The 126,595-nt window shown below is 51.7% G+C and overlaps 4 protein-coding genes across 10 annotated transcripts; 2 read left to right on the top strand and 2 right to left on the bottom strand.

Moving 5' to 3' along the window:
• Positions 1-13,525: 13,525 nt before the first annotated feature.
• On the top strand, positions 13,526-30,528 carry RLIM (ring finger protein, LIM domain interacting). Of its 3 annotated transcripts, XM_063170318.1 has the most exons (4): positions 13,526-13,577; positions 22,699-22,887; positions 23,711-23,794; positions 24,624-30,528. In XM_063170318.1, the coding sequence occupies exons 2-4, from the start codon at positions 22,719-22,721 to the stop codon at positions 26,150-26,152; spliced, it is 1,782 nt and encodes a 593-aa protein (XP_063026388.1). In that variant the 5' UTR covers positions 13,526-13,577; positions 22,699-22,718; the 3' UTR covers positions 26,153-30,528. The 3 variants fall into 3 exon arrangements, with proteins under 3 accessions (XP_063026388.1, XP_063026390.1, XP_063026389.1); XM_063170320.1 differs by lacking the exon at positions 23,711-23,794; XM_063170319.1 differs by lacking the exons at positions 13,526-13,577; positions 23,711-23,794 and adding an exon at positions 18,274-18,292.
• Positions 30,529-42,152: 11,624 nt separating this feature from the next.
• On the bottom strand, positions 42,153-83,112 carry SLC16A2 (solute carrier family 16 member 2). Of its 2 annotated transcripts, none has more exons than XM_063170321.1 (6): positions 82,749-83,112; positions 51,936-52,080; positions 47,593-48,055; positions 47,047-47,190; positions 45,817-46,045; positions 42,153-44,602 (listed from the first exon to the last, which is right to left on the bottom strand). In XM_063170321.1, exons 1-6 carry the CDS (start codon positions 83,110-83,112, stop codon positions 44,382-44,384), a joined length of 1,566 nt encoding a protein of 521 aa, XP_063026391.1. In that variant the 3' UTR covers positions 42,153-44,381. The 2 variants fall into 2 exon arrangements, with proteins under 2 accessions (XP_063026391.1, XP_063026392.1); XM_063170322.1 differs by lacking the exon at positions 82,749-83,112 and adding an exon at positions 56,521-56,620.
• A 9,229-nt stretch (positions 83,113-92,341) lies between these two features.
• Positions 92,342-93,562, bottom strand: LOC134425882 (splicing factor 3A subunit 2-like). Its single transcript, XM_063170898.1, has 2 exons — positions 93,435-93,562; positions 92,342-92,915 (listed from the first exon to the last, which is right to left on the bottom strand). Exons 1-2 carry the CDS (start codon positions 93,560-93,562, stop codon positions 92,342-92,344), a joined length of 702 nt encoding a protein of 233 aa, XP_063026968.1.
• LOC134425585 (actin-binding protein WASF3-like) lies at positions 93,017-120,918 on the top strand. 4 transcript variants are annotated; one of them, XR_010029726.1, is made up of 10 exons: positions 93,017-93,081; positions 103,952-104,103; positions 106,719-106,853; positions 106,964-107,117; positions 107,386-107,503; positions 107,650-107,825; positions 108,242-108,496; positions 109,510-109,889; positions 110,784-111,040; positions 111,085-120,918. XR_010029726.1 is itself a non-coding variant. In XM_063170317.1 (9 exons), exons 2-9 carry the CDS (start codon positions 103,971-103,973, stop codon positions 110,939-110,941), a joined length of 1,449 nt encoding a protein of 482 aa, XP_063026387.1. In that variant the 5' UTR covers positions 93,017-93,081; positions 103,952-103,970; the 3' UTR covers positions 110,942-120,918. The 4 variants fall into 4 exon arrangements, 2 of the variants coding, with proteins under 2 accessions (XP_063026387.1, XP_063026386.1); XR_010029725.1 differs by having other exon boundaries at positions 110,784-117,532; positions 117,572-120,918; XM_063170317.1 differs by having other exon boundaries at positions 107,650-107,765; positions 110,784-120,918.
• Positions 120,919-126,595: the final 5,677 nt, after the last annotated feature.

The following is a 126,595-nucleotide window of genomic DNA, read 5'->3' as shown; positions in this document are numbered from 1 at the left end:
TTAGCAAAGCATTTAAGTATGTGCTTAATTTAAGGATTTAATTAAGGATTTTAATTGTAGACTTCAGTATGTGCTTACCTGCTCGGCTGAATGTGGGTGAGATTACTACAAGCTGAAGATTTCGACATAAAGTCAGTGACTAATTCTGTCTGAATGAAGGTGTTACATTATTCTCACACAATGCAGTTAAAATATAAATAGGAAAAAGGCAAGAGGCAGTTAACTCAATTTTTTCAGCTGAAAGCAGCATCCACGACCAAATCTGAGTTGATGAAAATCTAATATTATTAGTTAGAATCTCTAAAGTGGCATTACAGATCAATAGAAAGGAGCACCTTAGAAATGAGTCTGCAGCTCATGAGCTTTAATTATGAGAAAGGAAGGATTCAGCCATCCTCTCCCTCTCATCAGTGACAGCGACCTTGGGATGTAAGTGGCCACCAACTAATGGGCTGTGGCATCATTTCTCCAGTCATTAGGGGATTTAAGTTGATTTGCTCAGAAAAGAGAGTTTCTGCAATTGCATCACCAGCCTGTCTTTTGGACCATTTCCATAACTTTTGAACTCTGTGACAAATTTCATCTAATTGAGGGGAAAAAAAAAAAAAAAAAAAGGATTCCAAAAATATCAAGCTCTGACAAGTTGAATGCAAAACAAGTGTCTGGGTTTTTGTTTCTCCAGTAGCATTTGCTGTCACTGAAGAGCCTTCCCCATCCCAGGACTGGGACAGTGTGCTGGTTTTGGGTGGGATGGAGTTCATTTTCCAGACAGTGATAAAACGGAATGGTTTTTATCTTTTTTGTGTCATACCACAAGGTATCACAACTCCCAACTGGATTTTTCTTTTAAGATTTCTATATTGAGCTGTCTTAAAATGCAGGAGAAGTGATTGTTATCCAGAGAGACCAGCCAGCTGACACACCTACAGGGCACCCATCTGAGAGCATTTCCTGCAAGGAGATAACCCAGGCTGCCAAAATGACAGTGCAGGTGCTTGCTGATCCCTTTAACAAACACAGGTGAGTTTCTGTGGAATTTTACATCTTTTCTGTGGAATTTTACATCTTCTATCTCTTTGTTTTCCACGAGAAGCACAAGAGACATTTCTATTTCTTGCCTATAACTGCACCTCTTTTTTCTTTACCCTCAGATTTCATTTTGAGATCTCAGACTACATGATTATGCAGTTTTAGGCTTCCAACCTTTTAATGGCAGTAACAATAGGGGTGAGTGGTGATAAAGGCAGCTCCAGACAGCAAATCCACTCACTGAGAGAAAAGTACTTAATGCTCTCAGGAGCAAGAGGAGTTTTACAGCTCAGGTGTGTGGCAGACGTGCCTCAGAAGGGTGGCTGGAAGCTGGGATGAGGATATCAAGGAAAACAGGGAACACAGAGCCAAGCTGCCTGTTCAGCCTGGCAGTGACTGTTTGTGTGAGCTAAGTTTGCCTCTCAGTATCAGCACTTCAGCATCAGGATCTCTTTGCACACTGCATATCTTCTCTTCTCAGAGAACAGGGGAAAGAGAAACCTTTGGCATTTAAAGAGTGGGAAAGGGAAAAATGAAAATGTCCTGAGCAAAGAAGCCAAGGCTGTGGTTGTTGGGGCCTCTCTAGCTGGTCACAGTGACCCCGAGAAGAGTTGGAAAGTCTCTTTTCCCAGCCTGGTGCTTGAAGAATGAGTCAGGGCTCTTCATTTCTTGCTCTCAAGGTTGTTTATTGTATCTTATCTATAAAATACCTTCTCCTGCCCTGCTGAGGTCCATCCAGCAGGACAGTTCCAGGCACTCTGCCTGCCCCCAGGGCAGTGTTATCTTTTTATACTAAAAACTACATGTACAATGTTTACAGTTACTTTCCAATACCCATCACCTGTGTTAGACAGTGAGCTTCTACTCTAAACCAATCTGTGAGTGCCACCATCACAGCAGAAGATGGAGGCCAAGAAGAAGAAGGAGAAAGGCTGGACACACACAGTTCCCTCCATCTTGCCTCCTGAACCCCCATACCAAAAACCCCAAAATCTACTTTTCCACCCTGTGATAACTTCACTGTTATTCTGCCTAAACTGTTATGGCTTGCTGGTCTTCATCTAAGATTGGTAATTTGCTCCATGGGTCATAATCAAACCCACAGGTGTTTTGGGCTCTGTGCCAGGGTCTCTGAGCCCCCTGGCAGGGTCCTGGCCATCCTGGGCAGCAGAGGGATGTCCTGGGTTCCCACAATGGTGACCAGGATCCCTTGTGGCTTGCACTGGGCAGTGTGGTGTGAGCACAGACACCTCTGTGTGCAAGGAGGGCTGGGACTGATGTACTCCTGTCTCAGCACAGAGAGAGGCAAAGCTCTGCCAGTTCTGAGCTGTAGAAGGTACATGACCTGCAGATGAGTCAATCTAATTTTATCCTGTAGCGAGCACTGGCACACCTGTATAATGAATAGCACATTATCACATCTTTGCTTGACTATCTCAATATAATATATTAATATAGTCTTCATAGCCTTCGGTTATCGTGTTATTTAATCTTTAATCTAATGTATTTGGAGCAACTGGCTACTGAGATGCAGCCCTCTTTATCCTTCTAAGGATAACAATAGCAGGAATAAATGTTAAACTAAAGGAAGGAATTAAAAAAAAATAGCAGCTCTATTTGTGCTGTGTTGAGATGCATTTCTTGGCAGCCCCAGAGATTCAACAGTCTGGTATTTATCACGACAAAACGCAGAAATGTCTGATGATTACATGAAGGGAAATAAAGAGGCTGAGCCTAAACTGCAGTCTGAGAGATAAGGGCACATTTTTACAGCAGGCAGCTGCTAAAACAGGGCTAATGTGACACCAGCCCTGCTGCAGCAGAGGAGGGGACACAGAGCAGGGACAGGGGCAGAGCTGCAGCCAGGAACAATCAGGGCAGTTTAATACTGAGGGGGAGAATTAGGCAGCCTGCTTAATCACATTATTTACCACCAGGAGGATTATTTTTAAGGAATGCATCCCTCCTTCATCTCCCATCAGATAGCACTGCAAAATGCAGGCTGTGGAGACTCTTTAGGATCTTTCTTGCTGCAATGAAGCCCTGGTGTAGTGTTCAGTGAGGGAAACCTGTCCAGCAGTGCCCAGAGCGATTAAGCATCACCCCAAGTCCTTTGAGGACACAGTCTGGATTTGTGTCCAAGTGCTTGAGGCACCTGCCCTGCCCTGGCTCTGCTCCAAGGTGGGTACCTGGCAGGGCCCCTCTGTGATGCTTCCAGTCTCTGCTGGGGTTATGACACCAAGATGATGGAGACCAAGAGCTGGAAAGTCTCTCTTCTTACTGAATCCCAGAGCTCCATGCAGCTCCTGCTGTGAGTGAGACAGCCACTGCACAGCTCTGGCCAAGGCTGTTTGATGTTAGGGCTGGGATTTGAGAAGGGAAAGGTGCAGATCTCTCAATTATTGCCAAGGGTGTGAAGTCTGCAATCCTACAGGGAACGTGCTGAGGTGTTGGTTAAGGAGAACAGTGGCTGGGTGGCCAAGCTGGGAGCAATCACCAGTTTAATTTTAGGGCTACAGTTAGGAATTAGGTCATGAATGCAGCATAGAAAAGGAAATGTGCCATTGCCTGAACTGCCCTGGACATCACACAGGCCACGTTCTTGGCTGGAGGATGAAGGACAATGCTGGAATTCATTATTCTGTACAGAGGGACAGAAGCTCCTGGGTTTAGCAGCTGAATCCCAGTGGTGGAAGTCCTTCATTTCCCTGGCATGAGCACAGAGCAAAGTAACACATGATCCCTGTGGTTTGGCTTCGTTTCATCCTTTTGCAGCATGGCATATTTGATGCAGGACTCGGGGGAAAGATGAATTGCACTCTAAGCACAATTCAATGAAAACATGGACATGCTGTATGTGATACAGATTTTATGGTCTTTGTAGGGTTAACATCAGGTTGTACTGTGAATGTCTGTGTGGAAAACTCTTCTGATGGATATTTTCCTCATCCTTTCTGCTTCAAATAAACCACCAGTATTTTAGGATCAATCACCTCCTCTTGTGGAGATGAGGGCATTGCTGAGTTCCCCCAGCAGCCTCCAAGGTTGGAGGGCAGATCCTGTCTCTCAGCAGTGCCAAAGGCATCAGAAGCAATTAAAGAAAAATAAGAGTTGATTTGAAGAATGTAATGATCATTCATCTAGCTGCAGAAAAAATAGTGTTTTATCATTGAAATATTAGAAAGAGTAGCATTTATACTCTGATAAGTATTATGGCACTGCAGATTGTGGGGAATTGTGAAGGAATTTTGAATGAGTTAGAGATGGAACCTCTGAGATTTTTCTAGATAATGCAATTTGTTTTTCTTATCTTCTGCATAGGTAGGAAGGGTGAGGTTGGCTCACGTTTTTACTGCATGGCACAAAAGATCACAAGACCTCTAATTACAAGACCCTTAAAGATTTATTAACTAATTAAAACTGCTAACAAGGATATTAATGTTTTTAACCTAATCCCTGAATATTTTGTCTTATGGACTCATGCTGCACTGTAAACTTTCTTAGCCAATCGTGTTATAACACACAAACTTACAGTACTGTACTCTAAAAGTCTAAACATTTTTTTTTATTTAGCTTAGCATGACTCTGCTTTAAACTATAAATCCACATTCTCACTTCTAGTACCTGTTTGGAAGTTTTTTCCAAGGTCTCAGATCAAATCCTATGTTTAATTCTAAGCTTTAGCTTACAAGCCCAAAGTTCTGAGAGTTCCCTTCATTTCAGATTCCAACAGCAAATTGTGTAATTTCAGATTAAGGAAACAATAATGTAGCAAATCAATGCAAGAGGCTAAGGCTGCTCCAAGTGGGCAGGGAGAGACTTTCTGACTCCAGTCTTGGCCCCAGGGAAGAAGCCAGGTATCTCCCTGCTTTTCCATGGCAATTTTGCCTCACAGCATATCATGCCCAGCTCCTTCTGTAACCATTCCTCCAGCTCCTGTTGGATGTTCACCCTTCATGGTTCTCATGTGTCCTGTCCTGTTGGGGCAGATGAGCTCATTGCAGGGTGAACTTAAATGAGGATGGTGGCCGACAGGTGCAGGAGATAGAAAATCAAAGGTGTGTAACAAAACAAGGTGGTTTTGAGGGAGAAGCTGAAAATTGCCATAGCCTGTAATTGTCTCTGCTCATGCTTTTGTGGTTACCCTTGGACAGGCAGTTTTGTCACTCTGCTCAGCTTCTTGCTGCTCTAACAAGGGACAAGGAGCTCCACTGATCTTTGAAAAGCCTTCAGTAAGTGCCATGTTTTTCTTTCATGTTCTGGATGTCCCTGCTACAGCACACACACATCAAACCCTGTCCATGAAGGAGTAATTAAATGGCACTGCTGAAGGGATGTCATAGGATGGGCCTGATTACAGCTCGCCCAGAAATGTCTTCCCAAGTCCCAGCCTCTTTGACGTGATTCTCCCGCCTTCCTCTGAATTTCTTCCAGCATTAATTTCAGCCAGTCCTGGGATTATCTGAAAAAGGGCCTTGGGGGACTTGTTCAAAGGCACTGCCACCACGGACGACTTTGCTTTCTGAACTGAAGCATTTCACTCCTATCTGTCTGGACATATGAGCTGCTCAGCACTGCTTCATTAGGCAAGTTATTTTTAAATTCCCAGAAAGAGCAAAACATTGAGAGAGGAATTAGCATTTGCCGTTGAAACAGCTGCCAAAGAGAAGAGGCAGAAAGCACTGCGGGTCCCCCCTGCTATCCCTGGGATTAACCAGGCACCAGGACCAGTCACTGACACACTCATACTGCACATGAGGCATCAGGAATCATGCCCCAGGATAAGCATTGGTAAGTGACCATCACCACTCTGTTCAGGCTGTAAGTAAGAAAGTGACCATCAACACTGAATGAGAAAAAATCTTGGAAATCTCTCTCTTCCTCCAGCCCCATTCTGTGTTTCCTCTTTTTTCTTTCCTGAAGTTTTCACTTAAAGGATTTTAACTCCAGTCTGGTTTCTCCACACAAATGAATGAAGCAATAAAACCTGCCCAGAGTCTTTGCTTCGCCTAAACAACAAGGCCCAGTGGGCACCCAGCACTTTCCAAATGCCAAGGGACTGCAATAAAGCTGATGCTGCTTGATTGCATTCTCTCTCTGTAATGAGTTTAAGTTTCCCAGTGGCTGATGGTGCTTTTACAGGCCAGACTTAAAGCAAAAGCTTGGCAATGAAATGTCTGAGGCACGTTTTGGCTGCTGTTCACAAATGCTGATTGCCCCATGGTTGGTGCTGCTGAGGGCAGCCAGGATTCCCACTGATAATGTTAATAATGCAAAAAAAAAAAGTGTTGAATATGGGAAGGGGGAATAGATTGGGTAAAAACAGCCTCTTCTCCTCTCTGGGAACCAAGGCAGTGTGCAGGTTGTGCTGCCTGGTTCACCCCTCCCTTTGCCCTGCCTGCAGCCACAGGGTTTCTGTATTTATCCAGAGCAAATCTAGCAGGAGCTGTTCTCATAACCTGCTCCCAATTCCTGCCTAATGAAGGCCGCCAGATTCCTCTGAATTATTGCTTGTTCAAACCAGAGTGTTTCCTTTGGAAAAAAAAAAATTATCTCACTAAATATTTCCAGTGATTCCTCAGTGACAGGCACTCTGCCACAACTGGCAAACTGCATGTGGATTGCTCCAGTGGACAGCTTTCCCCAGTCCTAAAAATGCACAGCAACCTGTACTGATGTCCAGCTACCAAACACCCCTCTGCCAGAGGAATCACAGATAAATCTGTGGAATAAATCTGTGGATTTATCTGCCAGAGAAATCACAGATAAATCTGTGGAATCACAGAATGGTTTGGGTTGGAAGGGACCTTAAAGATCATCCCATTCCACCCCTGTCAGGGCAGGGACACCTTCAACCATCCCAGGTTGTTTCAAGCCCCATCCAACCTGGGTCTGAACGATTCCAGTGATGGAGCAGCCACAGCCTCTTAGGCTGTGCCAGGGCCTCACCACCCTTTAGGGTTAAATCTGCCATGTGCCTTCCCAGAGATGCATTTAAAATGTCCCCTCACCTTTTATATCTTAGTAAACTGTGTTCCTTGGGTGTTTTCTCACCAAGGTGTGTGTTCCAGCCCTCAAGGAAGACTTCCTGGAGCCTACACGCAGGTAATAAAACCCCTCTTGTCTTCCTTGGTGCCTGGCTTTGTGGTTCCTTGGAAGCACTATCTCCTCTTGGCAGAGCATCTCATTAGGAGCTCATCTTCAGCTGATTATTCCTCTTCTGAGTCACTGCTTTCCATGACTTTGTCACCCACCCCTTAGTCCAGCTGCTGCTCTATTCTTAGGCTAACAACTTTACATCTGGTGGCACGAAAAACATGTTGTTTATTTAAGCTCAGCTCATTAAGTGCTCCAGATTAGGTTTGGTATTGGCGACCTGCCCCAACTTCTGTGCAGCTGCAGATCACCAGTAATGATTTAGTTTTTCTCACAGGTCAGCGATCACACGTTGAGTGCTGAGGGGTCAAGACTGGGCAGGAAGGGAGCTCTGCTGTGTTCAGTGCTCTGCTCACAATTACACTTGGAGACCTATCAGTTAGCTTTCAATCCAATTAATGTTTGTCATATTGACACATTGTTCCTCTTTCTCAATCAAAGTACAGTGAAAGACAAGATCTGGTCTCTGGCTGAAGGTTTCTTCTAACAGCTCTATTACTGTAAACTATGACATTAAGGAAAATATCTTAGGTTAACAGGACAAAGCCTACTTTTCATAATGCTACAGTATCTCCTTGAAATGATTTAGCAGCTTATTATTTAAGTTGTTATTTTTTTCTTAGGTATCCTTGATAAGAGAATGTCCAGGACTATCTCCCATTACCCTTAAGGAGCCAAATGGCTGGCACAGCTCTCCTGTGGCCCTTCCCTGGCCCTGTTCCCTGTCAGGGGCCCAGTGCCCTCCCCTGTTTCCCTCCTGTGCCCAGAGCCAGGGCCCCACCCCAGCCACGCTCGGTGGGGCAGAGTCCCCATCAGTGCCCAGTGCTGGGCAAACCTTGGCATCTGTGCTGGCAAAGCAGCTCTGGCCCCACACCCTGCCCCCCTCTGTCACCGGGGTGTCCCCAAACCCCACCCACCCCTCTGACCTTTCCAGCTGTGTCCTGTGAGAGCTCAGCACAGCTGGGAGCACCAAACCCAGGGCTGGGGAGCACTGAGGAGACTCAGCTTGCTGTAAACAGGGGAGAAGGGGAAGAGTTCAGGGGCTTTAATGCTTGGAGCTGTGCACCAGCACAGGGGGGCGACTGTCCATTTGAGGACTGTCCATTTGGGGACTGTCCTTTTGGGACTGTCCATTTGGGACTGTCTCTTTGGCACTGTCCATTTGGGGACTGTCCATTTGGAACTGTCCTTTTGGCACTGTCCAGTTGAGGACTGTCCTTTTGGGACTGTCTCTTTGGGATTTTCTCTTTGGGAACTGTCCATTTGGGACCATCTCTTGGGGACTGTCCATTTGGGGACTGTCCTTTCAGAGAGTGTCCCTTTGGGGACTGTCCATTTGGGACTGTCTCTTTGGGGACTGTCCTTTCAGGGACCGTCCATTTGGGGACCGTTCCTTTGGGGACTGTCCATTTGGGACTGTCTCTTTGGGACTCTAATTTTGGGAACTGTCCATTTGGGGACTGTCCTTCTGGGGACTGTCCTTTTGGGACTGTTCCTTTGGGACTGTCCACTTGGGACTGTGCATTTGGGACTGTCCTTCTGGGGACTGTCCTTTTGGGACTGTCCATTTGGGACTGTCTCTTTGGGACTCTAATTTTGGGAACTGTCCATTTGGGGACTGTCCTTCTGGGGACTGTCCTTTTGGGACTGTTCCTTTGGGACTGTCCACTTGGGACTGTGCATTTGGGACTGTCCATTTGGGGACTGTCCATTTGGGACTGTCCATTTGGGACTGTCCATTTGGGACTGTCTCTTTGGGACTCTAATTTTGGGGACTGTCCCTTTGGGGACTGTCCTTTCAGGGACCATCCATTTGGGGACTGTGCATTTGGCACTGTCCATCTGAGACTGTCCTTTTTGGGACTGTCCATTTGGGGACTGTGCACTTGGGACTGTCCTTTTGGGAACTGTCCATTTGGGACTGTCTCTCTGGGGACTGTCCTTTCAGGGACCGTCCAACTGAGACTGTCCCTTTGGGACTATCATCAGGGACTTTGGGACTGTTCCTTTGGGGACTGTTCCTTCAGGACTATCCCTGATCAGGTTGTGCCAGGACACACATTGCTCAGCTGCACCAGTGTGAATGCAGAGCAAATCGTTTGGGCATGGCTGCTTTTGGGAGAAAGGCTGAGATTAAGACATGACATAAATTGAATTTTTTAAGTTTTGCCATGAGAAAAGACACAAACAGTGTTTTTCTCACACTATTAAAAGATGTTTACATCTTTTAGTATCCTAAGCAATCCTGGAAGCAAATTATTCTACAATTAAATCAAGGTAATGCTAACAAAAAAAAAAGTTAATCTGGTAAGCATGGTAAGGAGTTCATCAAGATGAGGTGACTTTTCCAGTCTAGGATTTTATTCTGTCCTACCTATGGAGCTTTTGATTTCCATTTGACTATTTTAGATGAGCTTTCTTGCCTCAGGGTTTTAATAAAATCAACTTCTGTACTTAAAGCCTGGCAGAGTTGGCTTTTTCAGAATAGAAATAAAGTTCCTTCATCAGGAGACAAGTTTTCTTGAATTAATACCTGCAAAGGTGAGTTTTCCAGAGAAAAAGGACCAAATCATCATTTAACTGCACATGGATATTCTTGGATGGCCTGGGACAATTCTGTCAACCAGAAGGAAAAATAAAGCCTCACTTTTTCCCACTTGACTTTGGTTAGTTCTGGCCTGAACAGGGCTCAGGTGCAGTGACAAAGCACTCTGGTGACACGAGCAAGCACCTCCATGTTCAGTTTGTATAAATTGCCACACTCTGCTTTAACTACTTCATCTTCTGTAGCCTGAATTTTCAGGTGCAACTGGATTAATAGCATCTAACTAGGTGACAGTAAACAGCAGAGAAATCCTTTGGGATTAAGTGAATTCAGCAGAAGTTCACACCTCCTGCTTTTATCACATGTAACTTTCTGCCAGAAGCTACAGAAAGACAAAGTCAATTTAAAAAGTAAACAGCAGCCCAGCTTTAAGCCCAGGTAGCTGGAGAAAATCAGAATTCCTGCATTTACACCATCCAGCTGGCTTCATCTCCCTGCTCAGCTCCTGGCTCTGCCTCCACTTCGAGTATACAAAGATCTGAGTTTGGTGGGTCTGGTATTTTTAATTTTTTTGCTCAGGTTTAGAAGCTCCCAAGAGATTCAGATTTTCTCACCTCACTGCATTTGGATTATTACTTAGCTATACTGAGAACAAGTTATTTTAATATCTTTTTAGAAAAAAAAAATAAGCCAACATTTTTTTCATCTATCACTGCATACCTAATAAGCAGTTTTTAAAACCCTGGGGAATTTAAAGCAAATTTATTTACCCTCATTGAAGGAAACGACATTAAACTTACCATGGAAAAGTGTTGCAATTCTCTTTTGCTATACACACAGTAGCAAATTGAAAACACTTAAGCAGGAATTACACCATGCTTTTGCTGTAGATTTTGGATTTTTCCCTATACTGCAAAGTTCTCTATGCAAATATATTTTCCCCTAGAAGCTTTTTGAAATATGCTGCTACACTGCTCCTAATTTTGTCAAAGCTGTTAAGGAGATGTGTGTGCACAGGTCATTAATTGTTATTAATGTCAAGTGGATCCTGAAATCCATTAAGTGGGTTTGAAAAATCAGAGCTTATTCTGTACCTGATCGACTCTGTGAGGGCATTGGCAAATAAATCCACCAAATCACACTGAGGGAGAGACTTTTCCTCAGCTGTGTGCCCTGGACCTCAGCTCCAAGTTTTTGCTGCTAAGGAAGGTGTGAATCAGCAGGATCCAGCTGCTGTCTCTGCTCCTCATGGATGTTCATCTCCCTGCAAACTGGCAATGTCTGCTCAGGAGTCAGAGCTCACCCACAGATGTGAAGAAGAAGGTTTTATTCCTCTGTTGCTTTGCCATTTGATGATTTTCGAGACTTTTGGTAAGGTTAATCAAGTAAATATATTTTATTGAAGGGGAAAGAGACAAACAAAATGATGCGTCAGATGTCAGGAGGCTGTTCCAGGAGCATAAACCATCATTTTATCCTTCCATCCAAACAGAATGGGCTCCACCTCCCTTTTGCTCAATAATCCCTAACATTTTACTGCTTGGGTTACTGGTGTCTAAACAAAGCCACTTTTATCCTGCTCTGGCCTTGCCTGGTACCCAGAAAAAGGGTGAAGAAAGGCAGAATTCACTTTGATGCATGAGCAGCTTGTGGCAGTGCCCTCACCTCGGATTCCCTTTGAGGTGACACTCAGGGATGTCCTGCTGCTGTGCTGATTGCCAACACTCACACTCATGGCTGCCTTATCAATCATGGGCTCAGGCTTCCCATGATAAACTGGATCAGTTGTGTGCCCATCACCCTGAATTACCCACCTTTGGCAATGGGATGGATTTTTTGCCAGCTTTCAAAGGTGCCTGTGAAATATAAAGGAGTGCCCGCACACTCAGCCACAGGGTCTCTGTTTGGGGGATACAGTTTTTCCAGCCACTGGAATTTGCAGGGGTTGGAGCACTGCCTGCATAAAACATCCATTTGTCATGGGTCAGGAGCAAGGCAACTTTTCCCAGTGACAAATATTTTGGTGCATTAAAACCAAAAAATTGCTTTGTGACATTAAATTTACTCTTAGTTTTGTTTCAGTTCTTTTTGATTTTGTTTTGTGTTCTAATTTTCCTAACATTTAACAGTCAAAGCAGAGCTGTTAGGTCACGGTTTGACCCTGCAGTAAATCTAACTGTAATTTCAGCAATGATGCAAAGGATGTAAACTCTGATGTAAACTCACTCTTCCTAACCCCAATTTACTTTTAAAATCATAAAATGTGAATATTCTGCAAGCAAGTTTTATGCTGTATTAGGGATCACCTCTCCATCACTCCAGCTCTGTGGTTTATCAGTACTCAGTTGCTTCATGTACTGGTTATTTGAAAAAAAAAAAAATACAAAAATATAGTTGGGAACCTACACCTGCTCCAGATGAAAGTGGGATACCTTCCTGCTCTCCATTCTTAAGGATTTTGGCATCTTCCTTTCCTGGTCACAGGCTGTGGCAAGTAAAAGTGATGAGAAATATGCCCTGTACCTGTCCCTTCCATCTTCTCTTGCCTGGACACTGTGGCTGCCTTTGAGTTCTCAAATCTGCTGGGGGAAATTTAAAGTGTGAATATATGAAACCACTTCATTTACATTAGAAGTTGGGCTTGTATTGTTGAGTAGAAACTCAACAGTTTCCATGACCTTTAAATGCAACACCCCCCTCAACTTGACAGTACTATTTTTATAAAGAACCACCAAAAGGAGAAACAAAGGTGCCTCGTGGGCTTCCTAAAATAGTGTAAATGCTCAGGAATATGGTTTTTTTATGTATTGGATATTATGAAGATGACTTCCTTGCAAGACCTTCACAAGAGATGACTTTTCAGGCATTAAAATGGGACCTTTCAAACCTCAGCTGCCTTTGATAATTTCAGCCATGAGGGAGAAAACTGCAGAAGTGCTTGATTGTACATAACATGGGAAGTGTGGCACTCAATTAATTAAGGCTCATATCGGAAAACAGGAATATCTTAGTTTTCATAGGGCTGTACATAGTACACAACACCAGGTGAGAGGGGAAACCCTGCCATAGTTAGAGGAGAAGGAACGTCCATGGTTCAATGTGAAGGAATGCCAAAGCTTGGAGGGAAAGTAATGGCCGTGTATAGAGGGGAAGAATGCCACTGGTTAGAGGGGGAGGAATGCCAATGGTTAGAGGTGGAGGAATGCCAATGGTTAGAGGTGGAAGAATGCCCGTGGTTAGAAGGAAGAGCAGCGTGAATATCCACACAGACAAACGCCAGTACTGCCAGTATTTATTTGGTTTTTTTCGCACTGCTGGCCACCATCGACCTTAAACGGAGTCCCCTCTGCCCAGCGCGCAGACACCTGAGGCGACATGAAACAGCCCCACACTCAGGGGACTGCGGGGACACGGACCCTCCTGCTGCGCCGCACCACGGGCGGGCACCGCTGATCCCCCGTCCCCTCCACATTGCCTGGGGGCTGTGGGCTGAGGAGCAGCCATAGATGGCATCCCCGTCCCGCCCTGCCCCACCCTCAGCCTTTGCCCGCACCAAAATGGCGGCGGCCCCTGAGGGCCGGGGCCGCGCGCGCTGGGCGGGGCTGCGCTCCCAGGCCGCGCCTGCGCGGGGCCGCGCGCGCCTCCACTTCCGGCTGCCGGCGGCCGCTTCCGGCCCCCCGTTCCTTGGTAACAATGGAGCAGAAAATGGCCGCCTGAGCGGGCAGGAGGCGGCGCGGCGGCGGAGCGGCACGGGCGGAGCGCGGACAGCCGGCACCCAGCCCCGAGCGGCGCGGGCAGCGGCGCACCCACAGCCGGAGGGGCCGGCGGCGGGCGGCGGCGGCGGGCGGTGAGCACCGGGGCGGGGGCGGGCTCTCAAAATGGCCCGGGGAAGGGAGAGGCCCAGGCCCGGGGGAGGCGGCGGCGGCCTCCGCCCGGAGCGGGAGGCGGGAGCGGAGCCCCTCAGCCCCCGCTCGGGGCCGGCTCGGCGGGGCGCGGGAGGCTCCATCGGCGGCGCCGTGAGGCAGCGGGGGGCGGTGATGGCGGTCCGGGCGCGGGTGTGCCCGGATGGGCCGCGCTCCGTCACCCCGGGCACTGCCCCGGCCGGGCCGCCCTGATCTCCACCGGGGCCCGAGCTGGGTGTGCGCTGCCCCCGGGGAGCCCAGGCGGGCCCGGCACCGTCCGGCTGGCCGCAGGAATTGGAAGAGGCTCCTTTTGGGAGGGTGGGGGCGGGGGTGGCTGTAGCCCTGTCCTGGGCCCCGTCCGCAGTTCAGGGTCCGCTGCAGGAGCCGCAGCTCCTCACGGCCGTGATTCAGGCCGGGATTTGGGGCAAGAAGCCTTGTCGTGGAACACAGGCCAGAAGAACTCTTCCTCTCCTGCTGTGCAGAGCTCTGGATCAGCCTGTGACCTGTTCAGACCTGTGGTGTTTGCTATTCCTGTGCTCAGTTCTCCCCCGTTCAGCGCGTCATCTTTGCTCTGTCACCTTAGCTTCCTGTGCAAGATTTTCCCTGCCCCTTTTAATGTGTTTGTTGGCATTTAAGGTTTGTGTTTCTCCGTTTCAAAACCCTTGTCAAGTCCAGCTGCACGTATGTGTTTATCTTGAGTGGCCTGCTTTAATTGAGGAGCAATATCAGGGTGTGTATAATAGTGTGTATGTATATATATACATGTATATAACGTAGTGATGATTAAGGTTTGTTTATAAAATGTATTATGTATTGATTTTAGTGTGCACTAGAAGTCTGACAAAAGGTTTCACAGCAAAAAAACTTGAATTTTAAAAATAATAATAGTATATTATTGCTGTTTCTCAGGAAGGTGGAGCCTTGATACAGAGAAGCTCCTAAACAAGAATACAAACTTGATAATACCCAATAGTAGCATCACACATCACTTTTATTTTCCTCTCCACGTTGGCAGTATTGGGTAATTTCAGCTTGGAAATACTTGTCAAATGTTCAGAAGAACTTCTGACACTAATTTGTCCCTGAGTTTTAATTGCAGTGACTTGTCAAATCTTTCTAAAACAAATAAACAGTTGGCTGCTTCTTGGGCAGTTAATTATGTTAATTGAGGGTCAGATATTTAGTTTTGTTGTAGTGGTCACCTAGCACTTAAACTGACTCTGATCCCTCCACAGGTTTACCATTTTGGAATTAAAATAATGATAGCTTGGAATGATGTCTTGGGAAGGGAAAACACACCACACATTATAAAATTAAGGGTTTCTTGTTATGTTAGACCACTAAGGCACAGCAACTGCAGAGTTCCCTTCATCAGCAGCTCTGCCTGGGTAAATGTTTCTCACTGAAATAACCACACACCAGTAGTTTTCATGCTGTAGTGGTTGCCATCTGTATCATATTTATTTTCCATATTACTGGATGAATTCCTGGACAAGAGTGTTGCAAGTGCCTGCTCTCCAGCATGTGTAGCTGAGTTTTTTTAGAGGAATGGCTAACATGATCCTTAGATTGAAATGTTTTCAAAATACCTCTACATCAATACACCTGCCTTGCTTGTTCCTTTATTCCTCTTCCCTGTGGGAATGTATCAAAATAAATCCCTTGATCTTGGCAGAATCATTCCAGGTGCAGTGGAGGTGTTGTGCATTTCTTTAACAATCATAGCATAATATAAAATAATGTTTTGACTCCATTTACTTGAGTCTAAAGATATTTAAGTCCAGCCTAATGTAGCTTAACATATTACTGGAGTGTCCTAAATTGGTTTTTTTTTTTGTAGAAAACTTCAGTTTCCATTTGTTAAAATACTTAAATCCAGACATGATTAGTGGGTGTTCATCCAAGGTTTTGTGGTTTAATCTCTGTCTTGGTGAAAACTTATCAGCTGCTGAGCCTGCAAAAATTATTAGTGAAGGGATAAAACCAAATGTGAACATTTCCTTCTTCAAGACACTTTTATGAGAGTCTTGTGCTTCTCAAAAGCAAAACTTCTAAAGAGTGTAGCAGTGTCATAAGTTAGCCAGGAGCTTTGTGTGCTGAGTGGGGATAGCCAGGAGCATCCCAGGGGCTGGATCTGCCTTTGCACAGGTTCTGGCTGCAGGTAAGATCATAACCAGCAGCCTGTGTCTCCTTCCGACTGCTCAGGTTTGGATGATGGTGGGAGCTTTTGGCTGCTGTGCGGTGTTGGGGCTCAGCTTTGGCTCAGGGAGGTCTGCAGGGTTGGATGGTCTGGTAAAACCACCTGATGGTTATGGAACAGAGGAAAATCCAGCACCTATTTTATCTTAGCTCAGTATTTAAAATCATCTTGTGCTCAGAGCACTCTGGGTTTGATGTGCAAGGTGTCTGCACATAGTCCTGTTAAAATGCTGGGGCTGCCCTGCCTTGGGGTGCCATCAGAAATGGAATTCTCATGGTGCAGATTCCCATTTCAATTCAGATCAATTTGCCTTCGTTTTCTTTCCCTCTTCTGTGTTTGTGGGGCCGCGGGTACCGGCGAGAGCAGGAACGCGCGCGTCGGAATTGCTCTGTGGCTTGTGGCTGCACTGATTCTCTGCTTGTTGCTCTTTCACTGCTAGCAGGGCCTGCATTAGCAGCACTTGTGTGGAGACAGCAGCATTCTGCAGTGAATTTAAAGATGGCTTTTTCTTTTTTAGCTAGAAGTCAGTGAGTGTTGATTGGCTTGGGGTTTTCACTAACCACAGGTTGTGTTTCTTCAGGAATCAAAACTCTGCTTGTCCTTGGATATCAGTCCTGTCTCTCAGGGTCAGCACTGGTTGCTTGTGTGCAGCTTTACTTCTTTTGAGTTCAGAGTGGGCCTTCTGCTGCTGACCCAGCAGGAAGCTCATTTCTGGGCAAAAAGAGCATCATTTCATGAACTGCAGTGCTGGAAACGTGCTGCTCCTCATATACAGCAAGCTTTCTCTTCTGTGCTATCTGAATTTGATGGCAGAGGCAGTGTTATCTTAATTTTATTTTCCACTTGTATGTGAGAAGTGTTGTTTTAGTAAGTGCAGATGATAAAAGGCAAAGCCCAGCATTTTGGCAGTTGTTACTGCATTTTATTTTCAGAGCTCCATCTTGGTTCCACATGCTCTCAGTGTTCTGGAATTGCTAAGCTCTGCCCTGATTTCCTCACTTCTTTCTGACTTATCAGGAGTTGTGAGTGTTTCTCTTCTTTATCTCAGCAGTTGGTTCAGCTGAAGTGTTTTTGCTCTCTGGTCTGTTGGGTTTTTTTTACTCTGTGGAACTTTCTGCCACTGTTGTGCAAAAGTATTCATTTGCTTTGTGTTGTTTGAAATGTATGTTCAGAATGACATCTTGTTTGAGGGCCTTTGCTTTGAAACACACTGGGGTAGTGAAAAAGCTGAATCAATGTTTAACACTCCTTGTTAAAGTAGCATTTAAATTTTACAGCACTTTTCACAGAACACTTCCATAGAATACAAAACTTTTTCCAGCTTTGCAAGAGTGGCGCATGTTTCATGATAACTTTTGAGTTAAAGAGGACATAGGGAGAGGACATTCTTTATTTTAAAACTTAAGGTAGGTTTATTAAAAAGCTAATAAGAACCTAAATCTGCCGTTCCATCACAGTGGAAATAAAAAACCACAATAGTAGGGGGAAAAAATCCCAAAATTCATGATGCCACTTGAAAACTGGAAAAGTTTGTTCCTTTTTACTGTTTCTAAGATGGAGATGAATGTATTGGACCTGTGGTATCAAAGCCTTTGGTGTAATCACAACAGGAAGCTTTGCACCTGCACAAAAAGAGAAAGCCAAACAAACTTGACATAATGAAGCTCCATGTATAATGCAAATAGATAACTTTCATTTCACTGTCTTAGGGTGTCTTTTTCCTTTAATGATGGGATTCACTGACAGTTTTTGCTCCTGCTTTTGAGCTTGCAGACTTGAGTGATGAAATATTTAAGATGAAAATGTAGTTTCTGTTATGTCTTACTTCCAGCTAGTTTTGAGCATGGAGAAATTGGATACTGACTGGCATGGAAACTGTTTTTCAACTTTGAATTCTTCTAGGAAAATGAGGTGGAGTGGGTTGGATGAGTGCTGTGTGTGAAGTGGGTTCAGTTTGTGCTGGAAGGAGCTGGGCTAAGAGCACTGCCTGTTCTAGCTGCTGTTCCTGTGTCATTTGAGACATGGAATTGGAGCGAGCCTGGCTGGGCACGGCAGCGCTGCTGAAGTCACAGTTCGTGGAAAGCTTGGACACACAGCTGTGCTCTGCTTGTCTGCAGCTGAAGTGTCTGTGAGGCATGTTCCTGCAGCCTGGGCAGGGAAACAGCCTCTAAGGACACAAAGCAAACAAGAAAGAGCTTCTGGCTTCCATCCTGAGTCACCCCTTCAGTGCAAGGTTTGCTCAGCTCTGTAGACTGCAAGCGAGGTGCTCTACCGGTTGGAGTGGCTAATTAAGATGAGGGTATGAATCATAAATGAGAAGTTTGCCTTCTGCTGAGGACATCTCTGGAACACCCACACTGCCATCCTCTTTTTTGTTTATCCAGAGGTATTAACTGTGTTGCTGGGACGTGAGGTAACTCAGGAAACATTCCTGCCACACAGGTCACAAGAGTTTCTCAGGTGAGGTTGAAATACCAGTATCACTGACATGGGGGAGTTCTGGAGGAACTTCTTCTTGCACACCTGACTCATGAGCAGCTGGGTTGTTTCTTCAGTTTAATTAAATTCCATGTCTTGTCCTGTAAAAATTTGAGGATTGCCCCATAAATCTAATGAAAATTTGAATTTTAAGGTGTCGCTTTTTCATTTAACCCTGCCAATTAGTGATTTCAGGGTTTGTCAGATTTTCTGAGTTCTGCCTAGTTGGTTTAATGAGACCTGTAATGTTTTATGGGATTTCTTTTAAATGTAAAAAAACCCAGGAATGCAGGCTAAGGTAATGTCTTGGTGTTCAATTCAGGTAGCTAATGTCAGGAGGTATTAGACATTATTGAAGGAGGAAGAACTAGAGATTTATTACTGTGTGTTATGGTCCATTAATGCTTTTTCTGGGAAGAATCCTGTAGCCCACAAGTGCAGTGCAATATGGAGACAGGCTGTGTTGCTGCTGAAGGTAAATGGTGACACACACATGTTATCCCTGCTTGCTGTCCCACTAGATTTGAGGCAGTAGCACATTCCTGACTGGATTTAGTTTACAAACAACCTGGCATGAAAAAAACCAAAATATTTCTTACGCTGTAAGAATGATAACTTTGTATTATTCAGGGAATATCCAGTACTCTTAAATTGTCCCTATCAAACAACCCACAGTATTGCTTCCTCTTGAACTAGAAGAATGTAACAAACAATAGCTTTTGTGGGCTTACTGCAGTCTGGAGCAGCAGTGGGGACACAGGCAGTCATTTGTGCTTGGAAATCTCTGAGGCTGTTGAAGCATAACTGCAGGGAAGATACTTTTCTGATTTGTGGCAGGATGGGAACACAATTAAGAATTCACTGTAGTTACTCTTGTCTGGATATTCAAGCTGCTGAAGAATTTTGGGGGTTTTTTTCAAGGAGAAAATTGTTTATCCTGTCTCTGATTCTCCTGCTCTGTGCAGTCCTTAGGTGGTCACCCCCTCACCTCCCTGTAAGGAGACTTTCATACCTGGCTATCTCAGCTGAAGTTGGCAATAACCAGCAGGTCTGAACTTCCTGCTTGTAGTTGTGACCTTCCCCACCCTGTGTCAACTCAGTGCTGACAAGGAAGGACACTGAAGGAGGAAATTCTGAATCTTTCAGCTTGGATAAGAACAAAGCCTTACACTGGAAGAAAGAAAAGCAGAGTTGAACTGTACTAGCTTATTAGATAGCCAAATGTTGGTTATTTTGTTGTACACCTGTTGGTTTTCCCTCATCAGGCTTCCCTGTGTTACTGGCTTCCTTCAGCCAGTCTTAATTGCCTGCAGGGTGTGAGCTGAGAGCAGCATCCTGAGGGGCAGAATTTCAAGTTGTTTCTGCCTCTGTGTGCAGGGCCATGGTAACTCCCACCCTGGAAATCCTGCTGTCCAGCCACATGGGCTCTGTGGAGCTGTGCTGAGGCAGGAGCAGTCTAAACATTCCAGTAGGTTCAGTGCGGCCATGGAGAGCTCTGCAGCAGCCTGGGAGGTGAGGCTTTTGTTGGACAATGTGCACAATGAGCTGAGGGCACAGGGAGGAGATAGAAAGCAGCAGAAGCCTTGGGATAGAAATCCTGGGTTTCATTTGCTGGTTTCAATATCAGAGCTCTGGTTTGAAGTGTGTCATCCCATTTGCTGTCTGCAGTCTCGTAGGGAGAATGTGTTGTTGCTCGTGTGTTTCTGTGCCATCTGTATTTCCATCAGTGTAAACATCCCAGAGAGATGCACAGCATTTCTGGGATCCTGAAATCTGGATACAGGGGACTGGTGTAACCTGTGAGTAGCTTGCAATAGGAAAATACAGCAATTTGTCACTGGCAGAAAAGTCCTCGTGTAAATTAAATTCTTCATTCATCCCACCTCTGAGCAGTAAACTCTATTCTGCTGTGGCCATTAGCTGATTTTATGGTTTAAGAGGGAAGATAGGAGATGAAGGAGGAGAAAAGAGGAGCAAACCTGGCAATAGTACTGCCTTATCCCAAGCATTTCCTAAAGAATCACCCACTGAACTGTACATCAGCCTGTTGGTGAAGAAGAGATTTTAAATTCCCCCCTCATTTGACTTGTTTTGACTCTCCCTTTTTCCCTGACCGAGAATGGTGCACCTTTATTTTCTGAGATAGAATAGGCAAATATCTTTGCATCACGTAGGCATTAGATAGCCAAGGTGCCTGCAAGCATTTTCACTTAAAAGTAGTAAATAAGTAGTAAACAAATGTTATGTTTTGTACGTGTAGTGCATCTTTCTGTTCTAAGAGCTGTTGAAGAATTGGTCTAATGCTTATAAAGGTGTTAATATTACCATCTTTCTGAAGACATTCCACGTGTTTCCAAGTTTGATGTGTATTCCCAAAGAACTGATGCATTTCAAGGTTTTATTTTGAATGCAAGTCTCTCATTCTGCTTGAGACTTTTATTCAGATATTACCAGAACCGGTGAGAGCTGCCTTTAAAAGTATCTTCTCCAGCGTGTCTTTAAATAATGGTACTTGAAATAATAATTCTGCTGCAGAAAGCTTGTAAAAAAAGTTGACTGAAGCTGTGTTCTCACTAGAAATACGTGCCTGGCATGTGAAGGGCACAGGGATTTCCTAAGCGAGCCGGGTCAGAGCTGAACACACCTGCAGAAAGTATTGCTCAACTGTCCTGTGAACGGGGTCATTTATCGGTGTTTAACAGCACGTCACAGCACACCACGCTCGCATGTCACATGCCAGTCTGCAGTCTTCAGATTGCTTCAGGGATTTAGAAATGCAGAGAAAGCTGATAGGCTCCCATCTGACTCAGGAGTGACTCTGGGAATTGCTGCTGCTTCCTGATTGCTGAAAAAAGGGTGTAACAGCTTTGGTAAAGTGACAGAAATTCAGAGACCCAAACAGCACCGGCAGCCCCGAGTGGCAATAAGTTAATATCACTAACTTAAATTCAAGTTCTGCTGCTTTAGAACTGAAGACAAAGAGGGTCAGAACAGCAGTTTCATAATTTTCAAGTCTGCAATAATGGGATGTCCTATCCTGTGGAATTTTTCTGGTGCTGCACACCGAGGTGATTGGTGCACTTTAATTTTCACCATAGCAGCTGAAATAAAGTGCCCGTGGAGATCCTGCAGTGCTGCTCTTCTGGAGAAGCACTAATGTAAACTGTGGGCAGTGTTGACTTGACAGCTGTGCTGACAAACCAAAAAAAGATGCTTTTTGCACTAGACAGATGTCTAAGTGTTGGAAATTTTCCAGTGAGAAGCAGAAAAGCTTTATTCTTCCAGTATTTCCATGTCACTTGAAGTATGGTTTAAATGAAAGGAATGTTTTCTGATGGGGAATGTTATTGCAGAGCTTTTTAGCATGCAGAGGATTAGCTTCTTAATCACCTCTGAGTAACTAGATTCTACCAGTTGTACAGGAAAATTCCTGGTGCTGTGAGTAGTGAGGCAGAGTGATCAAGGAAAGTGGTTATTTTATCTTCATTTGATGCATTTGCATGGCACAGCCAGTGCCAGAATGTCTCCTGCATTTGCATTGTTCTTTACAATATTTATCAGATACAGCATTAATCGATCATTTTCCTTGAAAGAGAGACATTGTCAAGTATTTCATCCAAATGAAAAACAATATGAGAAGGTTATATTTTAAAATATGCAGCCTGGAAGACAGCTCTTTAAAGCAGTAGTGTAGCTGGTATATGCTGGAGTTTTGTCTTGGAAATTTGCTCATCAACATCAGTAGTTCAGTAAAAGCTGAAACTTGAAAGCAAATTCCTCCCTTGATGTAAAACTATAAAGCTGATTTTACAAACTCTTTTTGTTTTTTGAGGGAATGAGAACCTGTCCCTTTTTTTTTTGTGCACAGGGTTCGACAGCATCTTCTTTATTTGAGTTCTTCATAACCACTTCATTCTGTTAAAATTCACTAGTATGGTGAAGAGGATGTTTCTGTAGCAGGCAGGAAAAGGCAAGGAACACCTAATCCTGTGCTCAGAGTGCACAATCAAGGATGGCTTATGCCTTGTACTACACTTCTGTAAGGCTGCTTGGAGAGGCAGTTGTGATATCAGGAATATTTTATGCAAAAAGCAGATAATCACGGTCACTTACTATGTGAATTCAAAGATGGGCTCTAAGGCTTATGGCAGATGATATTCTGTGTTCATCTTGCTGCTTTGATGAGTATTTGGGCATCAGTTTTGTTTGTACTTCTTGAGGAGGTTCATGCTTTGTTTTTGATCCCTGTGGGGATGAACCTGATCCTAACCAAAGCTTCATTAACAAACTGCTTTAACCTGTACTTCACTCTTGTACTGGACTCACATGCATAAATTCCATGCTGTATTTCACTGCTCTCATGAAGGCTTTGTTCTCTCCTTTTTTAGGTACTCTTCTACTCATCAAGATGGAAAGCTCAGATTCTGGTGATAAAGGAAGTATTGATCAGTCAGAAGCCCAACGTCAGAGCCAGCTGGATCGGTTAGACCGAGAGGAAGCTTTCTATCAGTTTGTGAACAACCTGAGTGAAGAGGACTACAGGCTTATGAGAGATAACAATTTGCTAGGAACACCAGGTAGGTAATGCTTGCCTGTGTCCATCCTGCTAGAGTTGCTTGTAGGAAATTTGTGTCATTTTCTGTTCCCCTGAAGCCCTTTCACCCGTCTGTGTGTGCAGCTGTGTTCCGTGGTAGGAAGTAGCTTCTGGCTAGTTTGTGCACATTCAAATTCAAGTGGTCCCTTGACTTGTGGAGACATAGGATGGTGTGGATTCATCAGATACAAAAGTCTGGTGTTTGCACAACTTGGCAGGAGCACCCAGATTTGAGCCAGTTCTAGTTATGAACCCTTAGATGGACAACAAATCTCCTTTAAGCCTCTGTGTGCAGACTTTGTGCAGGTGAGGTTTGGAGTTTGTAACCAGGGTAAGTAGTCTGGTATGAGATTCTGCATGGACATTTTGATGTCAGCTCTCAATCAACGTGTTTAAACTTCCTCTTCATAGGTTGATACCTAATTCAAATCATGACTCAAGTTATTTAAACCTTCTGTTCCTGCTCGTGGAAGTGTTAACCTCAAATATTTCATGCTGGACACCCTAATGGGTGTAGGATGACAAAAATTGCTGCTCAGCTGTCAAGGTTACAGAACCAGAGAGCACATCTCTCTTGAATAGGATGGAACTGTTGGGTATTTCAGCTTCAGGAAAACTTACTTGGGACAACAGTGCTAAAGTGTCTGAACTTCCCCTTAGCACTGTGCTTGGCAGTGCCATTATGGCAGGAATTAATTAGACAGAACACAAGCAGTGGCTTGTACCTTCTTTAGAAGCTTTTGATAATGCTTGCCATACATATATGATTTGGAAATATTTTTGGAAAATTTTGCTTATTTTCTAAGGTGAAATTACTGAAGAAGAGTTGCTGAGAAGGCTACACCAAGTTAAAGAAGGTCCGCCACAGCAAAACAGTGATGAGAATAGAGGTATATACAGTATTTGTGAAAACTCTTAACTTTAGCACCCCATACGGACCTTAACTTGAGTGCAGGAGTGGAACAAGTTAAGCCTAGGCAGGTGCAAGGTGAGCTTTGATTCAAAACTCAGTGAACCTTATGTCTGATATCTGCTGCAGAGGTCAGTTTGGGACAGATTTCATTCATAACACATCTCTTACTTCTATCAGAATAAAGTTTTGCTTAGGTTTATTTCTTTCTTTTTATTTCATTTTTTTTTAAGATTGCCTTTCTGTCTGCTCCCTTCTGGGATGCTTTTTGGCAATTCCTCTTTTTTAATTCTTCCCTTCCAAAGATGCTGCATTGCTTTTGTTTTCACCCTTCTGTAGTGGTTGGTGGGGGATGCTCAGACCTGACCACGGGTTCATTCTTCAGTGAGACAGATTTGCTATAAAGCTCTGCAGGTGAAGGTTCAGGACAGCCTTAATTCTCCGTTTCATGGTCAATTGATCACTTAATTGTTTGGAAAGGAAAACACAGAGTATTGATGTGTTATGCCACCTGACATGTGACTTTCCATTTACTTATGATAGAAAATACATGTTCTTTTGATGACTTGTTTGCTCTGTGATGGCTGCAGCCTATCTGTGCATATTAGAGCAATGTCCACTCCTGCTCCCTTAGAAGAGCTCTGGTAGTTACAGAATTGTCACACTGCCTGTGAAACCACAGTAGCACTCGGTAGGATTCAGCACTTCTAAATTGTCACTTGTTAAGCTAAGCAGTTATGTTCTTGGAAAAGATGGCTCCAAAATTAGCTCAGTACTCTAATTTTGGTAGTTCCCTGTCTTTTTCACAGGTGCAGAGTCCGCAGAAGATGTTTCAAATGGAGATTCTATAATAGACTGGCTTAATTCAGTCCGACAGACTGGAAATACGACACGGAGCGGGCAGCGAGGAAACCAGTCCTGGAGAGCAGTGAGCCGGACTAACCCAAATAGCGGCGACTTCAGATTCAGTTTGGAAATAAATGTCAACCGTAATAATGGGAACACGAATCCAGAAACTGAGAGTGAGCCATCTGTAGAGCCTTCCAATGGGGAGGATTTGGAAAACAGCCAAAGTGACTCTGAAATTCCAAGGTCTGAATCACCATCTGTAAGGCAGCCTGGATCAGAAAGGAGCAGTGCGGAGGAGCTGACAGCTGAGGCGGCTTCCCCTCCTAGAGGGCAGAGGAGAGCCAGGAGTAGGAGTCCAGAGCAGCGGCGGACGCGGGCTAGGACTGATAGAAGTAGGTCACCTATTAATGCAGTGAGCGAGGCCCCTCGCAGGTCTCATCACAACACATCATCTCAAACACTTGACCACTCCTCAGCGGGCGAGGCTGAGGGCAGCTCTAGAACCAGGCAGCACGTGACGTTAAGGCAGCACACAGTGGGGACTGAGGTGCCAAGTGAAAATGCAGTTCTGTTTGCCCCTCCTGAGACGAGGCCTGCTCCTCAAGCAGCGGGTTCTTCAGAAAGCACCGGCGCCAGCGAGTCCACGGCTCCTGGGCAGAGGCCTCCCACCATAGTGCTGGACCTGCAGGTGAGAAGAGTTCGCCCGGGCGAGTACCGGCAGAGGGACAGCATCGCCAACAGGACCCGCTCGCGCTCCCAGACCCCCAACAACACGGTCACCTACGAGAGCGAGCGCGGCGGCTTCCGGCGCACCTTCTCCCGCTCGGAGCGCGCCGGCGTGAGAACTTACGTCAGCACCATCAGGATCCCCATCCGCAGGATCCTGAACACAGGCCTCAGCGAGACCACGTCGGTCGCCATCCAGACCATGCTGAGGCAGATCATGACGGGCTTCGGGGAGCTCAGCTACTTCATGTACAGCGATAACGATGCGGATTCCAGTGGGTCGACTCCCTTTCACAACGCGGAGACTGCCGAGCCGCAGAGCGGGGGCGCCTCGGGCAATGAGAATGCAGATGTCAGCTCAGGGGAGGTGTACGAGGGTGGGCACGAGGCCAGCTCCACATCTGGTGCCAGGCGGGAAGGCCGCAATATGAGGGGATCGGTCACTTTTGAAGAAAGCGGTTCTCTACCATTCCTTAGCCTTGCACAGTTTTTCTTACTCAACGAAGATGACGACGACCAACCCAGAGGACTCACCAAAGAACAAATTGACAACCTAGCCATGAGGAATTTTGGTGAGAGCGACGCTCTGAAAACCTGCAGCGTGTGCATCACCGAGTACACGGAGGGCAACAAGCTCCGCAAGCTGCCGTGCTCGCACGAGTACCACGTGCACTGCATCGACCGCTGGCTGTCCGAGAACTCCACCTGCCCCATCTGCCGCAGGGCAGTGCTGGCCTCTGGCAACAGGGAGAGCGTGGTCTGAGGCAGAGCTGAGTGATGGCCAGGCAGCCGGTGTGATAGTGATGGGCAAAGAAGTCACTTCCTTTATGGCCACTTTTTGAGTGGTACCTCAATGTATAGTAATGACTCGGAGTGAATCTTCCCTCATTGAAAGCGTTTTCTCTGGATTCAAGATTTGGGAATTGGAAAATTTCTTTAATTAGGTTTTTCGAGTTCTAGTCGGTTTGGGTGTTCAATTTCACTTGTCCAAAGACATCTCCCCACTTCAAAATATTTTTTTCTTTGTGAAGATATTAAGTTCTTTCTCCTTCCCAGCCCAATAAACAGTTTTTCCTCAAGATTGTGCTTCTGAGGAGTTATTTGAGAAGTTATCCCAGCTCAGTGTCCATGAGTCATAGAGGAATTTTTGCAAGAAATCCAACTGTCTGGAAAAATAATATTAATTTAATTGCACATTTGAACATACTTTTAATTTTCCTCCTGGGTTAATATTGGACATGTCTGTGTAAATAACACTAATGTTAGCCCTTTCCCCATCACTATGGCACGCTGTAGGATGAGCTGTTAGCGTAATTGGGATATTTATCTTGTTGTGGAAATATAAGAATTGCCTATGCTTGTTTAAATAAAGGAAAAAAAAATCTGTTTTAAAATTGTAAAGCTTTTTTGTAGAAGCTCAGTACTTTTCCAATGCACTGTTGTACTAACGCATTAAGAATTAAAATTGTACCATGCTTAGAAATCAAGAATGCTTTTCATACAACCCCCACTACACAGAGAGCAAACTGAACACGAGAGAGCTGCTTTTGTGACTGTGTACCTGTCAAGAGCAGTGCATATCTGTACTATTTATGTGAACAGCTACTGTAACATAAAAACAGTTGGATTAGACATTTAATTGCATTTTAAAAACCGGAAATTAAATGTTATAGTTGCAGTGTTTTGGCTCAGTAATGCCACCAAAAAAAAAAAAAAAGATTATAAAAATTAGAAACTGTTCTAATGGCTGGTTATTTCTTGGTATGGTTGCAAATATGGAATAATACAAACCTGTGTGTACTGCCTTGTTCACTGAGGTTTGTGCCCAATTTTTCTATCAGCTTTTCCTCTCAATCTTTGAGGCAGTGTTGTAACTTCATCAAACAAGTATGGACAGGTTGGTTTTTAGTTCTTCACAAGCTTCAGCTGTACTGGTAACCTCTGGATGTGTTGAGTGGTCTGGTGTTGGTAGCCTGTGCTGCAGGTGCCTCAGGGAATAACTGGAAAGCACATCATATTGGGTTACATTTGAAAATGAGTGCACTTAAATGTGTAGGAGATTCTTGACACTAACAGTAAAAACAAGCTCTTTATATTCCTATTGGACAGAATGAAAATGAATTTACTTTTAAAATTATGTATGTGACATGTTGCAGTTGAGAATTGGAGAATGTACCTCAACTCTCATCAGTGTGTGTGTGGGGAAACATCCTTCACCCTCACTGACCCCTTCTTTGTTTTATTCTCCAAGGTTTTGGGTTTTTCCTGGCTTACATGTGCAGTAGGAAAGGGGTTTTTATTAATTTCCACTCCAGGGCAGTAGTTCTGAAGGGATATGAGCTGCTCTTGCTGGCTGGATGGGAAATGTTTGTTCCTCAGATGACAAAACCAAAGCTGGCCTATCTCTTTTTTCCTAACTAAAACACATTTTTGGTGTTTTATAGTGGTGGGTGCATAAACTATAATTGCTGCTCTAAGCCATTTTAACATCTCATCACCTAGTTCAGGATTCCACAGCACCCCAAAATTCTGGTTTTTTTTTTCTCCATGTACATTTTGTGCTGTTTCAGTGGGAAGCCCTGAGTGGCTGTTGAGCTCTCTCCTCCTGGTGGGACACACCATCATGGCAGAGGGGCACCAGGGTTCCTTGGGAACAGAACAATCAGTCAGCTCACGGGCTTGGCTTTTTCCTTGGATGCACAGCACTGTAAAATTGGAGTTGGCTGTTGATTCTGGGTGCTGGTTTCTCTGTGCCAAATTTTCACAGCAAAATAACACTTCTGAATTTCACAGAGCAAATACTCGCTCTCAGTTGCAGTTTCCAGACTTACAGAGCATAGAATTAGAAGGGGAAAAAAAACCCTCTCTACATGAGTACCATGTTAGATGTTGGAAGCCAGAGATGTTCATCTCAGAGCAGAGGTGGTGGCCACCAGGAAGGGAGCCCATTTTCCCAAACCCACACAAAGCATGGCTGTGGTACCTGTCACCCCACCTTCTCCATGAATTTCCACCCTGGTAAAACTGCCCCGAAACAACAGTTTTGTTACAGCTTATGGCATGTCTTAACATTTTGTCTTTCTGTAACAAGAGCAACTAATACAATATTGGAGGTTTCCCAAACGGTACCAAGAACAAATAATTTAATCTCAGTTTAAGGTATGTTGATGGTTCTCCATGGTTTGTCTGCCTTTCACAGCACTGAGTGTGCTAAAGGGGCTGGGGGCTCATTGTCTGCAGCAAAAACTTCTTTCTGTAGCTCCGTTAATTAGGGTAATTAAATTTCTATTTATCTAAATTTAGATTGGAGTTAGGAAAAGCCAATATTAACATTTCGGTTGCTTACAAAATGTGAAACACTTTCATAATTAGACTAATTTACATTTCATGAATTATTTTGATAGCGAGCATGTGTATTTAGCTCTTCCCTTAGTATTTTTTTATATTTCTGGAGGGACTCAGCATCTTCACTGGAGGGGTGTGAAGGGTTAAAAGGGCGAGTTTTGGCACGTATTAGGGCTGATTTGTAGGATTGGTGGCTTTGGAGAGCCAGAGCCGTGTGCGCTGTGGGCTGGCTCACAGTGCCACCGTGTGGGACCTGCCTTCAGCACCAGCGGCATTCCTTGCAGGATCCGCAGCTTTTACCTTGGTTCTGAAGGGTTCTCCTTGTCATTTCGGCATGGGGTGTTTTCCCAAATGGCCACACTCCTCCTGGGAATCCCTGGTGCGTGAGCTTCGTTCCTTTCTGACAGGACAGACCCCTACCCACAGCAATGACAGCGGTCACCCGGCCAAAGCCTTGTGGCAAACACAGTTTTAATAATTACATTCGTTACGAGTTGCTGTTAGTTCATATTTTAACTCACGTTGTGAGCAAACACACACTTGTGGGTGCTCACCTTAATTTTTTTGGGACGGGGGGAGCTTTATCTGTGAAAAGTCTGAATTCCTGGTGCTGATTGGGTTTCCCTTTCACGTGCATATTTTTCCTTCGGACAAGTCGGGTTTTTTGCAGAGAACTTGGGGGCAGTTGAGTTGTTTTAAAAACTGTTTGATTGTGTAGGTACTTCGTGCATAGAAATCAGGGAATTTGAAGGGCCTTTTGTAGGAAGCAGCTGCAGGACACGACACCCACCCTAATTGTCCATTGTGTCGCCTTGCAGACGAAGGGTTTCCCACCAGAGCTGGCACAATGGCCCATAATGAGTGTCATCCCGGTTTCCTGTCACTTGTCTGGGTTATGCAAATGTGGGACTCCAAGGGCCCCTTTCCCGATGGATCCACGGTGGATAAAGAGTTGTCCCCACAACCCAGTGGTCTCACCACAACGAGGGGATGGATGATGCAGGGTGAGGAGAGGTGCACGTAGGGCTGAGGGGGTTCTGAATCTCCACACCACAGCAGGAGCCTCCGTCCCTCATTGTCACCCCTCATTTGGGATCGCTCTGTCCTGCTCTGGGAAGGGCTCTGGGGAGCCCAGGAGCTGCCTGGCTATGGAAATGTCTGCCTGCTCCTCTGCCTGCTCCCAGGAGGAGGAGCTTTGCATGAACCCTGGCTTGGAGCCACACGGAGGGAATTTATAACAACTTCAGAAATATTTCCAGCCCTTATGTACAGTAGGCTTTTTGTTTATCCTCGATTAGGGGGGCAAGCAGGAGGCTGAAGAGACACAATTAATGGTAACATACCCAAAGTACAAATGAGTGGTGGTGTGTTAAAAAAAAGAGGTTTGCATCTGTTATACCAGGGCTTCCCAACCTCTCAGATAGACTGTATCTCTTTTGTCTTATGAGGAAACATAACATTGAATTTATTTGATTTATATCTGGTTTTATTCCCTTTAGCTAGAATATTTGAGCCCCTTTCTGAATTTCATTCTGCTGGGAAGGCTGTTGGTTGGGAAGCCCTGAATTCCACTGTGAATGTAACACTTTTCTTTATTATTTTTTACTTTTTTTTTTCTTTTAACAGTGCTTTACATTTGTTTATACTAGACTTGTTTAATACAAACTGGTACTCAGAGGTTGTTGGACACAGTTTGACCAGGTTTGCCAGCTAACACTTAGGAGGAGTTTGTTCCCTATGTAAGGTGTTATAATGCAAATTTAAATAGACTCAATAAAATGCATGAAGTGTTCATTTTGTGCTGGATCATCACTGCTTGGGTTTATTCTTACGGTGGGAATGCACTGGAGCACGCAGCAGTGGATGTGGCAGGAATTTGTTTCCTCCATACATCTTTCCCCTTGAGGTAGGAAGGAGCTGGAATGGTACAGAATTAACTCCTCGGAAGAATTTATTGCATTAGGACATAAAACCAAAGAAATAAATACCTCTGTGTCCCAGACTTTGTCAATCTGGCAGTGGATAATGCAGGATACAAAAGCAGCATCTCTCCAGGTTGTCTCCCAAGGAGAAGCTGGGCCCCGTGCAGGGCTGGCAGGGCTGAGTCTCTGCAAATGCAGCCAGGATTCAGGGAGAGTCTCACATCTGGCTTAAAGCTCTGTCCTAAAATTAGCAGCTGAGGTATGTGCAAACACTTAGTAGAGTGGGAAGGAAGTTTTTTAGGGTGTGGGAAGCTGTATTTATTATCTGTGCTTCCCCCACCTCAATCCCATTCCTCGGGTAGGAAATGGGAGCTGCTCACTGAGAGCAGTGCAATGGCATTGGTGCAGAAGGGGACAGGAAGGTGCTGTGTCCCTGAAAAAGGGATTGGCACCCACAGTTTTGGGTGCCAGGGCAGGGGCTCAGTGCCACAGCTGGGCTGATGCTCCTCAGCACTGCCAGCAATGCTCTTCTCCAGCAAGGAGAAGGTGTGGGCTGCTCCAGGGATGCAGGGAGTTGGGATTCTGCTCCAGCTTCACTCTCCAGAGGGACAGCTCTTGGATAAAGGGGATTTTTCTCATTCCCACATGCTTCTTGCTCTTAGAGAATTCAGTTCAGTCTGAAACTGGGTGTTTAACACAGGTGTAGCTTTGATTTTGGTGACTATTCATGAGTGACTCCCACACTGTGTGTGTCAGGAGCTCTTTGCCTGGTAGCTGTCTCCAGCCCCTCATCTCCCTGTAGGATCTCCTTCAGTTTGGGTAACCCTGGATTTGTTCCTCAAAAACTCTCAATCAACCCCAGAACTGCTTGAAGAGCCCAAGCCAGCCTTGGCGCTCGTGTGTGGCTGACTTCATCCCTCTGTTTATTTTCTTTAATATATTTGAGGTCTTTGTCCTGACCTGTAAAACTTTATATAACCTTGTTCCTCCCTCTTGGTGCTTAAACTCTGTAACCTTTTACGTTGTCTTACTCCTCCCTTCAGGATATATTTCCATGGCACATCCAGACCTCTCAGGGGAATGTTTGGCTGCTTTGCTGGTCCTGCTGCTGGCTGGGAGGAGAAAGGTTGTGTTTGGTGACCTTGTGCATCCCAGAGCAGGAATAGCCATCCTTTTGGGACTTCTCCTTTTTCTGTGGCATGGAATGTTTGAAAAGAGAAGGGGGGAGAGTAGCACAGGCTAGCTGCTCCTCCTTGCCCTTCCCAGCTATTTCAAATGTGATTGAACCTGTTCTGGGACTTTTACCACAATAAATCTAAACTCAGCTGTGTTGTGGCTCCCTAAACTCTTACAATAAATCTATATAGAGAAAATTAACCCTAGTTTTCAGTCTTAGGCTGGCTGGGCATTGTCTGTGACACTAATGAGATGCTGCTGCCACATGCTCCAGCTGTGCCCCTGAGTAAATCCCCTGCTCAGCCGAGCATGTGAAAACGCAGGCGTCGGGTCCCCTCAACAGTGATTGCTTCATCCCACGTTTGTGAAGGGTTCCTTGAGCTCTGCCTCCCTGCACCAGCAGGTTCTGGGATTCCAGAGAAAAGGGCTGCAAGGAGGTGTCCTTGTGCTGGTGCTGGGGATGCTGGGCTGCAGCACATTCCCTGTGACCCTGCACAGCAGGAGAGGAGCCAGCCAGGCTCCTGGTGTCCAGCGGGGATGGCTTCACGCTGCTTTCATTTCTCAGCATGCATTTAATTTCTCAGGATGCATTTTCAGAATGGGATCTCTCCAGGCTGAAAGTTTGAGGCCAGTGGATTTCAGCTTTTCTTCTTGTTTCCTGTAGAAAATGCCATGGAGGGCAAAGTGCCTGGTTTGGTTTCTTGGCTTTAATACCTTCTTTACTCTTTCCTTTCACAGCCTTGAAACAGCTCTGGCACCTCTCCAGACCCAAACCCCAGGGTGGGTTTGCCCTGCGTCTTCAGAGCCAGACTTTGGCTGGCCTGTGGGTTTGGGGGTTTATAGGGGTAAAAACTCAAAATAACTTCATTTCAGGAGCCCATAATGTTCCTCTCCAGAGCAGGGATTTGTGGAATGGAGATGGGACCAGTATGTGCCTGCCCTGAGAATCATTCACTGCTCACCATGCACGTGAAGGGCTGGAAAAGATGCAGTGGAAGAAACATGTTAATCTCTCTGGATACTGCTAAACTAAACTGAATAAATTCTAAATAAACTTGGAAATGACTCAGCCTTTGCTGCTGACACCTTTGGGATGGTTGTGTGTTAATTTGTAAAGATGCACCTAAATAAATTGAAATATTTATGGGATGGAAGAGAGGGGAAAATGCCCTGAGAGCCACTTGCTGCCAGTGCTGGTTGCCCATCTTCCCTAAAAGTGTGACATGGCCAGGAGGGAAAGCTGAGGGTGGAAAAGACGGAAAGGGATGAAGGACAGAGGATGGGAAGGGAATTAAACTCAAGGAAAACTAAAGGGTGAACAAAAAAGCCTTTTGAACTGTGCTGGTCTGAGTGGGATTAAACATCAACACAGGGGAAGAAGAGAATGGGTGGGAGCCAAGGCATGGAGAGATGCTGGTGGCTGTGGGGATGCAGAGCAGGCCCAGGAGCACATTCTGGGCACAGCCGGGGTCTGTGGGGCTGAGCAGGAGGGCAGCAGGAGCTGCTGGGGCTGTGTGGGGTCAGCCAGGTGAGCACTGAACAGGTTATGAAAATCTGTTAATAAATATAAATAAAATAGAAAATTATATAATGTAAACATATAAATAAAATAGAAAACATTTCATGGCATTATTTTTAATTATTATAATTTATATTTATCATTGCTTTATAAATATTAATATATTTATATACAAAATATTAAAATATATATTATATAAGTAAAATATAAAATATTTTAATTATTATTTTATAATTATTTAACTATTTTAAATAATTATTTTCTAATTATTTACCATTATTAACTATATTCATTATTAATTTATTATTATTAATGTATTATATATACAAAATATATAAATATACATATATATAATATATACACGTATATGTATATGTTCTTTAAATATTTATACATTATATTTAAAATATAAACAATAGATAATATAGAAAATAAATATAATGTGAACAATATAAACAAAAATATATTAAATATAAACCATATATAGAATATAAAATATTTTACTTATATTATGTAATAATTGTTTATAACTATTATTTATATTTATTATTACTTTATTATAATAAATATAATTAACTTTATTATAATAAATATAAATATATTTTATAGATAAAGATATAGATATAGATGGATGGATGGATGGATGGATGGATGGATGGATGGATGGATGGATGGATGGATGGATGGATAAAAATATATAAGTAAACTATAAAATATAAACACTAAGTCACAATGCTGGGTGGGACAGGAGTGTGCCAGAACAGCAGCTGGAGCCTGCCAGGACAGCAGGGGGGACACAGGGCTGGGAGGGGATTTCTGCACCACCCTACCCAAAATCCCAGACCCTTCTCATGGGTGGGGGCACAATATTTCAATAATATTGAAAATATTATTTTCAAATATACATCTTATTTTAAAATATTAAATATTATTTTAAAATATTAAATCTCATTTTAAAATAAGATTTTTAAGAATAGTAGTTATAAGTAAAAACTTTGGGTTAAAAACTAATTAAACTATTTAGTAATTGAATACTTTTGAAGGTTTTTTTTAGGATAGATTTTTTTTTAATATAGTAAACTTTTTTTTAAAAGATTTGAAAGTGGATATAGATATAGATATAGATATAGATATAGATATAGATATAGATATAGATATATAGATATAGATATAGATATAGATATAGATATAGATATAGATATAGATATAGATATAGATATATAGATATAGTTATAGATATATAGATATAGATATAGATATAGATATAGATATAGATATAGATATAGATATATAGATATAGATATAGTTATAGATATATAGATATAGATATAGATATAGATATAGATATAGATATAGATATAGATATAGATATAGATATAGATATAGATATAGATATAGATATATATGAGTTTGGATTTGGACGCTGAAAGTGTGAAGGTAGAGGAAGTGTAGCTGAATGAGAGACTGATTATTTAGTATGAAATTTAAAGAAAGAAGTTCATGTTCTATTCAATTTTTTTCTTGGAGTATTTTTGTAATTATAATTGAAGAAAGTTATAAGATTAGTAGTTTGGATAAAAGAAATGCATAAGTAGTTAGGAAATTAAAAGTAGGATTTTGAAGAGATACGTGTTTTGTATGAAGAGATGGTAAAACATATGAGAGTTGGTTGCAATGCTCTGTGATTTGAAAGGGGCCTGGGGGTGCTGGTCAGCAGTGACTGACCATGAGCCAGCAGAGTGCCCTGGTGACCCAGAGAGACGAGGGCTCCTGGCCTGGGTCAGGACTGGTGTGGGCAGCAGGAGCAGGGAGGTCACTGCGCCCCTGTCCCTGGCACTGTGAGGGCACACCCTGAGTGCTGTGCCCAGCTCTGGCCCCTCAGCTTGGGAAGGACCTTGGGACACTGAGCACATCCAGAGAGAGGGGCTGGGAACACAAACCCTGAGAGGAGCCCCTGAGGGAGCTGGGGGTGCTCAGCCTGCAGAGAAGGAGACTCAGGGGTGCCCCCGTGGCTCTGCACAGCTCCTGAAAGGTGCCTGTGCTCAGCTGGGGCTGGGCTCTGTCTGCAGGAACTGACACAACCAGAGCACACAGCCTCGAGCTGTGCCAAGGGAAATACAGGCTGGATAGCAGGAAAAGGTTTTGTACAGAAAGGTGATAAATTTCTGGAATGTCCTGCCCGGGGAGGTGGTGCAGTCCCCATCCCTGGGTGTGTTTAACAAGGCCTGAATGTGGCACTGGGTGCCAGGGGTTGGGTGAGGTGTTTGGGCTGGGCTGGACTCGATGGTCTTGAAGGTCTCTTCCAACCCAGTGATTCTGTGAATTCTGTGAATTCTTTAATGCTAATATTGATTGCTGATGCTCTGGAGCCAGTACCGAGTCCGGCCCATCCCATCCCATCCCATCCCATCCCCATCCCCATCCCATCCCATCCCATCCCATCCCATCCCATCCCATCCCATCCCATCCCATCCCATCCCATCCCATCCCATCCCATCCCAGCCCAGCCCAGCCCAGCCTGTGGCTGAGCAGCCTCGGGAAGGGAAATCTCCCAAATTTCTGCTCCTTTGAATAACAACAGCCAAGCAACAGCTCTAGGAAAGATTTGCATTTCAACGCGGGGATGATTTAAAAAGATCTGCCACTCCTCAGTGCATCCTTCGAGTCCTTCAAAGGCTCTTGCAAATGGGGGTTTTGCCTTTTTCTTTTCCTTTTTTTTTTTTATTTTTTTTTCCCTGAAGGATTATAATATTTAAGTCCTGCAAAAAGAAAAAAGATGGAAAAGAAGACAATGAAAAAAGCAAACCCAGAGCCTGCAGGGAGAGGAGCAGTGGCCAGGCACAGAGTGCCCAGCTTGTGTACACAATGCACATCCATAAATAGATATATTTGTGCCTGAACCTATGTGCAAACTTAAAAAAATCAATAGATAGATAGATGCTGTTTGCACATACTGGTCTAAATCATATTTAATTTAAAACTAATAAATTACTACAAAACATTGACATGTGGCTCATATTTGATGTAGAAAACATACTTGTCATTATGTATATTTAATATGTAAAACACACATGTGTTCTGTAGTACAAATAGCAGCTATTACATCTAATTAACTTGGTTTAATCCATGATATTTCTATGTTAATGTACAAATAGATATCTAAATACTGAACCACTGAGTCATAGTAATGAAAACACCCTTGTATTTTGTTGTGGTCTGATTTGGCTTTTTCTCATTCACAGCCCTTTTGTGGAAAAACTCGGGGTTTTGTCCGATGCAAAATGCTTTCCCCCCCATTTTTTCAGTAAATTAGGGCAGATCCAGCAGCCTGGCAGGGCAGGAGGAGGTGGCTGGTGCTGCCTGCCCTGAGAGGGGATTTCCAGGGCCCCGTGCACAAACACACCTTTGGAGACGCACATATATATATAAATATATATACACACATGTGTATGTTTATATATTTATTTCTATGGAGTTTGTGGGGATGGGCTGTGATGAGCTGCTGTTTCTGGGGGTGCTGGAGCAGCAGGACAGGGTGTCCCCTCCATCAATCACCTCCTTGAGTGTCCCCATGGATGCACTGCCCACTTTTACCCCAGCACCCTCCCAGTTCCAGTTCCCCCCCAGCTTTCCAGCCATCCCAAGAAGATAATTTTGATATCAAGCCAAAATTGCCACTTTTCCCGGTGCCTGTAAGGGAAGGGCTGTGCTCCCCTCTCTCAGGAATGGGATGCAGCATTCCCTCTCCTTGCTCTGTCCCTGCATGCACAGCACAGAGTCCTCGGAGGAGCTCGCTGCTGAACTCTCGTTCCCTTTTCATTCCCTTTGAATCTCTGTTTACCATCTCTAATCTCCTGATGGGGTTTTTTTTAAGCACTATTTGCAGTAAATATCCCCAACTTGAAAAAGAGTTGAGGTGCACATTAAAAAAAAAAAAAGCCTGAGTTATATAAAATTAATGCACGTGTCAGCTTTCATCTAATGGCAATTAAAGCACCTCATATAAACAACTCATTAATAGAAAAGCCTGGATGAAAGCTGTGTTTTCAGTGTCTCACAGCCTCTGTAACCTCACTCAGGAATTATCACCCCTGATCTTTCCCAACCTTCCCATATCTTCTCTTATTGACAAAAGTTATTAATTCTCTTGTGACCAGGAGGAACCTGGAAGGCCTCATCGTGGCCCTCACCCACTGCCAAGTGGAAGAAATAAAATTAATGGCATTAAACCCAGCCCTGGTGGTGTGGCTGTGTGAGAGCCCCAGGGAGTGGAGAGGCTGCAGCCCCCGGAGATGCTGGGGGGTAAAATCCAGACCCAAATCTGCCCCCAGGAGAATGGGAAACATCCAGGAGGCTCCAGGCTCATCCTGGGCACCCTCTGGGCACACAGAGGTTCTCAGGATGGAATTTAAAATCATTTTTTATTTCTAAATGCCCCAATGGACAAGGACCATCCACTTCCATAAGTCACCCTTGACCAGCTCATGGGAACATCTCCCCCTCTGGGTTCCAGCACCTCAGCTCAGCCTTTCCTCAAGGAGCATCAAACACTTAAAAATAATTCCCAGGATAAACCCTTGCCTCTCCAGCCCCTCTGGAAAGTTGTCAGCATCTGCAACCCTGACCAGCCATGAGGAGAGACCTGGCAGAACACAGGAACAAATCCCTTTTCTTTTTAAACTGGTTTATTCTACACAAATCTTTTAAACAACATTCATAAAACATTAATTACAAACATGTGCTAATATGGGGTAGGTTTCTTTCTTTTTATTTTTTTTTTATTCCAACAATCAGAATTTCACATTTTGAAAGGATAGGCATACTTTTAAGAGACACATTCACTTTACTTCCAGATACAAAATTTTGAGGGATTATATAAATCACTTACAAAGAGCAGATGTCAAAAAAAAAAACCAAAAAGAAAAGAACAAAGTAATAATTTTAAACGTCAGGATCTGATTTCAGCATTGAATTGGGCAGCTGCTTTTGGACCACTGGCTCTGCTGCTCTGCCCAGGGTGCCCAGCAGGCCTGGGCACCTCCCAGCACCAATTTCAGAGCCACACACAGCTCCTGCTGCTCCAGGGCCTGGAGCACAGCAGAATAAAACAGGATTGCAAAGCTACCAACGGTGCTGCAGCCTTTTATTGAGTCTTTCTAATGTGTACAGACACAGAGAGGGTGCTTCCCACCCCAGAAACCCATGGGCAGACTGTTTTCCATCAACAACGGAGCAAATGCCAGCTGTGACAGGGCCTGGCTTTGGAATCTGCTGAGCAGGGTGATGGCAGCAAGCTTGGAGGTCCTGCTTCAAAAACAATTACCCAAAAGGGCCAAAATTCAAGCCTCCACCCCTGTGCTCTCATGTGGAGCCAGCTCCAAAATCCACCCATCCGAAAGCAAATATTTGGCTTCATGCTGCTGGATCCCAGGGCAGGGGAGGGGGAGCAGGGTAATTTCCTAATTGCCCTCAGTCTCCCCAGAACAACCCTGCCGCTGGCTCTAACGGGTTTAGGTGGCTGAAACAGGATCTGCTGGGAAAGTTCAGGCCTGGGGAGGCTGAGTTCTTTCCCAAAGAATTGGGTTGGACATGCTTGGCAGCCAGATCCAGCCGGGCTCAGGCAGCTTGGCCAGGGCCCACCTGAGGGGCAGCACCACCTCAGTGCAGAAACTGCTCCAGTAAACAACTCATCTCACACACCACAATAAAAACCTACAGAAAGGACAGAAAAAGAGCTGAATTCCTTGGTGGAACAGCGCCCAAGTCTTGTCTCTAAAGCTACAGGAGGGGCTGCACTTGCGGGGTGGGCTGGGGTGGATGCAGGGAGAGCCTTGGGGAGTAAGGTACATTAAAAGGAGAAACTTTGGAGCTACAAAGCCTTCTCCAGAGCCACATTTTGCAGGAAACAGGAGGGATTTTGTGTCCTTGCTCTTGGCTGGGAAGGTGGATCCCAGCCCTGCACCTGTAGGGTTTCATCACCGAGGGGAAGAGGGGACGTGGGGACACTCGCAGGGTCTGGCCCTGAGGGGAGCACTGAGGGCACGGCAAAATATTTGCAAAAATAAAAGTACAAAGCCCTGCTGAGAGGGGCTGTGCCAGTGGTGCCACCAAAGGCCAGTGATAACCTGCCTGCCACCAGGGCTTAAATCCACAGAGAGGCTGTGCCAGCAGATAAAGGACCTGGAGCAATGGCACGGGCTCACCCCTAGAGACCAAAGCCCTTTCAGAGCTCCATCCACCTCTGTGTCTACTTTCCTGCCAAGGGCTCTCAAAAAGAAAGGAAACAGCTTTATTTTGGTTTGTTACTTGTCCATGGAGCCCCTCTCTGTGCCAGTTCCTTGCCTGGCATTACTCAGATTTAAGGAGCACTTGTCAGCCACATCATTGTCCCCAAAGGTTACAAGGGTGCTTGTAAGCACCCAAAAGAGCTCAAATCCATGTTTGGTGGCACAAAGGTGGAGGGAGGGAGCTGCTCTGCTTGCCTTGGCTTTCAAAGTCATTCCAATTTTCTGCTTCCAGCTGGAAAAGGAGAAGCAGACTCTGCCAGCTTGAAAATAATTGAAGCTAAAATTGAAGCTAAATAATCAAAGTGACCCCAAACAAAACTGTGGGGTGCAGGAGCACACAAAAGCCAGGAATGGTTTGCAGTGAAGAATGAGAGACAGCAAAAGTCTCAGCTGGATCTGTCCCCCTGCATTCAGGGGATTTGATCCGAGTTCCCCTTTACCCAGGTGAGGATTACGTGGCCACTTTTAGATGCAAGTGTCAGCCAGGGTTCAACCCAGAGCAGGTGAGATCCTCAGCACCAAATCTGGCTGCCCAGAGCAAACTGCTCCTGGCACCCACGTACCAAAGAGAGCCTCTGCTGCCGTGCAGAGCACTCCCAGGGCACTGCCAGGGCAGGGAGGGCAGCAACGCCCTTGCCCAGCTGCTGGCCACCCCCCTGCTGGCACCACCATGGTGGGAGGCAGAGCCAAAACCTCCTGAAACTGGGGGTCTCCAAACCCCATGGTACCACAGCAGACCTGCCAAAGCCCTCTGCTTGGCTGGTAATTAGGATGTGGCCTTCCCATAGCTCCCACAGCACAGAAATGTTAGGAAACCTCAACCCCAGCTGGAGAGAGGCCAGAATTTGATAAATTTAAGCTCTGTGACTTCAAAACTTGTGTTTGCCTGGCTGCAGGACCTCAGGGCAGGGCAAGCTGCAGTGAAGCAGCTCCTGCATATTGTTCCAAAACTGAAAAAAGCACTAAGCCATGAATCATGGCACTTCCCAGACAGCTCCCAAAGCCCTCCTACCCTTCCCATCACAAACACAACCACCCTGGGAGCCCTTCCAGCCCAGCTGTCCCCTTCCATCCCCCAGCCAGAGCCAGAGGAGTTAAACCCGATGCCTCACTCTGCGGTAGAACAATAATAAAAGAAAAAAGGGAAAGAAAAAAAAAAAAAAAAGAAGAAGAAGGAAAGACAAGTTGGTTTTGAACACCCTTAAGGTAAAGATTTAAGAGGCAGCCCCAGCCCAGCCCCGAGCAGGCGCTGCTGGGACATGTCCTGTGCTCCCTGCACACTTACATAAGGCTCTGCACCCTGCAAACAGCCCAGCCAGGGCTGCAGAGGAGCCCTGCCCTCCCTTCTCCCCTTTCCCACCCAAGGGGCTCAGTCCACTCCCCTTCCCAGCTCCCAAAGCTGGCTGAGCCCGAGTGCTGGGCTCCCCCTTCCCTTCCCTTCCCTTGCCAGAGCAGGGAGAGGGGCAGGAATCACAGCCTGGCACTCCAGGGAAGGGAGAAGGTTGGGGTTTTAGTCAGAAAACTGAGTACAAGGCAGCCCCAAAGGGATGGGGATGTGCTGGGCTAGGACAGGATAACCCTGCTGGACCAGGGGGAGCTTTGGGATGAAGATTTCAGCAGGTGGAGACCCATTGGCATCACAACCAGAACCACCAGAGGCTGAGCAGATGTTTTGAGAGCAGGGCAGCCCCTCCCTGCTCACAATCCCACCTCTCACATGCAGAAATTCCTGCAAAGTGCCTGGTGTTCAAAAGGGCCAAATGGAACCCTCAGCAGCAGCAGCAATCTGACAAACAAGCCCCAAATACTCCCTGCATGTTGACACTGCTCCAACCTTTGCCCTTCCCATTCCCATCTGTGTTTGCTGATGAGGAGACCTTTCATGGCTGTTGTCCAAACCTGCAGAATTTGTCCTTGTGTCCACCAAGGGCAGGATTGTGACCAGACAAGGACACAGAGTGCGGTTTTGGGAGGCTGGTAGCAGACAGGGGTCTGGGATAGGATGAGGGGTGGCTTCCTCTGACCCAGAGGGGTGGCCAAGAAAGCCCCTCATCACTCCAGATCTCCTAGAGGGTCAATAATAAAAGCCATGGGGAAAGATCAAATGTAGGGAGGGCAGATGTGGGTACCAGCACCCCTCCAGGTCTGACAGAGCTGCTCTGATGCCACTGCAGGGCTTAGCACCCCGTGCACTGAGTGCAGGCTCCTCCCGGGGCCTTTGCAGGCATATGGGGATGTTAAGGCAAGTGGAATTCTGTAGAAATTTGGGATTTAAACCATAAGTCACCTTAGGAGCCAGGGAGGCTTTGCCACACGAAGTCTAGGTGCAGCCTCTCCCTCAGCCCAGATGGGATTTGGAGACAGCTCTGCTCATGCTCTGCTTGCTCTGAAGAAGCTTCTTCTGGAATTTAAACCTCTCATAATCTCTCCTTTGGGGGGCATTAAGGTCCAAAGTATGATTTAATGAGCTTCATCAAATTCCAATGCGAATTAATGCCCCAAAACTCACAGGAGTTACAATGAGGAGCTTTTTATTTCCTTCAGCTGTCAGAGGGCTTTGAAACTGCCCCACTTCCAAGGCTCCCACCCAAAAAGCCCCACATTAATGCCCTGCCCTAGGCTAAGTCTGGCAGATCCCAGCTGGAGCCAGGGTTAGGTGGTTCAAGCCTTGCCTCCTTCTGCAGCTTCATCTGCCTCCCATGGCTCCCAAAACTCAGTAATGGCTCAGCAGAGCCACAGCAGAGGATGCAACACAGGCCATGAAGGGTGAGAACAGTCATGGAAAAGTGTATCCAAAAAAGAGACAAGTAGACATCTCATTTTATATCATAAACAGACACATCACAACACACCAGGTAATTTTCCAGCTCGTACGGGGACAGAAGGGCCACGAGACCACAAGACCTTACAAAGCATCAGCCAACAGGGATTAAAAACAGGGCCAGAGGGACATGCAGGGTCCTGAGCCTATTATGTACAAAAATCCCACTGCTGCCTGTGGGAGGGGCCTCCACTGAGCCCGAATTTCCACAGCAAAGACTTGTCCTGGTGCTACAAACCCCCACGCTCGCCCGGAGACCAAGGGATGATTCCCATGACACACATCCCTCTTCAGACATCTGAGATTTTACTGTCAGGTGAACAAAATGAAAATCTGATGAAGGATGGGTTTGCAGTCAGGATGAATGTGAGTTTTGTTTCTTGCTCCCTCCCAGGAAAAGGTACCCCAGTCCCAGCTGGCTCCTTGTTCACACAGGGACCCACCAGGGCAGGAGAACTTCCCTTCTCACTCATTAGCCAAGTTCATTAGCAATCCTGGAGATGATCATAGAATCATGGAATGGTTTGGGTCAGAATGGACCTTCAAGCTCATCTCATTCCAGCCCCTTGCCATAGGCAGGGACACCTTCCACTATCCCAGGTTTCTCCCAGCCCTGCCCAACCCGGCCTGGAACACTTCCAGGCATGGGGCAGTCACAGCTTCTCTGGGCAATTTGAATTTCTACCATTTTCTGTGGGCAGTGATGGATTCCTGCCCGAGCTGGGGATGAGCTCTGCTGCCACTCAGTGTGGTGGACACCCGCTGGCTGTGTGATTTCCTTGCACTCTCTCCCTCTCCCCCCAGATCAGCACTGACCCTGCACCAGCTCAGTGACAACACACGGGCTACAAGTTAAACGCTACTGGGGCTGTCAAACCCTTTGGGAAACTGGGATTCCCCACCAATACTGACTCGTGCTTATTGCTGCATATACACAACTGGCCCCCAAAAACAGCACAGGCACCCCATGCCCTGAGCCCAGCAGGGAATCCACCTCCCAGCACGGAGCTGCTCCATGACACGGGGGCTCTGTCCCAACCCTGTGTGCCCCAAAGCCACCAAAGTGCCCTTTTTGGTGGTGATCCCATGGATTTGGCCCCACAGAGCCGGGCACTGAGGGCTGTGCAAGGAGCTGCCCCTCTCTTTTGCAGCTCGAAAGCCCAATCATTAATTGTTGGGTGGGAAAATGGAGGTGGAAAGTGGCCAAGGGACCTGCTGGTCTCATCCACGCGTTTTTAAGGCATATTTTGCAGGAAGGGTGTGCTCCCGTGTGACTCCGAGGGCTGGAGCCAGCTGAGCTCCCTGTCATCCCAGCTGCAGCTCCCTGGGGGTGTGGGAGAGCAGCGGGAAAGGAGGAAAGAGGAAGATGAAAGCGGGACTCGCTGACATTTATTTGGTTTTTGTGCATCAGACTAAAGCAGCGCTTCCTCCTTCAGATCTCTGGCTCCAAAACAGCCCCAGGTGCTGGACGGGATGGGGGCTGTCTCACTTGGATGTGACACCCGAGTGACACTGGAGGAGGAGGAGGATGGACAGCTGCAAGGTTCAACAAGTTCCATCCGTGGCCTGCTTGGAAAAGGCATTTATTAGCTGTAAACCTCTGTCGTGATGAATAGAAAACCGGGAGAGGAGCGGGAGCTCGATCAAGTTTGAATCCTGGTGAGAGTTCTCCTTACAAAAATGGTTAGGGGAAAAGAAAAAAGGTGGCTTTGAAATCAAAATTGTCCCCAAAAAAAAAAAAAAAAAAAAAAAAAGAAGAACATTTCTGCTAGTTAAAAGCCTTTAACTAGAAGAAATGTTTGTGTTTTCTCCTTTACAAACATAGTGCATCTGCGATCACTGGGAATTTCAGTCCGTCTGGGAAAGGGCCTGTGCTGGGGCTATGGAGAGGCTGCTGGTGTCCTGGACAGCCAGGAGTGGTGTCACATGTGTGCCTCGGAGGCTGGGCAGCCTGGCAGCAGCTCCCCGTTCACCACGGCCTCCGACACCAGCATCTTGTCTTTGCCAGAATCCAGGCGCTGCTTCTTCAGCATCCTCTGGTGGACCAGCGGCACCACGGAGAGCACCAGGCCGCCGATGATGGGCGGCACCCCCGCAAAGTAAAAGGCCGCGTCGTAATTCCCAAAGTAATCGTTGAGGTATCCTGAAAGAGAAGAGAGGTGACGTTAGAGCCTAATGAGCTCATTAGTCTAACGACCTGCTTGTTCCCTCCTTCGAGTGCAGCTTGCGTCACTCACCAGATCTGGGGAGATTTGGGTTTTTAAAATAATCTTTTTTTTCCGTTTGCATTTCTTGGAGTTTTTACGCCCTGGATTAAGGGATGTGTGCAGCCAACACTGTGTACCAAGGGAGTGGAGAAGGAAAGCCTCAGCCGTCCTTCCTGTTTCTCCAGAACAGGACACAACCGTCCACATCCCAGACAATCCCAAATGCAAGCCGAGACGTGTTAAACCCAACACCTCTTCCCAGAGGCTTGCCAGCCAGGAGGCAATGGGAAAGTGGGCAGGGGCTGTTCTTCTGCTGATTGTCTCCGTTTGGAAGCCCTGCCCTGATGGATGTTTTATCTCCATCTGTGAAATAATCACAGCCAGTTACAAACAATAGCCAAGCCTTTAAAACCCAACCAGCTTCTACATTTGTCTGGCAAGTTCCAACACAGCCAGGCATCCTTGGAGAATAACACATGGCCATTGATCAGAGCTGGAAAATCCCTCCTGTGTGGATGCCTCCCTGGGGATTAGGCTGATGCAAAGGGCCCCTTCACTCAGCAAGCCCCACTCAGGGAGTCCTCCCAGTGAAGGTCTGTGAGCCCCATCTTCCATCCCGAGGGCGTCAGAGTGAACTTTGCTGCCGGAAGGAAAGCAGAGAGATCGGAGGTGCTTATCCAGATTTGGCTTAGTGCTGCTGATGCAGAGGTCCTGTTGCCCAGGGGCAGCTCTGGCAAAGCCCTGGCTGTTAAGGACGTTGGGGTTATTGCTGTGCTGGAACACTGACCCAGGCCTTGTGGAGGCTCAGGTGTCTCCATCTCTAACTTCAATTCCATCTAAAAGGACTCCTAGAAAATTATTATCTGCCAGTTTTTAGCTCAGCTGCGAGCAGAAATCACTTAATGTGACCTTGGCTCACTGTTCCCATAATGACCATCTTTAATCAGCCTTGAGAGAAGCCCTGAGATGCCACAGGATGTAGCATGGAGCGATGCCACCCCCATTCCTCAACCTCCACATGATCTGATAAACCAGAAAATTCAAACCAGTGCCTCTGTCCTCACACCAAAACACTACCATGGGTGAAGGCTGTCACCACCACGTCCCTCCCACCCGCTGGGTCCTGGTGCAGCCCCGCGGTGTCACCCACCTGCAATGGGCGTGCCTGCAGTCATGGGCACGGCCATCAGCCCCATGAGGTACCCTATGGCCTGGGACGCCTGCATGGGCCCCACCAGCTCGAAGGCAATGGGGGCCATGATGGTGGTGAAGAAGCCATCACAGAGGCCAAGGAAGAGGCAGATGACAATGACGCCCTCGAAGCCTCGGCACTGGGGGATCATCATGCACAGGAGGCCCAACAGCATGAAGGACGCAACCTGGGGGAACAGAAGTGGGCATGAGAGAGGGGATGGGCAGCAGGAAGAGTCATGGAGATGGCACTGAACAGGTCAATGTCACTGCTCCCTCCCCTGAGCCCAGCAACGCCATCCAGCCGCTGCTCCTGTCTCAGAGAGGCCCTTAAGAATAACCTTTTAAGAAGGGTTAAGAAGGATTAACTGCTGGATTAGCTGCTAGATTTCAGCAGTTTGTTCTTCAAAAACCACAAGGAGGTTAAAGGGTGTCAGTAGTTTGGGAAGAGTGGCTACCATGGAGTTTGATTGCTGAACAGACACCGATCCCTGGGGTCAAGTGTGACTCTTACACATTTCTGTAGTCAATTTTCTTCCCTCACAGCAGACAATGGTTGTGATTAAAGGCTTTGTGATTGACAGTTATTAAGCAGAGCATGGACTCCAATGTAGAGATACCATCCCTGTGCCACTGTGGCTGGCCAGCACCTCCATGGAGGGCTGGACACACCTTACCTGCAGGCAAATCAAACTGTACCTGCAGGTAAATCACACTGCACCTGCAGGTAAATCACATTGTATCTGCATGTAAATCACACTGTACCTGCAGGTAAATCACACCATACATGCAGGTAAATTACACCATACCTGCAGGTAAATCACACTGCACCTGCAGGTAAATCACACCATAACCATACCTTCAGATAAATCACACTGTACCTGTAGGTAAATTATACCATATCTGCAGGTAAATCACACTGCACCTGCAGGTAAATCACACTGTACCTGCAGGTAAATCACACTGCACCTGCAGGTAAATCACACTGTACCTGCAGGTAAATCACACCATACCTGCAAGTAAATCACCCTGTACCTGTAGGTAGATTACACCGTACCTGCAGGTAAATCACACTGTACCTGCAAGTAAATCACACTGTACCTGTAGGTAAATCACACCATACCTGCAGGTAAATCACACTGCACCTGCAGGTAAATCACACTGTACCTGCAGGTAAATCATATTATACCTGCAGGTAAATCTTCTTCAGCCCGGGAATGCAGTCGCCAATGCGGCCCGAAACCAAGCGCCCCAGCCCCGACATGGCCCCGAGGCAAACCAGGAGGATCCAGTCCTTTTTGGTTTCCTGAAATCGTTTCTCCACGTATTTGACCTAGGATGGAGGGAAGGACACAAGGACATGAAGCTGCGGTACATTGATCCCTCTCATTTCCCCAAATGGATGGGATTTCCTGCAGAGGGCTCATGGATTTGGGCTGGTTGTGTGACTCTCATGTCCACACTGACCTGCACACTCCACCCACCCCAAACCCCGCAGGCCTTTCCTCTCCTGCTCCTGTGCTGGTCCTTAGGAGAGCTGGGAAGTGACCCTGGCCTACCCTGGCACAGAGAGGGCACACAAAACCATATCCATCACTCTTTCTGTTTACAGCATGTGCACCAGTTTGGCTTTGAGGCTTTTGGTGCCTCTGCCCCTACTGCCCACCTACCCACCTCCTCCTCACTCTAGGGAACGGCACCTCCCTCCCCTTCCAGCCCCAGCCAGGGCTCTCACCAGGTTCATGTAAGGTACGAGGTATCCCAGGACAGCAGTAGCGATCCCAAAGGCCCAAATCCTATAGGTCTTTCTCCGGAAAACCCTCAGGTTGAAATACTTGCGGGTCTGGGCCCAGCACTGCTGCCTCATGCTCCGGCTGCCCAGCTTGTCATGCCCGTCATGCTGAGAGTCACAAGAAGGCGTCAGGATGGGCCGGTAGGTCATGGACAAGAAGATCTGGATGAGCATTAAGGCACTGAGTACTTGGAAAGTGTGTGCCAGCCCGATGGCACCCCCAACCATCTTGAGGAAGAAGGGGAGCGGCACGGAGATGAGGCAGCTGCCCCCGGCCACGATGCCGTTGGCCAGGCCCAGGCGGCGCTTGAAGTAGTGGCCGAGGATGACCAGCGAGGGCTGGAAGGCGAAGGAGCTGCCACAGCCAAAGAGGATCCCATATGTGAAATAACGGACCTCCAGGGACCTGGAAGAGCACACACGGGAGTGGAGATGTGAGGCAGAGATTAGGGAGCCTCCTCCTCCTCCCCCACGGTGCTGCACAGGCCCGGGTGTCACACGCCGCAGGTACTGCACAGACAGTCTGGCCTCAAGGAGCTTATCCCCCACCAAAACCAGGATAATCCTCACCTAACAGCTGGCACATGAAATCTGCAGCAAAATGAAGTGGGGCTGGGAAGTGCTTTCTGCCACCAGGAGAAGGCAGCAGCCAACCTGGCCTCCTTGGGAAGCTGACCTTACTTCAATGGTTATTCAATTACAGCAAACAAGATTTTCTAAGGTAGGGATGGTGGGATATTTTTAGCTAGGATTCCTTTTAATTTTTCCACTGAAAGGACTAACTGAAAACATTCTCCACCCAGTGTTTGGAAGCAGAAGGCACCAAGCCTACTGGTTATTAGGCACTCAGGAAGGAAATGTGGTGTTTCTGCCCAGGCTCCAGGCTGGTTAATTAAGTTCTTCTTCTTTAAGCTCCTCTGGGAGCTTTAATTAGACATTTAATAGATCTCATTTGTACCTTACATTGGTGGCTGCACTAAAGAGGGAGTGAAGTGGCTGCTCTACAGAGCAGATGGAGAGTGCTGAAAGCTCTTGGAAGGAGCTGCCTCCCAATTTCCAGCCCAATTTTCCCAACAGAGGCAGCTGACAAAGGATCCTGGATTTAGGCAGTACAAAAAACCTGTTGTGTTTCTCTCCAGATTAAGGATTTTTTTTTCTTCATTCCCATGCAATCCATCCAGCTGCAAAGATCTGCCATGGGATATTGCCTGGGGGGAAAGTGTGAGGAAAACCTTTGGGCAGCTCAGGGTGTTGTACAAGTAGGGTCTGTGCTCCAACCCTCAGAGCAAGACTGAGTACTGCTCCCAAAGCAAGTGAGGAGACAGCAGCCCACATCTCCCAGAGCAGCTGGGAGTTGGGAAAACCTTTACAAGCACATCATGCCTTCCATTACACGCTCTCCCCTCCAGCCTGCCAAGCAGAAAGCAGAACATGGTTGGCGTGCCTGACGGTGCCGAGACAAATGACTGTCATGAAAGGCAATTTCCATCCACTCCAGAGCAAAACCACATCAGAAGCCTCCTCTGCGGGAGCCAGGCAAGCAGCTGGGCCTGGTGGGCCATGCCCAACCTCCCATGCACCAGCCCTGGCCTGGTCACGGCAGCGCTGGCGCCGCAGCTCAGCTGACGTGTTGGGTGAGTGGAGACAAATGCCACAGCTCCCATCTGCTCCCACTGATGCTCAGAGAGCCCTGCAAGAGCAGGGGCTCCTTTCAACCATGCTTCTTGAAGAGCCAGGATTTCCCAGCCTGCTTACTGGGAATCAGCCAGCAGCTGTCCTGTGGGAAGGGCGGCATTGTCCCCTCGGATTGTGAGGTTGACAATGGATAATTGTTTCTCCTGGGACAAGGAGGTCTCCCTCCATCAGCTTCCTTTTGCTTCCAGATCTCAGTGGGGACAACCCTGGTTCATCTTTGCTAGCAGAAGTTCAGGTGGCTCCTCTGTGCAGGAGCAACTGGGCAGAAATTGTGGAGGGGAAGGGGAAGCAGATGGAAAGTGATCCAACCCTCCCTACAGAACACTTCGTGCAGAGGAGGAGGGCTGGGAGGGCACTGGGGACATGTGAAGACAGCCCTGCTGAGCTGGCCATCATCTCCCATTCCTCATGCTAAACCAACCCCCTTAAACTGGAGGGAAGCTAAAGCCTTAACTGGGATTTCTCTTTTTTTGAAAGCACACAAGGTCTCTGTGGCTTGAGCTGGTTCTGAGTGCAGGAGACACCTCAGAGCAAGGCAGCAGAGAGGAAAAACCTCACATTGACCCCATCCAGCCTTCCCCAGAGTTTTGCTTTTCAGCATATTTGGTTTCTTTAGTGGTTTCCTTACAAAATTCCCAATATTTTGAGACAAGAGTGGTTTCCTTACAAAATTCCCAATATTTTGAGACAAGAGGCACTGAGCCGGGTGCTGGGGTCTTGCCACACAGTCTTGGTGGCTCAGGGTGTTTTTGGAGCAGCTCAGTGCAGTGCTGGGAAGTATTGCTTCTCCATTTGGACAAAATAAACCCATTTTAGAGAAACTAGGAGATGAAGGGGGGGCTGAGCTTTGATCCAGCTCTGCCTGAGCCCACCAAAGCCAGGCTGCGTCCCTCTGCACCAGTGCTTGTATCACAGGGGAAGGATCTCCAGCTGCGGTGGAGTGACTTGGCAGGAGGGACCAAGAAAAAGCTTCTCCATTGTTCAGGGAGAGCTGGAGCCACAAGCCCTGAGTTTCAGGAGCAGCCTTCACCACCCGGGTGGAGCAGTGCCAAATCCCACAGGCTCCCTGCTCTGCCCCGGCCCCGCGCTCTGCTCTGCCCTCGCTGCTCCCCTCGCTCTGCTCCAGCTGCAAAGGGGCTCCTTTCTCCCTTAAAGGCAGCCAGAGGAATGTGCTCCGAGAGTGAGAGGCAGGAAACGGGGATTTCAGTCCTGGAGCTCTCCTGGAAAAGATTTTCCTCTCTGCCTGTACTGTTTGATTTTAGTTTTTTAGGTTTTTTTGAAGCCCAACACAACAAGCCCCTGGCAGCGGTGCCGTCCCATGAGCCTTTCTTTGCACAAACATTTTACAATAGAGTCCAAACGTTTTACAAAAAAGTCCAAGCTTTGCTGAATGGAAGGAAAGCAGGACTGCATGGGAAGCTCCTGTGATCTGCATGCCAGGGCACAGCTTCCCCCAGGACCCACTGCACCTTTTGCCATCATCTCTGGAAACACAAAGGGTGGCACTGAGGAGGAAGCTGCAGACGCCGCTGTCCAAGATGGTTTTAGAAACCCAAAAATCCTATCTGCAATTGGCCACAGTCCTGGGGGGTTTGCCTGGGGATCAGAATTGATCCCTATTCCCAGCATGATGGGGGGATCCCACAGATGAGGACTTGGGGATCCAGGGAAACAGTGCTGGGACAAGCACAAGGGTCTCACTGAGCAGGAGAAACACAGCATGGGCAAGTAGCCCTCTGGAAAACTGGTGTGTATTTGCTTTAAAAACCCACTCTTTGAAGCATTTTAATTAAAACAATATTGATTTTAACTGAAATCCAACCCAAAGCAATGTTTTTATTCAGAAAAAGTGGGGCAAATGCTGCTTTGGAGGTGTCTCCATGGAGCCTCTGAGACTGTGTTTACTAAGTGTCACATAAATTACCCCAGAGGTGACCTCGTTTTGCTCCCACAACGATGCCAACCCCCATTTCTGGGCTGGAAAGACACACAGGGTACACCTGCCATTGGCCAGTGCCTGCCAGCAGAATTCATGGCTTGGGATCAGGCATGGAAAACAAGAAGCAGCAGTGGCTTGTGCTGCCACAGGCACACGAGCCAGGGCAGGAACACCACAAACTGCTCCAAACTCTGTCTGCCTTCCCCTCCCTGTCTGCCCTGCACAGAAACTCCCTCCTAGGCATAATCCACCAAATATTATTTTAAGCATTAATTTACTTTCAGCACCAAATGTGAAAATGGTTGCAAAGGTTGAACGGTTTTCTCTGTGAGTGCCTCTCTGGAGCTGCCCGTGAGAGGCACACCAACCTCTGCTGCTGTTTTAAAGATCAAATGAGGGACCTGAGTGCTGAAATCCCCAAAAATACAGTCCCTTGCTTGGGTAAAATTTATTCTGTTTTTACCTAAGGACACAAGGTTCAGTTTGGAGGAGAACAGGTGTGGGTTGTAGGGATGCCAGGACATCTCTGATGCAGATGGGCCCTACCTGCTTTGCCCCCAGAGGCAGCAGCAATGTGTTGGCAGGGGGATTGCAGGGAACAGGGAGGAAGAGGAGCTCTCCAAGGAGCTGGGTGTGCCCCCCACAGCCTTACTTGGTGAAGGAGCTGGAGAGGAGCCCGATGAAGGCGATGGTGGCGCCCATGGCCGCCGTGGTCCTGCAGCCGATGCGGTCGGTGAAGATGCTGACGATGGGAGAGCAGAAAAAAATCATCCCCATGGCCAGGGAGCCGACCCATGCTGGGGAGAGAGAGCAGAAAGGTGATGGTCAGGGTGGGACGCCCAACAAGGGCAGGGGGAATCAACCAGGGACCAAGCACAGCTTTGGAGGTGTCTTGGCAGCCCCATCACACAGTTAATTAGTGCTGTTAATTAACAGTGCAACTCATAAATGACACAGAGACCTGGTGGCACCACAGATGGGGCACGATGATGGAGTATGGACAGGTTTTCCTTGCATTCCTCTCTGCTGGGTTCTGTGTCTCAGGGAAGGCACCAAGTTTCAATGCTCTTTCCAAACAACCTTGGCTGCACATGGGAAGATGCCCCACTGACAGCACTTCCATCAGGAATCTCCACAGCCAAAAGCCCTCTGAGCTCCTCCAAGCCCTTTTGCTCTTCAGCTTTGGCTGGGGAGAGGTTCCTGCCCTGAGCTACAGCCCTGCATTCCCAGGAGCACACCACCCACCCCTCCCTCACTCCCCAGAGTCAGCACCCCTCACCTTCCCCTCTCCCCATGATCAGTGAAGATTCCTCATTGCAGCTGAGCTGATGGAGACACATGTTTATCCCAGGTTAAATTCCACCCCTGACCTTGCCAGGCAATGCCCATGTGGGACCATCATGCCCTGTCTCCTTCCAGCCTACTCTGGAGAAAACCACTGTCTGTCTGTCTTTTTTTCCCAGAAATGTTAATTATTCACAGATTTATTTCTTTGTTTCAGCCCATCACAAAATTGTTAAGGTTAGAAAAGCCTTTTAAGATCCTCAAGTCCAACCATTCCCCCAGCACTGCCAAGCCCAGCACTAACCCATGTTCCCAAGTGCCACATCCACAAGGTTTTTAATTCCCTTAGGGGCAATGATTCCATCTCTGCCCTGAGCAGTCTGTGCCAGTGCCTGACCAGCCATTTAGTGAAGAAATTTTTCCTAATATCAAACCTCAACCTCTCCTGAGGTTATTGAGGCCATTTCCTCTTGTCTACCGTCTTCTCCCTGCCCTCCACCTTCTCCTTTTAATGGTTTATATTTTGGGGAGGAAATGCTGGATTTCAAGAAAAGCAATGTGGTAAGGAAAAGAATTTCAGTTCTAACAGCTCTGAGGAGAAGCAAGAGGTCCCCAGGGTGGTGTGTGGGGCAGAGGGGGATGGACAGAGGGACAAGGGGCTCCCAGCCCTACCTGGCACCAAAGTCGGGGGCCCTCCTGGAGCATCTCCAAGCTCCAGGTGCTGGCTCAGGTTTGCCAAGAACAGCCCCAGGACATGTGGTCCTTTTGCCTTTTTTTATCCCTTTTTTAGGCTTGTGTTGGGCTTTTTTTTGCACCCAAGCCAAGGGCTCTGCAAACCTTTTCATCACATCCCTGCATAAAAACACTCTCATGATCCTTCCAGAGCCGTGGGATCTTCAAAAAATAGCCAGGTCCCTATTAAAAGCAAATCCCAGCTATAGAACAGCCTCTCCAACCTCTGCCTTTCACAAAAGGACCACACAAAGAAACCCTCCCCAGGCTGGGGAAGAGCTGACCCTTCCAAATTAATTATAAGTTCACAAGTACCCAATTTACTTCAAAATCTTCCTTAATAAATGCAGAGTGGCGCAATAAAATGAAAAGCAAGGGCTGTGCAGGAACCTCGTGGGGCTGGCTGAGCTCTCATCCCAACTGCAGGCAAAAAGAAGGGAGAGGGGAAGGGAGAGGGGAAGGGAGAGGACCCCCCTGTGCAGCTGATTTTCTTGGTTACAAACACAAGGCACAGTGTAACCAAAGTCCCTCTAATAGGATTAGGTGGCACCGATCCAAAGAGCCGTCCAAAGCAGCTCCGAGAGGGGGTGAGGGGTGGGAGGCACGCCAGGATGGGAAAGGCTCGTTAAATTGGATAATATACTTCCAGAAATGTTCCTTCTACTGCAGCCAAGGCAGTAAAACGTTAGATGGCCCCGTCATGTTTGAAGTTTGTTATTTTTGGAAATTACTTTAAGAAACGCGGAAATAAAAGCATAAAGCGGAGTATTAAATTTAAAGGGCCAGATTCGGATCTTAATAACCTGGGGATTTACATGCAAATAGGCAGGATCAATCTCTGGCCCCAAAAATGCACACTCACCTGCAGAGATCAAAGCAAACCCAGGGCAGGAGGCTCAGCAAACAGGCGCTTAAAAAGCTCCTCCAGCTCTGGGTTTGTAAAAAGGAGATATTTCTCAATTAAAATTGGTAAACACACCAAAAAAAAAAAAAAAGAAAAGAAAAAGAAAAAAAAAAAAGAGTACCGTGGCAAATTGCTCTACCTTAGAGAAAGGGCTTACCACAAGCAATGAATAAAAATAGGCTTGGGGAAGAACATCCAGTTAAAATTAGTAAGAACAATAGCTTCACTTCCAGAGCGGGGTTTTGTCTTCCCAGCGCTTCCCAGCGCAGCCCCGGGAAGCCGGGAGGGCTGGGCCGGCTCCAGCACTGGGAGGAAACCTCGGCAAAACCCGGGGGCAGCACAAAACTGCCTCGGTGCCGCATTCACACCAAAACAGAGCGGGGGCACAATGAAAAACTTTTGGACAATGAAAACTATGCAGAACATTAACCTTCCTAGAAGAGAGATAGAGATGAAATGGAGGAGGAAATGGGCAAGTGTGATGAAAGTTCGTGCAAGTGAAAGATGTCGGAAGGGTGGAGAAGAGTCTTAAGTGGGAAGAGATGATGGAGTGGCCTTAGCTGGACTTTTCTTGTGTAGCCATGGACAGAACCATGTTTCCTGTGACACAGGGACTGCATCCAGGGGGAGGCAATGGCTCAGAGCCAAGAGGGTTCAGTGTTGAGACCCCTCGGCCCCAGGCGGTGAAATCTGGGGGGACAGGTGTCCCGAAGGTGAGACTATGCTCTTTGTGGAACAGGACAAAGAATCCTTAAAAGGAAAACCCTAGAAGCAGCTCTGGTCCATGTGCAGTGGTGAGAGCACTGGACATGGAAGGAAAAGGTCACGATGGCAGATGCTGTCCGGGCAGTGCCACGAGTGACATGGAAACACACGAGGTTTTGATGGTGTTTCCTGGGGAAGCCTATGGCACAAGAAGGACTCCTCTCCTCTTGATGAACTGAGAATTGATTATCTAAAGGGTGGTGATGGACCACCCTTTCAGACCACCTAAAACAGATTTCCCCCTGTTTTATCCCCAGTGATCTCCTTTCACCTGGGGTGGGGCGAGGATGGAGGGAGGTGATGGCAGAAAAGCACGGATTGGGAAAGAAATGGAGCTCAGGTGAAGCCCAGCCCCAAACCCACCCCTTTGGGCACAGTCCTTGGATCAACTCCAGGGAAAGAAGGGTTTATGTTGGGCAGTCTGTGGTGTTGAAGTTTCTCCTGGGCTTTGCTGGATGTGAAGGGCAGAGGCAGCCGTTCCTCCAGTGGAAACAGGCAGGGCTCAGCACCTTCCCTCCTACAGCTTCTCCAACGCTGCAGAAGTTACCTCTTGGTATAAAGCCACAGTGGAAAAAAGTGGGGGAATTTCTGCTCCTGATTTCCAGAGGGTTTGCATGGGGTGGTTAATTCCCAGCCTGGCCACACCTCCCACCCTCTGTGGCTGATAAGCTGGGCGAGATATGGAAACACACAGACAAGCCCCCACATGAGGCACAGAGGCTTATCAAGCACATCCTAAAAGAAGCTATGGAGAGAATCCAGCTGAGGATGGGGCTGGAAGGAGCTCAGGAGCTGCCAGAACTTTGACAGGGATCGGGTTAAGACTTGATTGTGTTTTAGGGTGCTGTGAGTCCAACCAGCCCCAGCTGAAGGGGCTGGGTTTGGAGCTGAATGCCAAAGGGGGACCTGGCTGGTGACAGGGGTGTCCTGACAGAAACAACTTGACAGGTGACATGCAAGAGATGTCTTGACAGAAACACAAAATGCTTCAGAAACCATATTTCTAGATTAAAAAAAAAAAAAACAAAAAACAAAAAAACAAACCAAAAAGGCATGAAAACACTCTGCTTTTGGTGAGGGGAAGTACACATGACTTCTGATTTGGGGGTTGCTGATAGAAGAGGTGACTCGACATGTGTTGTCCCTCTCTGACAGCCACCTCTCTGCTGACCCTGTTTGGCACTGAGAGTTACATCAAACCCAGACCTGCCCATCCCACCCTGCTCCCACCACAGCCCCTCCTGAAGGGATTGAAGGAGCTGAGGAGCCAGGACCCTCCCAGGGCACACACCCTGCTCCGGGGGGCTGGGGCACAGCACCAGCCCCAGCTGCCACCCCAGCCCAAGCCACCTACAGAGCTAATGGAACCTTCCTGGTGGTCCTAGGGGTGCTCTGGGCCAGGGAAAGAGCTCAGTGTGGGGCTGGTGCTGCTTTGCTGGAGAAGAGTTGTTGACCATTCTGTGGAATGTTCTCCATTGACCAAGGAGAACATTCCACCAGTCACACAAAGGAGAAAGCTCCAGCTAAAGCTCCACAAATTCTTCCTTCCCACCTTGACATAACAAAGGCAGCCAAGCTGGTGGCCCATGGCTGATCCAAAGCAATGTGGCCTTCCACATGGACAGGGAATGCAGTGGTTGAAGTTCTGCAAGGGGAACAGTGATTCAATGGTCTAAGAGATCACAGAGTCATAAAATCAGAGGGGTTGGGGTTGGAAGGGACCTTAAAGATCATCGAGTTCTACCCCCTGCCATGGGTAGAAGGACACCCTCCACGATCCCAGCGTGCTCCAAGTCCCATCTAAGCTGGCCTTGGACACTTCCAGCTGTTGCTATAGCATGGCCAGGATGATCCATCCCTCCCAACACCACCCACCCTGGCTTCAGGACAGAGGGAAAAGTGGTGAGGTGACCCATTTGCCCACCAACCCATTTGCCAACCATCCCAAGAGCACCAAGCTGTGCCCATACTGCAGGAGGGACCAGGAATGCTTTGGTCACCTTTTCCTCCTCCTACCAGTGGGTGACAAAGCTCCTGGGGACCCTGAGGCAGAGGAGGGGGTTGGGGGGCTCAGGTCCCCCTGCAGTGGGGCTGGTGATGCTGAGGGGTCCCTGAGGGCTGTCAGCACCATGTCTGTGTGTTCATGACCCCCAGGGTCAGTCCAGCTGGTCCCACTTGGATACCAGACCAACTTTCATTCCAGCAGGACCATCTGACAGGATGACAAACTTCCCCCGTTGCTGACGTTTTCCTAAGCAGAAAAAAGTTTCTGAGAGCTGAGCAAGGTAGGAGCAGGAAGGTGAGAAAGGAAGAAAATCTCACCACTCTGAGATGCAGATCCAAACCCCGCTGGTATTTAGCTTATTGTTTCCAAAAAAACATCATTAAAAAATCAGACCACGGCACTTGAAGCCAAACCTATTTGTTCCTTTAAAAGCAAACCTCCAGGGAGAGGGGAGGAAGGGACGTCGCTCTCAGCTGTGCTTCCCCGCTGACCCACATAGCCGGGCTGGAGGGATCAAGGGCCAGGAGGTGAGCTCAGATCCGCCACTGGAGGAAGTGTCTTCCCTCGCTTCCCGCGGCTTCTCCCGCTCGCGCCGCGCAGCTGGGACAGGGCCCGGGGACAAGATGCACACAGGGTCACCGTCCCCAGGCACCTGGCCTTTCTCAGGGGAGAGATGAGGCAGCCAAAGGTAATTCGCCTCCTGCACCTCTCCTACAAGAGATAAATCACTTTTTGACTCGTTGCAGGCTGCTGTGACAAACCTCGTCGCGCATCTTCACAGCCCAGCCCTACCTGGCTCGATTTTGGGAGCCCAGGCAACCTGCTGGCCCTTCCAGACATGGGCTATGGGGGAGCAGGCAGCTTTGCCCCCCTCAGCAGGGCTCCCACGGCACATCTGGAGTGAAAACCAAGCAGCTGTTTCATCTCGTGCCCTTGGAGAGCCATTTGCGTCATTCCCTTGTGTCTCAAAGTGAAGCCTGAACCGCTCCAAGCGGCTCAGCCCCATGTGCTCAGCACCCCCCGCGGGCTGAGCTGGTCCCAGGGATGAATGGTCAAGGCTTAAATAAAGGCAGATGCAGAAATCAGAGCTGAGGAAGCCACCACAATGCATGGTAGGGTGGGAAACTGAGCTGGAGAGCAGCAAAACAGAGCTGAGGAGTTTGAAACCGAAGCTGGGGAACCCCAAATTGAAGCTGGGGAACACCAAATTGAAGCTGAGGAGCAGAAACTGAACCTGGAGAGCACCAAACTGAAGTTGAGGAGCACCAAAATGGCCCAGAATGAAGTTGTGGAGCCCCAAACGGAAGATGAGGAACCCCAAACCTAACAAAACCTGAGGAGCACCAAACTCAACCTGGAGACCACCAAACTGAGATCCACAAACCAAAGTTGTGAAGCCCCAAACCAAAGCTGGAGAACATCAAACTGAACCTGGGAAGCACCAAACTGAGACTGAGGAGCACCAAACTGAGACTGAGGAGCACCAAACTGAGATTGAGGAGCAGCAAACCAACACCAGGACATACCAAAGTCATGCTGAGGAGCCTCAAAATGATGCTGAGAAGCCCCAAACAAAAGCTGTGGAGCCCCAAACTGAGGACCCCCAAACTGATGCTGAAGAACCCCAAACCAAGGCTGTGGAACACCAAATTGAAGATGAGGAGCCCCAAACCAAAGCTGGGGAATCCCAAACAAGACCTGAGGAACACCAAACTCAACCTGGAGACCACCAAACTGAGATCCACAAACCAAAGTTGTGAAGCCCCAAACCAAGGCTGGAGAACATCAAACTGAACCTGTAGAGCACCAAACTGAGACTGAGGAGCAGCAAACCAGCACCAGGTCACACCAAAGTGATGATGAGGAGCCTCAAAATGATGCTGAGAAGCACCAAACAAAAGCTGTGGAGCCCCAAACTGAGGACCCCCAAACTGATGATGAAGAACCCCAAACAAGGGCTGGGGAACACCAAACTGATGCTGAAGAACCCCAAACCAAGGCTGGGGAACACCAAATTGAAGATGAGGAACCTCAAACCAAAGCTGAGGAATCCCAAACAAAACCTGAGGAACACCAAACTGAACCTGGGGAGCACCAAACTGAGATCCACAAACCAAAGTTGTGAAGCCCCAAACCAAAGCTGGGGAACATCAAACTGAACCTGGGGAGCACCAAACTGAGACTGAGGAGCACCAAACTGAGATTGAGGAGCAGCAAACCAACACCAGGACATACCAAAGTCATGCTGAGGAGCCTCAAAATGATGCTGAGAAGCCCCAAACAAAAGCTGTGGAGCCCCAAACTGAGGAGCCCTAAACTGATGCTGAAGAACCCCAAACCAAGGCTGTGGAACACCAAATTGAAGATGAGGAGCCCCAAACCAAAGCTGGGGAATCCCAAACAAGACCTGAGGAACACCAAACTCAACCTGGAGACCACCAAACTGAGATCCACAAACCAAAGTTGTGAAGCCCCAAACCAAGGCTGGAGAACATCAAACTGAACCTGTAGAGCACCAAACTGAGACTGAGGAGCAGCAAACCAGCACCAGGTCACACCAAAGTGATGATGAGGAGCCTCAAAATGATGCTGAGAAGCACCAAACAAAAGCTGTGGAGCCCCAAACTGAGGACCCCCAAACTGATGATGAAGAACCCCAAACAAGGGCTGGGGAACACCAAACTGATGCTGAAGAACCCCAAACCAAGGCTGGGGAACACCAAACTGAAGATGAGGAACCTCAAACCAAAGCTGAGGAATCCCAAACAAAACCTGAGGAACACCAAACTGAACCTGGGGAGCACCAAACTGAGATCCACAAACCAAAGTTGTGAAGCCCCAAACCAAAGCTGGGGAACATCAAACTGAACCTGGGGAGCACCAAACTGAGACTGAGGAGCACCAAACTGAGATTGAGGAGCAGCAAACCAACACCAGGACATACCAAAGTCATGCTGAGGAGCCTCAAAATGATACTGAGAAGTCCCAAATCGAAGCCTGAAGTCCCAAACCAAGTCTGAGAAGCACCAAACCAAAGCTGTGGAGGCCCAAACTGAGGACCCCCAAACTGATGCTGAAGAACCCCAAACCAAGGCTGGGGAACACCAAACTGATGCTGAAGAGCCCCAAACCAAGGCTGAGGAGCATGAAACTGATGCTGAAGAGCCCCAAATCAAAGCTGGGGAACACCAAACTGATGCTGAAGAACCCCAAACCAAGGCTGGGGAACACCAAACTGATGCTGAAGAGCCCCAAACCAAGGCTGAGGAGCATGAAACTGATGCTGAAGAGCCCCAAATCAAAGCTGGGGAACACCAAACTGATGCTGAAGAACCCCAAACCAAGGCTGAGGAGCACCAAACTGAAGCCAGACTTCTCTGGATGGGAGCTGGTGGTGGCAGGGCATTGTGGTGGCAGCCACTGTGCATCACGTGCAGCTCAAAGCCAGCTAAACTCATTAATTGTATAGCAAGCCCTGCTTGGTACCATACCCTAAAGCTTCAGAACAAAGTCCTCCTTTATCAGGTTTGGCTGACTTCTCTCCCCCACCCCCCCTCTTTTGAAAACAATTCCACAACAGCCTGAAAATTGGAATAAATGGAATTATTCAGAGGAATTATTCAAGGCCCAGGTCTGGCTAAAGACCCTTTCAGTGCCCTGCTCATGGTGGTACTAGGAGAGGGTAAGGAAATATGTGAATGTTGTAGAAGTGGAAGCTCCTGTCATTGTGCCATGATTCCCATGGCCATGGATAAGGCAACAGCTTCCCAGAGATCAGACCAGCCAAGTGCCAGTCCAGTCTTTGCCACAGGGGAGTTTTAAAACACCAGTTTTGAACTGGCCCAGGAGCAGAGAGCACTGGGGCAGAGCAGGCTGGGAATGTACTTTGCTTTACAAACCCCACCACAGCTCTCCTGGTTGTGTCTCTCTGCCTCCCCTCTCCCTCAAGGACACAGGGGACTTCTAAGAGACGATGTCCAGGCCACCTCCTGTAACCACTAAGTGACAGATCTCAGCTTATGTGAGAGAAAAGCCCCAAAATGAGCTGCCCTGTGGCCACACTAAGTAGAGATGGAGACAAATCTGTGGTTTCCCTTGGCAAGCAGCAGGCACGGAGTGTTTGCCTGGGGTTCCTGCACTCAACATCCCAGAGAAACTCAGTCCCAGCCACATTTTGCATCCATTTCATTCCAAACCCATAAAACTCGGCCCTGGCTAGAGCAAAATGGCGTTAGAGCTGGTTTCTGGGCTGCATCACATCCTCCCCATCCACAGCCTCAGCCTCAGAGGCTCCAGAGCTGGTCCAGAAATGCAAATCCTTGTGAAATCTGTCCAAAAGCAACAAGGCAGCATGTGCTCTGCAGCTGAAACCCACCATGTGCCCAGGCGGGAGTTTTCTTCCCAGCACTCCACTCCACAGGCCAGGAAGGTTTTTCTTCTCTGCGTCGCCTCTGGCTTGCAATTTTTGAGGGATGATTCACCTACCACACACTGAGGCTACCCAACAAACAGGAGCTGCAGCTCCTCAACGTGGGCCACGTCCCATCCAGACGTCTTTCCATGACCTACACACCCAAGGAGGCCGAGGATCTTGTTACTCCAAGCTCTCCTGGTGTTTGTGACTCCAAGGGATGTTGGGTTGGACTCTGTTTGCCCATGTCCCATCTCCCTGTGAGAGCCCAGGGCTGTCCTGGCATTCAGCTGCTGTTGGGCAGAACCAGTGCCCTCCCTCAGCTCCTGCCCAAATGAACTGGCAGAGGATCTTTAGCACTGGGGGGGAAAAAACAAATCCTGGTGATGAGCATCTCCCCCCCTTGACTGCACTGTCACACGCCTCGCCAGCCCTGGCTGCGTTTTCATCCAGCAATTTTACGAAGAACAGAAAAGTTCCATTCTAATTGGTGAAAATTCCCTCCTCCCACCCGTGGAGCACCAATCTGTAATTAGCCTTTCATGTAAAACGATGTTTATTCCTGACGGAGTTTGTCTTGGCACAAACACGCCCTCTGAAATGTGCACACATTTGAAGACTCAAACCCTGCATTTAATTCTCTATCTGCTTGTTAATGCTCATTGTTCCCAAGCCCCTTTTCAAAACACACCCACAGGGAGAAGAAAGTATTTTTTTATGTATATACATAAAAACCTCCTTCCAGCATCAGGACACCAGTGGCGAGCACGGCACTGGCCCAGGGTCCGGCTGCCCCTGGGTCCTGGTGCCCTCCCAAACACACAGTGCCAAGAGCAGACCTCCTGATTTTATCCATCTTCCTCTTTCTTTAACACAGATTTTCCTCCTCAGCTGTGATGCCCCTCAATGTTCTCCCTGCAGCACAACTGAAGGATGGGAGCCCTGAAGTGGGAGGGTGGGAAAAGCATCGTGGAGAGCCCATCAAAAGCACCCAGATCCGTTTTGGAGAACCTGCCCTCACCAGTGGAAGCCAGAACCCAATCTCATTATTCCTGGCTCAATATGGAGTGATTTGGGAGTTACACTCTCCCAAATCTCTTAACACAGCAGCCCCCAGGATGTCCCAGCTGGAGCTGGGTGACCAAAGCAGATCAGATCCTTCCCCTCTGTCCAGCTCTGGGTGCAGATGGCAGTGAGAGCCCAACAGAGGATCCTGAGTGGCTGCCACTGCCTGCTCCAGGTTCTGCCATTTCCAACAGGGCAATAAACACAATAACCACCTTATCAAATAAAAGGGACAGCAAAGGTTTGGGATCAGGGACAGAGACAATATCAGGGTTGTGATTAGGTTTTGGGTTGGGGTCTGCATAAGGTTAGGGTCTGGATTGGGGTTAGAGTTTAGTTTTGTGTCAAGGGACATTGCTCTCCCCATCCTGATGCATCCTGGTGGGTTGGGGTTTCCTCCAGGCTCCTCACCCTGAGTTTTTGGGGAAAGAGTTCCCACTGCTGAAGCCAGGCAGGTTCCCAGGTGATGGCAATGATTAACTCTGGTGGGACACTGTGGGTCAGCTCTGGCCCCAGACAGTGGCTGCTGCACGTCCAAAGCTCTCTCTTTTCTCTTTGGAAAAGCCATGACCTGGCCAAACTTCACTGGGCTTTGACTATGATTAACCTCCTGCAGTCAGCAGTGCAAGGTCACAAAGCCTGGGAAGAGCTCAGCACTCACACCCCACCACGGCCATCCCCTGTCTCCAGCAGTGAGGTGTGACCCCTTCTGCTTCTCCGGCCCCAAAATGTGTCATCTCCTCTGAGCTCCCCTGCGACCACCTTATGTTACTGGCAGGTTTGTGCTGGTAACCAGTTCCTGTAGCCACACACAACTGGGAGGACTGAGCAGCTGAGGGACCAGGGTGGAGCCTCATCCCAGTGCTTCATCTGCTCACAAACAGGGCAGGAGGGATGGAAGGGGAAAGGAGGAGGAAAGGGGGAAGGCATCTGCCAGGACACGAGCACTAGCACCAGGACTGGGCCAGCAGTGCTGGGTGTGTCTCAGCCAAGGCAGCCAAAGTTTCCCAGGCTGTGATCCAGGTGAGTGCTGCCACTTTTGGGGACACACCTGAAAGTCCTGCAGGGCTGGAGTGTGACTCTGGGAGCAGTCCCTGCCCTGTCAGCTGCCCCATGTGATTGGCTGCCATGGCTTTTCCAGCCAGAGCATCTCAGCCAGCCCTGTGATCCACCAGGACATGGAGCCATGGCTCCCACTGGAGCAGCCTGGCCAGCCCTGTGATCCCCTGGGATGTGGAGCTGTGGCTCCCACTGGAGCAGCCTGGCCAGCCCTGTGATCCCCTGGGATGTGGAGCTGTGGCTCCCACTGGAGCAGCCTGGCCAGCCCTGTGATCCCCTGGGATGTGGAGCTGTGACTCTCACTGGAGCAGCCTGGCCAGCCCTGTGATCCCCTGGGATGTGGAGCGGTGGCTCCCAGCCAGCCCAGCTCGGAGCAGATGGTGAAGCAGCTCTGGCTCACAATCCAGGATGAGGGGCAAAGCCAGCAGAGCTCTTCACACCAAGGTCAGGGGTTCATGTCCCAGCCGGCCACAGAATCCATGCACTGATCCACCACTGCATCTCCATCTCCATGACATCACACCTGACACACAGGATCCCCAAAATCCCCAGTGCTGCTTCACCTGGGGCATCCCAAGCCCTTGATGCCTTGGGGAGAAGATGGGATGGCTCCTGGCCACCAGTGGGAGGCAGGTTGGGCTCCACTCCCAAACAAATCTGGTGGCCCAAGGCTGCTCCATCCTTGTGAAATCACTGGGCACTTTCTGCCTCCCCTGTCCCGCTCCCACCAACCCCTCCTGGGCTGTGTTTGGGAACCTCCTCCCTCTGCGGTGAGACAGGGGTGAGCAAGGAGACTTTTTTCCAAGCTGGAAGAGACAGAAAAGTTTCCCTCTTTGCCAAATTTCTCCCAAGCCATCTTCTGTTTCCCATTAACAGCGAGGAGAAGAAGAAGAAACCCTACGGCCCAGCTCCACGCTCCTCCCACCACAACTCCCATGGGCACTTGTCAACATCCCAGTGACAAAAGGAGAATTAAAGCCATGAAACCTGGCTGGCCGTGCCCCAGGGACGGCTGCAAAACAACCCCCCTGCTCTGCTCTTACATCTCCCCCATGGAAACTTTTCAACTCCAGGCCCTGGCAGGAGCCAGGCTGATCCCAGCTGAATTCCTTCCACTTACTAGCAAATAAATAGCAGTTAAATGAAAGGAAAGAGAAAAACACCCTTTTTTTTCAAAGGAGAAAACAAAGAAGTCAGGGAAAATAAATGGAGGCGAAATGTTGTGCTGGTCACAGGCTCGCGAAGATCTTTTTCCTTCCCAGCTGGGTACTTGACAGCCTTCCCTTTCAGCTAATTAAGGGATACTCAGAAAGAAAAATACTTCCAGCCCTTTGCCAGCCCTGAGCATTAAGGGCAGAGTCCCAGCAGGCTGGACACCAAACCCAGGAGAGCTGGCCACAGCTCCTTACCCGCCCAGGCACTGGTTTTAGACAAATAATTGCCACTGCAGGACATCTGTGGCCTTCTCCCAGACCTGGCAGATTTCTGCACAGCCTTTCCTCCAATCCTTCTGCTGGTGGACATGTCCAGTCTTGGAACCATAGAATTATGGAGTTGTTTAGGTTGGAAAAGCCCTCTGAAACCATTGAGTCCTACTGCTAACCCAGCACTGCCCAGCCCACCACTGAACCATGTCCCCAAGTGCCTCATCAACAGGTATTTTCTCACTTTACACAGAGTTTAATACATATATATATATATATATATATATCTGTACCTTCCCTTTGCACCCTGCCCCTCACTGGACAGAGAACATGGTTAATTACCACGTTAATGACCATGGTTAATCACCTTGGGTTTGCAGCTTTTGAGGGAGCTGAAGGCAGGGATGCACCTTCTGTGCCCTACCAGGAACAGCCCCAGCCCAGGTTTCAGCACTGCACATTCTCCCTCCTCTCCTCCACGTCTCCCAGTCAGCCCAGTCCTTTCCCATTGGGTGGTGGATGGGGATGGGGATGACATGAAATTGTGTCAGGGCAGGTTTAGGTTGGACATCAGGAAAGGTTCTTCCCCCAGAGGGTGCTGGCACTGCCCAAGGAATGGAATGCCCAAGGCTGCCAGAGCTCCAGGAGGGTTTGGACACCATTCCAGGGCACCAGGGATGCCCAGGGTGGGATTGTTGGGGTGTCTGTGCAGGACAGGAGTGGGACTGGATCATCCTTGAGGATCCCTTCTAGCTTGGGATATTCCATGATTCTATTGCCTACGAGGTGGGCATGGGCATGGTGTGGGAAGAGCCAAACCTCCCAAACACCATCAGCCAAGGCTGGGGCATCCCCAGGATCAGCAAGGCTGGAAGAAATCATCCCTGTGTTTTTCCCTGCTGGTTTTGCCCTGCAGCATCATCTCCAGAGCCACCCCCAGAGCCCTCCAAGCTCCAGAGCAAAAAAATTCTGTGGCAACCTCAGCCTCAGCCCCACTGGAGCAAAAACCCTGAAATGGAGAGGGCTGGGATTCCTCCCCTGTGGCACCTGGGCAGAGCCACCCACCCCAATATTACCAAAATATTCCAGTTATGTTACTTGTTTGCTTCCACCCAACACAGCCCAAATTTCCCCAAAAACAAAGCCTGCCCAATACCCAACTGTAAAAGGGGCTAACAGCAAGCCTGTTAGCTAAAGGAACAAGAAGAAGAAAAAGCTAATAAGGAGCTCTCTCCAAAGCTGTAACTAAAGAGACCGAAAGAAACGAAAAAATGAAGAAAGATAAGAAAACTTTGCAGCTAGACAAAGTATTTTTAGAAAGTTAGTTGAAGTCACTGTAACTTTTCACTAATAGTGTTATGTTGACTTTTTGTAACCAATAGTTAGAGTAAAAAAAAGCAAAACCAAATAAAAAGTGTATAAAAAGTGTATAAAAAGTCAGCCACGTTCAATAATAAAAAGTTGCCACCTGAAACTGCTTGTAAGCTCTGCTTTGTGTTGTAACCACCTCAGCAGCAACACCCAGCAATGCAGGGGGCTGGAAATATGAAAGGGAAAATCGAGGCGGCTGCTCCAGGTGCTCTCTGAGGGGAGGCCCCTCCCCAGGCTGGGCCAGGTGGATTTTTGAGTTGTTTTGCCCCCAGGGTTCACTCACAGAGGAGGCAACACCTCCCTCCATGGCCTCTCCCGTGGCACAGGGGACACCAGGTGATGCTGGCCACACTGGAGAGCCTCCTCCACTGAGAGAATAGCTTTAACAACCGAAATAAATGAAGAAAAGCTGTTTTTAAGCAGGCTGAGCAGAGCCCTGGGGCAGGCACAGAGTCTGTGGGACAAAACAGCTCCGTGCTGGAACATCTGGGCCCTTCCCCTGATGGCCATCAGGAAATCATTTCTTGCCAGAATGCTGCCCCAGCACCTTTGGATCGTGCTCCTGGAGCCTAGGGAGCAGGAAAAAGATCACAACACATCACTGAACCAGACACCCAGAGGGCAAGAGAAGGGGAAAATATCCATGTGATTTTCATCTCTTGGAGCTTCCTTACATTAAAGACAACATTTGAAAACAACTGGATATCTCAGAAAAATAGATCAAGCTGTCATTAAGCAAATCTGACCACTAAAGGAAAGTGAAAACCAGGTGTATTTTATCTAATTACTATTTTTACTTTTTAGCTCAGCAAGAAGCAGGTCCCACCCCTTTGCCAACGGGCTGTCACTTTTGGCTGACCTGCTCTCATTTGAAAGTTTTTCAGACGCTGGGTGGCTTTGGGGCAGGGCCAGCCCTGCCCTTGGGGCGGCAGGCAGGAGGGGCAGGGGCGCAGCCAAGGCAAGGGGGGCACAGCAGGATGAGCCCCTGCTTCCCATCCCCAGCCCAGGAACCCACCCCGAGCCCTGCAGCTCCCTGGGACAGGGGCCTGTGATCCACAGACATAAATATCCCTCTGTGGATCCACGCACACACTCACATCTGCATATAAATTAAAAACCAGGCCCCCGAGGCTGGAGCCCACACGACAGCCACAGGCTGGGCTCCCTTGGAGCCACACAATGTTTAACAGAGAGAGGGGAACTGGGGACAGCCCCAAGCACTCCAGGTGCCCCGGTGGCAAAGGGCTCTGGAGGCAGGTGAAACATTAATGTGCTTTCCTGAGGAAAAGCCTTCGCTTTTTGCTGCATCAAGGGCTTTGAAATGGGAATAAACAACAGGGCAGGTTAATGAAGGCTTCTGTCAGTTACTGGGGGAGGTTTGGTCCTGCCAGTCAGGGTTAAAAGCCTTGAATCCCATCTCTGTGGGCAGGGATCTTCCTCTTCCTCTCCATGGAAATATGGATTTTTGGGGTGGGGGTGGGAATCAAAACCTACAAATTACCCCTGTCCCTACAAACCTCCTCCTGTCCTACAGGTGCCAAGGGTGGGATTGCTGGAGGGAGCACACCCCACAGCCCCCAGTCCTGTTCTCAGCTGCCTGAGCTCCCCCTGCACCCAACTGTGCTCAGGGAACAGCAGGACTGAGAGGGTTCAGCAGTGTGGAGCTGAGCCTGCCAGGATTTTGGGGTATGGAGGGGTGTGAGGGGCCATTCCAGCCTGGAATGCAAAGCCCCAAGCGTGGGTGGGTCCAAGCCGTGTACAGGGATCCGTGGGGATGTGCTGGAGGACACCAGCCCAGGGTGACAGCACCAGGGACAGGGATGCTGCTCCTGAGGCACCATCAGGTTCCTCAGCCTCTGTAGTGGCCCTGGCACACAGAAATCCCTGCCCAGGGGAGCTGGCACACACCTGTGGGGTGGCATTATGGACAGGGCTGCTGGGCGCCAACAATGAGGGGAACAGCAGTGACACCATGGCAGATCCTCACAACAGGGCTGAGCAGAGGCAGCCACACATCCGCACTGCCCCTGTGCCCCAAAATCCCAAATCCCAGCTGCTCCAGCTGAAGCTGTGGCAGAATGTCAAGAATTTTCCACTGGCCAAGGACTGGAACAGCAACCATGGGCAACGTAGAGCTGAAAGTGTCCCCTGAAACCCCCCTGGTGCAGCAGTGATGCACCTGGAGAGCAGCAGGCTCGTGGTGCAGGGCCCTGGGTGCCTCCACCCTGGTTCTGGAGTGTCCCTGAAGCTTCAGCGTGCCCAGGAGCCAGGAGAGACCCAGAGCAGGGAGGGAAGGGGGTGATGGAGCTGAGCCCTGTCAGCCCCAGGCCTGTCGGGATCACAGGAGCCCGCAGGGCCAGGGAGAGGCTGGTTTGTGTCTCTGCTGATGAGACTGATACCAGCTGCTCCTCGTGGAACCAGTCTGACCATCAGGCCCAGCCAAAACTGATTCATTCATAAGAAAATGGCAAAGGAGATCGACTCCTCACCCTGACTAACGGGGAACCCAGCCAGGAACCTGCTGCTTTCACAGCAGCCCCATATCCTGCTTCTCCATCACCCTGCCCATCTCCAGCACTCAGGAGGGTGATAAAGCAGAGTTATCTGCTCAGAAAGTGTCAGCACGTGGCAGGGGCTGCAGCCAGCCTGGCATTTTGCAATAGCTGAGTCCTGACTGGGAAGCAGAGGAAACATGAAAGCCCTCAGAGACATCGCTCTCCACGCTGCTCTGCCTTGCATCATCTCCCCAGCAGCTTTTAGGGTTGTTTTTTATCTCTGTCCTCCTTCTTCATCCGGCAATAAAAATCTAAACAACCGCCTCTGTGGAGTAGGAAAACTCAGCCTGCTGTAAAAATTGTTTTTTGTGGGGTTTTGTTCTGCGTCATTTTTGTTTATGAGGTCAGTGGAACACAAACTGTGCTGGGGGGGGGAGGCTGCAGATGGTGGGGCTGGGAACCCTGGGCTTGGGAGGATGCTGTCCCAAGGGAAGCACAGGAGCTCTGCAAGCCAGGCTGGGGCTAATCTTATCTGCAGATGGGGATTAGGATGGGGCAGCAGGAGTTAACAGCCAGGCACAGGGGTCACAGCAGGACCTGAAGTGCCTCCTCTCGGGGCTCTTTGGTTCATGCTTTGCTTGATGAACTGAAGCAGGGCAGAGTTTAACAGCTTTAAAAAAACCTGCCATGATTTCTTATCTTTGGGCAACACATTGGATTTTATATGAATCTACCTTAATAAAGGTCCTCTCCTAAAATGCAGATCCCAAGGGAGTTTCAGCTGTCCCAGTTAAAAGCCTCTGACACCATCCCTTGCCCCCAGATCACCTGAGTTTTTACCACCTGACCCTACAGACATCAGGACAAGGCAAAACTTCAGTTCTTGGTGAGAAACCCACCCTGGGTCATGAAAAACCCCAATTTCAAGGCAGAAAAGCACCAGCCAGGCCAGTTTGGGTGGGGAAATGCCCCAAATCCTGCCCTGGGAGTGCTCAGCCTGCTCGATGGCTCTACAGGGAGGGTGGAAAATGGGACCACGTGAGTCAGAGACAAGCAGAGCTCTGGGTATGGCAGCCAACGTCTCTCACCTCTCCCACACCACCCCAGCAGGCTGGGGAAGAGTTGCCAAATATAAAATTTTCATTTTCCCATCTGGGTTCCAGGGCGGTGATGGAGCATTTTGCATGTGACACTGACAGTGGAAAAGCCTGGTGCAAAGGGATTTATTAGGATTCACTAGGATTCATTCCCAGCTGTCCCTCCCAAGGGCATCCAGACCCCCAGAATCAGCCCCATGCCCTGAGTGTGCACCCCACACCTGCTGAGCAGGACAGGAAAAACCTGCAAGGGGTGGAAATCTCATTGCCAAGGTGCAAGGGAAAAGCTGTCCTCAAAGCTGCTGACAACATCCCTGTCAGTCCTCACCCCTTCCCCTCCCAGGCTGGGTTCTCACCCACTCTGGAGAAGCTGCCCTGCCATCAGGACAGTCAGCACAGCTTTTATTATAATGCTGAATTTTCCCCTGGCTTGGGGAATGGTGGGGAACAGGCAAGAGGAGCCTCACAAACAGCTCAAACAAGACCTCAGCAGTACTGAGGCTCCAATGAGTTTATATTGAAAAAACAAATATAAAACCCAACACCACCGATATTCCCTCCTTGGCAACGGCCTGTCCTGATACCACTCCTATTATTACACTCTGCAATTAAGTGATAAAGCTGTAATTGCCTTATCTGATGCTGCTGGGCACAGCAGCAGAGCAGGAGCTGGCCTTGAATTCATCACCCTGGGTCTTTTAAAGCCACCCTGTCTGAAAGGATTCTCCTGGACAGATGGACAGACAGGACATCCAGCAGCATCAGCCCCTGTGCCTGTGCCCTGCCCCACTGGCATCCTCAGCCCTGGCCAGGATGGGAGCACAGCTCTGAGCCTCTCTGGCTGTGGGGAGGCAGAAGCAGAGGGTGGAGGGACCAAACCACATCCCCAGGGACTCCCCCAGCCTTTCCCATCCCTGCTGTAGCATCCTGGGGAGCAGCAGGAGGCCGGGAGCTGGGAGAGCCTGACAGGGACAGGGCACTGTGAGACCATCCCTCAGTGTGGGGCCCAGCTGCACCTCTGGGACTGGGACATTTCGAGTGAGTGACCCCAGGTTCCCAGCCTTGGCATGAGGGGCAAAGCCACACCCAGCTGCTCTCAGGCTGTAAAAAGCCCAAGCTGCCGTTTCCATTCACATGTTCATCACCTCTACAGGAGCTCGGATGGGCTCATTTTGTTTTATTTAACAGGAAGAGTAGGCCTAGGCTGAGGTCTGCTAAGGAAAATGGAAAGGGGCAGTGGGGTTCAGACTGAGAACATGAGGAGTAAGGCTGGTATTGGGGTTGTGATGAATAAGATTGGAGAGGATGTTGATGGTCGAATAACGTTGAGGCTCTTTGATAAATAGTTTCACACCATCTGCTAGGGGTTGCAGGAGCCCCGACATCACCAGCCCTGATCTCAGCTGTTTTAAAGTCTGTCCTCCCCTAAAACCTGCTCCTTGCCATTCTCCCAAGCTCTTCACTTCTTGCCCTCAACACCACCCCTGACCCTGGGAGCTGCCACCAGAACCTCGGGAAAGAAAACTCCAGAATCCTCCCTGTGAGCACTTCCCACACGCGCCCCATCCCCTGGCCAGCGAGGGGCAAAGCTCCGTGCCCTCAGCCCAGCCCAGGGCAGGGACCAGGGGCACCGTGCCCGTGCCCCCCTGGCAGGGTGGGCAGGCAGCAACCACAAGAAAGGCCGAGGCGATCTGCATCGTTAGCATTCCTTCCCTTTTAATAACCCAAGGTGTTACCAGCAACACTGTTACTGATTTTTATCTCCCCAGCGCCTTTTAAGAGCTCCAATTTGTTTTTCTTGGAGATCTTATTTTGTTTTATTAAAGCTGACACCGAAGAGGGAAAAGGAGACGTTCTGGGCCCAGAATGAAAATATCCCGTTTAGAAACCCTGGATTATTTTCTTGGAAACGTTTCTCCGTTGACTTTAATTAAGCTCTCCCCGGGCTGGCGAGCTTGGCGTGCTTGGCTCTCAGGCAGGTTTAATCCCAGACAAGCTCCCCACACCCCCAGCTGTCCCCACTCCCACAAATCTTAAGAAACAAGCTGGGTTTTGCTCAAACACACGGATTAATAGCTGGCCCACCATCAAGAACATCCTGACGTTGCCTTTTCGTCACCGGTCACAGCACAAGCACACGGCTGCAGCCGCTCTGCTCTTGCCAGCACACCCAAAAAGCAGCTTTGCTCCCTGATTTTTTTTGTTCTCTTTTATTTTATTATGCTTTTATTGCCATTGCAAGGCTGAGGGGATGTATTTATTGTACCTGACCATGCCCCAGAGCTATCAGGGCAGGCAGGGCAGCCACAGCCTGGCTCTGGTGACCACTGCTGAGCCTTGCGCTGGGTGCTGCTGTAAAATCAATAATTACCACCACCCCCCCCCCCCACCTTCCTTGGTAGAAGGAAGCTCTTTAGGATGATTGCAAACACTCCAAAAGTTGGGAAATCCCAGGAGGGAGCTTGTCTGGGCATCATCTGGTGCATACCCATTATGTAATTACCGTCAATCTTTAATCACAGATGATGCTTTTCCATCAGACTCGAATCAGACGGAGCACGGGAGGCACAATCCTCGCTGAAGGAGCTGCCATCAGATGTGATTCCCACCTCACTGGGCTCCAGGTTTATTCCCTCCTCACTGAGCTCCCCCTGCTTTGCACAGGTTTTGCCCAAAAACCCCCTCTGGCTCCCTGGCACACACCCACATCCCCCCAAGGGGGAAGGATTTTACCTCCCTTTTACACACAGGATCTCCAGGCAGACAAATTGAGGCCAAGATCTTGAATCAACAGCTTTGTTTTGGTGCCTGGTGTGAGACGACCAAGCAAAGGGCCTTGGGGATGGCACTGGGCAGGGTGGCCGGGGGTCCCCAGCTCGGGTGGTGCCCAGGAGGGCGTGCTGGGTGGGTGCTCAGAGCAGGTTCTGGCTGCAGGCTCTGTGGTAGGCTTGTTTCTCCTCCTTGAGCAGGGCCCCGGTGTTTGCCCGCGGCAAAGCCCAACAAGTCAGCCCATGCAGGGAGAGCCCGGGCCCTGCAGAGCTGGGGCTGCCAGCCCCGAGAGGCAGCTGCTCTGCAGGGAAGGCTGGAACTGCTTGGGCTGAAGGCCCTGCAAGGATCCACGTGCCACCCCAGCGCCACGAGCAGGGACACCTTCACTGGACCAGCTCCCTCAAAGCCCTGCCAACCCAGCCTCAGCAAAGCAAGCAAAACCCATCAGGAGCTGCCAAATCAGAGCCAAAAAACCCCAAGAAGAGCTCCAAAGTCTCTTTTCCCAGCCCAGCGCTTGAAGGAGTCAGGGCTCTTCATTTCTCACTCTCAAGGTTGTTTATTGTATCTTATCTGTAAAAAATTTTCTCCTGCCCTGCCGAGGTCAGCTCAGCAAGACAGTCCAAGGCACTCTGCCTGTCCCAGGGCAGTGTTATGTATTTATACTAAAAATTGCATGTACAATATTTACAATTACTTCCCAATACCTATCACCTATGTTAGACAGTGAGCTTCTGCTCTAGACCAATCCAAAAGTGCCACCATCACAGCAGAAGATGGAGGCCAAGAAGAAGAAGGAGAAAGGCTGGACACACCCAGATCCCTCCACCTTGCCCCCTGAACCCCCATACCAAAAACCCCCAAATCTACTTTTCCACCCCGTGATAACTTCACTGTTATCCTACCTAAACTGTTGTGGCTTGCTGACCTTCATCTAAGGTGGGCAATTTGCTCCACAGGTCATAATCAAACGCACACAGGTGTTCTGGGCTCTGTGCCAGGGTCTCTGAGCCCCCTGGCAGGGGTCCTGGCCATCCTGGACAGCAGAGGGATGTTCTGGGTTCTGACAACCGGGCAGCTCTTCCCGAGGTTTTTCCCTGTGTTTCACCCCGCTCCAGCTCTCGAAGGATGTGCTGGGGACACGGGGCAAGCTCGAGCACCAGGTAATTTCTCAGGGATCTACACCTAAAAGGGTCAGGGCGGGGGAAAACGCAGTAAACGTGTGGGTGGAATGCAAGGCAGTGCCACCCTGCCCCAGGCTGTACCCAGGGATGTCAGAACTCAGCACATCCCTCTGGGTGTCCAGAGGGGCTCAGAGACCCTGGCACACAGCCCAGAACACCTGGGGGTTTGATTATGACTCGTGGAGCAAATTGGCAGCTTTGTATGAAGATCTGAAAGCCACAGAAGTTTAAGTAGTGTGATAATAAAATTATCACTAGGTGAAAAAGTAGATTTTGGGGTTTTTAGAATAGGGGTTTTGGGGACAAGATGGAGGGACTGGGGTGTGTCCAGCCTTTCTCCTTCTTCTTCTCTACCTCCATCTTCTGCTGTGATCTTGGCACTTTAGGATTGGTTCAGAGTAGAAGCTCACTAACATAGGTGATAGGTATTGGAAAGTAACTGTAAACATTGTATACACCGTTTGTAGTATAAAGAGGTAACACCACCCCGGGGGCAGGCAGAGTGTCACTGTCTGTCCTGCTGAGCTGACCTCAGCAGGGCAGGGGAAAAATTTTTATAGATAAGATACAATCAACAACTCTGAGAGCGAAAACTGAAGAACTCAGACTCATTCTTCGAACACACGAGCTGAAACAGACAGGGAGCAGGGGCTGCTGGAGCTCCCTGTGCTTAGGGAGGCTGGAATGGAGAATGGACCACAGCCCCTGAGTGACCAGATCCGGAGGCCAAGGCAGGGCTGATGTCACCTTTATTCCTGAATCCCCAGCTCTTTTGCTGGGGGATTTCTCTGTGCTGGTTTCACATCCTCAGGACAGGTGAGCACAGGTGGAAAAGGCCGGTTTTTACTCCAGCATTGTAATGAAGGCTTGGTAAGAAAGAACAAGGCTGGTTTTTTTGACAAAATAAAGCATTTCAACGCTAACAGTGCGGCCTGAAGAAGAGACTTCTGCCGTGTCTCGGGGCTGCAATGAGCTGCAGGGAGAGGGAGCCGGGGCAGCGGCCGCAGGGCGGGGAGGGCAGGGTGTGCAGGCACGGCAGGGTGTGCGGGCAGGGTGTGCGGGGCAGGGTGTGCGGGGCAGGGTGTGCAGGGCAGGGCAGGGTGTGCAGGGCAGGGTGTGCGGGCAGGGTGTGCAGGCACGGCAGGGTGTGCGGGCAGGGTGTGCGGGCAGGGCAGGGTGTGCAGGGCAGGGTGTGCAGGGCAGGGTGTGCAGGGCAGGGTGTGCAGGGCAGGGCAGGGTGTGCAGGGCAGGGTGTGCGGGCAGGGTGTGCAGGGCAGGGTGTGCGGGCAGGGTGTGCGGGCAGGGTGTGCAGGGCAGGGTGTGCGGGCAGGGTGTGCAGGGCAGGGTGTGCGGGCAGGGTGTGCGGGCAGGGCACGGCAGGGTGTGCGGGGCAGGGCAGGGTGTGCAGGGCAGGGTGTGCAGGGCAGGGTGTGCGGGCAGGGTGTGCAGGGCAGGCTGTGCGGACAGGGTGTGCAGGGCACGGCAGGGTGTGCAGGGCAGGGTGTGCAGGGCACGGCAGGGTGTGCGGGCAGGGTGTGCAGGGCAGGGTGTGCAGGGCACGGCAGGGTGTGCGGGCAGGGTGTGCAGGGCACGGCAGGGTGTGCAGGGCAGGGTGTGCGGGCACGGCAGGGCAGGGTGTGCAGGGCAGGGTGTGCGGGCACGGCAGGGCAGGGTGTGCAGGGCAGAGTGTGCAGGGCAGGGTGTGCGGGCAGGGTGTGCAGGGCAGGGTGTGCGGGCAGGGTGTGCAGGGCAGGGTGTGCAGGGCAGGCTGTGCGGGCAGGGCAGGGTGTGCGGGGCAGGGTGTGCAGGGCAGGGCAGGGTGTGCGGGGCAGGGCAGGGTGTGCGGGGCACGGCAGGGTGTGCGGGCAGGGTGTGCGGGCAGGGTGTGCGGGCAGGGCACGGCAGGGTGTGCAGGGCAGGGTGTGCAGGGCAGGGTGTGCAGGGCAGGGTGTGCGGGCAGGGCACGGCAGGGTGTGCAGGGCAGGGTGTGCAGGGCAGGGTGTGCAGGGCAGGGTGTGCAGGGCAGGGTGCGCAGGGCAGGCTGTGCGGGCAGCGCCGCGGCCCCGAGCTGGCAGGACCTGTTGTGCGAGGTGCCGGGAGAGGCTGGGATGGCTCGGCCTGCGAGCGTGTTGCAGCAATTCCCAGCGCACGTCATGTGGGTTTTGCAACCGCCCCAACTGTCTCGGGCTGGATGCGCCCCGAGGCAGAAGCGAGCGCTCCGGGCACGGCACCGCCCGGCGGGACAGACGGACACGGCCCCCGGGCACGGCCGGCCTGGCACACGCCTCCCCACCAGCCCTTTGTCCGCAGGGCTGCACGCCAAAGGGCAGCATCTCCTTCCCTGGCAATAGGGGATAATCTATCCTTCGAGGAAGAGGAAGGGAAAACCCAACAAATCCCTGCACAGCACATTGGCACACGTGCTGCACTGGTGTCCAGTCCTCCTGCTGCCCATTGCCATGGTGATGCCATGGGATGCACAGGCTCGAGGTTGTGGAGATCCGGGGAAAAGTGATTCCTCAGGGAAAGCACTGGCTGCAAGGTGTGGGTGTGTGGCCTCTGTCTCAGCTGGGAAATTCTGGCACCTCCTCCATGCTCTGACCCGCTCATAAGAAGCCCCTGAAGGGTGATCATTCCAAAAAAGTGAGTGGGAGAGAACGAGGTGTTTGGGGACGTGCCAGAAAATTCCCTATGGCACCCAGCCAGCAGCCAGCAGTGGGCAGAACACCAGTAGGGTTGGACTCAGTGGTCTTAGAGGCCTTTTTGAAAGTATTCCCTGATTGTAGAGCCTCATTTGATTCCAGAGAGGGGGCACAGCTTTGGAAGTGCCCGTGGCATCAACTCAAACACTGCTGATGTCCCCAACAGCCACGTGTCGCCTCATCTGGCCATGGCATGTGCCACAGTGGCTGAGGTCCTCAGGAGTGAGTGGGATAAAGCAGCAAGAGGCTGCTCTGGGCTCGTATCCAGGTGGTGCCAAATCCTGCCAGGCACAGCAGCAGTGCCACTGTCCCACTGGGGTCACCTCCCTGTCAGCACGGAGGAGCAGGGCTGGATTGCTGCCCCCCAGGGAATTTCCCCCGTGCACACCATGGGGAACAAAAATCAGCCCTGGGAGGTGAAACCCAGGTGATTCCTCCTTCCCCAAACCCAGGTGATTCCTCCTTCCCCAAACCCAGATGTTTCCTCCTTCCCCAAACCCAGGTAATTCCTCGTTGTCCAAACCCAGGTAATTCCTCCTTCCCCAAACCCAGGTGATTCCTCCTTCCCCAAACTGCCCTACAGGGAATTCAGCTCCACATCCACTGATCCTGGCGGTCCCCATCACACCACCAGATCTTTTGGAAGACTGATACTGGTGGGATGGGGTGATTGACAGTGCTGCCTTATCCCTGGGACAGATGTGTCTGGAGACTCTGGATAAGCAGGGAGAGAGCCAGAGGGGCTGTCACCAGGGCAGGTGACAATGCCCACCTGAGCCATGCCCAGCCAGCCCCTGGGCACTGCCAGAGAGGTCAGCAGCACCTCCCAGCTCTGGGGTTTGGTTACGTCTGGTTTAAGATGGATGAGAACCACCCTGGCTGATGGGCAGCTTCCAGCTGCTGAGGGGTTATAAGGAAATTAAAGGGTAACTTGTCAAACTTGTGGGTTTCTCCCCAAAACAGGAAATTAAGTGGTTCCTTTGCCTTGCTCTGCATCACACCCCATTGTCACTTGGTGCCACCATCCATCCCAGCCCTGTGAATTGCCCTGCGAACCCCTTCACCCTCCAATCCCTCCTCCTCCTCCTCATCCTCCTCCTGCTCCCAGCCCTGCCTCAGTGATGGGTTTGCAACTCAGCACCTTCAAAATTTAACCTATGGTCCAAACCCCACAAAGTGGAGGTGGTTTTGCTCATTTAGTTGCAACTAAAAGGACCAAAAAACTCCAAGCCAACTGCACAGCTCCATGTCCCACTTCTCCATGGGCCACAGCCAGGTCACAGCAGCTGCCACCACCCGAGGACAATGGCCACCAGGAAACACAGCCTCACATCTTCTTGGCTGGCTGGTGGAGGACACTTAAAAGTAAATTAAAAACCACTAAAATGGCAAATGTGCTGACTGAGAGGGCCCCTGCAGTCTTGAAAAACAAGAACCTCCCTTAGAAACAGCACTCCGGCCTCCTAATAACCTTAATCGCTCCCGACAGCCCCAAGAACCAGGTTTAACAACATGACTGGGCTTTGTTTGCTTTTCAGGCTGCTTTATCTCACACAGCACCTTGCAATCAGCTCAGGCAAAACCCCAGTTCCTCCGAAACTCCCCCCTGCTTCCCTGCAGTCACAAACTCCAGCTCCCAAAACAGAGGCTGGGGCACAGCCTGGTGCCGGCATCCCACCATGAGAAACCCCCAGCAAATCTGTGCTGCCCTTTGTACTCCCCACCTTGCAGGGCAAGGTAATAAAAACGTCTTTTTTATCTCTTTTTGCTGGATTTACATCCCCATCTGGGCTACATAAATATTGCTCATGTCAGTGCATCCCTCCGTGGGGTGAGAGGAGGGTTGGGAGCCCGGATGGACACGGGAAAGGCCCCAGGAATGCTGAGCTCCACAGCACCCTTGGCCAACAAAGCTGAGAAATGGGGCCAGAACAGCACCCTGGTAATTGGTAACAGCTCCAAATCCTGCAGGTTTGGGTAAGAAGGTGACAACCACAGTGTCACCTTCAGGAGATGGGAGCCTCCAAAAGGCCAAATGGACAATGACCGCATCATCCCGATTTAGATGGGATCATTTCCAAGGATTACCTCTTGCAATCAAAGCAATGTGGCCAACAGCTTGAGGGAGGAGATTCTGCCCCTTCTCTAAAGGGGTTTCAAGGGAGCTGGACAGAGACAGGACACAGGAATGGCTCCCACTGCCAGAGGGCAGGGATGGATGGGATATTGGGCATGAGGAATTGTTCCCTGGCAGGGTGGGCAGGCCCTGGCACAGGTGCCCAGAGCAGCTGGGGCTGCCCCTGGATCCCTGGCAGTGCCCAAGGCCAGGCTGGACACTGGGGCTTGGAGCAGCCTGGGACAGTGGAAGGTGTCCCTGCCCATGGAAAGAGGTTGGAATGTTGTGATTTTTAAGGTCCCTTCCAACCCAAAGCACTCTGCAATTTACAAAATTGGGATTTCTGTTCCCAGCTCCTAAAGCTCCAGCCACGCTCACCCACCCACAGAATCTTCTTCAGCCCAGAGAGGAGCGCAGGGCTTCTCCTCCCCCTCTTTCATACGACTGTTAGCACTGCAATGCTTTATTTTCAAAAAAACACCTCCCCTTGTTCTTTCTTACCAAACCTTCATGGAGTAAAACCGGCCTTTTCCACCTGTGCTCACCTGTCCTAAGGATGTGAAACCAGCACAGAGAAATCCCCCAGCAAAAGAGCTGGGGATTCAGGAATAAAGGTGACATAGCCCTGCCTTGGCCTCAGGATCTGGTCACTCAGGGGCTGTGGTCCATTCTCCATTCCAGCCTCCCTAAGCACAGGGAGCTCCAGCAGCCCCTGCTCCCTGTCTGGAACTGGGATAAAGGGGGGAAGCTGTTCCCCAAGTTCTTGCACACAGAACAGAGGATGCTGATGGACACAGAGATTCACTCAGAGCAGCTGCAGCCAAACCCAACCAGCTCCTCAGGCCATCTCTCCAAAAGCTTTCAGTTCCATTTCCAGGCCCCAAAACATTAAATATTAAGCGAAGAGAGTTAATCTATACCTGGGATATTGACACAAAGCAGAGGAGGGAGAAGAAAAAGATAAATATACCTTTAAAAAAAAAAAAAACAAACAAACTAAAATCTGTGTGCCTCTGCAGGCTGATCCACTGAGGCTTTCCAGACCTCGGGTATGGCACAAGGATGTGCTTGGAGGAACAAGAAGCACCAAGGATGTGCTTGGAGGAGTAAGAAGCACCAAGGATGTGCTTGGAGGAACAAGAAGCACCAAGAAATGTCACCCTCCTGGCTCTGCCCAGATAGCTGGAGCTCCCTCTAGGACCCTCAGGTGGCTCCTTGGCTGGGGCAAGCCCTGCTCAGGGACAAGGTCACTTTGTGGTCCCCTTTCCAAGGCTGTGGCACATCCCAGCAGAGGCAGAGCAGATACTGAGAAGGTTCACACCCAGCCAATGCTCACCAGGACTGCGCTGCCACTCTGGAGCTGAGGAAGATGAGGGTGCTGGGCTGTCTCATCTGGCCCTTGTTTCAGTGTCAGCCCCCGCTGTGGGACCAGCACTGGGACAGGCACAGATCCGTGGATCCCAAAGCACCAGAACGAGCCCTGCACAACCGGAGGCAAACGTCACCGCTCGCTCGTCTCCCACAAACACCCTCAAGCATCACTCAACACCTCTCCAGCAAAGCTGCATTTTTTTTTTCCCCTGGCCGAGTGCTCACATGTATATTATTTATTTTATTCCGGTCCCAGCATTCCTCCGCTCCCCCCTCAAGAAAACAAAGGCAGAGCACAGAGCTCTGGCTTCGCCGAGGCCCCTCTGGCGTCCCGCGGGCAGGGGCACGCGGTGGGCGCAGCACCGCCCGCCCCAGCCCGCCGTGCTTGTTGACATAGGCAGCACAGTATATTTCTTTAAAGACAGCAGCCTATGCATTCGATGCATTGCTGCCACGGGGTTTGTTTTCAAAGCCTGACCCCAGACCTGAACTCCACGGATCCTGCGCTTCTCAAGATCAAACGCGAGAAAACGTGACCAATGCAAACAAGAAATAAACCTTGATAATTATAGCCGGGGCGGCTATTGTTTAGTGCCGACTAGCACCCGTTCAGCATAAACAGAACCCTATTTTTAAAGGGATGCCTGACCAGCTGACAGCATTTCTCCCCATTTTGCCTCTAAACCCCCTGTTTGATAGAAACCCACCTCCCTGAGAGCTGGAGGAGGTTTGAGAGCGCAGACAAAAGGCTGAGCCGTGCCCACAGCCATACTGGATGTGCTGCTGGAGCGGAGAGCGGATCCGCGTCCTCCCAACCTGCTCCCTGTTGGATGGGGATGAGGGGCGCCCTGGGGTCCGGCTGCTGCCTGCAGCTGGCGGGCCCAGAGCGACGCTGCAGGACAAACAGACAGCACCGGTCTTTTCAGGAAGGCCACATCACTTAGCGCTTGGAAAGGAGCTACGATATTTTCCTGATTATGTTTGCACGCAAACGAGCGCCGCGGGGAAATTATGCAATGCAGAGCGGGGAGGGCTGGGAGCGAGGGAGGAAGGGCTGGAGGGGGCTCCGGGCTGCACCCCGCTGCCCTCAGCCCCAGCCCCAGCAGCTGCAGCCCCGGAGGTGCCGCACATGGATCCACCACGGCACCACCACGACCTCAGTCATTAATGGCCTCTTCATTAAGCGCCCAGACCAAATGCAGATATTCCTCAGCCAGGCAATTTAATTACCCAGCCCGGGTTCACCTCGCACACCCACACGCCTTTCTGTTCCGAGGCCTCTGTGCGGTCATAGCCTTAAATAAATAGATGGCAGGAGCAAGAGGCAGATGCTGACTCCTACAACCTATGTCTTGGGCACAGAGCCTTTAAACCACCAGAACTTGCAGTATTTAATTTCTTTTGTTACCGCTTCTACCTCTAGAGCCCTGCCTTAGGCTTTCTAGATACAATCACAGGCAGCAGGAAACACAGAGCTACACTATGAGCTTCCTGGGCATCACATGCACACACACACAACACACACACACACTCCCAGCCCATCAATCACCCTAATTACAGCTGGCCACACGTCCGCAGCTCGCTGTGGCGCTCCGTTAGTGCCCGTAATTACACGGTCCCATCGTTTCCCTGGTAAGAGTACCAGGGAGTTAATTTGGGACTCTACACGTGGTGGATCCCGTAATGAATTTCATCCTGGCGCGCTCCCCGCCGCGCTCGCCGGCGGTGCGCCAGCCCAGGGAGGGAGCGCGGGCAGCGCTGGTCCCCAAACGGGCTCTGAGGTGCTCACACAGCCCTGGCACCCAGCACGCTCCTGGCTCCTGTCCCACCCAGGGCCAGGGCAGCATCACAGGCAGGTCCCCTCAGCATCCAGTGCCCGTCTCCACCTGGCCGATAAGCAAGGAGGGCCACACGTGTCCATCACAAGGATGGATGTGATCATCCAAGGGGACAGCAGGACCTGGACAAGGCTGGGCCTCCCTACACGGGTGTCCAGCTGGGACCACCACGCCGGCAGCCTGGTGTCCCTCTGCCAAGCCTACTTCAACAGCAGGGTCTTGGCAGCAAGGAACATCCCTTTTTTCCATATTAACCCTACCCAATCTGCACCGTGGCCGGGCCTGTCGGTCCTACCAAAACACCCAGCTGGGCGCAGCCCATGGATCCTGCTTTTCAGGGATGTGCAGCGCTGGAGCCCCCGCGCTGCCCTCGGAGTGACCGCGCAGGTGGCGCTGCCAGCCCTGCCCGGTGCCGGCCGTGACACTGAATGGACACGGCTCGGGGGAGCGCGGCAGCCGGGCAGATGCTCTCCCGGAGCCACCCCGGCCAACAAGGCGGCTTGAAAAACCCATAAAAATGGAACAATAATAAAGAAAACTAGAGGGGGTGGCTCACACCCAGCAGCTGATTCACCAGCGCAGCTCTGCTTTACCCCAAGACACACCGGCAGGACAAGCTAAGGGCGTGTTTTCAGCCGAATTACTTTTAATTGAGTACATCGGAGCTCAGAAACACATGATGCTGTCGGAGATAAATATAGCCACGGCTACGAGGATAGAGGGGGCAGGGAGCAATCGAGGTTCCACACAGCCGAGAAGGAGCTTCCAGCTCCGGCCGCGCCGCCGCACCTTTCCCCGCTCGGCTGGGGCGTCCCCGCTCCGCTCGGGCACCCCCGCACGCACTGCCCGGCCGGGAAGGGGCCGCGGAGCCCATACCTGTTTTAAACTCTAGCGCCGGATCCTTCTCCCCTTCGCCCAGGTCGCTCTGCAGCATCATGTAGAGGATCCCGAAGGAGTTGTGGATGCCGAAGATGGAGCCGTTGCACCAGGCGGCGGCGAAGACCACCACCCAGCCGAAGCCGCCCTCGGGGGGCTGGAAGGGCGCGGCGGCCCCGCTCTGTCCCCGCTCGGCCGCGGCCCCGGCCCCAGCTCCGGCCCCATCCCCGGCCCCAGCCCCGGCCCCGGCCCCGGGCTCGCTCTCGCCCGCCGCCGCCGCCGGCACCTTCTCGTCGCGTTGCGCCATCGCGGCCGCGCTCCGGCCGCCGCCCGCCGCCCGACTGCCCCGCAGCCGGTCCCACATGCCCGCCGCCCCCCCCGGCCGGCCCCCCCGCCCGCCCCCTCCTGCCGCAGCCTCACTCCCCGCCTCCCCTCCGCCGCCTCCATCCTCCTCCTCCTCCTCCATCGCGCCGCTCGGCCCCCGCGTCCCTACCTGCGGCGGGGGCCGCCCGCCCGCCCGCGCCCCCCTCCCGTCCCCCCGCGGCGCTCAAAGGCGGCCCCGGGCCCGGCCGCGGCCCCGCATCGCCCGCCGAGCGCCGCCCGCCCCCGCCAGCGCCGCATCCTGCGGCGGGCCCGGCCCGGGGCGGGCCCCCGCCAGCGCCGCCCCCGCGGGGCCCGAGGAGGCTGGGGGGCGCCGGGCAGCGGTGCGGAGCGGTGGGGGAGCGGTGGGGGAGCCGCCGGCGCCCCCCGGCCCCGCACGGTGCCCCCATGCGGGACATCCCGGGGCTCGCCCGGCCCGGCGGGGATGCTGCCGCTCCCTCTGGCCCGCAGCGGAGCCCCCGGAGCCGCCCGAGCAGGTGGCAAACACCGGCCAGGGGACGCCTTTCCCTCCACGCCGGGCGGCTCTGGGGGGTTTTGGCGTGCCCGACCCCGAAAAGTTCGGGGAGCGTTTGTGTGACACCGAGCCGGGTTCTTGCCGGGGAGCCGCCGAGATCCCCCGGCTGCGGGGCTGTCCCCAGGGCCCCGGGTCACCCCACGCCGCCTTCTCCAGGAGGAAGAGCCGCAGCCACCCAACCCCGGTGATTTCGGGAGCTGTTCCCTCGCCTCTGCCTTGTTTTGCACCAAGCTCTGCCTTTCCCCTTCTTTCAATAAATAATTACAAACCCACCAATATATTAAAGCCTGTCTTTTCACACGCTGAAGGTATTTACACTTTCATATATGCCAAGTCTGAGTTATTATTCTTTCTTTCCCCTAATGGCTGTGTCAGTGTCAGATTCCTATCAGAGTAAAATAATACATCCCAGCCTCGCGCTGCTCTTTCTTTACCTCCAGGGATATTAATTACAGGGCAGGGTGCGGAGCCGGCAGGGAGGCGGCGGCAGGGCCGCACCATCTCCTGCCTCTCCCGAAGCCGGAGAGCAGCGCCCGGCCAGGGGCTGAGGCTTGGGAAGGGTTTTGTGTACGTGAGCGGCTCGCCGGGCTCGGAGAACCCCTCTGGGACACGGCTACAGCCAGAAAAAACCTGCGCTCGGCCTTCCCGCCTGCTCCCGCCGGCAAATCACTGCCAGCTCCATCGCCATCCGCTTCCTCCCGGGCAGAGGATGAGGAGCAGCGGCGCTGAGCAGCGATGGCGAGAGCCGGGCGGGAGGGATGCGCGCTCTCCTCCTTTCCCTCGCCTTCCCTCCGATGGAGGAGCCCAAATCCCCGCGGCCGGTGGGCTGCCCGAGCCCAGGGCAGCCCCGCTGCTGGAGGAACTGCATTCTGATTTCCCTTCCTCTCCCGTGGAGTCTCCTCCCCGGATCCCCATCTCCGCAGCGCGGCCGGGGGAGGCTTGGCAGGTTTGGAAGCATCTTTCACTGCCCTCTGCCGACGCAACGAGCAGCTAAATTTTAATTTCCACATCGCCAGAAAGCCTGCTCAGGTTCCTGGCCTGCTGGTTTTATTTTGTTAAGCCCCTGTAAGCCGAGAAATTAGGGGGCCCGGGTGCTGGACAGGGAAGCTGCTCCCCAAAATGTTAATTCTCCACAGCAGCAAAGCAAGGCTGGATTAAAAACAGCAGTGAGAGAGGTGGGAGAGCCCTTTGCCATAGAAAACACAATGTTATGGAGATTTCTTCCCTCTGGAGCTGCAGAAGGCTCTCAGAGGCGGAAACAGGAGGTTAATACTCCTTGGACCTCGAGCCAGACACAAAACCCAGGGAGCAGCATCTCCACTGGATGGTGCCTGGACAGAGAATTTTTTGGCCCAGGCATCACTGGGCTGGACTGGAGCAGTGAGACTGAGGAGTAAAATCACAGAAGGGGCTGAAAAAGTGGGGTTAAAAGTCTGGGCTGGGTGAGGTGATGGAGGTTTCATCAAGGAGGGAGATGCAGCCTGGGAAGCTCTGGGAAATCCAAGCAGGAGCAGCTCTGCCTGTGTAAGAACACAGAGCATCCCACCCAGAGGCTCTGCAGCTTCATAACCACAAGATGAAAGAAACACTGAGGGAAACCAGATAAAGCTGCTCTTCCCTGGTTGAACTCCATGCTAAAACACCCTTCTGAGTGTGCCACGTGGTTTCCGTCAAAGCCCTGAGCTGCCAGCTTGGTGAGGGATGCAGGGGATGGCAGCAGCACCTCCAGGCTCTCCAGATGCACATCTGGCATCCCTGGAGAGCTGGCAGGGAGCTCCTCATGGCACAGCTGATGAGCAGCGTGTGCCTGGCTCCAGCCCTGGTGCCAGAGCCCTGCCAGAGGGATTGGCTCCTGCTCTGCTCAGTGTGTGCCTGCTTGTGCAGGAGGGGAGGAGGAATGGAAATATCTGTGCAAACAGCTTGGGAAGTGCTGTGAGGGGATGTGGCCTTTTGTGGAGAACACAAATCCCCAGTGGCTTTGCAACCTGGCTTGGTTTTAGTGACATGGGGATGATGCCTGAAGTTTCAGCTTTCATATTTCCCAGATTCTGTACTGCATTAGTTCATAACCCTGAACTCCATATAAAGTGTCAGCAAATTCTTCTCACAGCTCAGTCAGACAAAACAATCCCTTTCCAGCCCCAAAACCAAGGACACCACTGCAGCTTCAGGCCCAGAAAGTGCAAACAACAGAGAATTGAGGAGAGCAAACTGGGAGGATGGGACTGCATCACCTGGAGCTAGAATTGGACAATGAACCCCAATATGGAAATGGACCAAAACTGATAAAAGTGTGAGAACTCATGGCCCTCATCCAGCTTGGGTGTAGCCATAGTCAGGCTCTTGCATTGCCCAAGGTGAATCCTGTGAAGGCCTTTTAATAAATCCCTACTCTATTCCTTTAACTCTGCTCTAGGCAGCCTCTCAAAGCATCAGGAACATGTAGGGCTGTCCTGAGGACAAAACCTCACTGGCAGCATCTGCTGCAGGGCCAAAAGCTCGGGGCAAACATCTCTAGTGGCGAGCAGCTCTCTGCAGAGACATTCACATGCTGGGCACAGCCCCTTCCTGTCATTAGCAGTGCTCCTTTCTTTACACTGGGGCTGTAGCTAAGACAGCTGCTGCATCTGGCCTGGCAGAGACTGTGCCAGAGGAAAAAGGAGCTCAGGGCAGCCCTAGGGACGTGTCAGAACTCCCTCCCTGGCAGGGATACTGGAATGCAGAGTCTGGAGCCTAAGGTTTGTCCCAGGGAGAAGGCAGGGACCAGCACACTGTAACATCCTTCCTCTGCCCGACCTTCCCAAAGTTTGGGATCAACAGTATCACAGGTGGCATTTTCCACCTTTTTGGTGAGATTGAAGTAGATTCTACTTAGTCTGGCTGAAAAATGAGGCAACTTGGAAGTGCTGGTGTGAGCAGTGGGTTTTCAGGGAACCGCGTGCCACCAAACCCCACATGTGGCTTCATTTTGTCAGTGGAAATCACAGCACTGTGTCCACTCCAGTGGCTCCAGGCTGGGTGGGGAACATGGTGCTGCCCAGACATTGCTGCCCTACCTGATTTTTCATGCAGCTGAGCAAAACCACTGTTTCTGACCCAAACAGAGGACCAGGGTGGGTCTATGTTGTACTAAAGGGCTTCTGGAGCCACTCAGCTGCCTGATCACCTTCAACCATCCAGCTGCAGAGGTGTGGAGGCCATTTTCTGAGTGTGCCGCACCAATTTTCCATATTTCCTTTGAAATAGGAGCTCCAAGGGAGTTTGTGCCACCAAACCCCACACTTGGCTTCATTTTGTCAGTGGAAATCACAGCACCATGTCCACTCCAGTGGCTCCAGGCTGGGTGGGGAACGTGGTGCTGCCCAGACATTGCTGCCCTACCTGATTTTTCATGCAGCTGAACAAAACCACTGTTTCTGACCCAAACAGAGGACCAGGGTGGGTCTATGTTGTATTAAAGGCTTCTGGTGCCACTCAGCTGCCTGCAGCTGAGCAAAACCACTGTTTCCGACCCAAACAGAGGACCAGGGTGGGTCTATGTTGTACTAAAGGGCTTCTGGAGCCACTCAGCTCCCTACTCACCAGCTGCAGAGGTGTGGAGGGCATTTTCTGAGCGTGCCTCACCGGTTTTCCGTATTCCCTTTGAAACAGGAGCTCCGAGGGCACGTTCCTGTGGGGAAGTGGAAGTTCCTGCCCAGCCCCACCAGCCCCAACCACTGCCCCACGTAACCCCACGGGACCTGGGCACGAGGTGCCAGAGCTGCTCCGCTGATGGCAACAGCTCCAGCCGGCACACAAAGGCGGCAAGGATCCAGCTGTAAATTAATATTTTATAGAACACCAAGAAAAATCAGAGAGGCTAATTACAGCGATAATCATCTGGGCCCGGAGGCATTTCCATGGAAGTCAGGAATTACCCAGGATTACCTCAGCCCTCGCGGGAGGCAGCAGCGTGTGCCTCGGCACCCAGCACCTCCTCCTGGGCCGGCTGGGGGGCCACGACCCCAGACAAAGAGCTTTGGCAGCTGTGAAAAACGCCAATCGCTTGTTTTTTTAAAAATTTAAAAGTTTAATGGTAATAAAATGGTTATAAAAATAGTCATGCAGTTAGAGTAATAATAATTTGGACAATTTGAATTAAGACAATATGAGACAATAGAGACAAAGAGTTATGGATGGTCCGGGTTCCTCTTTCTGGGCAGCACAAGCTCGATAAAGGACCCACGTTAACAAAGGATTAACCCTTAAAAGCAATAACCTGTTGCATATTCATACACCTCATACATGATGCATAAATTCCATTCAAACACAGGATTCTGTCTGGTCATCATCAGCTTCTTCCTCTGAATCCTGACAGCGCCTTTGAGGCGGGAAGAAGCTCATTTCTTCTGATAAGAGGGCAATAAATTCTCTTTCTCTGAAAGATTCAGGTGTCCTGTGGCTGCTATCTCACTGTGAGTCCTTTCTTTAAAAAAGTATCTTACACAGCATAGTTTCTATTTTAACATTTTTTATAACCCAAAACTATATTTAACGCACTACTTAAGAGAAGTAATACAGCATCACTTTCTAACACAACACATATAATATTCATTTTAATATTTGTGAGAAGCCAATCATAAAATACATGCATTTTTCACAGCAGCCTCCTGGCATCCCACTCCAGTTGCACAGCCTTGGCTTGCTGAGCTGGCTGGGATGGGGATGGAGGGTGCTGGGCTTTGGGGCTGGGAGCTCCCCTGGCCCTGCTGTGCCTGTCACTGATGTGGGAGCCATCATTGACCCCAAGCTGCTCAAAACTCTGAGGAGTTCAGGGAATCACTGGCAAAAAAGTTGTGGATGTGCCCCCAGGGTAAGTTTTTCCTATGGTTCATTAATTTACTGTTATTAACTGACATTTGCATCATTTATCCAGTAATTCGCTTGGGAAAGGGTGAATCCCCCATCGGGTCTTCACTTTAGAGGGTGATCTGATCATGGCACAAAGGTGGCTCATGGCAAGCCTGGAACATCTCTGGGAGCTGCATGGCCAGGAGCTCTGCAGGCTCCTGTGCCACACAAAGGGACAAAGCCAGCCCAGACACCTCCAGGGGAGCGGCTCAGGGAGCAGGGAAGCTTTGGTGCAGCTGGAGCAGAGGACACTGCTGGTCTGACACACAGGAAAAACTCAGGTGAAACCCCACGTGTGCTGTGCACGGAGCTGGGAAGAGCCTGGGAAGAGGCTGGCCCTGGGCTGGGGGTGCTGGAGGTGCTCAGCTCTGTGTGTGCTGCTGTCTGCACCCTCCCCTCACCCTCCCAAGCTAATGGGGCACCCTGGGCACGCTGCCTGTGCGCCCCAAGCTGGGGTGTGTGTGCCTGAGAGCACCACGAGTGCAGGAGCTGCTCTGGGGGCTCCAGGGGCTGAGGCCGGGGCAGCTGTGACCCCCTTTGGGTTTGCTCCTGGCACCTTGGGGGTTTGTGACGGGCTGAGCTCTCCTGGCAGCACCGAGAGCTCCGGAGCTGCTCCGAGAGAGGGCTGGGGACCCCCGAGGGCTGCGGCAGGAGGGGAGGGGGCAGCTCTGTCCTGGGCATGGCAGAGGGGCTGCTCACCCCCCCGGGGCAGGGCAGAAGGGCTGCTCACCCCTCCCGTCCAAAATGAGCCCCCAAATCCCTGCCTGGTGCTGTCGCAGGCTGTGCTGTCCTGGCAGCATCATCATCATCCTCACCCTGACCACCTGCACTTCTGGCTCTGTTTGGCTCACAGAAAAATTTTACTTCATATCTTGAGACGAGAACACCTGTGGTGGCACCAGCACGGGGACAGGACAGCTCGGCCAAGGCAAGGATGAATCTGAAGTGTCCAGCCTGAGTGTCGCTGCTCAGGAAGGTCCCTGGGGACACCGGCAGGAGTGAGGGTGCAGCAGCCGGGCTGGCATGGGATGCAGAGCTGCTCGGGCAGCGCTGGGGCACGGCAGGGCTACTTGGGCTCCTCGGGGATCCTCTGGGCACGGCAGGGCTGCTCGGGCAGCGCTGGGCACGGCAGGGCTACTCGGGCTCCTCGGGGATCCTCTGGGCACGGCAGGGCTGCTCGGGCTCCTCGGGGATCCTCTGGGCACGGCAGGGCTGCTCGGGCTCCTCGGGGATCCTCTGGGCACGGCAGGGCTGCTCGGGCAGCGCTGGGCACGGCAGGGCTGCCCTTACACCGCTGCCCGCAGAAGAGCCCCGCTCCGGGCTGGCACACAGCCTTGTGCCCCAGGTCCAGCCTAGCGAGGGCAGCTGTCTCTTTCGGGGTGCCCTGGCCCCTCATCCATGCCGGTTTTCTGCTCCTGACCAGCATCCTGATGCGCTGGGGATGAGCAGCTCTCCCCGCTGCCTCCTCCGGCGCCTTCCTGACAAGCTCGGCTTAATCCCGCCCTGGAGCGCTGCGTGAAGAAATCAAAGCGTGAGTCATCTCCCTCCAAACCTCAGACCGTGTCTCAGATTATCCCTCCTCGTGCTGCTGAAGTTCTTTCTTCCCCCACAGCCTCGGTGCGAGGGAAGGCAGCGCGTTTCCCGCACGGCGTTTCCCGCACGGCGTTTCCCGCACGGCTCCAGTCCTGTCTGTCCCTGCGGGCTCGCTCTGCCCTCTAGGAGCGGCTGCGCTCACAGCAGGCATTGTGGAATCACGGAATTGTTCAGGGTGGAAAAGCTTTCATCGAGTCCAACAGCACTGCCAAACCCGACATTAACCCGTGCCCCCAAGTGCCGCCTCTACACATCCTTTAAATCCCCCCAGGGATGGCGACTCCACCACTGCCCTGGGCAGCTGTGCCAGGGCTGGGCAGCCTTTTCCATCAAGAAATTTTCCTTAATATCCAATCTGAACCTCTCCTGGCCCAGCCTGAGGCCATCCCCTCTCCTCCTGTCCCTGTTCCCTGGGTTAAGATCCCAAATCCCCCCCAGCTGTCCCCTCCTGTCAGGAGCTGTGCAGAGCCACAAGGTCCCCCCTGAGCCTCCTTTGCTCCAGGCTGAGCCCCTTCCCAGCTCCCTCAGCCTCTCCTGGTGTGCTCCAGCCCCTTCCCAGCTCCATTCCCTTCTCTGGACCTGCTCCAGCCCCTCAACATCTCTCTTGAAGGGCCCAGAACTGCCCCCAGGATCTGAGGTTCGAGTTTGTGGGTGCCTGGCTGGACAGGTGCATGGGGGGATGGACAGGGATTTGAGGAGGGGCTGTGGGGTCACTGGGTGCTGCCCTGGCTCTGTTGGCATCCTTAGCACAGACATGCAGCTGCCCTGGGCAGGGCTGAGTGGTTTTCCTGCAGTCTCAGCCCCTGAAGCAGTAATTCACCTCTCTCCTTTGCCAGCCTGCTAAATCCCTGCTGGTCACTGGGGCTGGGGTGTGGGCACAGCCTGGGATGGGTTTGGAGTGGCCTGAGAAGGGCACAGCCCCAAGGTGGGGTCAGTGGAAGGTGTCCCTGCCCTGGCAGGGGTGTTGGGATCGGATGGTCTGTAAGGTCACTTCCAACCCAAACCATTCTGGGATTCCAGGACTCCCAGGCTGGGATTTTGTTGGACCCCCGAGCAGATGAGGCTCCTGCAAATGTTTGCACTCAACATGGTCCAGTGCTGGCACTGGGGCACAGAACCATGGCATGGTTTAGGCTGGAGGGCAGCTTTAAAGGTCTTCTAGTCCAACCCCCTGTCCTGGCAGGGACAGCTCACACCATCCCAGGCTGCTCCAAGCCCCAGTGTCCATCCTGACCTTGGGCACTGCCAGGGATCCAGGGGCAGCCACAGCTGCTCTGGGCACCCTGTGCCAGGGCTTGCCCACCCTTACTGTAAAAAACTTCCTCATATGTGGTTTAAATTGACCCTCTCCTATTTTAAAACCATCACTTACTGTCCTATAACAACAGGTCCTGCTAAAACTGTCACCATCTTTCTTGGGTCCCTTTAGGACTGAAAGAGTCCCTGAAAGGGACTCTTGGGTGTCCCTGGGTCCTTCTCTTCTCCAGGTGAACACCCCCAGCTCCCCCAGCCTGCCCCAGAGCAGAGGGCTCCAGCCCTCGGGGTGTCTCTGTGACATGACCAAGGAGAGGACCCCAAATCCCCGGGCACAGCAGCTGGTGACAGTGACAAGCTGGGGAGGATGATGCTTTCTTTGTGGCTTCACCAACACCCCCGAGCAGCACCTTGGCCTGGATCTGACCCTTGGGGAGACACCGGGATCCACAGGGCACAGGGGAAGGGTGGAGAAGATGGTGGCAACGCCGCACCTGGAGCAGACGCTGCCCTCACCGCTGCCTCTCACCGGAGCATCGCTCCCCTCCCGGCCAGCGGAAGCGTTTGCAGGGGACGCTCCAGAGCCGCGGCTCACGGCGAGGGCTGGGCAGCCGCGGGGAGTGAGGGGTTTGTGTGAACCCCGAGGCGAGGTTGGAAGGGCGGCTCCGGGGTGGCTTGGGGATGACTCCGGGTTGGGTCGGGGGTGCCGGGTGGGCTCGGGATTGTCGGGTTGGGTCGGGGGTGCCGGGTGGGCTCCGGGGTGCCGAGGTGGCTCCGGGGTGGCTCGGGGTGGCCGGGAATGGCCCGGGTTGGCTCAGGGTACCGGGGTGGCTCGGGGATACCGGGGTGGCTCGGGGTTGGATCGGGGGTGTCTCGGGGTGCCTGGGATGGCTCGGGGTGCTGGGATGTGTCGGTGTGTCGAGGCTGGCTCGGGCTGCCGGGGTGGCCCGAGGATGCCGGGTTAGCCCGGGGTGGCTCGGGGCTGGCTCAGGCTGTCTCGGGGTGCTGGGGTTGGCTCGGGGGGGCCGGGGATGGCTCGGGGGTGCCGGGGTTGGCTCGGGGGTGTCTCGGGGTGCCGGGATGGGTCGAGGTGCCGGGGATGGCTCGGGGGTGTCTCGAGGTGCCGGGGATGGCTCGGGGGTGTCTCGAGGTGCCGGGATGGCTCGGGGGTGTCTCGGGGTGCCGGGATGGCTCGGTGGTGTGCCCGGCTGTCTCGGGGCTGTCTCGGGGTGCCGGGATGGCTCGGGGGTGCCGGGTTGGGTCGGGGGTGCCGGGTTGGGTCGGGGTGCCAGGGTGTCTCGGGGTGCCGGGATGGCTCGGTCGGTGGTGTGCCCGGCTGTCTCGGGGCTGTCTCGGGGTGCCGGGATGGCTCGGTCGGTGGTGTGCCCGGCTGTCTCGGGGCTGTCTCGGGGTGCCGGGATGGCTCGGTCGGTGCTGTGCCCGGCTGGCTCGGGGCTGTCTCGGGGTGCCGGGCCGGGCAGGGGCGGAGCGGGGCGGGGGCGGGGGCGGGCTCGGGCACATGCGCCGTGCGCGCACTGCGGAGCGGCGCGGGCAGCGCGGGCAGAGCCGGCGGAGCGGGGCGCGGGGCGCGGGCAGCGGCGGCGGCGGCCGCAGCCCCGCACGGCCCCGCACGGCCCCGCACGGCCCCGCACGGCCCCGCACGGCCCCGCCAGACACGGCCCGGCCCCCAGCAGAGCGGAGGTGAGCGCGGGGGCTGCGGGGATGGCGCGGCGCAGGGAGAGCGGGGGGTCCCTGTGCCCGCAGGTGTGAGCGCCGGGGGGGCGCATCCCCTCGCGGGGCACGGGGGGCTTTGCGCCCTTTTGATGGGGGTCTCCCGCACCTTTTCATCCTTTTGGGGGGGCGTCGTTGCGCGCAGGGGATCTCCCACCGCTCTGCATCCTGGCGCGGGGGGTGGGTGATGCTCTGCTGCTTTACATCTTTCCGGTGGTGGGGGGGTTCTTGCGGGGGTGGGGTTCTCCATCCCTTTACATCCGTGCGGGGGGATCTTCCACATCCCTTTACATCCTTTCGGGGGGGATCCTCCATCTCTTCACATCCTTTCGGGGGGGTCCTTCCATCCTTTCACATCCTTGCGGGAGGCTTGGGGCCGCTCTGCATCCCCGATTTGCTGCATCCCCCCCAGCTTTGCATCCGTGCCCGGGGGCGGGGGGCTGTCCTCCATCCCTTCGCATCCTTGCTTTGGGAAGGGGCTGTCCAAGCTGCCTCTCATCCCCGCGTGGGGGTCTCTCCACTTTGCAGCTGTTCATGGCCTGGGGGTGGGATCCTCCACGTTTTCACCTTTGCCTGGAGGGGAGGAGGGGGCTCAGGCGGCTCCGCACGTTCCCATGGCGGGGGGAGGATCCCGGCAGCGCTTGGCACATCGCGCCGCGGGGCTCGGGGCCTCTCTGCACCCTCTCAGGCTGGGGAGGGGGGGGTGTGTGCTGTCACTTCGCATCCCTGCATGGAGAGGGAGGGGACCCGGCTGCTCTGCACCTCGCACGGGGGCGGGGTGGGGGCGGGGGGGCTTCACCTGCCATCCCGGGGAGGGAGGATCCTTCATCTTCACATCGCTGTGCGGGATCCGCTGGGCCCACGGCTGCCTGTGCTCCCACCGCCAGCGCAGGGCAGGGCTCATCACCCCCGGCTGGGGAACTGGGGGGCTCCGGGGGGCTCTGCAGGCCGATGTGAGGCTGGGGGTACAGCGGGGACAGCGCTGAGCAGGGCACAGCCCGTTGTCATCTGTCATGCATGGCCCACCCTCCATCCCCATCCTGGTGCCCTCCCCGGCATTTGGAGCCCCGCTGGGTTCAGAGCCCCCCTGGTGACCCCCCCAGGCCGGGGCAGCCCCTGGGCAGAGCTGAGGTGGGCTCAGAGCCCCTCAGAGCTGCCGAGCCTGGGCCTCCACGCTCCGTGATTCAGCTACTTGCAGGCAGCATGGGTTTTCTCGCTTCAAACTCGAGTTCTCGCTGCCTCGTGGTGGTGTCAGCGCCATGGATGCATTACCTGCGGCTTGGGATGCTTTTTGAGGGAGCTGCTGGCTGCTCCGTGTGGCCGGACACGCTGCCGGAGGAGGGGAAGGGATGGGAGAGCAGCGCCGGGATGTGCGGGCAGCTCGGGAATGGCAGGATTCATAATTCATCTGCCAAACTTCAGCGTGCCAAGGCACACCCCTCGCGCTGCAGCTCGTTGCCTGGGGTTTAAAGAGATTGCTGGTGTCATTTTCTTTTTAAAAATGGTGTTTTGATGGAATTTGAGTGTGTCGGTAGCTGCCAGGGTGACAGGTCGCAGAGCTCGGTGAGGAGGGCAGGGCCACGGCAGCACAGCCTGCTCTGGCAGGCACAGGGTTAATGTGCACCTGCAGCTCATTGCCTGGGTGTTAAAGAGATTGCTGGGGTAATTTTATTTTTTAAAATGGTGTTTTGGTGGTATTTGAGTGTGTCGGTGACTCTCAGGGTGACAGGTCGCATAGCTCAGTGAGGAGGGCAGGGCCACGGCAGCATCAGAGTACAGGCTGCTCTGGCAGGCAGAGGGTTAATGTGCACCTGCAGCTCATTGCCTGGGTGTTAAAGAGATTGCTGGGGTAATTTTATTTTTTAAAATGGTGTTTTGGTGGTATTTGAGTATGTCAGTAGCTCTCAGGGTGACAGCTCGATGAGGAGGGCAGGGCCGTGGCAGCATGGGTCCAGCACAGGCTACTCTGGCAGGCAGAGGGTTAATGTGCACCTGCAGCTCATTGCCTGGGTTTTAAAGAGATTGCTGGTGTCATTTTCTTTTTTAAAATGGTGTTTTGGTGGTATTTGAGTGTGTTGGTGGCATCCAGGGTGACAGCTCAGTGAGGAGGGCAGGGCCGTGGCAGCATGGGTCCAGCACAGGCTGCTCTGGCAGGCACAGGGTTAATGTGCACCGGGCTGTGCTGTCGCAAACGCGGAGCAGGAGAAGGGCTCTTACCCAGAGCGCTGCGATGCACTCAGACCCCAAATGTCCGCTCCTCTCCCCGGGAGCCGGAGCCCACGGAGCAAACTGGAGCTGAAGCATATTTTGCTTTGAGCTGTCATCTCCCTTGGCCCAGTTCTGAACCAAAGATGCTCATCCTCCATTTTATGGCGGATGACAAATCAGCCGCCGATGCCAAGATCTTGACAAGTTACGAACAACAGCCCTCGAGCCAGAAGTGTTAAGAAATAAAAAAAGAAAAGCAAGAACGCTTTTCCTTTTTTTTTTTTCCCCCCCTTTTTTTTTGCAGAGCTGCTCATCCAAAAAGCCACCCTGTGAGCTGCGCCCCGCGGCATTTCGCACGTCTCTGAGCAGCGAGGCTGCAGCCAGCTCCAGGCTGGCATCTGCCCCCTGTTCCCCACAGCCACCCGCAGGTTTGTAGGGCCCAGCCCTGGTGGGGAAGCCCAGATGGGGAGCGGCAGGCAGAGCCCAGCCCCGCAGGGAGCGGCCTGGGGCTGCCTGGGAGCGCTCTGCTCCAAGGCTGGGGATGCCAGCCCTGCCCGCGGCTGTTCCCAAAGGCAGCAGAGGGTTTGCAGAGAGCGCCTCGCTGCTGGCCGAGGGTTTCCCCGCTTTATCAAAGCTCCCTCTATGCTGTGGAGAAAAAGGCTGGTTTGTTCAGCAGCCTCCTGCCCGCACAGCCCGGCGGCGAGCGAGGGAGATCCTTCTGGTAATGAGCTGGGCACAAAAGGGGAAAAAAAAAGCTGTCATTGAAGATTTTCCTTTGGTGATGGAGTCATTAAAAACAACACATGATTCCTGGGCCAGCAGGGATCTCTTGCAGCCAAAGCAGAGCTGAGGTCGGTGCTGTTCCCACAGCCCAGCCCCTGACCCCTCCTGTGCCCATCAAGGCAGCGCCGCCGCTCCCGGGCATTCCCCTCACGGAACCGGGCATGAGCAGCCAGGGATGATGGAGGAGGGTCCTGCACAGTTTCATCCACAGCTTTCCCCCTCCTTTTCCCCTTCAGCGTTAGGGTATTGGGATGGATGGGGTTTTTTTGCATGGACACAGATACTCTGATCTGTATCCACAGCAGAGCCAAGGGTGAATGGGAAGGACCTGGAGAAGTGGCCTCAGCTCCATGAGCAGTGCCAGGGGGCACTGAGGGCTCCCCATTTCTGAGAAATCAAACAACAGAACCCAAACTCCCTGTTAACTGAACCCCAAGGAAAGCTACTGCCTGAAAATCCGCTTGCCAGAGATGGGGTTGCTCAGCCTGGAGAAGAGAAGGCTCTGGAGAGACTTCAGAGCCCCTTCCATGAGCTAAAGGGGGCTTTTCAAAAGGAGGGAAAGACTTTTTAGAGGAGGAAATAGTGATAGGTCAATGGGGAATGGCTTTGAACCAAAAGAGGAGATATTTAGATTAAAAGTTAGGAAGAAATTCTTTGCTGTGAGGGTGCTGAGGCCCTGGCACAGGGTGCCCAGAGCAGCTGTGGCTGCCCCTGGATCCCTGGCAGTGCCCAAGGCCAGGCTGGACACTGGGGCTGGGACCAACCTGGGACAGTGGAAGGTGTCCCTGCCCATGGCAGGGGGTGGAATGAGATCATCCTAAATGTCCCTTCCAACCCAAACCCTCCTGTGATTCTGTCATTTACAGCATTTGCTCTCACCTACCCTAAACGAAACATCATTTAGCTGAAACCCCTCTGGGAGCCTGTTTGCTTTAAACCAGACTCACAGCAGGACAAGGTTCCTGCACTGACCCTGGGGTAACAGCAGCTGCTTTTATGGCAGCCTCCTGATTTTATGGCCTCCTCCTGAGCAGGGCTGGTGCTGCAGAGCCCTGGGGAGTGCTGGGGCTTAGGGACAGCTCCATCAAGTGCTGCTCCTGGGGCTGAAACATTTTATGGTAGAAGGAGGGGGGAAAATCCCCCAAACCAAACCACCAACGGTGGCATTTACTAATCAAGCTCCCGAGGAATATTTTTAGCTATGATTTAAGGTTGGGTTGCACTTTGCTGTGAAGTGGAGCCTCCCTGGAGCTGCCGTGGGGGAGCTGCACAGGAGGAGCCGGGGGGAGGTGGGGACAGCACTGCCAGGTGGGACAGGGGTGGGACAGGGGTGGGACAGGGCTGTGGGACACGGGTCAGGGCTGTGGGACACGGGTCATGGCTCAGCAGTGATGGTGCTGTGCCCCAGGGCAGCCAGACCCAGCTCTCTCCCCCCTTTGGCACCAGGGCCTGGCTCTTCCCCAGCTCCACCCAAATCTGTTCTGGCCAGCAGCAAAAACCCCTCTGTGCCACCCAGGGCTGAGACCTCTCCACTCATTTCACAGCGAGCCCCAGCCCTGGTTTCCAGCCCCCCTGTGCTGATATCCTGGGGATGGGTGACAAAACCTCCATCCCACACCCTGGGGTTTCCAGTCTCCAGGGCATTTTCCCACCTGATGCTTTGCTGACCCTGCAGTGGGGCTGGGATGTTATCCAGATATTTTCCTTCACCTCAGCAGCACCAGCATCTGGCAGCTTAGATCCATCAGGGCAGAAAAGCAGCTCTCATGTTGTAAGAGGGTGCAAAAAAAGGGATTTTGCATCCAGCCATTGCTCCTTACATTCTTTGCAACAGCTTTCCACGTATTTACCTGTGCCCTCATCCTCTCCCTGTCCCCAAAGCCACTCTGTCCCAGAGTGGGGTTTCTGTGGCCCCAGACCATTTGTAAAGGCTCCTGTGGGATGCAGGGCTCTCAGGGAAGGGGCAGGCAGTGGCATTACTTCCCCATGCCCACCAGCCCCCAGTGCCACCCTGAGGATTTGCTCTCACTGAAGTCCTGCCCTCTGCTTTATTTGGAGCAAGGGGAGCGCTCAGGATCCAGCTGGTTTTAATACATTTAATGAACAGCTCTGGAGCAGTGGTCACCTTCCCAGGGAGCAGTGACATTTGTCATGCTGGTGCTGCTCTCAGGCATTTGGGCTGCCAGCAAATGAAGAAGTGGTGGCAGATGCATTTTGTAAATTAGAGCAGCGAGTCCTTGTGGTGCAGCTCCATTTTGTGGGAGGCAAATCAGCAGATCTGGCCCAGCTCTCGCAGGCAGGCTTTTCCCTGCACCACAAAGAGCCACCTGCACAGCTTTTCCTGGCTGGATTTCTCCTGAGACAACAAAACTGCAGCCCCTGAAGGCTCTGAGAAGCCCTGTAGGTTCTGCTCTCCCCACTGGTAGGACAGCAGGAGTTTGGGGCCACCTGAACCAGAGGTTGTCCCCAGCCATGAGGTGCTGCTGTGGCCTCTCTGCCCTCTGCAGGGTTGTGCTGTTGCTCTCTGAACCATCCCACGCTGGTTTCCAGCACGCTGTGGCAGAGCTCCACAAATCAACACCTCGAGAAGCTGCTGCTTTCACACCTTCCACCTATTTCTGGCTGCTCAGAGGCATCACACACCCCCAGATCCTTCCCAGCCCTCTTCTCTATCAGATCCATCCTGCCAAACTGCACAGGATGAGCTCCTTCAGGCACCTGCAAGCCCCACTGAGTGTCAGCTCTGCCTCTTGTCCTTTCCCTGACTTCACATTCGGGGGTTTTGTTGCTCCTTTCACTATTTCAGGACTGCTTTGTGCCCCCTCATTCCCCCAGCCCTTCCTCACCTTTCCATTCCAAGGGTTCTGCACCAAAACAGGGTCCTGAGCAGCCACCAGGAGCTGTGGCACTTCTTGTTTGTTTAATATTCACTTCTTTTGTTCAAGGTTAATAGGTTTTCAACTTATCTCCTGGCTTTTTCTCTACTCTGGCTCCTGGCATCCAACCAAAGATTTACTGCCTTGCAAAAGTCTCCAGTTCTGGCAGTGCTGCTCCTCAGGGCTCAGAGGGACCCTGGGAAGCCCAAATTGGGAAAGAGCTTTGATTGCAAGGGCTGAGCAAACAGACTGCCCCAAACTTGGCCTAGAACTGAGCTCAGGGCAGGGCTGACCCCAACTCCCAGTCCTGAGGTGTTTGCTTTATCACACACTTACCCACATCCTCCTCAAATCCAAGCCTGGGGTTTTTCCTGGCTGAAGAGGGAAGGTTTCCCTCATTCCTGCTGCTCCATGCACCCCTGATCCCATCAGGAATATTGGAGCTGGTGATTGCAGCTTGGAATCCTTCCCTGCAGGGCTGCCCACCTCTGCCACGGCTCCTCTCCCACTCCAGGGCTCTCCTGCAGGAAAACAACCCCCAGAACTGTTCCCTGCTCCACCACAGCTCAGAGAAGGAAAGTGGGAGCCAGGACACCTCTCCCTTCTCTCTCATGCCACCCCAAGCAGGGCTGCAGGTGCTGGGCACTGACCAAGCCAGAACTCTGCCCCAGGGATTCAGCAGCACCTGAGAGATCTGTGCTCACCAGCCTGGCCCTCCCTGCAGGGCCACCAGAGCACACCTGCTCCTCCAGGCCCCTTTGGGCTGTAAATCACAGCCCAGGGGACAGAGTGGCTCTGGGGACAGGGAGGGGGTGAGGGCACAGAATGTAAGGGGCAATGGCTGATGGAAAATTCATTTTTTTTTGGACCCTCTTACAAAATGAGAGCTGCTTTTCTGCCCTGATGGATCTAAGCTGCCAGATGCTGGTGCTGCTGAGGTGAGGGATAACATCTGGAAGGAGCCAGCTGCAGGGTCACCCCTGGGCCAGCAGCTGTAAGGCATCCCCAGCCTGGTCTGCAGGGACAGGGGCAGCTTTTATTGCCCAGAACTGCTCTGGCACAGCCCTTATAGCCCAGAGCTGTTCTGGGACAGCTTTTATTGCCCAGAGCTGTTGTGGGGCAGCCCTCACTGCCCAGAGCTGTTCTGGGACAGCCCTCACTGCCCAGAGCTGTTCTGGGACAGCCCTCACTGCCCAGAGCTGTTCTGGGACAGCCTTTAGAGCCCAGAGCTGTTGTGGGACAGCCCTTATAGCCCAGAGCTGTTCTGGGACAGCCCTTATTGCCCAGAACTGTTCTGGGACAGCTTTTATTGCCCAGAGCTGTTCTGGGACAGCCCTTATTGCCCAGAGCTGTTCTGACACAGCAGGGGCTGCCCCTCAGTGCTGCCAGCAGCTCTATATTTGGGGTGCTGCTGGCAGTTTGTTCCTTTTGGGGAAATCAGCATCTTAGGGCACAGTGAACAGCTCATTTCTGTCCCATGTCCTCCCCTGCCTGGTCAGCTCAGCTGATTCCCTGCCAAGCTGCACCACTGGGTTTGGGGGGCAGGTGGGGAGCTCTGGGTGTCTCCCCTCACCTGTGCATTTCCCAGCACAAGGTTTAGGGCTGTTGGCTCTCTCCAGTCACAGGGAACAGCTGAGTGATGGGAGAATCCCCACAGTGTGCCTGAAACCTGAACCAGCTCCTGGCTGGTCCCATTTCTCCTGCCTTCACCCTGCTGAGCTTGTGGCTCCCATTTTCCTCCTCCTGCATCCTGACCCCACTTCCCACCGTGGGCTCCTGCCTTCCTTCCACTCAGGACACAGCAAAATCCCATGGGATTTATCCATGCACATGATCCTGGAGCCTGCACCCAGACCATCCCTGCCCTTGGGAGCCTCTTCCTGAAGGTCTGAGGAGAAGGTTTTGCCACTCAGAATCACTCTCTTGAAGTCCTGGGAATGACCTGTGATAGCAGGAGGAGCAGGAGCAGGGCAGGGTACAGCTCAGCATCCCCTGCTGAGGCTCTGGCCCCATTCAGTGCTCAGGATTTGTGTGCAGCCTCTGGGTGGGTGAGCAGGATGTGCCACAGAGGACAGAAATGAGCTTGGCCTCTCTGGAATCACGTGCAGCCCATCCCCACCAGAGATCTGGACTCAGGACAGGCCTAGAGATGGCGGGTTTTAGGTGAGCAGTTGGGATTTCAAGGCAGAGCTCAGAGGTTTGGTGCTGTTGGTGCAGCAGGGTGAGAGAACTCTCATCAGGGGAGGGCTGTGCAAAGGTTCTGAACCCTGTGCTCCATTAATTGGGGGGGTTGGAAAAGAGCTCTTCCTGTGATTTGGTAAAAATTTCCTTTACAGGCTCCCCTTGCATAAAAATGTGCCAAACTCCTCCTTGGTTCCTTCTGTTGCAAGCTCTGAGTCTCGTTTGGCCTCTTTGGGGTGAGATTAAAGGGATTTTCCTCCTCCAGGGATGCCCTCCCATGGCACAGCGTCAAATACTTCCATCACACCCCTCACCCACTTTCTGCCTCTCCTCCAATCTGTCCCTGCTGGGAAGTTCCAAACCACAAAATCACAAAATCCCTTTTTTCCCTTCATTCTGCTCCAGGGTCGCCGTGGGGGCTGCGGGCTCAGGTGGCCCCAGTTCCCCCCGGGGATTTGTGCCCTGTGCAGGGACAGAGAGCCCCGGGTGCCAGGGCTGTGTCCAGTGCCCGTGTCGGTGGCTGTGGCCCAGGGGATGCTGAGAATGGCTCTTTGTTCCCTGTCCCTAATTGCAGCTCGTTAAGGGCTCTGCCCTGTGCCCTGCAGTGCTGCAGCCCTGGGGCGTGCCAGGGCTCAGCTTTCGGGGGCACACATCAAACCAGCTCGGGGTGAAGCTCTTTGCTCAGCCTGGGGGGCTCGGGGGGCCCAGGAAGGGGAAGGGGTTGTACATCCCTGCAAATGCTGGCCCACAGAACAAACAGCCGGCAGAAATTTGATTTTTTGGGAGGTGGGGACATCACCACGGCCATGGGGAGCACTGGAGGGCTCGGGGTTCGCTCTGAGCCCCGGGGGATCCCCCCGGCTCCTTCCCCTGCACCCCTCAGGACAGGCTGAGGGCTCCTCCATGGGGGGAGCTGGGATTTGCATTTGAAAGCAGCGGAGGAGCTGCTGCCGCTGCTGGGAGCGCTGGCCGGGCGCTGTCAATGGGAAACTGTTCAGTCTGAGCTGCCGGGGCCAAAAAATGTGAACTCTGCACATGGCTGGCTCCGCTCGGGGCAGCGGCGCTGGCTCCGCTCACGGCCACGGCGGGAGCTGCCTCTGCCCGCTGCCAGCGTTCTGGGGAACGTGGGGCGGGTGGGGATGTGGGACAGGGGGGTTCTGATCGCTGCGAATGCTCTTGGTGCCCTCTGGTCCTCATCAGCACAGCCACCAGCTTGTCTCTGCTTTGGGAGCTGGGCTGAGCCTCGATGCACTCATGGCACCCAAGATCCCCTTGTGTGAGCTGGGGGGTGACTGCCTGTCCCTGTCCCAGGGTCCCTGTCCCCATCCCAGGGTCCCTGTCCCCATCCCAATCCCAGGGTCTGTGTCCCTTTCCCAATCCCAGGATCTCTGTCACCATCCCAATCCCAGGGTCTGTGTCCCAATCCCAGGGCCTGTGTGCCAGTCCCAGTCCCCACCCCCATGGATAATAAATGCTCCTTTTTTGCCTCTTTTCCCAGCCTGTTTCCCACCATTCACCCTTTACATCAGCGGCGTACCCTGTCCCCAGCACCCCACAGCCCATGGTGCCCCTCCTTCATCCTTTCCTGCAGCTCCCATGGGTGCCCTCAGTGGCGTGGGTGAGGCCTTTGGTCTCCCTACATCTCCTTAAACCCTGTGGAAAATGAACCATCCCCAGTTTAGGGGGGACAGTGGAGCAGGGGACAACCCAGAAACGCTGTGAGGACACCCAAAGATGCTGTGGGGGTGCACACAGGAGCTATGGGGATGCCCAGAAATGCTGTGGGGACACCCAGAAATGCTGTGGGAGTGCACAGGATCCATGGGGACACCCAGGGATGCTGTGGGGCACCCAAATATGCTGTGGGGGTGCACAAGGAGCTATGAGGGCACCTGGAAATGCTGTGGGGTTGTACACAGGAGCTATGGAGACCCCCATAAATGCTGTGGGGACACCCAGAAATGCTGTGGAAGTGCACAAGGAGCTATGGGGACACCTGGAAATGCTGTGGGGACACACAAAGATGCTGTGGGGGTGCACAGAGGAGCTATGGAGACACCCAGGGATGCTGTGGGGCACCCAGATATCTGTGGGGATGCACATAGGAGCTGTGGGGGCACTCAGTGATGCTGCGGGGCCAGGCAGGGAGCTGGGATGAGCTGGCCACAGCAGCTTGTCTCAGTGTAGTGTGAGCACAAATAAAACCCTGGAGAGGCTGCAGTGAGCTGGAAATAATGGCATTACAAGCGCTGCCTGGCTTCTCTTTGGGCTGTGTGAGGCTGCTCGGGGCCAGCTGAAGGGCTGAGCACAGGGGCTTGAGCAGCTCTGGGAGGTGACAGGGAGAGGACACGGTGGCACAAAGGTAAGGACAAAGTCCTCACCTCCATGCTGGCACCTGTGTGCTCACAGTGTGCATTAGCCCTGCTTGGGAAAGTCCTGCTGGGCCTGCCTGTCCCAGCGTGGGCAGGAGGAACCTCCTGGATCAGCAGTGTGGGGGAACAGCCAAATGATAAAAACTGTGTGATTTAATTTTGATTTTGATTTTTGATTTTAATCCAAATGATTAATCAGAAAAGACCTTCAATTTGTCCAGTCTCAGGGTTTCTAATTAAAACAAGGGGATTTTCTTTCAGTTTCACCTGTGTGTTATTTGAAAAATGCCTGAAAATCGATGGGTCGGATTCTGCAACAGAGCTGTGTAAAAAATTCAAAACACACAAAGCTTTGTTCAAGCTCATCTGTGGTGTTCCCTCTGCTCCCCCCTCTGTCCCTCCCTTCCCCTGCTGTCCCAGGAGAGGCTGAGGGCTCGCCATGCCGCTGGTGAAGAGGAACATCGAGCCCCGGCACCTGTGCCGGGGGGCCCTGCCCGACGGCGTGACCAGCGAGCTGGAGTGTGTCACCAACAGCACCCTGGCTGCCATCATCAAACAGCTGGGCAGCCTCAGTAAGTCACACACAGCCACCTGGGCAGGGGGGCACCGGGGTGGGACAGCGGTGGCACTGGGATGGCACTGGGATGGCACCGGGGTGGCAATGGGATAGCACTGGGATGGGACAGGGATGAGAATGGGATGGCATTGGGATAACACTGGGATAGACTGGGGTGTCACTGGGATGGGAATGGGGTGGCACTGGGATGGCACTGGGATAGCATTGGGATGGCACTAGGATGGCACCGGGATGGCAATGGGATGGCACTTGGATGGCAGTGGGATAACACTGGGATGGCACTGGGATAGCACTGCAATGGGACGGGGATGGGACTGGAATGGCACTGGATGCCAATAGGATGCCAATGGGATTGCACTGGATGGCACCGGGATAATGCTGGGATAGCACTGGGATGGCACTGGGATGGCACTGGGATAGCACTGGGATGGCACTGAAATGGCACTGAGATGGCACTGGGATGGCTATGGGATGGCTATGGGATGGCACTGGGATGGCACAGGGATGGCACTGGGATAGCAATGGGATGGCACTGGGATGGCACAGGGATGGCACTGGGATAGCACTGGGATAGCACTGGGATGGCACTGGGATTGCACTGGGATAGCACTGGGATGGCACAGGGATGGCACTGGGATAGCAATGGGATGGCACTGGAATAGCACTGGGATAGCACTGGGATGGCACTGAAATGGCACTGAGATGGCACTGGGATGGCTATGGGATGGCACTGGGATAGCAATGGGATTGCACTGGGATAGCAATGGGATGGCACTGGGATGGCACAGGGATGGCACTGGGATAGCACTGGGATGGCACTGGGATGGCACTGGGATTGCACTGGGATAGCACTGGGATGGCACAGGGATGGCACTGGGATAGCAATGGGATGGCACTGGAATAGCACTGGGATAGCACTGGGATAGCACTGGGATGGCACTGGGATGGCACTGGGATGGCACTGGGATGCCACAGTCGCTCCCACCAGTTCCAAACACAGAGAAACAAGGGTTGTGTGAGAGCTGTGTGGGCTACAGCCGCTCTTAACTCAGTGGGAATTATCCAGCTTGTTGGAAATAGGAGGATGCTCCTACTTTTTAATTTTTAATTTTTATTTATTTTATATATTTATTAATATAATTTTATAGAATTAATTATTTATAGGATAAATAATTGTTGCTAATATTAATTATTTTAAAATTATTTTATATTATCAAATATTTATTATATTTTATATATTTTATATATGTTTGGTTTTGTTTATTATTATTATATATATACATATATAAAATAATAATATTATATATAATTTATAAGTATTTAAAAGTTTGGGTTTTGGTTGGGGTTTTTGTTTGTTTGTTTGTTTGTTTTTTGGGTTTTTTGGCCAAGCTTGAAATGGGGACTTGGTGCCATTTTGAGACCCATTTTCCTCCCCCAGCTGTGCAGTGGGGGATGGAAAGCCTTCAGGAGCCCCTTGCTTCTCCACTTGGCCAGAAATAGGAAGGCCAGGTGAAGATTTACAATACCCCAAGCTATTCTTTTTAAAGTTGGAGCTTTTTGAGGAAGAGAGTCTCTATCACAGGTCTAAACCCTCAGCTGTCTCCTGCCCTGGGACTGATCTCAGCAGGAAAGGGGCACATGAGAGCACTGCTCACACCAGGGTGAAGCTTTAACAGGGGCAACCTATTTCATGCTGAATATCCACTTAAAATAGAGAGAGAAGCTATTCAGGGCCCCCCCTCTTTCACACACCTCCAGAAGCAGATTCTGCTCTAAAATACTCCCAGAAAAATAACCCCAGGGTGTAGGGAGCTGCTGGGAGTGCAGTGGCTCACACAAGCAGCACCCATGGCTGCTCAGGCCTCCAGTCCAGGGAAAAAGGGAATCAAACATGACCAAGCTGGGGAGTGCTCAGAGGAGCTTCTGAAAGTGCCCTGATCTAGGGAACTGTCTGAGAGCTGGGATTGGAGGAAACCCTGAGGATCTGTGGGATGGGATGGGATGGGATGGGATGGGATGGGATGGGATGGGATGGGATGGGATGGGATGGGATGGGATGGGATGGGATGGGATGGGATGGGATGGGATGGGATGGGTGCTGTAGCCTACAGGTATCAGCAATGCTCTGCCAGACACTTCACTCCAGCTCCATGATAGGAATAACCATAATAAAAAGCTAAATAACCCTAAATAAATAAGCTGCACTGAGAGATGCAGGAAAAGAACTGATAAAGTGAAATAAATTGCAGATCCTCCCTGCTGTGGCACTGTCCCCACTGCCCTGCTCTTGGCTTTCTACCTGGGATGAATTTCCCCAGGTTGTGTTGTGGGTTTTTGGTGATTTTTTTGCTTGATCTGTCCTGATGGGTCCAAGGGCTGTCTGGGGCACTGTGAATGTTCTGTGCCCCGGTGGGTGCTGCTCTCTCTGGAAAGGGGTGATCATTTGGGCTCCCCTGCCTCCCTGCAGCACTTTGGGAGAGGCTGAGGCTCAGCTCCCAGAGATCCAGGCTGGGCAGAGCACCCACAGAGCCAGGGGGGAGGTGGGAGCTCCAGGGGAAGGGCTGAGCTGGGCGAGCCACCAGTGGTGACAGGCGCATTGTCCCCTGCCAGGCAGGCACGCAGAGGACATCTTTGGAGAGCTGTTCAATGAAGCCAACAGCTTCTACATGAGGATGAACTCACTGCAGGAGAGGGTGGACCTGCTGGTCATCAAGGTGACGCAGCTGGACTCCACCGTGGAGGAAGGTGAGGGGCTGGGGCTGGCTTGGGGTGATGTCCAGACGCGCTCTCGGGACCAGAGCCCCACTATGGCTGAGGCCACCCCTGCATCCCTTGTCCTTCCTGTGCCCCCCCAGTTTCACTGCAGGACATCAACATGAGGAAAGCCTTCAAGAGCTCCACGGTGCAGAACCAGCAGGTGGTGTCCCGCAACTCCATCCCCAACCCGGTGATGGAGATGTACCAGCGCTGCGACAAACCCCCGCCTCTCAACATCCTCACACCCTACAGGTACAGGGCACAGCCCTCCCTGGGGCTCCAAGGGGGTCCTTCCCATGAGAAGGGTCAAGTGTGCCCCCATTTGTGTGCTGTGCTGCCCCCTCATTGTGTGGGGTGCTTGGGATGTGTGTCCATGGTCTGCAGGTGGTGGCTGCTGTGTTGGATGTGTCTGTGGTGGGGCAGCAGCTCATGGTTATGGTCATCCCAAAGCCCTTGGGATGGGGAACAGGGGGTCTTCTCCTGTGGCTGGTAACCCTCCCTCTGCCCTTTGAACCTCCAGGGATGACAAGAAGGATGGCCTCAAATTCTACACCGACCCCTCCTACTTCTTCAACTTATGGAAGGAGAAGATGCTGCAGGCGACAGAGGACAAGAGGAAGGAGAAGCGCAGGCAGAAGGTGGGTGGGGGCAGCAGGGGGACAAGGGGGCAGGAGCTGGGGGTGCTCAGGACCCGGGGACAGCCACTCCTGGTGCATCCTTCATCAGAAAGATGGGTGCATCTGGGCCAGGCTGGAGGTGGAGCCGTGGCTTTGTGTCCCCCCAGGAGCAGCGGCTGGTGGAGGACTCCACCCGGGAGGTGAAGAAAGTGAGGAAAGCCCGCAACCGGCGCCTGGAGTGGAACATGATGGCGTATGATAAAGAGTTCCGGCCGGATAACAGGTTCTCACCATCCCCCTATCACATGGCATCATCGGAAGGATCACTGTCCCCAGATAATAGGCAGGTTCTACCTCCTACACCTTCAGCTCACGGCTCTCCTTTGCTTTGCTCTTCCTCTCCGTCGTTGTGCGGGATGTGGTGCCCACAGCAGGGTTGGGGTGCTCAGCTGTTAGCCTGTGGATAGCTGGATAGCCTGTGGTAGCTTCATGGATAGCTGGTGTCCCCAGGGTGTCATCCTGGAGCTCAGGAGGAGCCTTGGCACTGGGATAAAACCGGAGCACTTTCTGTTTCGCAGCTAAGGAAAGAGAGTGGTTCAGCTCTGTTGTGTCCTCCTCCCCTGTGCTCTCACTCTGCTGTCTGGTACATCGATATTTTCATGGCCTGTTCTTGTTTCGTTGTCTGAACCCCAAACAACTCCCAAACCCACCCCCTGAGCCCCCTCAGGAGTACAACAGCCGCCTTCTCCCGTGCTGCAGGTCCTACGCGTCGGACGCTGCCGACCACTCGTACCCGGCCAGCCCCAACCACCCAGCCCAGCTGCTGGCCCCCGCTGCCCACCTGGCCCCGGCGGAGCACAAGGAGGGGCTGGCGGCCCCCACGCCCCCCGAGCACGGGTTCAGGCCCGCGGGCAGCCGGCAGAACAGCCTGACCCGCCTGCAGCAGCCCCACGCGCCGCCGCCCCCCGAGGCCGTGCTCAACGGGCCCAGAGCCCACCTAGTCAAGGATTACGGGTAAAGCTACAGCCTGCTGGCTAATGGAGGGGTGTGCAAGGGAAGGGGGCTTGGTGGGGGTCTGGCCTCCCATTTCTGGGCTGATGGAGCAGGAGAGACCTGCCCCACAGCTTTCATGGTCCAAAACTGCTGGTGAGAGGCCAAATCAGTCAGGAGTGCTTTTGGGGTAATGTCATTCCAGATAATGGGGCAGGGTGGATGGAGGGTTTTCCCCTGGGGTGTTGCCTGCTTTCCACCACTGCATTAGCCATAGCCTATCCCACCAGCAGAGCTCCACCACCCTTCTGACTCTGGGACAGAGCTTTCATTGGGGTTTGGAGCAAACCAAGCCAGAGTGGAGGCAGCTGGGTGCTGGGATGGGTGATGGATGCTGGATGGGTAATAGGAAATCCTTCAGCAATGCTCTGGCAGCCTGGAGGGCCAGGTGTGCCCTACAGGGCATCAGGCCCAGCATCACCAGCCAGGCAAGGCAGGAGATTTCCTGCTCTGATCTACACTGGGGCAGCCTCACCTTGAATACTGGGGGCGGTTTTGGACACCATAATATAGAAAAGACACGGAGATATTAGAGAGTGTTCAAAGGAGGCCATGAAGATGGCAAAGGGCTTTGAGGAGAAGCTGTGTGAGGAGTGGTTAAAGGCATTTAGAGTGTTCAGCTGGAGGAGACTGAGGGGAGACATTATTGCAGTGCACAAATTCCTGAGGGGAAGCAGAGGGGCAGATGCTGATCTCTTGTTTGTGGTGACCAGTGACAGAACCCGAGGCAATGGCCTGAAGCTGTGTCAGACAAGGTTTAGGTTGGCTATCAAGAAAAGATTCTTCCCTCAGAGGGCCGTGGGGCACTGAGCTGACTCCCAGGGGATGGTGCCAGCACCAAACCTGGGACTCCAGGAGCCTTTGGACGGATTTCCCGGGGATGCCCAGGGTGGGGCTGTTTGGGATGTTCAGGAGTTGGGCTGGATGATCCCTTTGCTCTGTGATTCCCGTGGCTCTGACGCTGTGCCCTGTTGCAGGCCGCAGCCGGTGCCCATGGCCGAGTACTTCGTGCCGCCGGCCCCGCCGCCGCCGCCGCCCGTCATCCCATCGGCCCAGACCGCCTTCGACAGCCCCATCTCGGCTCCCCCCGCGCTGGGCCCCGGCTCGGCCGCAGCCCCCAACTACGCCCCATCGCCGCCCCCCGCGCCCCCCGGGCCCTACTCGGCCTCCCCGCCTCAGAGCGGGCCCATGGCCCCCCCGGTGGCGCCGCCGCCGCCGCCGCCCGGGCCCCCGGCCGTGTCCGCCTCGCCCGCGCACTCCGCATCGCCACCGGCCCCCGCCGAGCCCCGCAAGCCGCAGGTGCCGCTGATGCCCATGAGCGACGCCCGGAGCGACCTGCTGGCTGCCATCCGCAGGGGTGAGTGTGGGACACCGCCCTGGCCGGGACACGGGGCTGGGTGACACAGCTGGGGGGTACTGGTGGCGCCGGGGGCAAGAGGAGCTCTTGGTGGGCAGGTGATGGGTGAGGATGGTGGGACCTCGCCAGGGGAATAAAGGCAGTGTATCTCCATGGCTGGAGGGGGAATGAAGCCCCACAGCTTGCTGGCAGCTCCCAGGCATGGAGCTGCCTTTGTTCCCCCGGCAAAGTCCCACCATCCTCACCCATTCCCCTTCATTTGGACACCCTGGCTTCCTTTGGACACCCTGGCTTCCTTTGGACACCCTGGCTTCCTCAGGCTGTAGTGGATGGTGTGCTCCAAGGTCTCTCGCATTTCCCTTGGCTGCAAATCTTCGGGTCAAATGGTAAATTTATCCTTTCAGAAGGTTCAATATCTTCAGGCTGAGTGGAAGCAGAGGAGGAGCTTTATTCTATGATACAGCTTAGTATCGTAGAATAATTAGTAATCATAGATATTCATAAAATTCTAGCATGGTTTGGGTTGGAAGGGACCTTAAAGCTCATCCAATTCAACCACCTGCCATGGGCAGGGACACCTCCCACTGTCCCAGGCTGCTCCAAACCCCAATGTCCAGCCTGGCCTTGGACATTTCAGAGATCCAAAGCGGCCACAGCTGCTCTGGCAAGCTGTGCCAGGGCCTGCCCACCTTCACAGGGAAGAATTTCTTTCTGACATCCAGTCTGGGCCTACTCTTCCAGTTTACAACCATTCCCTCTTGTCCTACCCATCCTATCCTGTCCTCCCAAAGAACTTTATAACCACCGCTCTTATCTCAGCCAACACTTTAAAACTGGTGGGGATGCTGCACACTGGGTGCACTCCCCCCTGAAGTCTTCCCCCTTTTCCTGTAGGAATCCAACTCCGGAAGGTGCAGGAGCAGTGGGAACAAGAGGCCAAGAAAGAGCCTGTGGGCAATGACGTGGCCACCATCCTGTCGCGCCGCATCGCCGTGGAGTACAGCGAGTCCGACGACGACTCGGAGCTGGACGAGAACGAGTGGTCGGACTGAGGGCCCCGGCTGGGCGGGCTCGGGCTCCTGCTCCCCTCCAGGTGTGTATGGGCACCTTCCCCAGGGGGCTCCTGCTCCCCTCCAGGTGTGTATGGGCACCTTCCCCAGGGGGCTCCTGCTCCCCTCCAGGTGTGTATGGGCACCTTCCCCAGCGTCGCTGCCCCGGTCAGGAGCTTTGCTTTTACACTATGTCCAAAACCCTTCGGGCAGCAGCAGCAGCAGCAGCAGCACTGGTAGGATACACCTTGGAGGCAGTGAGAGCAGAAATTAGCAGCACCTTCACAGTTAATGACTTCCAAAATTCTCTGAAGGCAGGTTAATAGATTTACACCTGGAGCAAGAGCAGAGACTGGCCCTGGGTGTGCTTTGTGAGAGGAGGGAGCCCCAGAGGCAGCAGTGCTTTTCCAGCTAAATGTTAATTGTGATAACGAGAAGCTCCTGGAGAAGAAGCCTTGTTTGCACAGCTGGTGCCACCACGGGAGCTCAGGGGTGGCAGTGTGGGTTTGGGGACACTGCTGCTGGGGGTTTTGGGGTCAGGCAGCTCCAAAGGCTGGGTGTGAGCAGGAGCCTCCTTCCCTACAGAGCAATGCACCACGTTTAGTAGCAGTTACACCCTTGTGTTGTTGCTCCCTGGAAAATCATGGAATGCTTTGGGTTGGAAGGCACCTTTAGAGCCCATCTAGTCCAACCAGAACTGGGACACCCTCCACCAGACCAGCTTGCATGAGCAGCCCAAGGTGTTGGTGACCTCAGCCTGTATCCACCCTCAGAGCTGGTTTTCTAGGAGCAAAGGGAGAAGGCAAGGCTGGAGTGGCTGGCAGGGAGAGCCAGCCTTGTCTGGGCCTGTCCTGCCTCTCCAGCAAAGGAGCAGAGGTGTCCAGGGAGCTCCCCCAAGCCCAGCTCTCCTTGGCCTTAGCATGGCACCATTTCAGTGTGATTTGGGAAAAAGTTAATCAGACAATCTGCTGCTTTCAGGTAAACTCTCAACTTGCACTTTGCAGCCCCACAAACTGTGCCTGTACAATTGGGATCAGCTCAGAGCCAGGCACTGATTCCCCCTGGCTGATCCTGCTCCTTCCCCTGTCCCAAGTTTGGACACTGATGGAGGAGCTGGGTGACCAGCCCCTGTTTCAGCACTGAAAATACCTGTTTTCCTATCAAAACTGAGCCTGATCCATAGAAGACTTTTCACAGAGCTACAAAGAGAGGAGGAGGCACAGAGGAAGGCAGAGCAAAGGGCTGGGAAATACTGGAAATATCCCAGGCAGGTCTGAAAACCTGCAGAGAGCTGGGAGAGGTTCCCCACCTGTGGAAAACAGGCCAGCACCAGCTGTGGATTGGCCACTGTGGTGTCCCCAGACCCTCTCTTGTGTTCAGCTCTACCACAAGTCCCTGAGCAGGGAAAGCTGAGCTCTGTGCCCAGTTCCTGCCTCTCTCAGCAGCCCTGCAGGTGATGGCTGCTTCAGCAGGATTTTGCCTATGTAGAAGCAGCCAGACCTGCAGAAGAGGTGGGAGGATATGGCTGAGATCCAAATGCTGATGGCTAAATTCACAAAATCCTAGAGTGATTTGGAGTAAAAGGGACCTTAAAGACATCATCTCATTCCAACCTCCTGCCAAGGGCACCTTCCACTAGAGCAGGTTGCTGATACCCTGGGAAGTGCTGGTGTTGAGCAAGGTCCCAAACATCTGCCCATTTGCCCCCAGTGCAAACCCCTCAGGGCCAGGTGTGGTGAAATGCCACCAGGAGCTTTCCCTTCTCTTGTCCCTTGGATGTGACACCTTCCACACCTCCACACCCAGGCTGGGAGCTGCTGAGTGGGCTTGAGCAGGGCTGCAGAAGGGATTTGGGATGTGGGAGAGGGCAAGGCAAGAAGCAGCAGGACACAGGGAATAACTCATCTGCAGAACCCAAGGAGCAGGAGTGACCAGAGGGCCAGGGAGACACCTTGCCCCGCAGGTGGCCAGGAAATTCCTGGTGCACACTGAGAGCTCTTGGTTCTGGTGTTGACCCTCTGAGATGCAGGGAAATGGCTGCAGGAGGTTTTTACAGAGCCCCTGCAATGCCCAGGAGCTGCTTTCCTTGGGAAGGCAGCTGGGCTTTGGCTGGAGCAGGTTTGAAGGAGGCAGTGTAAAAATTCAGGAGTGCAAAAATTCAGGGCAACATTTAAGGTGGAGTTTCTGGTGGAGCATTATTAACATAGATACAATCACAAAACAGTGTGTAAGCAAAGGGAAATTTGGTTTATTTAGGCAATTTAGGAAGAGCAATAACCCTTTGTGAGAGAGAGAAAACAGCAGGGGCTGGTGGAGCTGCTCTTGTGTGTTCCAGAGGTGGAGGGGCTGCAGAGCCACCGTGGGGACCCAGCAGAGCTGAGGAGCCCCCCTGGGCCTGGGAGGGGGCTCAGGGACACAGGGGACTCCCCCTGGGCTCTGTGGCTGTCCCAGACTGCAAAGCTGAGCCAGTCCTGCTCTGTGGTATTTTCAGGGTCTCCAGGACGAAGGAGGAATTGAGAATTTGACTCCATGTTCTTACAAGGCTAATTTATTATTTTATGTACTTATATTACATGAAAGAATGCTATACTAAAACTATAGTAAAGAATAGAGAAAGGACACAGACAGAAGGTTTAACAAGATACTGCTGAAAAACTCTGTGACTTCTTCCAGAGTCCCAACACAGCTGGACAGTGATTGGTCATGAAGTAAAAACCATTCACCTGTTGGATAAACAATCTCCAAGGCAGCAAAACACAGGAGAAGCAATCAGATAATTATTGTTTTCATTCCTCTCTGAGGCTTCTCAGCTTCCCAGGAGAGAAACCCTGGTGAAGGGATTTTTCAGAAAATGTGACAGTGGCACTGGTGGGAGCTGGAGAGCAGCCCAGGGCCCCTGAGAGATCCAGTCCCTCCTTTCCATGCCCCAGCTGCTCTGTGTGTGTCACATGGGGCTGTGGCAATTGGGGCAGGACCCTGTGGGTGTGTGGCACTCAGGGCTGTCCCGTGGCCCTGTCACCCTGTGCTGGGGCTGGACTGGTGCTGTGGCATGGCAAAGGGCTTGACAATCACAGGAAGGTTGGGAGGGACCCTAAAGGGCATTTTTAGGTCACTCAGGCCACAGCTGCAGAGCAGATGCACAGCTGGCAGCCCCAGGGTGGGCAGGAAAGGCTCAGCCCCATTTCCTCACATCTTTCTGTCTTACACCACGTCCCCACTGGTGTAAAACACCCATCCCAGCAGCCCCAGGGGGGCAGGGAAGGCTCAGCCCCATTCCCTCACATCTTTATGTTCTTACACCACATCCCCACTGGTGTAAAACACCCATCCCAGCAGCCCCAGGGTGGGCAGGAGAGGCTCAGCCCCATTTCCTCACATCTTTCTGTCTTACACCACGTCCCCACTGGTGTAAAACACCCATCCCAGCAGCCCCAGGGTGGGCAGGAGAGGCTCAGCCCCATTCCCTCACATCTTTATGTTCTTACACCACATCCCCACTGGTGTAAAACACCCATCCCAGCAGCCCCAGGGTGGGCAGGAGAGGCTCAGCCCCATTTCCTCACATCTTTCTGTCTTACACCACATCCCCACTGGTGTAAAACACCCATCCCAGCAGCCCCAGCCCATCCTGCTCTGCTGCAGGAAATGCCCTGAGAGCACAAACGCAGCTCATATTCTCAGCTCCATGGCCTCCCAGCTGCTTGGGAACATCCCCACCCTCCTCTCCAGGGAGCAGAACTGCCATGGACACCCTCCAGCTGTCCTGGTAGCAGGGGTGGGGTCCCCCATCCTCACCCCAGAGAGGGGGAGCTGGTGGAGAAGTGACCTCAGGGGGGTTTGGACACCCATTCCTGGCCTGGCCATGGCTCACCCAGCTCTTCCCAACCCTCCCAGCAGCACCAGGGATCATCAGCTGGGAAAGGACCTCCAGGCTGGAGCACGAATGCCACAGCCCCATGAGCCAGCCCATCCCCAGTGGGACTCAGCTCCACCACCTTCATTTGGGGCAGAATCACCTGCTTTTTGCTCAGGTGACCTCTGCAGTCCAACAGAAGTGACACCAATTGCTTGGCTGCTCTGGGCTGTGCTGCTGGGACTGTGCCATGCTAATTAACACTGTCTGTCTGTCCCACATGCTGCACACTCAGTGGTTTGTACATATGTGCCTATTTCTGTGCACGCTCCCCAAAGTAGGCCATGCTGAGTTACACAACCTGAAATGCTCAAATCCTCATGTGGGCTGATATAAAAGTGAATATTTAAGTATTTTATCTAGCTTGGCAGACATTAAAAAATACAATCCAGGTCACAGATGATTGAATTTCTCCTGTCTCAAGAGTGCCAGAATTGGGCTGAGGAGGTTCTCCTGTACATTAAGGTATCGTGTTCCCTGCTGAAATATAGCAGTGGCATTTCATTGCCAAAGGAGAATCACAGAGTGCCAAACATTTAATGAGTCCAACTGATCTCCTGAGAGCTCCTCTTTCCATTTTATCTGCTTCCCCCTACTTGCCAATTTATGGGCATAGATTAAAAATAATAAATATGGCTGTCAACGGCAGGGGGAAATGAAATAAAATAAAATAAATAAAATAATAAATATGGCTGTCAACAGCAGGGGGAAATATCCTGTGTCCATACAAATGGGCTGGGCTGGAGTCAGTAGAACAGTAAATGAGTAAATTTGGGTTCTGCTTGGAGATGTCAATGGGAGCTGTAATCCTTGAGGTCCATCAGGAGCCTCTTGGACATCCCAGGTGCATCTGGAAAGGGACTTTACAGGGAGCACTGTGCCTGTGGTACAGCTGTGAAGCTACAGCAGGAGTGAAGGCTGGTTCTGCTCAGGGTTGCTGGAAGTCCTGCAGTGTTCACTCCTGGAATTGTCCCCCTGATCTGGAGTGACCATGGAGCTGGCTGGTGCTGCTGGTGGCTCTCAAAGGATCAGTGTCCTGCAGGAAGAATGGATTGGGCAGTTTCCAGTTTCTAATTTCCCACCCAGGGAAGAGACCCAGAGAGGAGCAATCACCCATCCCACGAGGGCTCCTGCCTTTGCAGCTGTTTCATCCTGGGGAGGTTTCACTCCAGTGACAAACTTAGGGCTGAACTTGGCTTCTTCAGAGAGCTCTTTGCACAGAAGAGTCCTCAAATTTCCTCCCAGCCACTTTTCCACCTCTCTCTCCCTTCCCAGACACCCAGCAGCCTGCACAGAAGCCTTGCAGACTCCCCTGAGCCTGAATTAACACCTCAGCTTTAACAAATGGGAGTTTTGCTGGAGGGAGGCAGGTGGCAGCCCTGGAGGTGGCATTTTGGAGGGGACATTGCAGAGGTCCCCAGCTGGCAGGAGCTCTGTGCCACTTCCTTGTGGATGGAGCAGGGATGGCCATGGGAAGCACAGGCTGTTCCTTTCACCAATATTCCTGTTTTTCCTGTAGCAGTAGTTCTTTAGGGGGTAAGGTTTTTCTCAGCTGGAATGTCACTTTACAGATTTAAAAAATTAAAAAAAAATAAAATAAAAAATAAGGGCAAGGAGTCTGTCCTGAGGAGTTTACAGTCTACAGCAAAGACCATGTAACCTGCACTGCACTTTAGAAGCCTCAAATGCTCACTCACCCATGAATTTCCCCTCCAGCAGCCCCTCGAGGGCAGTTGTCCCTTCCTTGGTGGCCCCTGAGCAGCACCAGCCACTCCCTGCTGGTGACAGAGCCCCGGGGCTCTCCTGCCCCCAATTCCCCACTCAGAAGTGCCTGAGCAAAGCCCAGGAGAGCCAAGCCATGCTGGGTTTGTCCCTGTCCCCACACAGCTGTGCTCCCTGGATGGCCTCAGGGCTGTCACCAACCATGGCCCAGCCTCTGGGAAACCTCCTCCAGACACAACCTAAAGCCAGACTGTGAATGGTTCCATCTTTTTGAGAATCAAAGGGAGGGGGTTTTGTGTGTGAATCTGATTTTTTTTGGACAAACCCCAGGGATTTTAGGCTCACTCTCTCAAGCTCCACCTTCTCCAGGTGAAAAATGTGCCTGTATTTGCCTGGTGGAGGGAATAAATAAAAACCAAACCAAACCCCAGAGTTAAGAGCTTCAGGGAGGAGGTGTCTGCCCCAAAGCCTTCAGAGCTGTGCCCACAGGCAGGGTGGGACAGCAGGGTGTCCTCAGGGCAGGACACCACCCTGGTGCTGTCACCAGCCTGGGGGTGTCACCAGAGCCTGCAGCAAGGGCTGGGCTCCTGCTGAGGGGAACCCCAGGCAGGAGCTGCATGGAGGATGTCCCTGAGGGCAGAATTGATGTGACAGGAGCCAAAGTGGTGTCAGAATCACTGACAGGAGCCTGAGGCCACCACAGCACCACTGATGCTTCACCTCCCTGGGCATCTCCAGCAGGGATTGTCCCTGGGTGCCTCCAGCCTCTTCTTCCCCCCAGGAACAGGATTAAAGCTCTTGCTGGTTGTTGGGAGCCCCAGAGGTTGTGAAAGGAGCCTTTCCCTGCACACTGGCACTGCCAGGGGGGTTCAGCTCAGGTAATTCCAGCTCTTGGTTCTGTGTAAGGTTAAGAGAAAGAGGAGAAAATAAGACAGAAAGGAACCAGCCCAGCATTTTAGGTTGGTTATTTTAGGTTGGTTATGTTCACATCATTTTAGGTTGGTTATGCTCACATCAGCCTGCACAGGGGAAACCTCAGCCAGGCCAAAGCCACAAAGGGCAGTGAGGGGGTAAATCTGTGCTGCAGGTCAGTGTGGGACTGAGCTGTGGCACAAAGGAGCTGAGCCAGGTCTCAGGGAAAACCTTTCTGGAGGTGAGGATGGAGAAACTCAGGTCCCAGAGGCTCTGCCATGGCTTTGGGAAGCCAGAGAGAAGCTCTGACCTTGTGTGCAGCCAGGGAAGGGTGGAGGTGCCCACAGGGCCTTTCTGGCACCTTTGTGATTCTCCCTCATCCCTGGGTGGGTTACAGCCCCAGAGCATTCCCCAGGGCAGGGCAGCTCCTTTTGATTTTGGTGTTGAGCCTCAAATTGAATAAAGGTAAAATGTGCTGCAGAATAAGCACCTGAGAGGGAAGGGTGTGAGCTCCCAGCTGTTTCTGCTGGATTTCAGTGGTTAAAAGGCAGAAACTCCTCTGCACCATTCATGATCCACAGACTGTACTGAATAAACCATTAAGATGGACAATTTAACATTTGCCCTTTGATTTGGGGTAGCTCAGTTAAGAAATCTAAAAATAAAATGTAAAAAAAAAAAATCTAAAAATAAACAAATAAACAAACAAAACCTAACCCACCCACAAAACAAAAAAGCAAACAAACAACTCACATGTGATTTCCAGAAGGATAAACTGTTCCCTTTCCTTCCCTCAGACCTAGAAGGAAGGTCAGGCACAGCAGCACTTCCCAGTCAGTCAGCAGCAGAGTGAAGCAGGTGCTACCAGAACCACTTCCAGAAATCCCAGGAAAGTGGTGTTTAAGGAAAAGCAATAACCACATCACCCCAGTGCAGCAAGGAGAGCCTTTCCTGCCACTGCAGGAGGTGCTTTTGTCCCTCCCCAGCTCAAGTGTTTCAAATCCCATTGATTTTCACCTCTCACTGGTGCTGTGCAACCCTGGTGCCTCAGCTGGGATTGCTGACTCCATGGAAAAACCAAAAATCTTGTGTTAAAAAGGGAGAGGGCTTGGAGGCAGGGACAGACACTCCTGTGAGGCCCATGGAGAGCTGCTGCTGATTTCCTCCTGGCAGCTGCAGCACCTCAGGCAGAGCCCTGCCAGGGCCCCAAAAATCAGTCATGAGCATCAACACCCCCCTCTCTGCCCCCCCTCCAAATTTAATTTTACTCTGAGATGTTTCAGCTCTGTCTGTAGCTCTGGCCAGTTTTCCACAGATGGGGCTGCTCTTTCTGTTGTTTGTTGTCTTGGATGGCAGATCAGGTAAAGAAAGCAAATCACAGACTCCCAGAACTGTTTGGATTTCCAGTTTGGTTGTCCCATGGGCAGGGACACCTTCCATGAGACCAAGTCCCACCCAACCTGCTCAAATCCCCACAAATTTCAAAAACCTTTTCCTTCAAAATGCATTTTCAGGGCCTTTTGGGGCTGATGGATCCTCATCTTAACAGACATCCTGAATTTTGGGGCTGCCTGACTTGTTGGGGTGACCTGAGGCAGGGTGTGAGTTTGGGGTGATGCTGAGCTGGGCTGGCACCTTCCTCCCCTGTGCCCTCAGCTGTGCCCTGCCACACACAGGGCTGGGCCCCAGAGCTGCTGCTGGGGACACCACGGGGCCAGGGCAGCTCCTCAGGACACAAGTGCCTTTCCTGGGCTCCCTCTGCAGCCTCCTGGGCTGGGAGTGGGCAGAGCTCAGCTGGGCTGGGACCCTGGAGCTGCCCAGGGACCCTCTGGGATCCCCCTCCCACAGGAGTGTCCTGGGGAGCAGCGGTCACTCCAGCCTTGGGAACCTCTGAGCAGCCTGGAGCCATGGGGACAGTGCCCAGGGGAAGGCATGGGGACAGTGCCCAGGGTGTGGGGAGGGGACAGACCCTGTCACCGCCCTGCTGTGGGGAGGGGACAATCCCTGTCACCACCGTGGTGTGGAGAGGGGACAATCCCTGTCACCGCCCTGCTGTGGGGAGGGGACAATCCCTGTCACCACCGTGGTGTGGAGAGGGGACAATCCCTGTCACCACCGTGCTGTGGGGAGGGGACAAACCTTGTCCCAACCGTGCTGTGGGGAGGGGATAATCCCTGTCACCACCGTGCTGTGGGGAGGGGACAAACCTTGTCCCAACCGTGCTGTGGGGAGGGGATAATCCCTGTCACCACCGTGCTGTGGGGAGGGGACAGACCCTGTCACTGCCGTGCTGTGGAGAGGGGACAATCCCTGTCACCACCGTGCTGTGGGGAGGGGACAAACCCTGTCCCAACCGTGCTGTGGGGAGGGGATAATCCCTGTCACCACCATGCTGTGGGACATGCACGTGCTGTGGGTCGCTGCTGTCATGGGGCAAGCATCCAGGAGAGCCTTCCTCCTCCTCCTCCTCCTCCTCCTCCTCCTCCTCCTGCTGCTGTCCAGCCTGGGGCTGCTGGGCCAATGGCAGCTGCTGCAGCAGGACAGGAGCCATCTCCTCCCAGCTTCCATCCTCTCTGGGGCCAGCAGGAGCCCTGACGCCCCTGGGGGAGGCCAGGTGCTGTTGGAGAGTTGTTTTGGAGGGAATTGAAGGCAGATCAAAGCATCTCAGACCCCCAAACCCCTCTGCACCACCCAAACTCTGAGACCTCTTGGAGCCCTGGGCACCCATCCTCCCACAACAGAGCATCCAGAGCTCCAGATGGGCATTCCAAAAGCAGTTTTCTCTCCTTTTGGCACCAGCTGGTCACACACAGAGCCCAGAGCCAGGGCTGCTCTCTGTGGAGGTTGTCCCCAGCTCTGCAGGGGTGGCACAGAGGGGACAGGGACACCTCAGCATCCCAACACTCCTGCAAAAGGCTCATTTTTAATCACAGCAGAAAAAATTACTCCATCTCCTTAGATTTGCCACCTGGCAGAAGGAGCTGGTGCAGGACAGGCACCTTCCCAAGGGAGGGTGACCCATTCCAGGCCAGGAGAGGCTCCCATTGCTCAGAGCTGAGTTGAGGGAGGAGATGTTCTCTGTCTCTGGGGTCTGTAACCGTGTGCCCTTAGTCAGTAGGTGAGTAGATGTTGCTGCCCGTGTCTATCTCCCCTGCCCAGTTGCTACATGTGAACAAGTGTATTTCTCCCCAGTGTTGTGGGTTCTGCCTGTGGTGACACAAGGATGGGAAGGGAGGGGTGACCTCGAGCTTCCTCCTGGACAGGGTAGAGAGGAAACCTGGACGGGTCCGAGGCACCACTTGTAACTACATTTGTTCAAGAAATGTCATCTTAATCCCAAACTGTTGACACTTTATGCATGTGCTAATTAAATTTAAAAGAAAAAATGACAAAAAAGAAAAAAAATTAATAAAGATTTTAAGAGGTTACAGTAGATCTGGGTTTGGCTTTTTGTTGGCTCGTGCTTTGCTGTGAGTTAATCAGCCCTGTGATGTTCCCTCCTCTGTTAGAGGCTGGGGCATGGAGGGAGCAGCAGAGAGCTGTGATCTCTCTAAAACCCCTTCATTTGGAGAATCAAGCCCTCAAAGATCAATTAATTCCCCAGGGTATTTAATCCCTGACTGCCTGGGTAATCAGAGGGCAGGGGAAGCTCTGTCTGTGCCTGGAGGAGCAGCAGGAGCTGTTCCCTCCCAACCCCTCTGTGTCTCCAGCAGCTCTTGAGCTCATCCAGCTCCTCCTGATCCCAGGGGAAACACAGACCCCGGGTGAGGGAAAGCAGAGATCTGTTCTGGACTCTGAAATAAAAACACAGACACACAGAGCATGGCACATACCTGGGCCAGCAGCCCAGATCTTCAAAGGTTTTAATTTTACCCCACGCCCCCTCCCCAGATTTTTGGATATCCTCTTGACAAATCACTTGAACAGTTTTATTTACAGTAATAAAAATAAATTACTCTTACAGATGAATGTATAATATTATACACAATAGAGATACAGTGCAATAACAGCATTGATTTGTTTTCACTCATAAAGTGCATCGAAGGGGCTTGATTGAACCATAACTGGATGACAACTGTACATTTCCCTTTGAGATCCACTTTCCCAGTCAAGTTTAAAGGCTCATGACAGCACTGACAGCAAACAAGGTGCTGTCCTGATTGCTGAGGGGTGGCCTCATTCCTGGGAAATCAGGGAGGCAGGGAATGGGGGATGGATGGATGGATTCCCACCCTGCCTGTGCTGCTGGCAGTGCCCAGCCAGCCTGGCCTGGGCCTCAGCGCCCAGAGGGAGCACAGGGCAAAAATACTCATCAAAAACACCAGAATCCCACCCCTGCCTCGGGGCTGGAGGGCTCCTTGCCCGGGAAGGACTCTCTTTATCACCGTGTGCTCTGTCCCTCCAGCCCCTCCTTGTGCTGCAGAGCCCAGAGCTGCAGCCAGACCCTGCCCAGCTGGAATAAAAGCTTTTCCTGGGACCAGCCAGCTGTTTTCCAGCTGCCAGAGCCTGCAGTAAGGCCATAAACCTGTGCTTGTGGTTCCAGTGGCCAGGGGCAGGATGTGCTGTCAGTGCCCTGCCTGCTGCAGCCCCTGAGCAGGGCAGGATCCCCCTGGAGCCCACAGTTCCTGAAGGCAATGAGCTGGAGACAGCTCACTACACCCCTCCAAGGCAGGGAGTGAATAAAGGGCATCACAGCACCCCTCTGAGCTGGGGGTTGTGCTGAAAAGCCCCTTTTCTGTCTGTGCTGCAGAGTTTCCAGTGGGAATGGGGAGCTCTGGTCCCAGGGACACTGGGGGTGCTCAGGGGGGTTTTGCAGTGGGCAGCTGCACTGACAACACAGGAGATACAGGTGGAGCTGCCTCACCTCACCAGAGGCAAGGCTGAGAGGAGTTACAGGGAATACCATGTGCACCCAACAATTATTCCTGACAATTAGAAGTGAACTGTTAATTCTTCATTAGCAATGACGTGGGTCTCGATGCTGGTCAGGACACACCAATACAAGTGAGTACCAATGGCCTTGTAAAAGGTCTCCCCACCCCAAATTTGATGCTTTTACAAGAAAGAGATACTTCATCACCTCATGAGAACAGTAATGGTTTCTCGGGGGGTCATTTCAGGTTCCATGAAAACTCTGATGTGAGCAGGCTGGGGCTGCCACATCGGGACTGAGACCCTTGGAACCTTTACTGCTGGTTACTGGCATGAGGCTGCCTTAAGAGAGACATTTTCACTGCTCAAAGTCCCAAACTGACCAAAAGGGAAAAGGAAAAAAGGAAACAAACCCCAAAATAAAACTAAGCAGCTTTGTTGGTAGTCTGTACATTTTAATAGGGGTTTTCTGTACTTTTTTTTTTTATTATTTGTTTTTAATTTCTCATGCTGGGGCAGGCACAAGGGCTTGTTGTAAATGCACAAGCTCCCCCCAACCCTGGCACACCTCCATGAACCTCAGGGCAGCTGTGGTTACATCCCAGCCCACAGGTGGCCCTGGCCTTGTCACAGTGTATTTGAGGAATGTTTGCTCCTTCCTTCTCCTCACCCTTTCCTCATCCCCCCAACCAGCCAAGCACCAGCACCAAAAGCTTTGCATCTCTACATTCTGCTGGCCACCAGCTCCTGGTGGAAAAGCCAAAGGCACCCAGAAACCTGTAAATAAATCAGCAAATAACCATGGATTCATTTCCCTGGCTGTGCTGATCCCTGCCATGGGCTCAGGGCTGGTTGGATGCCACCTGGAATTACTCAGGACCAGTTCTCTGCCCATTTCTGCTGCTGTAGATCCAAACCAGCTCCTGGGGAGTCCAGGAGAGACAAGAGCTCAGCCTGGCTCTGGCCTCTCATCCTTTATCATTTGCAAAGCTCAGAGTTTGAAGATGCAGAGGCAAATCCTGGCCAGGGTGAGCACAGGGAACAAACACCCCCAAGCAAACACCCCCAAACAAACACCCCCAACCAAACACCCCCAACCAAACACCTCCAACCAAACACCTCCAACCAAACACCCCCAAGCAAACACCCCCAACCAAACACCCCAACCAAACACCCCCAACCAAACACCCCCAACCAAACATCCCCAACCAAACACCCCCAACCAAACACCCCCAAACAAATACCCCCAAACAAACACCTCCAAACCAAACACCTCCAAGCAAACACCCCCAACCAAATATCCCCAACCAAACACCCCCAACCAAACACCCCCAACCAAACACCCCCAACCAAACACCCCCAACCAAACACCCCCAAGCAAACACCCCCAACCAAACACCTCCAACCAAACACCTCCAACCAAACACCCCCAACCAAACACCCCCAAGCAAACACCCCCAAACAAACACCCCCAACCAAACACCCCCAACCAAACACCCCCAACCAAACACCCCCAACCAAACACCCCCAACCAAACACCCCCAACCAAACACCTCCAAACCAAACACCCCCAACCAAACACCCCCAACCCATCACCCCAACCAAACACCTCCAAACCAAACACCCCCAACCCATCACCCCAACCAAACACCCCCAACCAAACACCCCCAACCAAACACCTCCAACCAAACACCCCCAACCAAACACCCCAACCAAACACCCCCAACCAAACACCTCCAACCAAACACCCCCAACCCATCACCCCAACCAAACACCCCCAACCAAACACCTCCAAGAAAACACCCCCAACCAAACACCCCCAACCAAACACCTCCAACCAAACACCCCCAACCAAACACCTCCAACCAAACACCTCCAACCAAACACCTCCAAACCATCACCCCCAAGCAAACACCTCCAACAAAACACCCCCAACCAAACACCCCCAACCAAACACCCCCAACCAAACATCCCCAGCCCTCTCCAGGCAGCTCCAGCTCCCACCTGGAGGGGCCGGGGGGGCTCCGTGGACATCAAGGGACACCTGCAAACTTCCACCAAACCAGAGACCCTGTGCTTGGCAGGGCTGCCACTGTCTCAGCTGAGCAGCACAATCATTCAATCAGAGGCTTTCAGAGCCCTCAGTTTAACAGAGATGCAGAATCCCAGGTGGAGGAGGCCTCCCAGTACATCCAACACCAGGAAAATGGAGCACTGGGTGTGCTCCAGGTGCTCTGTGTCCTTCTGGTGTGCCCAGGAGGGGGACAGGGGCTGCTGGACTCTTCTCACCAAGGTTTGGATCCTAAATGAATCCACAGAGGATCCATCATGGAAACCCCATTTTGCTTTTGGTGATTCCCTGCCCATTGGTGCCTCAACCACATGGGATTCCTTTACATGCATGGGAGCTGCTCCCTCTTTATGGCAGCAGAACCCCGTCCTAAAGCCCTGAATTCCATCCTAAACACCTCCCCAAGCACCAGGACATCCCACCCTGCACACAGCAACACTGCCCCAGCAAGTCATTTCAGGTTTTAAATCAACTTTGCTGCTGCTCAGCATGAGGAGGCTCCAAAATCCATCATCCCCCTGATGTCCAACATTGCCAAACTCCAAACTTTCCCAGTAAAAGGTTTTCTCTGTGGGAAACAGAACCAAAACAGAACCAAAGCACTGCAGTAAAATGGTCAGAGGTTTCCACAAGGCAACACATGGCAGAGGAACCTAAACCTCTTTATCCTCTTCCTCACTTCCCCCCATTTCCTCTGACAAAACGGGAGAGGAAAAACAGCAAAAAACCACCTGGAAATTGCACTACTTTTATTTAGGGCAATGACTGAAAAAATGCCAATTTATCAAAATGGGGGTTTTAAGAGGAGATTTCTTAAGACTTTTCCTGCAATCTAACAAGAGTTTTTAACAACTCCCATGGGCAGCTTTAGCATCTCAAAGAGAGAGGTGCTAGACCATCACACAAAAAGAAATGAGATTTATATTTTACAGTAATTCTGAGCATGGAATGGGCTTGTACCACATCCTGGTGCTGCTGTGAGCTGGGTCAGGGCACTCAGGGAACTCAGAGTTTGCCTTTGCCAAAGGGGCTGGAAATGAGTTTGGGTGAGCACCCAATGTCCTGCCCTTAACCCTTAACCCTTAACCTCACCTGGCAGGGGCTGTGTCCCAGCTTTAGCTCCTCTCATCCCAAATCTTTCTCCTCTTGCTGTGGAGGGCCACAGGGAGAAATTTTTCATTGATTCTCATTTGACTTTGGCAAAAATCATCAGTGCATCTCTCAAACTGAGACACATTTTACACAAGCAACTAAACTCTAAAAGGAACATTGTTAAAATCAAGCTCTTCAGCAACAGGGAATTTATTGGAAAGCCAAGAAAATGCAACTTTTTTTGTGTCAAGGTTTCTCTGGAGCTGATTAGTTAAACTACCTTTCATCTAAAGATACAAAATGAGCCGCCCAGAGAAACAAATCCTGGCTTCTAGCTAGGGTGGTTGTAGAAAAACATTTCAAATGTTCACAATGTTTCAAAAAGGGTTTAAGCTATTGAGTTTGCACACTGAGGAACTGCAGGGACCTGGCTGCACTTTAGAAACCAGAAGAAACAGAATGAGTAAAGTGTTTATATAAATATTAGTCTCACATATATATTTACTTCAAAACTTACATTGATTCCACATTGTGCCAACTGCCCATTCTCCAAGGAATTCATCAGAGAAAGGAAATGGAAAAAAACCCCCAAACCCACAAAACATAAAAACTCCCAAGACTGGCCACCTCTCACAGGCAGACAATAACTCCAAGCCCCAGGCACACTTGGGAACCTCAGAGCTTTCTCTTGTGCACTTGGCTCCGAGGAGCAAGAGATTCATTGCACAGATCCAGGGGCAAAACCCACCTGGAATGTCTGTACCCAGCCATAAAGTGACTCTGTACCCTCTGCAGCCACACAAAGCAAGAACAATTCTTCCACTATCACAGACTCACACAATGTTACAGGTTGGGAGGGACCCCAAAACCCACCCAGAGCCACCCCTGCCATGGCAGGGACCCCTCCCACTGTCCCAGGGTGTCCCAGTGCCCAGCCTGGCCTTGGGCACTGCCAGGGATCCAGAGTGGGCACCCTGTGCCAGGCCCTGCCCACCCTGCCAGGGAACAATTCCCAATTCCCAATATCCCATCCATCCCTGCCCTGTGGCAGTGGGAGCCATTCCCTGTGTCCTGT

This window comes from Melospiza melodia, chromosome 16, assembly GCF_035770615.1.
Source record: "Melospiza melodia melodia isolate bMelMel2 chromosome 16, bMelMel2.pri, whole genome shotgun sequence".
Lineage (NCBI taxonomy): Eukaryota > Metazoa > Chordata > Aves > Passeriformes > Passerellidae > Melospiza > Melospiza melodia.
The sequence above is the reverse complement of the archived record's forward strand: the minus strand, read 5'-3'. Positions and strand labels throughout refer to the sequence as shown.

Coding starts and splice junctions, on each gene's coding strand:
- RLIM (XM_063170318.1), top strand. CDS start 22,719: ATGGAAAGCTCAGATTCTGGTGATAAAGGAAGTATTGATCAGTCAGAA. Junction 22,888..23,710: donor CAATTTGCTAGGAACACCAG/GTAGGTAATGCT, acceptor TTATTTTCTAAG/GTGAAATTACTGAAGAAGAG. Junction 23,795..24,623: donor AAACAGTGATGAGAATAGAG/GTATATACAGTA, acceptor TCTTTTTCACAG/GTGCAGAGTCCGCAGAAGAT.
- SLC16A2 (XM_063170321.1), bottom strand. CDS start 83,112: ATGTGGGACCGGCTGCGGGGCAGTCGGGCGGCGGGCGGCGGCCGGAGC. Junction 48,056..51,935: donor CTCTCCAGCTCCTTCACCAA/GTAAGGCTGTGG, acceptor GTGCTCTTCCAG/GTCCCTGGAGGTCCGTTATT. Junction 44,603..45,816: donor TGCAGGCACGCCCATTGCAG/GTGGGTGACACC, acceptor CTTCTCTTTCAG/GATACCTCAACGATTACTTT.
- LOC134425882 (XM_063170898.1), bottom strand. CDS start 93,562: ATGGAGGACAGCCCCCCGCCCCCGGGCACGGATGCAAAGCTGGGGGGG. Junction 92,916..93,434: donor AAGGACCCCCCCGAAAGGAT/GTGAAGAGATGG, acceptor GCCGCTCCGCAG/TGCGCGCACGGCGCATGTGC.
- LOC134425585 (XM_063170316.1), top strand. CDS start 103,971: ATGCCGCTGGTGAAGAGGAACATCGAGCCCCGGCACCTGTGCCGGGGG. Junction 107,826..108,241: donor TCACTGTCCCCAGATAATAG/GCAGGTTCTACC, acceptor CCCGTGCTGCAG/GTCCTACGCGTCGGACGCTG. Junction 108,497..109,509: donor CACCTAGTCAAGGATTACGG/GTAAAGCTACAG, acceptor GCCCTGTTGCAG/GCCGCAGCCGGTGCCCATGG.